Source organism: Calidris pugnax, unplaced genomic scaffold (assembly GCF_001431845.1).
Source record: "Calidris pugnax isolate Ruff unplaced genomic scaffold, ASM143184v1 scaffold1, whole genome shotgun sequence".
Taxonomy (NCBI): domain Eukaryota; kingdom Metazoa; phylum Chordata; class Aves; order Charadriiformes; family Scolopacidae; genus Calidris; species Calidris pugnax.
Genome location: NW_015090800.1, coordinates 7,830,128 through 7,974,306, shown reverse-complemented (window position 1 = coordinate 7,974,306; position 144,179 = coordinate 7,830,128). Strand labels below are relative to the sequence as shown.

At 41.2% G+C, this 144,179-nt stretch overlaps 3 protein-coding genes across 5 annotated transcripts; 2 read left to right on the top strand and 1 right to left on the bottom strand.

Moving 5' to 3' along the window:
• The first annotated feature begins 48,445 nt into the window (after positions 1-48,445).
• FAM180A (family with sequence similarity 180 member A) lies at positions 48,446-77,625 on the top strand. 2 transcript variants are annotated; one of them, XM_014937285.1, is made up of 3 exons: positions 48,446-48,702; positions 75,248-75,348; positions 76,366-77,625. In XM_014937285.1, exons 1-3 carry the CDS (start codon positions 48,627-48,629, stop codon positions 76,705-76,707), a joined length of 519 nt encoding a protein of 172 aa, XP_014792771.1. In that variant the 5' UTR covers positions 48,446-48,626; the 3' UTR covers positions 76,708-77,625. The 2 variants fall into 2 exon arrangements, with proteins under 2 accessions (XP_014792771.1, XP_014792773.1); XM_014937287.1 differs by lacking the exon at positions 48,446-48,702 and adding an exon at positions 67,792-67,835.
• A 2,910-nt stretch (positions 77,626-80,535) lies between these two features.
• Positions 80,536-109,723, top strand: SLC13A4 (solute carrier family 13 (sodium/sulfate symporter), member 4). 2 transcript variants are annotated; one of them, XM_014937507.1, is made up of 16 exons: positions 81,453-81,551; positions 87,769-87,897; positions 90,503-90,639; positions 91,184-91,365; positions 92,121-92,175; positions 93,851-93,890; positions 94,534-94,611; positions 96,083-96,273; positions 97,177-97,296; positions 100,063-100,164; positions 101,287-101,388; positions 102,653-102,750; positions 103,888-104,018; positions 104,802-104,963; positions 107,009-107,146; positions 107,775-109,722. In XM_014937507.1, exons 1-16 carry the CDS (start codon positions 81,453-81,455, stop codon positions 107,910-107,912), a joined length of 1,902 nt encoding a protein of 633 aa, XP_014792993.1. In that variant the 3' UTR covers positions 107,913-109,722. The 2 variants fall into 2 exon arrangements, with proteins under 2 accessions (XP_014792994.1, XP_014792993.1); XM_014937508.1 differs by lacking the exon at positions 100,063-100,164 and having other exon boundaries at positions 80,536-81,551; positions 107,775-109,723.
• Positions 109,724-116,683: 6,960 nt separating this feature from the next.
• On the bottom strand, positions 116,684-123,539 carry LOC106885209 (chromosome unknown open reading frame, human C7orf73). The gene is made up of 3 exons (XM_014937200.1): positions 123,269-123,539; positions 119,481-119,534; positions 116,684-117,147 (listed from the first exon to the last, which is right to left on the bottom strand). Exons 1-3 carry the CDS (start codon positions 123,281-123,283, stop codon positions 117,067-117,069), a joined length of 150 nt encoding a protein of 49 aa, XP_014792686.1. The 5' UTR covers positions 123,284-123,539; the 3' UTR covers positions 116,684-117,066.
• Between the last annotated feature and the right edge of the window lie 20,640 nt (positions 123,540-144,179).

Sequence of the window (144,179 nt, the reverse complement as noted above, 5' to 3'; positions counted from 1 at the left end):
GTAGATCTCTCTGTCTATAACCTGCCTGGAGCTCAGGAGAATCAAGCAGTCTCTAATCTGATTTCCAGAAAAGGGAAGAGGCTGAGAAGGGCCAATACTGTGTCTGAACCATTTTTTAACTCAGCTATCCCAGTGTTATTGCACTTAAGAATGTGTTATGATTTGCACTGGGGAGTGCTAGTTTATTATCCCAAAGAATGTTTTGGACAGCTTCATTACACAGACAATAGATTCATTTAGCTGGTGCCTCCCTTTCATGAGGCGAGTTTTAAAAGCAGATTATTGCTTCCTGTACATTTGATGACAATACATTTAGACTGTTTTCTCTAAATACGAGTTTCTTTGATAGGTTCTGTGTCCTAATTATAAGATTCACTGCGCATAACATTGAACTCAAGAAATAGCTATTATCCCTGGATTGTTTAGTGCCTGGTACTGCAGGGTCACTTTCCTGATTGAGGCCTCACTGCTCTATTATGATGCAAATTATGTTAGAATAAGAATAGGAAAAGCATTTCTCATTGATTATGGAGTTTAAGCTATTTTATAAGCAATATATGATCATTTGCATTGTGTCTTACACTGCTATACAGAGCACAATTTCAATAGTGCCTATCATACATAATGCTATACACGAGGCACGCTGGTTTTCTCAATGTTGCTGTGTCTTTGTGTGTACATCTACATTGCATTAGAAACACTCATTTGCTAAAATAACCCTAGGTATGTCATCCAGAGCTATGTCCTTGGCAATCTCTCGTTACTGCTGAAAGCTCTGAGTCTGTTCTGGCAATCTTTGATTTCACTCTGTGAGTTCCTCAGCTGGGAGGGAGGTTGCTAGTTAGCTGGCACATTAGCTCTAGCACCACTAACCAGAAAACCCAGGTTGCACACAAAGGACTCTTCAGGTCTGCACATCTGCACCTTGACTGGCCCAAGTCAAAGCCACACAGGCTCCAGTTGTTAAGCCTGTCCAATGTGTTTCTCTTTTTCTGTTCTTTTTTATTTTTTTAAGGCAGAAAATAGTGAAAAGAGATGGAAATTTTCCCTTGACCTCATTTGGATATCAAGGCCAGCCCTTGTATCCTCAGGGAATAGACAAGTATGTGGGCTGAACATGCTGCTTGACACAATTTGCCTTCATGAAAACACTCGACTTGTCAAAAGTAAACACTTGCAAGAAACTCTTTGTGCCCGCTATAATTCTGTCACTCAACTGGCCCTATTAAGTACATTAGCTATATTGCTGCCCACTGTTTTGTTACTATAACTTGTGACTTTCTTATGCTATTGTCTCAGTGTAGTCACAAAACCTACAGAATTAGGAAACCCAGCTATTAATGTGTTGGGCAGGGCTGGAAGAGAAGTCACATGGCTGCTTATACTAGTTTGTAGCTTCTTTTGACTTGGAGGTTTGAGGGCTTTTTCTTTTTAGCATGTCAATAACCTGACACCTTTTTCTGTAATTAGAATTATTTTGGGAAATGAAGATGGGCCACAAAGCTGAAGTTGGAAGCTTGGTTTCTCTGCTTCACCACCACGACCAGATTTGTTTACTCTCTGGTCATCACAGAGTCTCTTATTACGGGTGAGGTTGCATACGTCAGAAGGGAAGCAATTTAAATTTTATATCCCAGGGTAAATTTGGATTGCTTTAGAGACAATAACTGCACAAGGCCATGTTTCCATCACTCTGCAGGTTTAATTATGTCAGACTGATACGAGAAACAGACACAAGAACTGGATCATTCAGAATATAAGGTGACCATCAGTGATAAAAGAGTTTCAATATTTGTACTTGCAGAGAAGGTAAAAATATTTTCCAAGAAGCTATTTCTGGAGGAATGATGCATTTTCCTTGAATAATGCTTTGAATAATGCTTCTATACAGTTTTTTGAGTTAAAGTTCTTTAAATGTTTTACCTTATATTTCTATATAAAAATCTGTTAACTTTTTGAATACAGTTTACACTGTGAATTTCCTGGAGAACTACAACAACAGTACAATGATTTATTTCTCAGCTTTTGGGTACCAGCCCACGCATTCAGTTCTAAATGAGATGTTCTTCCTTTTTTAAAGATAAGATGTTCATATTTGAGCACTTCAAAAAGCCTGGCAAAATGCATTTTACATCTTAGATATGACAGACACCTGTCAGTATTTCCAAGGATTTGCTGATAGTTACGTTAATTTCTAAATCTTCTTTTGAACTCCACTGTAAGAGCAGAAGCCCCTGGGTACGGCAAAGTCAATGGTACATGGCAGTCAGTGAAGGTCCAGCCTTCATGTGGGGAGCACAAGTCAGCCATGTGGGATCCATGCCTTCATGTGGGGAGCACAAGGCAGCCAGTGGTGGAGCTGCTGTGTAATTTGCAGTTGCTTTATTTTTTGAGTAGAGTATGTGGTCAAGCGTAATGACACAGTCATTTCAGGAGTAGCTGCAGAAGTGTAAGTGGTGACCCCATCTGTGCTCCTTAGCCTCTCAACATGAAGTTTCCTCCTCCTTCACAAAGGTCTGCAAATGTCTCTAATCCAATTCACTGCAAAGTCATCTGGGTTATGACTTGCCCTTGCTGTAATCTGAAATGGAATAGGAGTCCTTGCGTGATCCTTCACAGCATCTTATAATCTCCAGCCTGGTAATGTCTTAAACCATTCTGTCTAGACCCAAAATCCGCTCCATTAAGTGAGACTACTCTATCTAAATGAGGTCAAAAGAGTCCATATCCCAGAGAACTCCATGCTTTAAAAATTTCACTGTTCCTACTGTAGCTCTGACAGTTCTGCCTTATGCAACCAAATACCAGTTACGTGAAAATTTCTGATAACATTGCAAAAGCCACCGGAGCTCTGAGATGAGCTTTTGTAACAGTAACAATTAACAACACTCACAATGAACACTTTCTTTCTGTTAGGGGAAGAAAAAACAACTCAGCATGGGCAACTTTGGAAAGAACAAGCCTCCTCTGTGCATAGCTTGGAACAATTAAATGTGCTTATGACCTCTCTCTGTCCTACCCTAGGAGGCACATGCATCAAAGAAATTAATGCTTCTCTGACACTTTTTCCTTAGTGTCTCCCTGGTTCTGTTCCACCTAGAAGACCAACAGGAGACACGAGTACAGGTGTACTCACAAGGTCTCAAAGGTCACCATATAACCGAGTAATGCCCTGTAGAGGAACAATGAAGTGTTTTTATGGAGAAATCTCAATTTATCAATATATCAGCAGCCAATTCACTACTAAATACTTTGTTGTAGTCTTACCTTCAGCCTCTTGTAAGAGCTGAGGACAGGGCATGACACACCTGAAGATTATAAGTCATCAGGATGCCTTATCACCTGGAATGTGTATCTGGAAAATTTTCTGTTTAATTCTATGGACCTTGATTAAAAGCTTTAAAGCTGCTCACAAGATCTAATAATTTCTCAGTACCCAGCAGTAATATTTGTCTTTAATCAAAAACACTGCTGTGCTCCACAATGAAGACTAAGAAACACCAGTAACTACAATATAAAATATTGCTTCCCTTAGAAGATCAGACTGCTTAGACTTGGCATCCTCCAGTGTTAATGTAACACTGCTATGAAGTAAAGCTTATATATACCTGGTTAGTGGCAGAAGAAAATAATTGTGAAATGTGCCTTCTTTCTCCCTCTGGCTCTTAAAATGGGCAAAAGCAAAGAAAGACAGGTATAAGCAGCCTTCCGAGAGTGAGACAAAACAAATCTCAGCTATACCCAAGGTCTTCTTAAGAAGTATGTGTTTTAAATACATGGCTTTAAAGTAAACTGCTGCTGCTGTGACAATTGGTGACTTACCAGCAGTCCTGATTTGCATGGTGCTGGCTTGCAGTTGGCTCAGGGCAGTGACTGGAGCTCCTGTGTCTTAACAAAGATGGAGTCACTTGGTCTCTCTCCCATCTTCTCCTGTGTAACACTCTGGAGCGTCATTCCCCATCTTTCTCAGCAGCTTCCTCCAAACCGCTCCCAGCCCCAGCAACCTGCACCTCTGCGAGTGCAAATGTTCTCTCATGCTGCTTTCTGTCCCCAGATTCCTCCACCTGAAGGTCCAGCAACATTATATCTGATTGTCCCCACCTGTTTGCTCTTCCAGTTGGCCCCACATAAGAATTTTGCTCCTGGGAAGTTAGGAACTTTCAGGGTGGAGACAAGAGTAAATAAAGGTAAAGGCAACTTGAAAGTCTCCTGGAGCTTCTCACCTTCCTGTTCTCCAATACCCAGGATGCATCTTGAGCTGCTCTTCCTTCACTGGAACAGCCTGCCCAGGAAGGTGGTGGAGTCACCATCCCTGGAGGTATTTAAGAAACGTGTAGATGTGGCTCTTCAGGGCGTGCTCTAGTGTCCAAGGTTATTAGTTTATGGCAAGGTGTTCAGTGTGGGGTTTAGTTGGTGGATGTGGTGTTTTTTTTTTTTTTTTTTTTTTTTTTTTTTTTTGTTTTGTGGTTGGACTCGATGATCTCAGAGGTCCCTTCCAACCACTAAGATTCTGTGATCTTATGTGTCTACTTGCTGACTTGACCATATTAATTCAGTCATCTAACCCCCTAATCAAACACTTCCCATCTCTTTAACGGTAAACTCTCAGGAGGCTGAGTCTCCCTCCAGATTCCCCTCTGCCAATGTCTGTAGAATAGGGTTTCCCTGCCTTTCTGCTGTCCCACTCCTTTGACATGCGTCTTGTTGAACACTGTGCCTTGTTACAAACTTATAACTATTTAACTGAGGTGACAAGGAAAAACTATGAAAGAAGCATTAAAATGATAGAGTTTTGAACTGCTCCTTGAAACAACTTGACATAAAAAGGCTTTCCATTATTTAACTACCTCACAAGATAGATTCTGCAGAAATCCACTCAAGCTTCACCCCAGCAAAACAAGCCAGGGCAGCGCAGCTGGGGCTGCAGCAGGGAGTGTTGCTGCAATCACAGGGCTGTCTGTGGGTTTCCCTGCAGCTGCTCGCTCCAGAAAACCCTGGGTTTGTTTACCTCAGGGCAGGGTGACTGGGAAGGCTGCTGGACTGAAGGTGTGTGGCTGAGGTATGAATTAGCTTATGGAGCATTTTCTGACTGCCCTTCTTTGAAGAGCAGATGTTGCATGTAACAGTGTGATATCACTCTGGTGTGAAAATACACGCATGGTTTTCAGCCTTTGTAGAAGAGGGATTTTCCTTAACCAGGCTTGAAAATGGCAAGTGCCATAATTTTCCCCTCCTGAAAGAAAGAGTGGTGATTGTGTATCTTTCCCTTCTAACTTAAATCCATTTTTGTGAAATTACTGTGATGAGTTGGGTATGCTGGGCTGTGTCTGCTAATTGTTTTAAATTCTGCTGCCTTTAAGTAACTGTGCATTGGTCTGTGGCTCAGCTGTGTGTACCTTTATTAGGAGGCTCACTAGATCTGTGGCATAACTCATGCGTACGTCAGCCTGTCCACAATTTTCTCTGTTTCTCAGTGCTGCTAGTTTCATCTTCAGCTAACGTTGGTGCAGTAGAGATTGCTGCAGTTCAAAGTCCTATGCACTTTTTTCTTCTGTCAGTCAATCTGTCACTCATTTTTTAGGCAGGGGCAGTAGCAGAGGTTAGAATCAAATTATTTTTAATGCTCACTGACAGGGACAGATTGAATCCTATCTCCTTTTGGAAGTGGAAGCATAAAGGTTATACAATGAAATGCTCTAGAAACAGACAGAAAAGGTCTTCCTTTGCCTTTGTAGCCCTAGTTGTGTGATTTCTTCTCTCTTTCCAACAGATGCATAACCTAAGTAGATACCCATAAAATCTCAGCTCTGGTGCATGGGAACCTCTTCTGCTGCACTGGCTGAGACCTCACTGAAGCTATTCATTCTCATTTGTGGGTTTGTAGGGAGACATCACTCCCAGAGAATCAGAAATCCTTATCTTTGTGAATCACAACACCTGAAATAACTCACATTTGATTTTCCCACTGTTTGCTGCAGGTCCTTAGCCCAGCTTCTGCCTGTGCTTGTACTTCATTGGTGGTTCACTAGTTTCTCTCCACCAGTACAGAGCTGTGTTTTACAGTCGGGTCTGGCTGAAGAGTTTTGAGTAATCATTTCACGGCACACTCAAATGATTTCAAATCATGCAAAGTGATGACAAATAATTTCAAATCATATTTGGCTATTTTAGTGCTTGCTTTCTGCAAGTAGTCTACCTAACAATTTTTCCTTTAGGAATAGTTCTAGTATTTATGCATTTTTACTTGATTTTCAGCAGTGACAAAAAGATATATTTTTCCTATGAGATACTCAATGTGGTAACTGATGTAAAATAAAATTCTTGTAAATATAGTTCTGTCTACAGGTGCTATTTAAGTAGGTGAATGTTCATACTTGATAGAGGAAGATGTAGTTTAAACCAGCATATTAATTTCTCTGGTAATTATACAATGACTTGTCTTCACCTCAGCTTTTATCTCATGTTACTTCCCACAGTCCAGATAAGAAGGTTATTTGGGTTTGGTTTTCTTCTCTTTCCTCCTGAAAAGAAGGCCTTATATTTTCATTCTAGAACTGTCTGAGGCCATGCAGTAGGTCAACAGCAAAGTCAGAGGTTATTATTCTCAATTTCTGCTAGGGTATCCATCAGATTTGCTCGAAACATACCAAAACAGCCAGCTCCTCCTTTGAAAACATCTTAGTGCAATCTGCTGGCATTCAGCAAAGCATTAGCCTACACTATTAGCCTACACTATGAAGATGGTGAATGTTGAATTCTTCAAATGCAGATTTTGTTACCTAAATTAGCATTAAGGAGTAAACATGTTTACTGGCCAAGCACCCAGAAGCACCTAGCAGAATGCGATGGGCTTTTGTTATTTGCTGCAACAATAAATAAGGAGCGCAATTCGATTGCCTGCACATAGGTGTCTGTTGCCATTTGAGGCTCCATAGGATGCCTCACTTGGCCTACAATGACCTCTCCGTGAGGGCATAGGTTTGTCTGTGCTCCCATGCCATATCTACCACCCGTGGGAGGATGTCTCTAATAACCTAGACCATCAAGAGTATATGTCTAGTCCCATAGTCCAGAGTTGCAGTAAGCTTGCTGGGAAGCACATCAGGAACTGCCAAAAATATATCCTTGCTCTCCAAAATCATACAGCAAATTGTATATGCTGGAGAGTGATCAAGTCATCAGCTGGTGGTAGATGGGCTCCCTGATTCCTGAAACCATAGTGACTTCTGTGTTATGCTGGGCTCTGAGTCACTGTGCCTGCTTCCCTCACCCTCCTCCTTGTATTTGCTTGCCTGGCACTCTCTCCTGAAGGCTACTAACTCCAAAACAGCAACCGTCTTATGCGCAGCAACATTCCTACTTCAGAGAAACCGTGTCAGTGCTGGAAGTAATAACTCCACTTGATGATTTTTGCCAGATTAAAGCCAAAATACTCAAGACCTTTGAGATCGTCATCGTCCTTGTGTAATCCATGTGGTTGCTGATTAAGTTAATGGTCTATTGTAATTATAATAAAGAATCAAATCTCTGATGTTGCACAAGAGAAGGTGGGAGCTGAACACATGTACAGTCAGCAATGAAGAGTCAGGAATTTGCCTTAGGACTAATTGTTTTGTTTTAAGTATATTCTTGAAAATTCTGCCTTTCAGTTCCACATTATACATCTCCAAGAAGTGTAACTGCTGCCTGTCAACACCATAGAGCCAGGCGAAATCCTGTTTTTCCTCCTATCCTATTACTCAGCAAAGGGTTAGTCATAGCTGCCCAAAATAAATGTGACTTTACAACGTAAGGCCCTCACTATGCCTTGTCATCCATCTCTCTTGCTGGAGTATTTCATTATTTCATTTTCAGCACTCCTTCTCCTTATTCCAGCACGCTGATTTTAAGTGACAGCGTCTAAAGCTACACGTTGATATAAAAAGGAAAACACTTCAAGCTTTCTTCTTATTTTCTTTTATGGCTGAGAAAATGCCTGATTATCAAATTTAAAACAATTATTGGAAAGAAAAACCCTCACCAAGACAAGCCAAAAAAACCTCCAGACACTGCTGATCGTTTCCTGCTAACAGCATCATTATTAATCTTTGACCGTATTGGCAGAGGAAAGCAAGTGGTACAAACTATCATCAAGGAAACAAGACAGGAAAAATACAGCCCTGGGGGTACAACCTTGACTATTCAAGAAGAGTGTCAAAGGCAAACTGGAGTGGATAGTCTCATTGCTCTAGCGTGTGCTCTGCAAGAGAGTACAGAGCTTGACTTCAATTCCATTTCAAAACAAAAAAAAGACCCAAACTATTTCTTTGGAATTTAAAAGAAATTTCCTTTTCCATAGGAAATGTGTTTCATTTTGATATATAACTTTGTGTGCTCAAAATCTTAAAATTACCATGGAACAGAAAGATGGCATTTTCTACTGTTGAGAGTCATGAAACATAAGGGTGTTCGTTGCTGGTTTATTCTCAGACACAAAACTGATCTGAATTTCAGGAATGAGAAAGTTGCAGGCAGGACACTGATATATTTTGATATTCCACCTTACAGCAGCAGAGAAAGATAAATTGCTGCATTATCCTGGAGATTTCTATAAAAAAAGAATAAACAGCAACAGTTTGAAATCCCAGAGCAACTTTATCTTCTTCAGCACATGAGATATTCTTGATTTCATGAGATTTCCATCATAGTTTCTGTAATATTGCTAAATTTTCCCCACTGGGACAGTAAAAGACTGGATTAGCATTTGGGTTGTGGTCTAGATTACCACATTAGGGATGTTACAATGGAAAGTATTTTCTACTACACCAAAACCCTTTTTTTTTTTTTTTTTTCCTCTTTGGTTGGCTCGGTTCTAGAAAGGTAACTTGAACACAAACCCAGATGGAATATATTCTTAAATATAAAAATTTAACTTCACTATAATCCTAGTTAGAGCAGCTCTCAGCATCCAATGGGAACAATAAGAAGCTATATGGCAATGCATATTCCTCAGCCTACAGAGGGAAAGAGAAATCAGAAATGTGTACTCTTTAAAGGTAAAATCCACAGAGACAAGTATTAGCATTTACATTATTCTAGTGCCCTTTAGTTGAGATCCAAATTTATCTTACTAAATTACCATCTTTAGGCAATCTGTTCTCTCTGCGAGCCAGAAAGTGCCTTTTTTATGCCCAATACAATGTTGTTTTGCCATTAATGCTCATGACAATGTCAAGTGATGACATGGTTGTTATTTGACACAATCTTAATTGTCTTGCTCTCCGAGTTGGAGTCACAATGGGAAAATTGTGATGGTACTTAGGTGTTTTACTCAGCTTCCAAATGCCAAATAATAAATTTCATATAATGTCAACTTTACACAATTCAACTTTTTTGCAAAAATTTATTGAACACATTTTTAATTAACAATCTTCCTTCCAGATAAACATAGCATTAATACTGTGGATCAACATTTCAGTGCTCCAATGACTTTTGATTTGCCACTGAGGTATTGCCCTGACAGTGTGAATCTGGAGCTCTTCCCTTTGGAGAGGAGTTCTTGTCCATTACATTCACTCAGCTTTTGGTACAGCATTGCCCAAATGTGCCCACAAATGATTTGTCTGAGTGAATGGTGCCTGCACTTGAAAACTCAGATAAAATTAGGTTATCCAGTGAAGTTGTAAACTGGAGTCATTAATTTAGTCACCACATCAGATCATGTTTTGCACTCTCTGAAATGAACTTTCATATTCCTTTCTGCCTCAGAAGTTAGTGTTTATTTTAGCACTCTGAATGCTCTACCAAGCTGGCAATGGCAATGGATCATCCATAATCCATGAGCTACACCTAAAACTGCCTTGTTTCCTCAACTTGGTAGAATCTTGTTGCTTCATTAAGTGTCTTTCAGTGTTCAAAACTAGATCTCATCATGGACCTAACTTTCCACCCTGTAAACTGGCCTGAGGACAAAGAGCCAATCGCTTTGTCCTATCCCAGAGATATTGCCTTCTTATATTGTGTTATTAAAAGCATCAAGATTGTCTGGAGGTTGGCTTCCTCCAGCTACAGGGAAATCACCATGTCTAATGTCATAGATACAATTGATGTCTGCAAGAATTGAAGCCCCTGCTACCCACCAGGTATGGATGAACGGACCAGCTCTGCTTCCCCAACCCTGGTGTGAAGCAGCCTGGCAAGCAGGTGCAATCTCTCAGGTGGAGTTGAGGGGCTGCCTCTCACAGTCATCTTAGATGGCTAAGGTCTTCTGGAAAGGCAGGCTAGTAATCAGGGAAGAGTTGCTGTGGAAAAGTGTGTTTCTTCACAGCAGCTAGTGGTGCCTACTGCAAAGGCCAGTCTTGCTGCTGATCCTCCTGTTGTATCATCAGAGTCCTACACAGTTTTCCTTTCCTGAGGCTTGGGTAGGTATAGAAGGAAATCAGAAAGGAGCCTGCAGTGCAGCAGCATGGGGAAATGACAAGGACTAGCAGTGCATGCAGAGCTGGAATCCAGGGGTGATGGGCACGCAAGGCCTTTCAGTGTGCCTGACAGGTCCCACATGCAAGAGAACAAAGTCTCTCCCTATCTTTCCCCACCCTGAAAATAATAACCTTGCTCAGGAGGAAGCTCGCTGCTTGTGCTTGAGAGACAGGAGACATGATATTACAATCACTTTCATTCTTTTATCTCTCCATGACTTGAATACATTTAAATCCCAAGTGATTAGAATGAAGAAGAGAAGGAAGGAAAGGTTGTTTGAGGTGACTTAAAAAAAACCCAACAATGTCTCCTAAGAAAAGATACTGTGAAGAACAGTTAAAAAAAAGTTATCTTTTCCACAGCCACTGTTCTCCTCCAGAGCTTGCTCACAGATTCACAGAATTGTAGGGGTTAGAAAGGACCTTTGGAGATCATCTAGTCCAACTGCCCCTGCCAAAGCACAGTCACTTACAACAGGCTGGACAGGAACACATCCAGGCGGGTTTTGCATATTTCCAGAAAAGGAGACCCCACCTGTTCCAGTGCTCTGCCACCCTCAAAGTAAAGAAGTTTTTCTTCATGTTGAGAAGGAATTTCTTGTGTTCCAGTTTGTGTCCGTTGCCCTTGGTCCTGTCACCTGTCACTGAGAAGAGTCTGACCCCATCCTCTTGACACCAGCTCTTTAGATATTTATGAGCATTGATAAGATCCCCTCTATGGATCTCATAAATCTTTTTGCTGGGAAAATTCGTGTGGTAGCAGGAAAGTAACTACTGATTCACATGATCTTGCCACAGATTCAAAGCAGGAGGTCACAAACTGTTCCACTGATGCCTGTGTTAAATTTTATCCCACTATTTATTTCCATTTGATTACTCAGAATAAAAAATAACTGGCCATAATTCATATACTTTTTATCTGGTTTCCATAACATGTCAATGCTTATTGATATGTTTCTTTCTTTCTACTAGGACTAGAAAGCAGGTGGGATAGAAACAGTAGGTGAGGGATTAAGGTATTCCTGAAGTGATATATGCAAGACTCAAAAGCATCTTCTGAATGTCCTTTCTTTTTAGAAAAAAAATCATACCAAAAAGAAGTTTTAAATGGACCTTCTCGCATCCACGCTTCTCTCCATCTTGTCAATGAAGACTGGACAAAGGAAGAAGTAGTCTGAGGTCCATGACCTCAGACCTGTTTTGAATACCTGTCTCTGAATAAGTCCCTTGGGATATGTTCACACTCTTTCATCAGAGGATCAGCTCTGCTTTTTCATATTGCACACAAGTTTTTTCACTCCCTGGTTGGCATTTAGACTGAGTCAATTTGTTTCCTTCAGAAGAAAGGTAGGGTGCAACTGGTACGATCATTTCCTTAAGCTCCTTTCTTATAGAAAGATTGGACATGAGCCAGAGAAGTTTCCTCCTCCAGCACCCTCCCTGCAGATATGTGTGGCCTCACATATGCCCTGCCATACATCAGGATACAAAACACACCTTTAGCATTCTGTGAAGAGAACCTGTTGTTGGATATATCACCACCTTTTAATCACTTTGGACACAGGACTGAGAGCTTACATGCATACAAGGCCAACAAAGGCAAACAAACAGAGGGAGAATGTATATCAAGGCTTAGGCAGCATGCGCATACCCAGTGTTCTCTGGAGGCTGTGAGCTGCTGCTCTTCAACAGCTTGGGCATAATCCAAGCTGGTGTGGCTTTAGAGGCTGTGAGTGTCCTTGCCAATGGAGTGGGAGAAAGAGGGCCCAGTTTGGCGAGGGTCCTTTGTCTGTGAAGTTGGTTCAGCTCACCTGAAGAAAAAAGTCATGGCTGGTCTGGGAAAAAATTCATAAGCCAAAGCTGTGCAACAGAAGAAAGGCTGGAACAAAGACATGAAATTCAGTCAGTTATAGTCACCCAAAGACTTAAGACAAAAGCATCAAAAAGAAAATCTACAAAACCCCAAGAAAACACAAGCAGTGAGTCAGAAGATGACAATTTAGCAGGACCAAGGATTAGACTGTTCTATAGAGCAATGAATAAAGGTAAACACTTCCCTCTTCCCCACTGACTTCTGCCTGGCTGGCAGACGTGTGAGGGTGAGGAAGGGATGTTACATCTCTCTTAGGCTGCTCAACAATTATCATTCACCTCAAAAAAATGTTCAGGAGGTTGTATGGTTGTGGCCTGTGTCTATATAAGAGATGCTATTAAAACCTGGACTGCTGGCATCTTATCACATGGGATTATGCACAATCAGTTGGTGGTTTTGAAACTGTCTTCCATATTTGTTGGAATATGTTTTTCCTCAGTTGTGGAGGGCTTGAACAGCAGGCCTCCTTAATATTCTTTCCCTTGATTTAGCTCAGAAGGTCTTGTCATATCTCATTCACACACTGATTCCCTTTGCATATAGATAGGCCAGACTATGAATCACAATTTCCATTCCAAGGGAATTGCTGATTTTTTTTTTTAAATAGTATTTTGGAAAGTTGACATATTTTGTTTTAACATTTTTGACTGAAATGAATAGTGTTGATGTTCCCATATTAGAATGTTTGGTTTGCTGAAGTCAGCTGCAACTTTATTTGAAGTCAATTCAAAATGAACATAGCTCTGCAAATGGTACTTCAGGTCCCTGGCTGGCCACTTGCTTTGAGATGAAACTGCAGTGACCTAGGGCAAATACAGGGTTGGATAAAGGAGCTGGGCCTGTAATGGAGCATGAGAAATAAGTCACATGAATTCTCACATAATAGGATTCAAAGTGTTCAAGTAGAACATATTGCTGAATAGATGATTTTGCCCTGTAGTCATTCTGTCTGGGTGTCAGGATCCACTGGCATGACAGGGGCAAAGGAATGGCATGTTCCCACCCAGAGAGGAGCAGCACTGAGTCTCAAATAGTTCCAAAAGGCATCCATGGCCAAATTTAAGGAAGAAAAGACAAGTTCATGGTGTGCAAGAAAAAAAGAAAACAAAGGAAAAACAATTCTACAAATAACACTGATAGAGAGCCTGCTGTTCAATGTCTGTTATCAGTTCTGAGGGAAAAAAAGACTTGCAGTCAGGAGGAGAGTAGCTGATTAGCTGGCTGCTTCTCCCAGGTCCTTCTCCAGGTACTAAATGTATTAATTCATTGTACCTATGCATTGGGTAGGATACTGAAGCATAAACTGCCTCTTTCTCTCTCTCCTTCCATCTGATTTGGTTACTATAATCGTATGTAGGAACTGCATAGATTTATTAGTACATATATGATGCTACAAGCATATGAGAGAAAATATTTCAGCTAATAAGGTAGGTTAGCAGCTTAGTTTATGATTACTTCCATTAAATTGATATCAGTGAGGTCTGTCTTTATTTTCTCTGTACAACAGAATGAAACTGTAGTGTCATTTGCCACATATTAAAAACAGAAATATATGCCCAGCATATAAGGAGAGTATACAGTAGAAGCATACCTTGCATTATGTTTAATTACATAATATAGAGACAGAGCTATGTAGGAAACAAGGTTGAGGCACGCTGGTTGGCCACTTCCATTACATAAAAAAAACCTAAAAAAGCAACCAAACCAACCTTGTACCTAAACACCTTAAGACTTTTTTTTTTACAATTTAAGATAGACTTTAAGATCTAAGATAGTTGTTACTCACTCAATGTATTTGAGAGGAGAAGGGGAGGGTGGAAATGCAATAAACTTTATGTAAGTAGAGGGGTTAAGTGATGTAACAACTCACTCTTGAGCACTGATACTGCTGCAGGGTTCTGTATTTGTTTTAACTGGGCTACTCAATGTGCATGACCTTGATTAATAACTTGTCCAGAGCAGTGTCAAAGGTTCACTATCCTATGAAACTTTCAGACTATTTTTCTCACATTCCAAAGGGAAAAATGGTTTCTGAATGTTCCTATAGGTTTTTTCATGGCACTAGCACAATGCTTGTTTTTTAAATTTTTAAAACTAAGCTGAGCCAGGGATTTCATGCTGTGAAGTTCCTTCCTTGGCCGCAACCCCTAGGACATCTGAGTTGCCTAGCACCCAGTCCAAAAGTTTATCTATGATGATAAATCATAAGTTTTGTTCGTGGAGTGGTTCAGAGTATTAAGCCAGAAAGAAACAACTCTAGTGGATGCTTCCTAACAGAAACTAAAAGTAATTGCAAATCTATTTATGTTTAAAGTAAAGAATACCTCCAAAAAAATTTCCAATCCTGTCAAGCAAACTGTGCATAGATCATTAGTAAAAATATTGGATGACAGCACCTCCCTGTGCAGACTGTAACTAGTTTGTCAGGAAGCCTGGAGTATGTCAAATGCATTGCCAAAAATGGAATAGAAGGGATAACTGCTGGCATGTTTTGCATCAAAAAAACTCACCCCAAAACCAAAAATCCCAGAAACTAACTCCAAATTTTCTACACATATTTTGATGAGAAAATCCCTTGTCTCTGCTCTTCTCCTTGCACTCAGCATGGAACTCCGAGTATTCACTTCATTGAATACCAGAAATGGTTTGCCTGCAAAATGAAGTAGTCATCAAGCTAAAGGGTACAGTTCCTAAACTCTGTTCTTCAAGCATCACACAGTGAAGTTCAAGCCTGTGGGAAGCCTACCTTGTGATGGCATGGATATAGGTCCTCTGAAGGCTGGGAAAGGAAGCAATGGGAGGAGAACAGGAAGTTATAGGAGAAGGCAAGTTTCTCTAAGGCAGGTAGCCGGGGTAAATCAACTAATTATGAGCAAAATAAAGCAATGGACTTCTACAAAGTAAGTTAATTTGCTGCATTAGTGTCATACGCAGAAAGCAGTACTCTACAAGTTTTAGCGTGCACTGTATAGTTATCATAAGAAAAGTGTGCCATCTTGTGGGAAAATGCAGGAAATATCAACCTGTGCCTTCATATATATTTTGCATACATTGTGCAAAATGAAGGGCAGGTGTATATATATGAACAAATATTTGAGGGAATATTCAGGAGGTCACTATTGAAAGGAAAGTCTCCAGCTTGAACACACAAGGCCCAAAACCTTCAATAGATTAGTCCAACTTTCTGATTGAAAGACTTATGTGGGCTTTGTAGTTCTAAGATTAAAAAAATATACTCAACCAGGAGATTTTTTACTGATAAATGCCAGACTGAATGATTTCTCGCAGCCAACTGGGGACTTGGCAGCAGGCTAACTCTTACCCAAAATTAATCAGCATAGCCCAGCTAACTCATACCATCCTAATATGTGATCGGTTTAAGGAAAGAATATGCAGGTTGATCAGAAGAGATGGAAATGAAAATTAAGGGAAAAGGAGAAAATCAGAACTTGCAGAACAAAACTTGTATCACCAAGGCTTCAGTCTCTGTGATTCTTGGCAACGACAGAGTGAGCAAGACTTAATATCCAAGAGAATCCAGTTATATTAGCAATTCAAAAGGAAAACTAGACAATAACAACAAATGTCTTGGTCAGAGATCAAACGCTTTGCAGCTAATCCTTGGCTTATTTATATAGTTTGTGTGTGAGCCGATGCAGGCAAGGCACAGAAACAACCATGAAACCACGGATGAAAGGCAAAGAACAAGTTTAATCTTGATACCTCACAAATCAGAGAGTCTCTGAAGTGACACCAGGCAGAGGCACGCAAGCAGGGGATGCGGGCACCACACAGCAAGTGAGAGTCCTGATTAACGAGAGTCCTTGTTAGCCAGAGTCCATGTTAGCCTTGGGTCCCTGTTAGCCAGCGCATGAGAGTGAGGGAGAGCAGGCTCCCTGCTCTTGCTGGTATTTCAAGGGTTTAAACAGGTATAGTTTTCCCACTGTGCTTTGATTTTCTTCAACAACAGGGCAGGAATCTCAAGCGGCTAGATCAGATGTCCCTGAGTCCATCACGGGCTTATGTTATCTAGGTGCAGATGATGCAAGCACACAAGACTGAACAACAATTTGTGTGATACATGTGTTTCCCAGCACTCCAGGTGTGAGTCACAGAATCACAGAATCTTCTAGGTTGGTCACTTCAGCATCTTTACAATCCTCCTTGCCAATCTTCTGTTACTTTCCCACAGTTTGGAAAAGTGATGCTTTTCAAACAGGCATTAGGGTATGAGTATTACTGGGATGCTGTTGCTCAGGTGTCCTGCTGCAATAGGCATCATGAGGCAAAGATGAGAGAAGAGCGACATGCATCTCTGGGGGTCAGGGCAGAGAAGAAAGGTGGGGAAAGTTGTCCTCTACCAAAGAAAAGAATAGGTAGTAGGAGTTTATGGAGGGAAAAACAGGCTGTGCTGCATTCTTTCCCTTCCCAACAGCTGGAATGAGTGCTATTTTCTCTGACAGAGCCTACTCAAAGTCACCTCTTAGTCCCCCTGCTCACAGCTGGTCCAATAACTGTGGGACACTACTTCTAAAGTATGAGGTTAATGAGCTCTTTACAGCTGAAGCTGCTCAAGCTTCACAGCCGGGCTTACCCTTTGACAGGAAGAAGTGTCAGATGTGTCTCATTAGCTGCTCTGCTTCCCCACAGCCATTTAAATAACGCAAAATAGGAAAGAAAATTGTACTGACTGGAATACAAAAAAAAACCCACACAAAAAAAATGAAAACACAGGTTAAAACAAGATTCCTTGCCATCAAATCATATTTGGGACACACATGCTTTAAATTTAAAAATGACTGAGAGATGCTAGACAGTGGAAGGAAAAAGGATATTAATAAAAAACAAAAAGACTATCGGAAGCCTTAATAAGCAACAAAAAAGAAGTCTGAAAACTATTGAGTCTTTTCTGCTTGAAAAGCCTCTTTTGTTATAAACAGTTCCTTCAAATATAACAGTGTCCAATGTTGAGGGGCAATAATTTTTAATCTGGTTTGTTATTTTTACATTAAGAAAATTAGTTAGAAAATAAGGATAAGGTCAAGCATCAAAACAAACAGCAAGTTTATGTGATATGTCCAGAGTGTTGGAATAATATATTTTGAGTGAGCATAGAACCATGGAGTGGGACAAGATTCACAACAGTGAACCAGAAGCTTAGATGCCAAAGCATGGAGCTTGATTGCATTCTGTTTCCTGGATGTCAATAAAGAGAGAGGGACTGAAGAGAGAGAAGTTAAGGACTTCTGTTCACTGCCTGAAGTTTGCCAGGTTGAATCGGGACTTTGCTGTGGCCATATTCACTTTAGAGATGTTTGGTTCAGGACACCAGACTGCATATAGTCCAAAGTAAAACTGCACAGAGTATCGTTAGAGTGCCCCCAGCAACATATTCTTCAACCTATTGATCTGCCTTGATTGAGCCAAACTGTAAGCATGTGTTTGCTGATGCAGCACTCAGCAGAGAAAGTTAGCCTGGACAGAGAGCTGAGCAGACACAGTTATACTGTCCCCAGGCTAACTTATATAAAGATATCATCTCAGAAGGTATTTTTTGCAGAGGTTCACTCTTTCCCAGGATTGCTAGGAAGAGCAGGGAATGCCAAAAATCAGTCACAAAGTCCCTTCAATGTAACTAAAACAGTTGTCCAACGCCCTGCCTTGTGGCATGCAGGCTTACCCACTGGCTGACACGCAGGAAAAGCAGGGCCAGTGCTGGCAACAAGGCAACACACAGCTGCAGCCTTAATACTCAGGGTACTGTGAAGGCTGTTGCTTTTCCTGGTGCAGGAGAATGTCAGCCTCTGGCGGCAAAAAGTCCTTCGCAGCAGAATGTAGCAGGGCTTCGTTAAAGATGATGGAAGAGACAATGAGCCATAAAGGTGGAATCTCGCCTTGATATTGAGAAGACAGAGAGAGAGTAGCAGTAAGAAGTCAACATCAGCACCATGTTTCTGTAGGCTTTTTTGCATATAAAGATAGATTATGTAAGCATATGCTGATTGCATCATCCATTGGTGAGCGTCACTTGGGAAAGTCAGACTTTTAATTGTATTCATTGGGGCTTCCCATGCTGCAGCATCAAGTCCAGTGAAGGAAAGGGGACTGTATTTGAATAAAGGTCTAATCAGGCCAGTAGCAACTTCATATTCCCACTGCTGAATGGCCTCTTTGTCAATTCAGTGCAGATGTTTGATTGCAGCCTGGTCCCTTAGTTTCTTTTTTTATACATAGCTGAGCTGGTGTCATAAAAAAACTTGCAATAACATTCTTGCGTATTTACTCTGAATTTCTCCCAGTTGGTTTTAACCTTTCTAAAAATATAACTTACATATGTGTTTTGACTAAAGAACATTTTTAATTCCTTTAGTCCCTGACTAGAACAGGACATTGTGATCATTCACTGAACTTAGGGAGCCTGTGACAATATCTGGCAGTGCTGGGGAGCAGACAGAAAGCTCTTTGGAGGAAAAAGGATATTTGCAGGATGGAAATCCATCCTTCCTTCCATTAACAGAAGCTGTCATGGACCAGTAGGTGATGTGCACTGGCTACACCACGTACCTCTTGTTCTTCTTTGTTTCTACTGGCAGTAGACATTCTACTGGCCCCTTTCCCATCCAAGCTATTCAACTTGAGACAGCTCCAAACCACAAAATTGGTTCCAATTTTAATTTCTCAAAGCTTGGGATAGGGTTTTCATCCCATATCTAGTTAGAATGTTGCTTCTCATAACAGAATAATTTATTTCAAATATCTAGAATATAAAAAATGTTGACAACTCCACATATGACATTATTTCAATGACTTTCCTTTGTTTTTTTCAATATAGCCCAGACTCCCAAGAAGAACTGAGGTATAACTCCACTGATACTTGCTTCTTCTGATTTTCAGCTAGATTTATTGCTTGATTTCCTCAGGAGCCTTAGAAACTCCCAGACATCTGATTTTTAACAGGCTTGCTTCTAAGGCAGATAATTTCTTCTCCCTGCCCCATCTGTCTAGGAAATCTCTCCTCTACTCTTTCTAGTGACAAGTTCTTCCTGTGTACCAGGTTGCTTAAAAAACGCCCAAAACAACAGCAACTCTTTTACATGGGATGCACTGTATTTTCCTCCTTGCATACCCATGCAATGAGGTGGAAGAGGACGGATATGAAGCCTTCCCCGTAGCCTCGCTCACACTGCAGGGGAGCCAATTAAAGTCCCAGAAAGCAGGTAAAAGTTTGTTACTAATCGCCTTACGCCAGAACGAGCCTAGAGCAGCCACCAGCAGACGAAGGAAAGAAGTTATGGTTTAAAACCAGTCCCTGGAGGTTTTAGGTCAGAAGTCCAAAAACCTGGCTGGCAATTTTTTCATCATTTTTATTATTTGCCAGGAAGACAAAGTAGGTGACCTTATTTCAGCACCTAAAAGTTTTATCAAGCCACAGCACATTGTGTAAGAAAGCTTTTCCTTGCTCTGCACTGGTGACGGCATCTGTTTTCTGAACCTGGATCTAGTTGGTGCTAGGCTGTGTTGTGGATGAATTGCACAGGCAGTTTTCTGTCTCTGTCCTTAAAACCACGTCGTTTATTGAGAAGTAGCCCACAGTATTTTTTTTGGCTGGAGCTTGCCAGACTGTCTTGAGATTTTAGTTTTGCCAGATATTGCTGTCATGATCAGTGAAATGTTTCACTGCCCTTACTTCCCTCTGTAAAGAAAGCAAGCTCAGGGTCTGTGCATTTATAAAGACTGAATGTTATGTAAGAATTTGTGCTGAAAAATCTATTCTGGATTTATATGTCATATGGACATATGAAGTGTCATATAGACACTTTTATGATGTCACATATCCACTCTTAAACATTTGTGCTATTTAGTGCTGTTCTGTGCCATTCCCCAGACCTCCTCAGAGACCATATTTTATAGTATTTCCTTTATGTTCTCCAATCAAGAGATACACTCGCTCATGACTTTTTCCTTATGGCTCCATGTTTCTTCCACATGATGGCTCTTTGGGCCATATCCATCTATAGATGAGCAGAGGAAAGAAAAAAGGCTGTACAACAGTCCTGCAACTGTTCCTCTACAAGGCCATGGGACAATTAAAGCTAGTGGAATAGCATTTTCCCCTTTTTTCTCAAGTCTCCAGTGAATGTGGATGCTCTCAAGTTTCCTCTTTACATTTCCATAAGTTAGAGGCTGAGGTTTTGCAAGAAGCTGGCATGACAGGTATGGTTGAACTCTGAGCCTCTTTGAGGGAGTCAGCAAAGAAAGATGCTGGAGAACTAACTAAGAAGCAGCTATTAAAGGCATTGCTCCAAAGCACACATCATGAAGCTCTAAGAAACAGGGGCACAAACAGGGAAATTCTGTGACCTTTTAGTAGGGTCACTGAGGGACAACCGTCCTTCAAAAGCAAGCCGGTCCCATTATAGCTCCTCATTCTTCTCCCATGCTTCCTGAGTGTTCAAGTCAGTTTGACTTATAAGAATAAATGCATTCAGTTGTGCCTTTGGTACCACATATTCGGCAAGGAGAGAAGAAGTGTCATAAAAATCCTCTTGCTAACTAATGACAAGAGTCAGAATGACTGAACCTTAAGAGCCAGTCCAGATCATGAGCCGAGTAAGGGATGAATCTGACAGAAACCTGCAAATAAGCTACTTGTTTAAACTAAAACTGATTTCAGTGGGAGTGTGGCCCAAGAAGAACTTCTGGTTTTGGTCCAAGCAATTTAAATAATGCAAGAGAGCTTAGTCAGTTTCTCAACTCTTAGTTAGATAATGTCTTTAGATTTAACCCAACTTCATCAAAACAATCTTTCTCAGCCTACTGAAATGCCTGGGATGGGGAAATGGGATGGCAAAAATCCACTTTGGGGATGTCCTCTCATCAAAATGATCAGTGATTGTGATTCTGATTAACAAATCTCTATTAGACATCAGAAGCAGTGTCCATTTTTGTTAAGACAAGACCTTGAGCCACCTGCTCTTGTATCTGTCACTGCTTTGAGCAGGTTGAACTAAGTGATCTCCAAGGATCTCCAGCCTTATATTTTTCTGCAATTCTATGAATCTAGTGTTACAAGAAGGCTCTGGCACACCATTATTCATTCTCTAAGTATTATTCATAAATTTTAAAAGATGATGAGTACACCATTTAAAAGCGTGTTCCAAGCTTCAGTACTTGTGTGACTTCAGGAATTTCTGGAGAATGACTAAGTACATGATGTACCTGCTCAGACTTCAGTGGGATGAAAGAATAGGCCGAGTGTATAGGATAGTAAATACTAGTTTCACATAACCATTTTTAATTTAACTAACATGATCATATATAAAGCACGTGGTTTAAAGTATATGGTCACATTTAAATGCCTTTTTGAGGCTTGCCTGGCTTCAGCTCTTCTGTGTGTTTTATTAGTTGTGAGAAACAGATGCTAATAATAATAATAATTTCTCTGTTGCTTATTGACTTAACTCACTGTCCCTTTCACCAAAAATGAGACAAGCATTGATAAAAATTATTTTTTTTCACACAGATATGACATTATATCTTCTCACCCTAAGACACCCCTAAGCAAGTGTCCTGATCTTATAAATGTTTCTTAATGTTTTTGCACGTGTAATTCTCTAATTTCAGTTGCAATGTTAATGTGCTGGATGTTCAGTCTGCAGGGTCAAAGACTTGAGACAGTCATGAGTTGCATGACAAATGAGAGAGTGTCAAAACTGTTTACATGACTTCAGACTGAACTTACTAAGTTATTTAGATATGTAAACACGCAGAGGAAGACCAAAGATAATTTTTAAAAGACCCTCCGTTGGCCAAGAACAAGAAACCAGGTTTTTATAGGTTCAAGTCTGTAAAACGCTCTTGATGTGTAAAGTGAAATTTAGGTACCTGAGTTCAAAACTTATGACCGGATCATATTCTACCTGCTTGAAGAAGCTCCAACAGTTTCCTGACAGGTAGGTGTTAACATACCAGCAGCACAGCATATTTAGTCAGTTCTTTGTGGCAAAGGTGTGATTTTGCTTGGAATAACTGAACTATCCCAGGACTAGAGAAAGACAGCAAATATTATTCCCCCACTGAGTTAAAGGGAGCAAAGTGAATCCACTGAGTAAAAAAATCAGGTTTCCTGTCTAAAAGAGTGAATGCTTGAGTCGTTTTGGTTACTGTATGAAGGAATAACTGCCTCATCAGATTTGCCTTAGGACCAGCTTGAAAGTATAAGCATGATGGGCCTTTGTACCCAGGCCCAGGAAAGGTGCCCAGCTCATACACAAAGGGAGCTAACTCTTCCCAGAAATGTTACTCTTGGACATGCATGCAATAAAACAGCAGTCCCTGCGTTGAGGTTTTATTTATGAAAATGTTAACAAGTATATTTTTATTAGGTTTGCAGTTAATTATTTATTGGTTTTCTGTTTAGTTCCTGAGGGAGGGAAGTTGCTTAATTTCTCCCGACTTAGTGTCATTGAGAAACTGCTGTTGTTGAAAACCTTATTAAAAGTCTTTTCATATCTTTCTGTCTTTGTATAACAACACTAGCTGTAGCAAAGCCAATACCTAATTAATGTTAAGGGCTGCTTTTTATGTTGCTTCTTAAGCTACAACCAGGTTAGCCATCCCCATTTAACATCCAGTCTCTATTGTCCTGATTTCAGTAAGCTGAGGGAGTGAGAAACACCTGCCTCAGAGAACTGATGTCTTTCATCTTATTTACAGTCTTACACAGACTTGATAATGAGCAGTTGTAACAGTGAGGGGAAACTGGGGCTTTTTTCAGTAGTTCTTGTTGAGGTGCTATAAAGAAAGGAGCAAAGGCTTTTTATCAGTGAGCATTCACAACATAGGCCACTGAGAAATGTGTGTCGGCTGGGGATTTTTTTGTTTGTTTTTAAGAGGAAGCAGATGTAAAGTTCAGATATTGATTTCCAGCCTAATCCGTGCCTGGCATAGAGGTTTCAGGCTCCTGGCCTGGCTTATTGCCCTGCTAGATGAAACCTCACTGCTGCTCCTGTTCCTGGGAGAAGTAGAGTGGTGCTGCCGTCCTGCATGGCCAACAGCACAGTAACTGGCACCGAGTGTGGCAGCTCAAAAACAGGGAATTCTTGGGACAGGGGTCCTTGGAGGTGGCACATTAAATCCTGTTAATGCCACTTCTTAAGGAGCAGAGGGAGCTAAGCTCTCCTGTCCTGCTGCAGTCTAGACCCACTGCAGGAGGGAGGGATGCTTTTGTAATCACGTGAGAGCCCAACACTAGGAAGGGAAAATGTGACAAAGAATAATCCTCTGCTAAGGAGCTTGCAATTTAAATACAAGCACATTGTTTCGGGATTTAAAAAGATTAGTGCAATGAAACATGGACACTGGGCTGGCTGACTCTGGCCTCCCCAGCTCACCCTTCTTAGCCACTGCCTCACTGAAATGACCATGGGTGGAGGGATGGCACCACAATTTTCTTTTGCTCACTGACAGGTCTGTGCATTGCAACCCTTGCATTATCACCTGTAGTTATCTCAGAAGGTCCAGCACAGGCTGAGCAATGCATTGCTCTTCCCTCCACCCGCACTGAAGGAGATTTTCAGTAGGCAAATGGCTTCCCCAAACCAAAATGTTCAGAAGGAATCCCTTCAAACTAGTCAGTCTATATGCTTAGTTGACACCTGAGGACTTGCACTTTCTTGCTTTTTGGAGAACTCAGTCTCTTCAGGCTACTTCTGGGTCACAACAGTTCAGGCTGGATATTAGGAAAAATTTTTTCACTGAAAGGGTTATCAGCCATTGGAATGGGCTGCCCAGGGAGGTGGTTGAGGCACCATCCCTGGGGATGTTCAAAAGATGGGTTGATGTAGTGCTGGGAGGTATGGTCTAGTGATGGTGATGCTTCTTGTTTGTTGTGTGGGTGTCTATTTTTGTCAGTTAGGTTGACGGTTGGACAAGATGATCTTTAAGGTCCCTTCCAACCTAAAAGATTCTGTGATTCTGTGATTGCAAATCCTGTGCCCTCCTCACCCTCTCAGCAAGACTTCTCAGCTTCATGGCCTTTTTTGATGACTGATTTCAGTACTGGTAGAGCAGATGTCTCACTGTGGTTTGATACCTGAAAACGGACTATCATCCTGCAATTATCCAAACACCCCCTCCACCATGTTGCTGAGAGAGAATTTTTCCATAACATCACATTTTTCCAGCTTATGCTTTTGTCATTCTCCATTAAGGCAGAACGGCATACTCACACAAAATTCTTTCGGTCTATTATAACTTTATCAACCAAAACTGACGTACAGTATTAAAAATTGTCACACTCGAGTTACTCCATAGTGACTCCATGTCTGTCGCAGTAAAAGTAGATATTTTTGCTTTTATAAATAGATCACATCAGTCTGATGACTACAAATATTGTCTTGTTTAGGGGGTGGCTCTGCTTAGGTAAGAGCTTCAGTCACTCCTACTCTTCAAGAAGCTGTTCTTCTGTGAAGCATCAAGTACCATTTCTATGTGAAGCATAAAAGTATTCCTTTCAGGATGTGAAAATGACAATATTTATGTGTTCAGTTACTTTTACAACTCTACAGAAAAAAATCAAATCTTGCAAGACTCATTCTGTTCTCCATCTCTCCCCTCAAAGTACATACTAATATTTTGTATCTTCTTAAATGAAACAGTTAAGGATTATTTTTTTTCAATTGATTGGCTCAGCCAAAATAAATAGCATCTCTCCAGCATTGTTTTTTCCAAGACTGGGCTTACGGAGTTTATTTGCTCTGTAACAGGTGGAGTCAGTGCTCTGTAGTTAGTTCCCCATGAAATCAATTCGTTTCGGTTGGAGTGACCACACATGAAAATACAGCATTTTTTATTAACGGTGCTTCAATTAAAAGAGTTACTAGGTTCATTACTTGATGACTTCTTGTAACTTAATTACTAGCATGTGTATCAGCAGCACTTCGATGTCAGCTCACATCCTCAAGCAGGTGAGCAAGTCCCAGGAATAAACCACTCTGAGCTCAGATCCCCACCTGAGATTCAGTGCAAATTAGTATTGCAGCAAAGACAAGTTCTTCATGAGACACCAGTGCATTGAAGCTTGTCCAGCCCATTAATTTCTGTGTCAGACAAGGCACTGATTATGACCTAATAAATAATTACTAAATGACTAAGTGTATATATTTGTAGCATGAACATCTGCAATACATTGATGACATATATATAGCAAGGGAGCAATTTATGTAACATCAAATACAGGGAATTACTTCTATACGTATAAAATAAATTACTAAGTACTAAATGGTAACAACAGAGATAAGGCTTCAGTTTTTTCAGGGACAGAATGGAGATGTCATATCTAGTTTCATGTAAAAGGCCCATGTTGGACTTCCTGGTGTAAAAGTCAAAAGGTAATTGCAGAGTAGCACTGTATGTATGTTTGTATAATTACTTGAAATCAAGGACCTGGAAAGAACACAGTTATTTCCAGCTTCATACTGCCTTCATTGTCAGTGCTGTTTGAAGAGGAGAGGCACAACATGTAAACATTTTGTTAGCCACTTCAAGATCACAAGAAGAGGTGCCCTATACTGTTATTGCAGTGGGGCTTATGGATGCTTGACAGCACATAGCAGATATTATATCTTCTTTCATTTCATTTCATTGCTTCATTTACTCAAACAAGAGTTCTATGAGAATTTGATATTGTTGTAATTGACCCTTTCTCCTGAAAACATTTATTATCACATTCACCATCACTATGCCTTTCAGTGGCACCTCTGGATAAGAAAAAATAAATCTTTTATTTATGCTCTTTATATATCGATCTTTTTTATTCTGTTATATTTGGACTTAATAAAAGGGTCTTTAAAATGGTCAGTAAACCATGGCTGTGAAATTTACCATCTGGGAGCAGAAACAAACCTGGAATGAAGATGAGTCTTAAAAGAGTGTAAAAAAATCAAATATTTTACAAAACAGGCCAACAAAACAAAAAAAGATATTTTGTTTTGAATCATGTTTTTTTCATTCTACCACATCAAATATGAAAACAGCAGGCCTGGGGCAAGGGTAGCTGCTTTCCATTAAGTGACAGAAAGGAGGGAGAACTGGAGAAGACACTACAGTAGTGAAAGACAAATAGCCACCTTCTTATCACAAGAACATAATTTTCAGATTATTTCCCATACTTCATCTGTATTTTGTTCTAAATTTGTTGTGGAGTTTGTGTCAGCAAAGTTTTCCTACTAAGATAGCTCTTTAAGACAACATCACCTGGGGACTTGAATCTCTTCAAGAAGCAATAAGATAGTTTTCAACAAATGGTTTACAGGCTAAAATAAGAGTAGTTTGGGGGATAAAATTACACTTAATGCTCAAACTGACCTAATGACTTCCTGCCACTGAGATGGGAAGCTCTCCCTTCCCTTCCACTGCTTCCTAAGCTGCACCTTCCAATCTTGGCTTCTTACTCTCAACCCCAGGCCACACCAAGAAGCTTTGCATGCCTGCTGGCCATCCAGAGGACCAGAGACCTCATTTGGCTCAGCAAAGGGTCCAGTAGGTGTCAGAAGTGGAGGAAGAAGGGGAGCAAGGTCACTCACTCAGAAGCAGAGGTAGCAGGAGTTGGTCCTCCCCTCATTTCAGCCTGGAGTGAACTGTCACAACAACTCATACTGTGTAACTTATGATTATGCTCTGGGTTATGATGCAGGAAATACTTAACCCTGCTGTGATGCAAGGTTCGTATGAAAACAAGCAAATATTCTGGTTGAAGAAGAAATAAATCACTTTAATCCCAGGCTACTAACAGTAGCAGTGATGGGAACATTCTCTTTTTGTTTCTGCATTTATGATGTTTCTTTTATATCCCTGTAAAAGAAATGTTAGGCTATCAACATGACAGTATGTCATAGGAAACAAAAATAATCCTGGAACACCACAGAATCATTGAATTGCCTAGGTTGGAAGGGGTCTTTCAGATCATCTATTCCAACCAAAGGATTGTAGGGAAAAATAACCTCACTGGCTATTACATACTGGTTTTCTGTCCAATTTGGCAGCATCTGAGACACCCCTTAAGAGGGTCCACACTTAAAGCTTTATCAAACCTACTCCTACAGTCTGAAAACCCTGAAAATGCTCTTCGCCCTCGTGTGTTGAGCAATTACTGCTATCACTAAAAGGCAGCCATCCCTGACATGAAACACTAAAGCCAGTTTGCGCCACAAAAACAAAAAGCATCTGCTGAGTGGTTGGAAGGGACAGTAAAGGTTTGCTGTCATGTAATAGTCTGACACAGTGCAGTTATCCCAAGAATGATTGTAATTAAAAGCTACTGATTTACCCTGTGAAAAATTATTAAAAACCTCTGTGCTTACCATCGGCCTTATAAATGCTGTCATACACTGTCGTGAGGAGAGGGCTTGTGAGATTTCCTGGGCACCTCTTCCAGTGCTATGCAATCTTTGGGAGAAAAACTTTTTCCTCATTTCCTACCAGAATTTCCCTTGCTGCAATTTGTGTCTATGGCCGCTTTGTGATCTCTCTCTGAGCATCTCTAAGAGGTTGGCTCCATCTTCCCAGTGGCCTCCTTCTAGGTGGGGGAAGACCCATTTAGGTGTCTCTAGATCCCCATTTAGGTTTCTCTTCTACAGGCTGACCAAGCCCAGTTTCCTCAGCCCCCCAGCCTTCCTCTGGATTCTCTGCAGTTTACTGCTTTCTCTTGTACTGGTGTGCCCTGAAGTTGGACACACATTAGATGTGGCCCCACTGGTACTGAGAAAGAAATAACCACTTCCCTCTATTTGCTAGCTACTCTTCTGCTAATGCAGACCAATGTATCTTGTGTTTTTCTTTCAAACCGTCTAAATTGGTGATTTCCTATTTGTGTTGAAGGCTGGTAATTCAGGCTTCTTTATACTGCCATGAAGACTGCAGAAATGCTGTGAATTGATTTCATTTTATTTTCACATTCAGGGAAGCTGGATTCTCAGGAGAACATTAAACCCTAGCAGCTTGCGGATTAGGGGAAGGCATTAAACATCTCAGATACAAATATATGAGTTGACACCAAGAAACATCTGCTGTTGTAGACCTTGTAAAATGGAAAAACAAAAAGCACCTTGGAAGGAAAGTGAAGGTATATATATGTTTTGAAAGGTGTCATTCAGCCACTGGGGAGGCCATTTGATCCAAAACAACATTTGCCCCTAGAATGCTGGCCAGACAGGCTGCTCCATGCAGGGGTGAGTGTGTCTCTGAATCCTGACACAACCCCCCTTGCTGGGAAATGAAAGAACTCTTCGCCCTTTCTTTGGCCCCTAAGTGATGTTTCCTTTACTGGGAACTGCATCAAAGAGCCAGTACTCACCAGGAAGAATGAACTAACAAACGGAAAGTATAATATGAACCTTGGTCTTCAGCCCAGCAAAACAAAATCTCTTCTCATCAATACAATGTCCCTTTTTCATAGCTCAGAAGTGAACCGCCTCATTTTTTACACAGGCAGGTTTACTGCTGCTTACAGAGTATTTCAGAGCCTCAAAGGCAGTAATAATGCAGTTTAGTTTCACAATGACTCTTATGATGTAAATCAGTACTGAAGCATCTGTTCAACTAAGGCACAAACGAGTGAATCCTTGTCCTCCTCTTACCTACGAGTATGTCATCTTTTCCATGCTCTACCATACCTGCAGATCTTCATGCCAAGATGGCTTTCCATAGTGGTTGTAGGTGTATCCTGTGGCTGTATTCATCCTGTCCTGCTGAAGACTCCCAAGATAATGTTGTATTAATGGCAGGGCAATGTTTCATCTATGGTCCCAGCCCAAAGCCTCGATCACCACAGGATTAACTGTTCTTCCCCCAACTTGATAGGTAACCTCAGCACAGTTTATGTGTGTTAAATGTATCCTTCACTGAGGATAGATTGCTACTATGTTTCCTTAGCAAAATTTTTGACTTCCAGTTAAACTTTTTACTTAATGGAAAACACAAACTGAATTGCCACCAAAGTCCTAGTATACCAGAAACACATGGTAAATTCTCTCTCTGTTTAAATGGGGTTAGTAATTACAATGCAATAAAAAAAAAGAAAATGCAGGCTTTTTCGTGTGTATGCTACCCAATTATAAGAGTCGTCAATCAACTTCAGAGATTAAACATAAAGCATTTACTAATTAAACAGTGTATGTGGAAAAGGCTAAAAGCACCAAGTGGCTTGCTGCCGTTTCTGTACTGAACCATCTCCACTTTTAACTTGCCAGTATTTGGATCAGCAATCAAAGCAGACATTAAAGCACTTCACAGCCTAAATCATCCAATAAACCAACAAGAATTCAACCTTTTGTGTTGAATTCAACCTTAATGACAGGACCTTGTCATTAAGACAAACTCTGTAAGAATTTCTTCCTGGAACAGCCCTGGGACTTTTCATTTAGACATCCATTTTCTAGGAAATCTTAGCAATTTTGGGTTAAAGATAGTGGACGAAAGTGAGAATGGTCTTTTAAAAAAAAGTATGTCATTGTTTACTGTTTTATTCTTTCCTGGGTGGCTTCATATTAAAGCACTGTAATCTTGATAATGAGACACATTTTTATGAGGTGAATTAATCTCAGCTGCACCATTTGAATGTACAGTAGTTGTGGTTAAGGCTTGGTTTGCTTCGCATAGCCATAAAAAGAGTACAAAGTTGGTGTAAGATATTTTTCATATGCAAGTGGCAGAGCCAAAGACACAGAGTATGAACTCCTGGGAACTCAGCAGGTTTTGTGGTATTGATCTCATTCATGCACTGTACTACTGTGAAGAGTACCTTACCTGCACCCATTTGCTCATATGTTCTGTGTCCTGGTATTTCTGAACTTTCATTTCCAATTAACACCCATAGGGCTATGTAAGTTCCATTTAAGCAGTGATTTTCCTCGTATTCAGAAAGGTTGAAATCTTTGAAATGGTGACGCCTATTTGGATTGTACGAATTTCAACACAGCTAGAGATACTCTGGTAGATGATATGTTCTTGTTATCTTTAGAGCTGATTCATTTTGGCAAGAACTTCTAGTTACCTGGAGGATGCACAGGGCTGCTGTAACAATGAGGACAGTGAGCTTTGGAACAAATTTAGAAAAGACTTGGAAAATTCACCATAAATTTGCCCAATTTCACCAAGACAGGACAGCTTCCTAAAGGTGTATGTCAACCATGTTTGCTCAACGGAGCAAACAAGGAAAAGACTGGACCCATATTTGTGACTGATGCTTTGCCATAGCTCAGTTTTCATTACTTTCACAGTCCCTTTTGATGTTTTCATAGAATGATTGAATTCCAGCATGAAGATGACCATTGTAGCACTTTTACTTCTGGTCTCCATCTGAAGCTATCTTCTCCTGCCATTCAGTAGTTTGTCAGTGTCTGTGGAGAGGTACAGCAGTAATATTGTGTGCATGTGCCACAAGTGTTTGCACACTGACATTTCATACAGCAGGCTATACCTAGAATACCCAATACTTTGTTGCACAGCAGTGTGAAGGGCATCCTAGAATCAATTAAGAATGGAAACAATTGAATATTATTTAAAGTTCAGTTTTCTTTGTAATGAATTACTTTTTAGCTAGCTATTAGATGATGTTTATTATTTCCTTTTATTTCAGAGCACAGTAAAGTTTCAAAAGCCTTAACAAATCTCATTTTTAGCCAAATCCACACTTTTTTTGTGTGTTTTTGTCTGACCACAAGGAATGTAGAGTAATTTTTTGTCTCCTTGAAGTGTTTATAAAAGAAAGCCTACAAATACGCAAATTTTGCAGAACAGATTTTTTGTGGTCCAAATGTCCAGAATATGGATCGTGTTTCACAACTGAGAAGGTATTTCAGCTTAAGTCATTTCACATTTTAATTACAGTATTTATTAGAGACACTATTTGTAAAGTTTTTTCATGTTTTCAGAAAGCATGCTTATGGTGGTGTCCAAAAGAATAATTCAAATAGCTTTTCTTCTTTGCTCTTTTTTGTTTCCCCATGGCTTCAAATCGGTGTCTTAAAGCCTACATAAACTTTGAAAGAGGAGAAACAAAACTTGTTCCTCCTATTTCAAGAAGCAGCTAGAAAAAGTCTTGGGACAAAAACTCAAACAAACTTTAAGGAAGTCCTAAAGTTCGGCACTACCAGACGATGGGAAAAACAACATTCAGATAAAATGTTAACCTCAGGCTTATCACCTGTGCTTAAATTCGAAGTCCAGCCTCTTTCTTCAATTTCATCAGGCTTTAAAAATGTCAGAAAAAAAAAGTGGAAAAAATGTTCATGACTTTTTTCCTCCATTTTTGGATAACTGGAAAGCAGATCTCTTTCTGGCAATACAGAGACTTCATTGACCAGACTCTGCTGTCCAGCGCCCCATGGCCCTCAGCCCTGTGCTGGGTTGGTGGAGACATGAGCAGCCACAGACTGGTGGCCACAGGGCAGCCAGCTGGTAGGTTCGCCCGCCTGTGGGCAAGGTCCAGTCCCATGCCCTGTAACATTCCTTGGATACAGACAGCATAAGTTCTAGGAAGGAGAGTTGCAAAGGCTGTGGGTTCCTGTGTGAGATTTCCTCCTCCTCTAGTGTCATGAGATTCGGGTATCTACTGACTAAGGTTAGACCTGAAATCTTAGAAGCAGCTACTGAAGGTAGTACTCAGGTAGCAAAACCATCATTTCACCCGTTTTTTGGCAGCAGCCATTCTTCCTAGTGAGGCATTCAGGAAATATTTTCCCAGTGCAGTGCCTGCTCACTTGACTTACAGTATTTTCTTTCAACAACCCAATTTGCAATTTGCTTTCACAAATTTTTCACAGTGTACATTAATTTCTTATTTCTTTAACCTTTTTCATTGCTTCTCCAAATATTGATCTGTAATCAGCAAATATTTTCTTTTTTCTGATTGTATGTAGCCCTCATATTTACAGAGACTGCTCGAAGGGCTTTTACCCTGTGGGCAGAATTTCAGTCTTGCAGTCATACATTGAAATTCTTCCTTCAGAATACAGAAATTCTTTGCCTGCAATTGTGGGGCAAGGCATTTTAAATATAGGAATAAATATTTATGTAAAAAAAAAACCCAACAACCGACAGCTGGCTTAAAAATAGACCTCTCAAATGTATTACAGAGGTGTTTTCCTTGTCATGTCTTTGAACATGCTTTATAATCATCCACACAGAAATAGCTCCAGGCCCAGGTTAATGTTTACAAGGCTCTGAAGAATACGACAGTAATTTTCTCAAGATGATTTAAACCAAGTACAATTCATATCAAACAGCAACATACCTTCCTAGCTAGAACAGACACCAAACATCAATGATCTAATTTTCTCACTACAAACTGCTAATTAAAACAAATACAAAATCTATGTAATGCTCCCTCATTAAGAACAAACAGTTCATTTGAAAAGAATTCATAGCTTTCAGGCCAAATTTGAGATCCTGAAAATTTAATTTCTGTGTGGGAGGAAGAGGTATGCTTTTTTTCCCTTGCCTAAATGCAACTTTTCTCATTTTAGAAAAGGGGTCTACAAACCACAGTGGAACTTCTTCCTGTGGTGTCCCAGACAAGCTACCGTGGTGACAGCAGGAACACGGGCCATGTGTCCGCTTTCCAGATATTGGGGAAATGCATCAGGGCAGAGCTGGCCTCTGCAGAGAGCTTCTCTTTCTCCCACAAAGACTGCCATATACCTCATTTGCACCAGCTGAGATGGGCCATGGTGTACCAGGACACAGCAAATGCTGAGGGGTTTGTTTTAACCCCTGGGTGTGCAGTTCTGTGTTAGCCTGCTACAGGTGTCAGCACCCCTCAGCAGCACCCCTTGTCTTTATATACAAGAGACTCCGTGTCTCTTATAAGGAGGTGGTGTAGAGAGCTTTCCCAGCTGATTGCAGAAAAACTATTCTGCCCTTTGTGAGGACGGGAAGGGAAAGGGGACTGCTGGGAAAAGGCTGCAGATGTCTGCCTGCACTCCTATAGGTTGGTCTGCCCCCTCACAGCAACGAGAAGGGATGCCAGCCCAAGCCCAAGCAGATCCCAGGGTATGACCACCATAGAAATCTGCTAATCCAGGTCAAAGACTGTTCCATATCAGAGCCTGCTTTAACTGTGCAGAGAAGATTCAAGCTAAGACACAGCCACAAGCTAAATAAAACACATTTTTCCTTTCCCTGTCACAATGATGAAAACTAATTTTAAAAGTATGTGCTTATTATGAGCCTGACAAAGAGCCCGTTGGGCGTCTTCCTAATTACTTGAGTCGCCTTGGGTGGGGTCTTGGACAGTTGGATTACCTTTTTCTGCCAATGGGGTCAGCCACTTCCTCTGTGGTGATGTGTGTGCACGTGGGAGACAGAGACACCATGGGGAAGGCATTGGCAGGTACGTCCCTGCCTCTCCTGGAATTCAGTAACGCCTCAGCAGACTATTTAGGAAGCCACAGGGAACCACCGAGAGCAGGCACTTGTGGATATTATAATTACAAGTAAACTAACGAGAACATTTGGCCAAAGAGGGAGGCAGAGTAAACAACCACAGATAAACTGCTCAAAGCCACAAACTTGGCACACAAGCACTTGGCTCCCAACTCTCCTCTGCTCCTGCCTTTCCCTTCCCCAGGGGCGGGTATCAGGAGAAAGCAAGACACGGGGTCACTGTAAGCAGAGGCTGTGGGACAAGGAGGTAGAGGGAGGTAAGAACAACAGGCAGAGCAACCACAGCTGCTGGAGAGAATGTAAATCCTCCCCACTTTGTGGCTGTTAGTGGGTCAACACACTGAGGGAGCTGTCGCTACTTCAGCATCTGAGTGTCCTATCTCCTTTCTGGCAGTCAAACACCAAATATAAAGTTCCTCCCCACTCAGCTGTCCATAATGACCTAACAGCTCTGTTGCAAGTATTATTCTGTGATTAAAATGGGAGTCCTGACATATGCACAGGACCTCGCCTGACAGGGTGTTTTAGGACCAAGCCCTAGTTTATCAGGAGAAAATTAGAATAACGTCAGAGCTATTATCTCCCTGGGACACATGCTTTGAATCCATTTATCTGCTAAGTTTCTTTCTGCTTTCCAACTAAAGACAGCAGGACATGCTCATCCCCAGAGGGAGGGGGTGGAGGGAATAAAAGAGGTTATTGTCACAGAGGCAGTAACCTGCAAAATCTGCAAAGCTGCCTCATCTTTTCCCTTTGCTGTCCAATGTTTCAGAAACTTAACTCAGCTGTTGGTGATTTCCATTAGGCTTACTGTCAAAATAAAAATAAAAAATGGAGATAGTGGCTGAAAGAGACGGGGGGAGGAGAAGAGAAGGGATCAACCGTCTTTATTTTATGATTTTAAAAAGGATTATGCTAAATTCCTTTTTTTCCTACTTTCCCAGTTTGCTAACATTTACATTTAATCTCACGTTGATACTAACCAGCATCTGCTTCAGCATAATGTCTCCTTCCCTTATTCTCCCATTTTGACTAAAATGTGGCATACCCCTTAGATCCAGCTCTTAAAGGTACAGGGTCACTTTTTGCTTTACCCTCAGTTATGCTTGCAATGGCCAGAATTATGTGAGGAGATAGAGGGACCTTTTTAAAGGGAAATGTACATAATTTTGGAACACTCCATCCATCTGGTCCTATTGTTTTGGTGTAACGATCGAGAAGTTATACAGGTCACAAAAGGAGGTTACCTAATAATGACTTGAAGAGTGATATAGACTCTACATTCAGAGATTACTGGGACATCGAAGTGATCTGAAGAGGACTGTGTCTGGACATTTTTTCCTACTCTTTTCTTCAAGTGCTGTTTGGTCCCTAGTCTTGCTAGCATACATTATGCACAACATTGTTGTTATTACCGTAGTTACGTCCACTTGTTTTCAGATAAAATTTATTGCACATGCTTTCTGTATCCAACCAGCTCTGCACCCCCTTGTTAGCACAAGGCATGAGATCTCTTCTGGAGTGGAACCAGCTCCAGGTCAGTGAGGCCAAACTGTTTCCAGCTTGACCAGTGAAATGGCCAGTAGTACAGACCAGTTAGCGCCTGGAGTTGTAAGGAGGCTACAGGACTGAATGAAACCATGCTAGCTGAAGCAGAGGAGCCTGTCCTCATCCCCTAACATGGACCAGAGGCTTCCCCTGGTGTCTAGGAAGGGTGGGGATGTTTGTGGCCCATTAAACTCCTCCGTAAACCAACTGCTGTAACAATCAATGGAAACATTAGGCTGGGAATGCCCAGTATCCTGAGGCTATAAAGCTCCTGAGTCATGTTACGACTAAATACTCAGAACATTGTACTAAAAGGGATTACTTTTTTTTCATCTCCAGCCATGCTCTGCAGTTTGGCTCAAACCTTCGCTTCCACGCTATGACTGCATGTGTATTTTTCAGGACGTTAACTCTTCCACATTTCTCCTTCTGTGCTTTCTTTTTCCTTTTATTGTCTGCCCTGCAGCAGTGGGTTATTCCTTACCTCCCTTTACACTTCTGCGTGCTCTCCTGACCACCTTATTTCTGCGTGAGAGCACTGTAAGAGCTGTCCAGCCTCTGCTGCATCAGTTCATTCCACCACACCAGTAGTGTTGCTGAGCTGTCCTACTGTGGGCTCCTGCACCTGGGGACCCAGTACAAACAGTGGGATGGGTTTGGTATAGTTTTGCCCAGCTCCCTTTATACGTTCCTCTGGCTCTGTTGATGGCACCTAGCCTCTCACGGCCTGTAGGCAAGATGCATTTGTCTTCCCTGCATTCTGGATAGCAGCAGCGTTGCACCCTCTTGATGCCGAGCTCTTCCAGGCAGATCCACATCATTAGAGACATAAATTCTGCTTGATGAAACATAGTATCTGAAGCCTGCTTTTCATGACAGGATGTCACAGCTGTGTGAACACAGATATATGAAAGAGAGATGGACAGATAGGCATCTTGCTTTGCATTGGGCATTTGCGTATTTCTCCAAAGAGGATCTTCATAAAACCTGTATCTGTAGATAGAACCCTACCACTGCTTTCTGTGAAGCCTGACATAACGATTTGGCTCCAAGAGAAGCCAAACTGGAAGCATTTCTTCAACTGTTTGCATAATCCTTTTGAGCTTTGTGGGCTCAACTAAAAGAAGTACTAAATCCAAGCCATTCTTGGTTTGGATTTTAGTACCTAAACCTCATTTAATGAGGTTTATTAAGCCTAGTTCTGCTTATCGTATCTCTTGTTACAGGGCCACAATTAATGCTGAGTGGAAACTGGGCTTCCTGCCCTGCAAAAGTTTTTCCATTGTCAAAAAATATTCTGTCTGAGTTAAGACAAATACAACACCTTTCAGAGAAAGAGAAAAAGGGTTGACTTCGCTTCTTAAAGTGGTTTCTCTTTGTGTAAGTAATTACTCATTAAGAAGAAGAGTGAGGAAGCCTTTAACTGGGGTTATAAAATTCTCATGGGATGTGGAGGGGCCAGGTTGGGATCCCTGACTCAGTTAATTTTGGTTTGCTTGAAGGAAATGGAGTGCTTACAATGTAGGAGTCTGAAGGACTCTTTCCTCATGTAGTCAATAGACAGATAAGGCTCTTGTCTCAGACATGGGAGTTACAAGAACTTGAATCCAAGTTTTCCATACCTTGTAGCAATGCACTGTAAGATTTCATTCATCCACTGAGGATTGAGTGCTCTCTCAAGTTTGACTAACAGTTCCCTGTGGGGCTGAGAAATCTTTCCTCACAGAATTGGTACATGCATTTTCCCACACCTCGGAAAATTCCAGTTTCATTTAACTGATGTTTTCCAAGAAGAAACTTACTCATCATACAGCTCCTCCATCATACCACCTCTAGATTACCTGAGTCTCATTGATTTTACTGTTTAGAAAAAGGACACAGTCTCTTGTTTTAGCTGCAGGTGACATAAAAGAAATGGGGCCTCCATTACAGTTTTTGCTACTGTGTGCGACAGGAACAGTTGGGAATAACAGTAAAGAATGGTTCAAACTCCTCTGAACTAAAACTAGTTAGCAATGGTGAATTGCTCAGCTTACAGATGCAAGCTAGGTCTCTCTCACTGTGGCTAGTACCACTGCTGGTTTGGTGAAAGTCTGGGGATAATGAGATTCTCATTAGCAATGAGACTGAGCTAATGTAGCCTCTTGGCACTAGATAGCGCAGTCCATGATGCAAGGAGCAGCTGATAGAGCTTCTGACGAATGACAAGTGCAAGCATCAGAGAGGTAAGGGTGCTGCAGTGCAAGCAATTCCATCCTACCATGCTTTGCAGGTATGAAAGATGGTTTTCCCTCTTGCTGAGGGAACTGCTCTGAGCAGTATGCTCTCTCCTTCCATATGCAGGCACACACACATGCATATATGCTTATATGTATAGTTCTTCAAGGAAAAAAAAAAGGGAGGTGAGAATTTGCTGGTTTTTCCATTACATTTGCTTTCAAGCTTTTGTGCCAAGCTGAGGAAGGAAGAAAGTGAGAACGCTTCAGAAAGAAAACCAGCCCACACCCTTCTCAGCAATGAGAAAGGTAATTTGGTTGTGTGGTCACCCGTGCACTGTGCCACACGCAATCAAGAAATCTTGGCAGATAATAAGAACACTACGCTATTAATTTTGGTGGTTTGTGGGTGTTAGGCACGAGAGAGGCAGCCTGTTCTGGAAGGCAGCAGAGAAAAGTGGCAGGGAGCAGCACCACAAGCTAGATTTTCCCCTGAGGGAACATGTCTGACACAATTGGCAGCTCATTTCTTCTGCCCTTGGATGTGAGCTTCTTCTGAATGCCTCCCTTGTGCTAGGGCTGGTACTGAGCTAAATGTGGGCTTGGTGCCAATGATTACAATTCCCATTAGCTGGAATATACATTAACTTGAGGGGTTGCAGACCTCTCCAGCAAGGGAATAGCTTGCTGTATGCATCCATTATTTTTCTGGAGGAGAAGGAACTCTGTTGTGTGCTTATTATTCACTCTCACAATCTGTTTGTTTAGTTTTTTTGGTGGGGTTTGTTTGGTTGGGGTGACATAAAAGAAATGGGGCCTCCATTACAGTTTTTGCTACTGTGTGCGACAGGAACAGTTGGGAATAACAGTAAAGAATGGTTCAAACTCCTCTGAACTAAAACTAGTTAGCAATGGTGAATTGCTCAGCTTACAGATGCAAGCTAGGTCTCTCTCACTGTGGCTAGTACCACTGCTGGTTTGGTGAAAGTCTGGGGATAATGAGATTCTCATTAGCAATGAGACTGAGCTAATGTAGCCTCTTGGCACTAGATAGCGCAGTCCATGATGCAAGGAGCAGCTGATAGAGCTTCTGACGAATGACAAGTGCAAGCATCAGAGAGGTAAGGGTGCTGCAGTGCAAGCAATTCCATCCTACCATGCTTTGCAGGTATGAAAGATGGTTTTCCCTCTTGCTGAGGGAACTGCTCTGAGCAGTATGCTCTCTCCTTCCATATGCAGGCACACACACATGCATATATGCTTATATGTATAGTTCTTCAAGGAAAAAAAAAAGGGAGGTGAGAATTTGCTGGTTTTTCCATTACATTTGCTTTCAAGCTTTTGTGCCAAGCTGAGGAAGGAAGAAAGTGAGAACGCTTCAGAAAGAAAACCAGCCCACACCCTTCTCAGCAATGAGAAAGGTAATTTGGTTGTGTGGTCACCCGTGCACTGTGCCACACGCAATCAAGAAATCTTGGCAGATAATAAGAACACTACGCTATTAATTTTGGTGGTTTGTGGGTGTTAGGCACGAGAGAGGCAGCCTGTTCTGGAAGGCAGCAGAGAAAAGTGGCAGGGAGCAGCACCACAAGCTAGATTTTCCCCTGAGGGAACATGTCTGACACAATTGGCAGCTCATTTCTTCTGCCCTTGGATGTGAGCTTCTTCTGAATGCCTCCCTTGTGCTAGGGCTGGTACTGAGCTAAATGTGGGCTTGGTGCCAATGATTACAATTCCCATTAGCTGGAATATACATTAACTTGAGGGGTTGCAGACCTCTCCAGCAAGGGAATAGCTTGCTGTATGCATCCATTATTTTTCTGGAGGAGAAGGAACTCTGTTGTGTGCTTATTATTCACTCTCACAATCTGTTTGTTTAGTTTTTTTGGTGGGGTTTGTTTGGTTGGGTTTGTTTGGTTTGTTTTGGGTTTTTTTGTTTTGTTTTAGGAAAACAAAACAGTTTCATCACCACACTGTAGTGTTTTAGGTTGACAAGCAGTGGGCACCAGGCAGCTGCAGCCTGTTGAGGATGAGGACATATCCCAGCAACCAGCAGCTCCTCGAGCCTGGCAGGATGGCTGGGAAGTTTGCATCTTCCTTTGCCCCACCATGTACGTCACACAAGGCGAGAGGATACCCTGCAAGCCTGAGCAGACAGAGAGGCATCACAGCTGGGAAGAAAGTCTCTTGAAAGCTGCAATGGCTTAAAGAGGCTGTGAGAGATCTTTTGAATGCAGGGCATTACCCGTGGTTTATGCTCATCTTTTCTCCTTTATCCTTAAATGCATCTGCCATCCTATATAGATTTTAGCTATAAGCATGAGTTGTTAAATCAATGAGCTGTCTCTTGAAGCCTAAGATACAGTCTGGGGCTGTAAGATGCTAATCACTTTATAGCTGTTTATCAAGAAAAATCCTGGTTCACAAGTGGGAAAAGTTGTCTTGAACAATCATCCAACGCTTCATGTGTTCAGGATATCGATTGCTATTTTAGCCTGTGCAGCTGAGGAGATTTAATTGGCTCTGACCTCCTTTTTCTCTCCAACCTCTGTGTTATTTTCTGTGCTGTCAGTACAACTGTGTGTCTCGGCTCTTATCATTATGATCAAGTTGCTGTTTCGCAAAAGGGACCTGAGGAAAGGCCTGGAGAAGTGAGGAGCTAGTATCTGCTGCTCTCCCACCACTGAAACAGGTGTCCTGATTTTAAACTTGGAGAAGCTGGTCATTTTCTCATCCCCTAAAGCTGCTAAACAAATCTACACGCTAAATATCTCTGTTAGGCCATTCAGGGATGAATTAGGATGTGACATGTTTGAATAAAATAAAGGGAAAATTCCTTTCTCTCTTCCCTTGTCTTTGTGGCTCACTACAATCAGATGCACAGTATGGTGCATTAATTGGACCAGGGCCTCAGCAGAGGTGAAAGCTCATGTCGGTCTCTGGCCAAATGATTTTACAGTTTGAAGAGATAAGCAGATGAGGAACAAAGGCAGAATTGTCTTCCCTTTTTTGCACACAGGGAAACAAGGCAGAGAAAAGTCAACGTTTAACTCCAAGTTAGTCCTTTGGCTGAAGCCTGCATCACATGGAGAAAGAAATGGAAGGGTCCTTGAATTCCTCTAGAAGACCTTTGCCACAAAGTTAGTCTCATATATGAAAACTTTGGTGCTTCAGAAAATGATTAATTGCTTCTCTGAAGGTCTGACAGCCAATCATGCTGGCTTGTTACTGTGAGTAGCTCTTACATGTGTGAAGGTCTGCACATTCTCAGTGGATCTGAGGTGTCAGGCACACATAAGGCCTCCCAGATATATTTTTGGAGGATGTTTTGAGTCCCTGCATCTTCTCTACCTGCAAACTCTTTTAAGGAGCCTATTTTGGCAACTAGAAACAAACAATATTTCTTTTTGCAATAAAAATGCAATTGCTTTGTAATTTCTCAATGTAGAAAAGCTTGATGGGCAGGGGAATGCTCATTTTGCAGAGGTGAATGTTCAGTCTACAGACTACGTTATCTTAAGGTTCAGACTTTGCTTTGCAGGTCACCTGTTGCATTTCTTATTTCTTTGCCCATATGGCTTCTCAAGGAGAAAGGAAGAGCTGGACTACACTTTTGCTTCCATCTGGAGGGAATGGGTTGAGTTGTCCTGTCATGTCACTCCTGTTTTAAATCACCCGTGATCCCCTGAAGAGCCCCACCAGTGCTACACTGGGCTAAACAAGTGGGAATGTCAGTGTGTTATCTGGCAGAAGCAACAGGTGGAAGTAGTTTTTCAGAGCAGGAACGACTGGGATCTAACTTCCACATTCTGCTTCCCATTGACTCAAGTTTTATCTCAGGCCTTTTAAAAAAGAGCCCAGCTCTGTTCAGTTCTGCGCCTCTGTGCTGATCTCTGTGCGATCTCATCCGCATCGGGCACTCAATCCCATCCCTCTTCTGTCATCCTCTTTGTATGATCCAGCCTCAACCCACTCCCAGCTGACTCTTTCCGTAATGCTACTGCGTTACACCCTAGCTCTAATACTATCATCACATAATCCATCTTTACCATGTCTCTAGTCTCGTAGTTTTATAATTATTATACAGAGCCTTTGCCTTCCTCTTCTCCCCAGGACAGTTTCTTTCAACAATTTCAACAAACTGATGGGTCATACTCTAAACTAAAACATAATACCTGTAGAAAGCTATGGTCTGACTGTTCTTGGTAACTATTTGTGGTAATGAGCTTATGTTTATCGTTTGGTGTTTCGCTTTGCTCCAGAAATGACATCAGTTATTCTTAGTCTTGTACTGTCAAGCTCTGATTTTGTTTTGTTTCGGATTTAATATTTCATGGCTATATTTACTGGAGAGGTTTTCTTCTTCTGTCCGGAGGATTTAATAATAAAACTCCCCCTGTGAATGTTCACTGCTGTCATTATTGACTTTCTAGACTCAAAGGCAGGAAATTCTCTGCATAGCTGGCCTTCCTTTATGATATTAGCAGTGATTTGTGACAGAAAATTCTTGTCTGCTTCATTTCAGACCTCATCCTCCAGTAGCACTGTTAACAGCATTTTCTGTTGCTTAACTGCAAGTCATGGCCTTGGTGTTTGCATGGGCTTCATGCCACTGGAGCTTACATTGGCTGCCAACAGGTTGCAAAAAAGCAGAGCCGATGGAATCTTTGAAAGGTTTAATTTTCCAAAAGGGTTATGCTGCATTACCGAACAAGAACTACACACTTATAAACTGGTATAAATCAGCACAGATTCTCTAAGGCAGGTGTAGCTTTAGTGATTTACATCAGCAAGTGCCCCAGCAGCCACAAGGGAAATTAACAGTCTGTATTTTATAAGGTGCAGCAAGAGAAAGAAGGGAGACTCCCATCAGCAATTTTCCAAGCTAGCTTCTGCTGACTCCATGCTCCTTAATCTCTGGGCTGGTGTGAGTAGCACCGCCTGGACTGATGTTTGAGGAACTGAACAAAAAACCCCTTGCATATTTTCTTGAAAATTTTGGGGAAAAAGTGGCATCCTAAATGTATCCTTATATAGAGCAACACACATTTGGCCAACGCAGCCTTACTAGCACATAAGTTTTATGAAGTGTTAATTTAGGAGAGATCCTCCCTCAGCATTGCTGGGCTTAACTGTGAACATGCTTAACTTCTCTCTGAGCTCTATTCACAGCCCCTGTTTTGGTATCTAGGCTATCTGTGCTGTGCCTGGGGAGAAAGCCTGATGTCTGAGAATGATTCACATAATCCAGGCTGAAACACAGAATATCTAAGCTGGTCAAGAGGAAATACCAAGGAGAAAGGGGTATATTAAATTTTGTGTCTCTTTTGAGATTAAAGCTAGTGGGAGTTATTTGTCTCTGCTCAAGTTTTCATTGTAAATATGAATTCTCTCCTGATCTTTTTTTTATCTATAATAGGAGAGGGATCTCTTCTTAGTTAATTAGTTAGTGTACTCAAATAGGATCCAAAAACCTGGATTCAAATAACTCTTCTTCCTTAGGCAACTTGAATTTTCATCTATTATATAAGCCTGGTGAATAATGAAATATTGATGGAACATATCCTGCTTGCAAAAAAAACCAAAAAAACAAAAATAAGGTGGGTAGGTAGTAAGACCTGCACCTTGTGTGAGTGCTGTGATCATGGAAAAACAGTCATCCTCATATTTGTTCTCTCTGCCACAACAAATATTTAATTCCCACCTGCAGATAGCAACAGATTCAGCAACAGAGTTGAAAAACTTCATCCTGTAATTCAGGTCTTAGAGCATCTCTTATGGTATGTGTTCACATCTCCTGAGCCAGAGGAAGGATCTGAGCTAGGACACCTGATAAAGCAGGCGACTTCTCAAAAAATCAAGTCACAGAGTAAAATAGGTGCTCCACCTTCTTCCTGATTAGGTGGAAAAAAACTGAAAAGTGCAACATGGGACCTGAGAAGGGGCATCTGAAGTCATACATTTTTGTAATTATTAAGGCAAGTCTCGATATTTTGTTTGAAATATGAAATGGTTTCAAGGTAGACACAGTGATACAAGCATTTATGGAGCCTCACGAGAGAAGCTTAGACACACAAGGAATTCAGATATCTGCAAAGCTGCATGGGCAGAATTTAAATTTTGGTTATTTAAATGTGGATCTGTAAAGTATCAGCTCAGCACCTAAGTGCTTTTGTGAATGTGAGCTCTGGCAGCGAGATAGAGATAACAAGGGAGCTCTGGGGCAGGAGAACAAGATGCCTCAAAGACCCTTCTAACTTACAACTCTATTATTACATATCCACAGTGTGGATATGTAAGTTTCATCCTGCCTGCCACTGCTTTGAGGCTTGGTGAGATTCTGCCATCCAAACTGCTGCTGCAGAAAGCTGCAACCTCAGCTGAGGGGCCAGCAAGAGTTACTATGGATAATGAGGTTCAAATGCCAGTGTCCAGTTTCGAAAGAACTTCTTTTCTTCTCCTGGGAGCTTGTGTACAGCTATTTTTTTCTCTCTTTGTGGTGCTAGTTATGAAAATATTGCTTGGCCTCTTGTGGAAGCTACTTACTTTTTTTTGTTGGTGGGACGGGTGCTGTATCACAGAATTGGGAGTTGCTGCAGTGCAGCAGGCTGGGGGCTTATATTTTGGGCAGAGGACTGGATCAGCTCTTGGTTTCTAGCCCCAGCTCTACCATCAATTCATTCAGTGAGTCACTTTTTGTCTATGTCGCCATTTATCCATTTCTATGGTGGGAAGGAGACCAATGTCTGTGTCATGCATCAATATTGTTCCACTGTGCTGCCACACCAGCAGGCAGATGTCGCATGGTCTATGGAGCAGGGCAGGGCTCTGGCTGCAGAACAGAGTTTCTGCTTCAGAGGATCTTCCTCCCTGCCCACACACTCCATTTTCAAATTGAAACAGGGTGAAACTAAAAATATCTGTCTCTCTGATAGAAGATTTGCAAGGGAATCTCACAGCAACTGAGGTGTCAGGGCAGACTGAAACCCCGCCTCGGGTTTGGCAGAAGCTCATCAAAGCCAAAGCTGAACTGGCCTCATGAGCTGGTATTCTCCAGTGAAAAAGATACTATTTTTCTTGGAAGACCCACAGTCTGCTGATCTTGGATCACCCATTGCCTTGTTTCCCCTTCTATTCCCTTTTTAGATTGCAACTTATTTCCCACAATGAGCTACTAAAGAGGGCATAGAAGCACCTCACCTGAAGCACTGGTTGCTCAGAGCACCCCCTGGGAAATACAGGGTTTCTACACTCCCTGAAGTTGTCCTTTCACCACGATAGCACCTATGATGATGGGAAGGAAGGACAGCTTTGGAGTACCAGCTCTCTGCTCTCACTGTGCATGGCCCACAAAAAGGAACCTGGCAGCTTCCCTGTTCAATCTCCACTCACTTCATTCCTCCCTGCCCTATTTCCAAGTTTCTTAAAAATACTGTGTGGGCATAGCAGCGTGTGCAGACACTCACTTACAGCATCAGGATGGAATAATCAAGTGGAAAATCTGCTCCCTTGGTATCTAGTCACATTGCTGAGAGTTGCATAAATGTCCATTTTCACCTCAAACAGCCTGCCAGAGGCAGCAGTTGGTCACACCTTTCCTGTGCTTGAAAGGTCTTGCAGATACTGGGAGCACTGGAGGACTTGCAGCTCCAACATCTAAATTTATGAGAATTGGCAAAACATAACTGTGACAGTGTCTAGCGCTACACTGATTTAGGACCTGAATATCGACCAGCCTGTCGACCAGCTCTGACTCCCTGCTTCAGCACCATGGTACCCTCTCTCACCAGATTCATCTTCAGGATGAATTCTTCACCATTGAGCTCCTCTTCTTGATACTTCCAAAGGAATCTAGAAGCATTTTATATATAGAAATAGTGAAAATTTCTACCCAGCTTCAGCATTCATTATAGTTGCAGTGATTCAGACCTCTAGCATAGGCAGAAACTGCCTTGAGCTGAAACTGAGCAACTATCTACTAAAATATAGTCATGAGATGAATAGAAGCTCTATAGTTGAAGTGCCCTGAGCATGTTTGAAAGATTTATTTCCTGGAATCATCTGGAGGGCTTTTTAATAGGGAGGATATGACTTTCTGTGTATATACATCCATATGGAAGAGGAAAAGATCTACAATTTTAAGGGGGAAAAGAGGCGTTTACATTTCTTGTGGAGATGCCAAAGGGAAAACATTATTTATTACACATGGACCTGTTATATTTACAGCTGCATTTCCTGTAAGAAAACAGATGTGGGTGCATCATTCACATCTTAAAGTCAAATCCGCCCTGCAGTTGTGGTGCACACAGAGACTAGGTCAAAGCCGAAACGTCTGAAGACTGCACTGTGCGGCCTTGAAACACAGATGGGGAGAGTTTGTATTTGAGCTCAGATAAGGAAAAGGCTGCTAGAGAGGATTCTGTAGTCAGAGTCAAATCAAGGAGATATAAATAATAATTAAAAAAATCACATATGACGTAGCTTCACAGCAACATCTCCAGGGTTTGGAAATGGAGAGGTCAGTAATCGTCTCATGCTCTCACATCCCTTTGACCTGTGTGCCAGTCTTATCACACATCTTTTCTGTATCTCAGCTGCTGCTCCTCTGTTGCTCCCAGAGTGCTTGCTCCAGAGGCTGGAGGTGGAGGGGAAGATTAGAGAAGGAAGTTCCTGGCGTTCTTCTATTTTCCCTTTCTAGGTTGGATATATAATGCAGTGAAAATGAATGAGCATCCTGTTGCTGGTAGCCAGGAGGCAGAGCCATCCTGCAGGGAACTCTCTGCACAATAGTTCCAATTATGGTTCACAGGGAGACAGAGCCTCCTTCATTCTCTCTTATCAGCTGCTATTTCTTTAGATGTAAACAATGAAATTATACTGCATCTCAGAAGAGCTTCCACCACTGAAAATGTGTTCCTTTGTTATCCCACAGGATTTTAAGTTTTCTCACATTTTTCTTTCTTTTTTCCTAGAATTCACATCTTAAGTGCTGTGTCTGCTTTGTCTACCTCAGAAACAACTTGTTCACAGACCCTGCTGACATTAAGATTGTCATGCCAGGGTAGCTAGGCTGATACATTTAAGTTAATGAAGTCATCTATACTCACTGTGTTCACTTGCTAGAGGGCTTTCACTAAGGTGGTTTACTAAATTAAAATGTACTTCCTCAAGCCATACCTACTGGTTGAAGTTTCTCCAGCAGCAGTTATACCACGTTGTTTTTTTCCTCAGTGGTTTACAGATCATTGCTCCCTTACTATGGTGCAACTTACATCTTCTTGATGCAAATCATCTTGATGCCCATCTCACAATTGCCATGCTGATGACTGGATCTACCTCCTCCAGAGAGCGACTCATCCTGTTCTAAGTGACTTCTCTGAGCTAAGTAGGAATAATGATCTTCTTGTGGCATCTATCTTTCTCTCTTCCCTTCTCTAGGGAATGTAAAAATAGTTTACTCCAGCTCCATAATTTCCAGACAGATACATATGAATGAGTCCACTCTTCGCTTTAACCTTGCATTCAGACCAAGCCCTAATATGTTATGGTAACAAGAAGAGTATATAGTTAGCCACTCTCTGTTTGAATTATATCTTCTGTCATCTCCTTGGCATGTAAAATACTGTCTTACATTCATGTGCTGTTCATGTGGGAGTAACCTGAGGCAGTATGAGCACAGGAAAATCTGTACGTGTAGGAAAAGAAGTGGAGTTGCCTTAAGCAAGACAACCTTATTTGACCCTCCTCCTTCCTTTACAGCTGGTCCCAGTTGAAGCTGGGACAGAAAAGAATGAGGGGACTGAGGCTAAGGCCAGACTTTGGCATGAGGCAGACAGGAGCTGAACAGGTTTTCTCCATGCCTTCCTGCCAGTGCCCATTAATTCTGAGCCACAGTGCCCTCGCTCATTCCAGCTCTTGGTCCTTTCTCTTAATTCTTCTATTTATACCTTCTGACCTGGAGTATCCTTTCTTATGTGCCAAATTTTACACCAGTGTAAATTCAGGGATGTCTGTGGATTTGTTCCTGGCTATGAAAGAAGAAAATTAGACAGATCACCTCTAGGCACCAAATGGAGTATGTCCTATCCCTTGATTCTGCTTAAATATTCATTCTGTTCCTATTTTTCATCATTCTGTTCCAACTCACAGCAACTTGCTGTTATTCTAGTGCTGTATTCCCACAAAGCATCCCCCAGTGGTCCCCAGCCTTGTCCTGAAGCTGTGTCAGGGACAGTACATACCTGCAGCTTTCTCCATGTTGGTTTGCTCTGGGATAAATGTTTCCAGTGTTGTCTTCCCTGGGGCCAGTGTCAGAAAGCAGATGCCAAGTAGTACCCTTTTTATTTAGCGTCACCTCTCCACATTCAGCCTGGCAACTGTAGATTATCTTTAGGATTGCTTAGTGTTCCCCTTAATACCACTGAAGAGAGCCAGTGAAGGATTTGGACATTCCTGTTCTTTTCCCTGGCCAAACGGAGGAAAAGGCCAGGAGAACTGAAGTCTAAGCGCCGCATTATATGTTCTTAATAAAGGAGTGATTATATGAATCACAGTAGCAAAATGTTCTTTCAGAGCACATGCCCCACTCCCTGACTTATGTGTCCAAGGGCAGCTGTACATCATTCCAGAGGAGGCTTTTGCCTTAGACATGGGTTAGCGTATAGTCCACCGCATTGCAGAGGAGTAGCTACAGAGCTGGGATTCAAGCATGTCTTTTAATGAAGTTACTTGTGGCTGTTTATTGGACAAAAATAAATTCCAATTGGCCCATATAACAAATGAAACTCAACTACAAAAATGTAATGATATTTATTCACACGGCTGCCAGCAAACTCACATGCACCATGAGTCATTCCAGATGTGGATAAAAACTAAGTCTCTCTGTGAAAGTAAGTTTCCTGATCCCGAGGAGACTTGGTTTGGGAGAGGAGCTGCACACTGACTTCAGCTGTACTCAGAAGAACAGACAGGTTCTCCTTCAAAGGGGGAGGGGGGAGAGGAAAAGCCATTTATTTATTCCTGAAAAGAAAGGAGGTAGGAAATAGAAAAGCTAGTATACAGCTAGACATACTTATTTTAAAGAGAAGGATGTTTTGGAAGACTTTGCCGCTGCTGCTGTTCTATTACAGTGCTCATGCCACTGTGACCAACAGATGGAGCAGAGGTAAGATTTAAACATGAAAAACTATTTAAGAGAAAACTTTGAGTTTGTAGATTTGCTCTGAAATTATGTTCCATTATACATATATATATAATTTCTCCCTCCCAAATTTGGAATTCTTTTTTTCTGTATTAAACAGGAGATCAGCTAAATAATTATATAGACTAATAGAAAAAATAGACATGCATAAATGCCTAAAGGTAAAATTATATATGTGTTCTCTGATAATACAAATACAGATATATATAAAATATCCCAAGAAACAAAACTACATTCTTTTCTCACTTTTTCATTTCTCTCTCCTTTGTTTCCTTTCACATTAACAAAAATTTCAGGTCATGAAACCTTAAAGCAAAAACATTTGCAGTCACAGGTGGCATATTTTTCTGCTCCACTAAGCAAATACCTGGTAATAGTAAACACAACAATGCCTGGATTGTTTAAGGTGCCTAGGAATGCCTACCACCCTACCCTGACAGATTAGTACATACGACATAGAGAAAGCTACCTGTGGTGTTATCAGGCATCAGTTGCTAATATATCAGTTGCTGATACATAGTTGTGACGTATTTGTATTCAAGTGTGTGACAGTGACATATGAAATGGTTTGGGGCTACTGGTTTGCATAGGAGCTGCTTGCTTAAGAGCTGGTGATGATGCCCTTTCTCTTTTTTGTTTTATTCTCTCCTCCGGTATTTGGCACAAGTTCAGCAGCTGCTGGAAGTGGAGAAAGGAAACACCTCCCAAAAGATTTCTTTGGTTCTGATATTGAAATTCACAGATATTTAAAGGAACTGGAGTCTTTTAAAAAATGAAGCATTCAGATGCTCCCCTCCCCACCCCAATCTCCCCTGTCTCCCTCATTATAGCTTGTTCTTTTCTAGTCTGCTATTTGGGTTTAGTTTGGATGTTATAGGGAAGGCAATAGCTGAATGAAGCAGTGAAGAACTATGCAATTCTGCTAAGGCTGTATGAATGTTTACATAGAGTTAATATATATACAGTTACTGGGGGCCCACTGACAGGGCATTGACCTGGAACTCAGAAAAGCAGATTCTTTCTCCAGCTTTTCCATCAGCCTCTTGGATGATACTGGATGGAGTCATTATAGCTGCCTGTACCTTCCTTTTCTCTTACTTTGTAATAGAGGTAATGACATCAATTGTCATCATAAAATTGCTTAATTTAGTAGTAGATAAGCGTTGGGATGTCACATAAAAAGGTGAGGAAATCAGTACTAGATCTGCATACATGAAAAAAACAGCCTTGCCTTTTGGAAGAATGAGGTCCCCTTACCTATGAAATTTGTAAAAAAGCAAAAAGGGGTTCCTTTCCATGGAATAATCACTATGCCATTTAAGGATGTTCTTTACTTTTGCTAATATGATAATTTTAACTAAACAACAACACCACAACCCTAAAAGGAATCCATGCAAGTATTCTCCAGTATTCTCCTGGAGAAACTGGCTGTCCATGACTTGGATGGGAGTATTCTCCACTGGGTTAAAAACTGGCTGGAGTGCTGGGCCCAAAGAATGGTGATGAATGGAGTTAAATCCAGCTGGTGGCCGGTCATGAGTGGTGTCCCACAGGGTTCGGTATTGGGGTCAGTTCTCTTTAAAGTCTTTATCAATGATCTGGACAAGGAAGTTCAGTGCAACCTCAGTAAGTTTGCAGATGACACCAAGGTGGGTAGGAGTGTCAACCTGCTGAAAGGTAGAGAGGCTTTGCAGAGGGATCTGGACAGGCTGGATCGATGGGCCGAGGCCAATGGGATGAGGTTCAGCAAGACCAAGTGCCGGGTCCTGCACTTGGGTCACAACAACCCTGTGCAGCGCTACAGGCTGGGGGCAGAGTGGCTGGAGAGCTGCCTGGCAGAAAAGGACCTGGGGGTCAACTGTCAGTTGAACATGAGCCAGCAGTGTGCCCAGGTGGCCAAGAAGGCCAACAGCATCCTGGCCTGTATCAAGAACAGTGTGGCGAGTAGAGCCCGAGAGGTGATTGTCCCCCTGTACTCGGCACTGGTGAGGCCCCACCTTGAGTACTGTGTCCAGTTTTGGGCCCCTTACCACAAAAAAGACATTGAGGTGCTGGAGCGGGTCCAGAGAAGGGCAAGCTGGTGAGGGATCTGGAGAATAAGTCTTATGAAAAGAAGCTGAGGGAGCTGGGGTTTTTCAGCCTGGAGAAAATGAAGCCGAGGGGAGACCTTATTGCTTTCTACAACTACCTGAAAGAAGGTTGTAGAGAGGTGGGGGCTCGTCTGTTCTCCCAAGTCACAGGCAACAGAACAAGAAGAAATGGCCTCAAGTTGCAGCAGGGGATGTTCAGATTGGATATTAGGAAAAAAAATTACACTGAAAGCGCTATTAAGCATTGGAATGGGCTGCCCAGGGAAGTGGTTGAGGCACCATCCCTGGAGGTATTTAAAAGATGGGTTGACATAGTGCTTAGTGACATAGTTTAGTGATGGGTTTTTTTGTCAGAGTTGGATTGATAGTTGGACTAGATGATCTTAAAGGTCCCTTCCAATCTAGACAATTCTATGATTAAAGTCCAATTTTAAACACCATGAATATTTAAAGGAAAACATCAGAACTCCATTGTGCCTTTTGGGAAAGCAGATTGTTTTCAAGCTGGAAGCTCTAGAGCTTGTTTTTTGAGACTTCAGAGGGAAGATAAGACTCATTCTCTGTTGTGATAAGGAGTTCTTACAAATATTGCATACAGACATCTGCTGAGGAGGAAACCAGATTTCTTCTCCATAGCTGCTGGGACTATTCAGCTCCAAATATGTTTTAGAGGCATGATTCCTTCAACAATGGCTACTTCAGAGAACCCCCACTCCCTTAAACTACGTGTCAGCCCAACCAATCCCATCCTAATCTGCTGTATCTAGAGGGACAAAGCACTGTCCTAATTTTGTAATTGCTTAGAAACCTAAGAGGGAATTTGAGTACCGAGGCAGGACACACCCTTCTGCACAGTCAGAGCTCTTCCCTCTCTCCACAAATGACAACTGACTCTTGTCTGGGTTAAACTCAGTCACTTAAGTCTTATCCAACTCCTGACCTGAATTTTGCAATGGAAAAGCAAAGACAGATCAGCATCTGGTCTGATGGAAGACAGATCTGCATATCATCTACATGTTGACTAGTAGACCAGATTGTTTACAAAACAGTAGGATATCGGGTCCTGTTTTAATTAACAACAGTTGTTTTCAATAGAAATTAACAGTCAATATTGGATAAAACAAGGCCTAGCTTTACTATTTTTTCCCTAGGGGACACTGGGGCATCCTTGGGTGCCCAGCCCCTGTAACCAAGTATTTAAGCTTTGGCTCAAGAAAAAAGTCAGATGTGAGGAAATATGAACATATTTGTGCTAACTGGTGAGTGGGAACTCCAAACTGCCACCTCCCTTTTTCCTTTGCTTTTTTTTTTTTTTGCTTTTACAAGCATCAGTGAATGGAAAAATTAAAAAACAAAACAAAACAAAACAAAACAAAAACCCCAAGTAGTTCTGGCAGAAAAGTTTGGAAGCTTGGTTTTCTTTTTTTTCCCTCAGCCATTTGTGTTAAAAATCTCACATACTCTTCAGCCTGCTTAAATCCAGCTGTGGACATTGGTCCAGACGTCACAGGCAAATCTTGAATGGACACGTTCAGAATAATAAAGAAAAGAGCCCTAACTCGTGACAAAATAATTTACTTGTCATCATCTCAGGTTTTCTTGAGGCGTAGCTGTTATGGTATTACCCTCTCAGATTTTATGAAGCACCTGTATAGGGAGAAAAGATAATGTTAGGTCTCTACTGAGTGATATTCCCTGTGTGATGGGAGAGGAGAGGTCATCTTAATTTCTGAAGATCCCAAATAATAATTCCAGATCTTAAGAGATGTTTTTTTACTGGAGAATCCTTGTTCTTTGACAACAAAGATAAAAAATCCCAAACATGCAGCTGTGGTAACCAGAGACAGTGTCACCACTTGCCATTCAGTTGTTTTCATCGAACCGCTCTGACAAGTACCAATATATCGGAGAGCAGGAGTTAGCTTCAGATTTGCATTATAAGAATTGCCTGTTCCCTGGGGAAACCTTATTAGCTTGTTTCATCTCAGCCAGCTGCAGTTTATTTGCTGTAAGGGCTTCTTGATTCAAATAAATGGGACACAAACAGTGGCAAGCTTGCCATGTGCTTGCTCAGGGAGTGAAGATGCTACATGATTTCTTGTGGTTGTGGCTTCTTGGACAGTAGGGAAGCAGCTGCAATGGTAAGTTTGTCCCTCAGAGGAGGCTGGAAAAGGGGATGGTGGAAGAAGGTAAAACTCTTTTCACCCATCAGCAAGAAAAGGAAGTATTAGCTATAATAGCAGAATTGGCGTCTCACACTTTTGGGGAATGGCTGTGCTGTGCTTTCTAGACCTCCAAAGCAGTATTACAGTCACATCCAGATCTATCTGGTCCACATGCATTATTTTGCACCCAATCTCTAGTGCTCGGTGAAAGTCAAATGACTGTTCCCTAACAGCAGGGGAACAGTTTGTTCTCCTTAGAGGTTTTCTGCAGAAGAAATTACTTGGGAGAACAGCAGGTCCATCCTCCTTGATTTCCTCACAACAGTGCAAATTTTTAGTATTTGCTCTAGTCTTGTGGCAACTGAGTTGGTGAGTTTGATGGAGCAGCTGCCAAATGAGCAATTTGTGTGGGCTGCTTCTGCTTGTGGGCTTAGCTACTGCAGGCTGGCAGCTCTCCAGTGCCAGGAGAGGAAGGACTGCGTAGAAGAGAAAAAGACACTGGCTGTTACTAGAAATCCAGCTAGTCCTTTATAAGGAAGCAGTGTTTAACGTATTCTATACTCTGTGATCATTTGCTACATACCAGGTTGCTGGTGATCTTGCTGTGTGGGCAGAGGGTGAAATTAGGGCATGCACTGCACCCCCACGCTTTTTGACCTTATCTGGCTCTTTCCCCCCACCCCATCTCATATTGCATCCTTATAGCCAGGCACTTCCTTCTCAAGCCACTTCTGGGATTCCATCGCTGACAGTAATATTTGCTTGACATTTTTGGCTTGGACAGCACAAGAAAAGGGAATGTGGCTAAACACAGCATGCAATTAGAACATAAATAGGCAAACACTTATATATGCCCAGCAGGCCTTGAGTATACCAGGTTATGGTATACTTACGTAGGACATGCTGAGGTTTCCAAAGGTCTGATCCATGGGTAAAAAAAATTAGAGCAGCTGGACTGGCTACAAGAACTTTTTAAAGGAGAACCTCTCCTATGAGGACAGGCTGGAGTTGTTCAGCCTGGGGAAGAGAAGGCTCCAGGGACACCTTATAGTAGCCTTTGGTACTTAAAGGGGGCCTACAGGAAAGATGGTGAAGGACTTTTTATCAGGGAGTGTAGCAACAGGACGAGGGGTAAAAGTTCTGAACTGAAGGAGGGTAAATTTAGATTGGATATCAGGAAGAATTTTTTTGCTATGAGCCGTGAGGCACTGGGACAGGTTTCCAAGTGAAGTTGTTGAGCCCCCCACCCCTGGAAGTGTTCAAGGCCAGGCTGATGGGGCTTTGAGAAACCTGGCCTCGTGGGAGGTGTCCCTGCCCATGGCAGGGGGGTTGAAACTAGGTAATCTTTAAGGTCCCTTCCAACCTAAACCATTCTATGCAACTGCAACATCTATTGAGCTTCCTTTAATTTCCATAAAGCTATCGTTATCCAATTCTTAAAATACATAGCGCACATAAAACAATGAAAGATATGAAATGCTATGAAACAGAGCCAAATCTGTCTAAGCCTGGCTGTCTAAAGAATGTTTCTTCTTATGGAGAAAATGCAATATTTCCCTTTTCTCTGGCTCCCATGTGATCACTTGGAAAATTGCCTCAACTATCCAAACTTACTGTTTGTTGGACTCATTCCAATGTCCTCACTGGAGCTGCAGAAGGCTTGATTGATGTGCTGCAGGGGTTTTTCCCACTTACCCTGAGTCTGTTCCGTAAGTCTGTACCAATTCCTGGGAATCCATGTTTGTAGGCTGGAGTCTCCTGGTCTGGGAGTTTATTTGCCTGGTAAAAATTATTGCTCCACCAAATATCGCAACTGTACCAGTAAAGAGAGGGAGACGCTGTCTGAAGGGAAGTCTGGGATTGAAATTCGGAGAAACTAGCTTTGCAGCTGGATGACCTGAAGAAGACAATTGACGTATCTATGTTTTTACTTCCTGAATTCCTTCGCAAAGAGCTGTATAAGAAATGAGTATAAATGTAAGTCATAGACCTAAAAATAAAACCCTAAAAACCAAATTTTCCTGCACTGTAAGTAGGAGGAAGGAGGCATTAAATGAGTATTTTTTGCCCGTTAGGAAATCGGAAGAAAGCAAAAACCAAAATAGGTTTTTCAGCAGGTCTGGAATATATTTGAGAATTAATGAACTAAGGAGGCAACTAGAACATCTGCACAATGGTGTGTGGAGCAGAGATCACAGATCCAGGGCTAAGGCAAAGCTGCCTGCTTTGCACATCACAGGACAGTGCAGGGACTGTAGCTGGTGTCCCCGCAGGGTGACAGTCACGTTCATGGCATGTTCCCAGGGGAATGAGCTGTGCCTTTCGACAGGGGTCACCTGGTTGGTCCCAGCGTTACACTGATATGGCCACACTGCTTCTGGCTCTGACTTCTCCACCCTATGCAATGCTGTGTGGCACAGACATGGCCGTCCTATTCCCTGTGGCAGATCCCTTGGGCTTCAGCTGTGGGGTCCGTCTGAAGCTATTAAACAAAGTGCTATTGCAGGAATGGCAGGGAGAGGACTGAAGAAGGGGCTGAAAAGGGATTAGCTATTGGTACCCGGGAAAGATGCTCAGTGTTCTGAAAGGTATCTAGGTTATAATAGTCTCTGAATGGATTTAACCTGCACAGGACAAATATCCAATAGGATAGGTCTGCGACTGTAATCAAAATCCTTTCTAGCATATCCCGATTCCCCAAATGCTCCTTCAGGGGCAGACTTAATTAATTTAACCTGCATGGAGGATGATCCCTGAATCAGAATTCACAGTGGATACCTGAAAGACATACAAAGGATGCTTAAAAAAAAATCAAAGTTTATAATCTCTTCTAGGGCAATGATGCTAAACTGTGATGAGATCAGAGGGAGGATAGATTATAGAAGCTTTCACATTTTAGTTTAGATCACAGATGGATATTGTACTCTATAAAAGCAGTCATGCTGTTAGCAAAGAAGGATCTAAGTGATTCTGAGGCTCTTTTCACCATGGGACATAGCCAAAAAATGGCTAAAGCTTACAGCTTACACAGTCATAAACTGGCTGGCAGAATCAAAAGTTAAAAAGAGAAAGGAGATACACAACGTCGAGGAAATCTGGGTAAGCAACAAGAGGAAGACACATGACATAAAGCTGTTTTCTCTTTGATATGTGCCAGACTAAGTGAGAACTATGAGCTGAAAGTAGCACTAGTAGAATTTTCTTACTGATCCCAGTTCCATCCAAGTACTGAGGACTGGCAAATCAATAAGATGTTTGCTGCCAATTTGGTCATTTTTGGGGGGGATTCCTGTATGCTGTAGTGTCCCGTCTATCAGCCTTAGTCCCAGGCACAGAAATGTTGTGGGTTCCAGATAAGTTTGCACAAGGTTCCTGCTGTCCCAACCAAAGTCCAGCTCAGAAGTATCTCCTGCCATTCAAATTCTTCATTACACTTTCATATGGAAATAGTTCCCTTCACCTTACCTTTAACAATGGCCTCACTGCTCTTAATTCATGCTGTTAAGTAAGTGTTCCCTTCCATAGGTGAAGCAGCTCTGTTACGAATGAAATAAGTCATGTACACAGGCAAAGAGAGTAGAGCATTCTGTGAGTCCCCCCTGATTATCTTACACTTGACTCCCGTGCCCAGGGACCCCACTGGCACCTGGCATCATGCAAACACACAGTTAAAAAAATTCTTTCCCTCCCCAAGAACATTCAGTCTAATTAAGGAGTGGAAAGGTGAGCATCCCTTTTCATTGTGGGGCACAGAGTAATTAAAACACTTGCCCCAGGTCTCTTCAGGTTGATGGTGTGCGTGTCATATTGTATGTTGTTAATAGTAGCGATTTTTTTATTTATTCTGTTGCTGAATCATAAAGTGCTTTTCTTGTTTTCTTGGGGTAGGTCATGCCAAATTCTGCAAAAGCATTAGGACTTCTCAGGAAGAAAGAAATCCTGTTAGAAGCACTGACTGAATAGTACAATGTCATTGAAAGGAAAGTCAGCAGGTCTTAATGAACATCATCAGGCTGAAGAGGCTCTGATTACTCAAATGGTGACAGGCAAGATGTAAATTGCTGAGGTAAAGCACTGCGTGGTGCAGCAATTAACTTTGCACGCAGCGCCTATCCTCGGGTTCAAGGCAGGGCAGGACACACAGGGCCAGCCCAGGATGCTGGAGACGATCACTGGTGCTTGTCCATATGCACAGCCTGCATCCGTCTTGAACAGGAGCTTTGCAAAATCATCTGTTCTCCCTCTGCACCCCGGTGACTCTGCTGAAGGGAGCTGAGTCCACCCAAGATGCAGAGAAGCTGGCTGGGGACATGGAAGCTGGCTGGCTGCAGCAAAACAGGAGCTGAGCAAGTGTCTTGGTTTGATGTGGGCAAACCAATCAGCTCCTTGCTTTAACTTTTAAAGCACTGAAATGTGAAAACCAGCATTGCTGAAGTCAACAGGAGCTTCGCCCCTCTCAGGAGTGTGGCCACAATCTGGAATTTGGTCTCCTGTAGTAACCCTGATGAAGAGCTTCCAGCCCAAATGCATTATTTGTCGGTTAAAGTGTTTTCAGCAAAAAAGATGCTGGCATGGGTGAAGCTCATGCAAGTCAGCTACATGGATAGCTGGTGGTGGGAAACAGAGGAGGAAACATATCAAAGCACTACAAAAATAAATTAAAAAAAAAAAAGCAACTTGAGGACAAGCTGCAAATAAGACTTGTAGGGAGACACATAGACAAAAGTCCCCAAAGGGAAAGTCATCTATGAGGTTTTCTCTCCCACTGGAAGGGAAAAAAGCAGAGGAAGGGATCCTGTATTCTTCCATTGTCCCTGTGTCTCTCATTACCCTGAAATCCTGTTTTATTTGGCTACTGCTATGGCAGCTTTATGATATATCTCCCACAGCATACTTGCTAATACAGACACATTTAACTAGCCTGAGTCTGCACCACAAATCACAGGGCTCCCTTTTCCTGCTCAGTGCCTGACTCTTTTTATCCCCCCTGAGGTGCTCCAGGCTGCAGCAATAACCTGTCTCCTCTTGTCTTGTTATCATGGTGCTTGTGGCAGGGTGAACTCAGTGCTGGGGTTGAGATGAAGAAGAATGTGAGGAAGAGAGGAGCAGAGTTAAATATGCTCCCCTATCCCCAGCTTCCATAAACATTCCTTTCCTCTGGTGAAAGCGTATGCGGGGCCTTTCCTGGCCCAGTTTGCTGGTTAGATTTGGCAGCTCCCCAGTTCCCCTGAGATCAGCACGCATACCACTCGTCCTCTGGAAATTCCTCTCCAGCCACAGGGAAACAGGTCACCAGCCAGGAGCCGGGCTCCAAACTCACTGAGTCTCTCTCCGCTTGGGAGGAGCCAGGTGGGTAGCTGAAAAAAAGTCGCTGAGAAAGGGAAAAATAAGTTGTTCAAAGCTCAGAGGTTATTTGGGAGGAAATGAGGCAGTGGAAGGGCAACGCTGAGCTGCAGTCTTGTGTAGGAGACCCAAATGCACAAGGTCTTCCGTGATGCCTGCATCATCCACCACCCATTGGCATGGCACTGGGGGAGCAGAACACTTTGGTTAAGTTTTGCCTAAATGTGAAAAGAATTAACTGTACCATCCTGGATGTGGATATCTGCTGCAAGCCAGAACATCAGGATTTCATCGTGTCCATCTATTTGGCAGGGGGTGGCATGACCCAAGTGGAGCCAATGCTTCTAATCTCTTCTCTGTCTTGGAAAGAGTACAGACTTTCCAATCTAGCAGGGTTTATTTGAACCACAGAGAGGGAGATAAGAGGCAAAAGCAAAAGGCAGAGATGCTGAGAAAGAATAGAGAAAAAGCTGGAGGTAAAAATGGCAAATGGAAGGGAGTGGTATGAATGAGAGGAAAAGAGGAAGAGAAAGGAAAAGTGGAGAAAAGGTGATAAATGTGGATGGGATAGTTTAAGCGCACATATGTTTAAGATTAGGGTGGGTAGAATTCAACCTCTTGTCAGCATGGTATGCGTTCCCATTTGAACCCACCCTTCAGAAGATGTCCATCTGTCACAGCTGGTCTTTATCTTATCTGTCTGTTTCTCAGGCTTATGGTTGCATTTCTCTGGAACTGGCACTGCCTTTTTCTCACGTAAGCAGGACTCGTGCTTGCCTCATCCCCACCAGCCTCTCAGTGCACCAGGACACTGAGAGACACTAGTCTGGGCACATCAGCACCAGTCACAGTATAAAAGCTAAAGTTACTGCTACTGAATCAACCATATGTTGAGGTCTGTGCACATTTCTGTTTTGTTTTGGCTTTTGCCTCCCTTTGAGCTTTCTAAACTATGTAGCCATGAAAAATGTCTCTTCCCACTTCCCAAGAAACGGCCTCTTTTATTCCATGGAAGCTGCAAGAAATTTTCTTTTTTACAGGGCGACGAGGCTACAGCATTTCCCATTAATACTATCAAGCTTTTCCATTAACACCAGTCATATTAACAGTGCCACAGCTGCACAAGTCTCTGTTTCTCCCTGTCAGTCCCTGCAGGAACAGACCAAGTTCTGCAAGCCCTCAGTTTCCTCCCTAGTTTTCATAACGCTCACAGCCATGACATTACATTTTTGTTTGTCTGGCTCTGAAGAAACACAAAATAAATGTTTATTGAGTTTATTTATTAAACACAGATTTTATGTCTGAGGGAATTGTCTGTGTCTTAAGCCCCCCTCCTAAAATAAAAGACATTTAAGGCATGCTGCATTTTTATTTACTGCAATTGTTCATGACTTGGCATTGAACAAACTCCATTTCCAGTTAAACACTACTTGCAAACATCCTAATATAGTACGACATGTGTTAAGTGAAATCATTCATTTGTCATAGTCATAGTAACTTCTGGTTTTCTGGATTTCCATGCCAATTTGGCAGAACGCTTTGGAAGGTAATCAGTCTAGTGATAAAAATGTATATATGGCTTGTTTTGTTGCTTTCTACCACCAGAGGTTTTACTAAACAGAGCTCAAAGGGGCTGGCCTACCTTGACTTGTACTTAGCAAATCTAAAGCTCAGTTGGGTCCTCACAATGATATAAGGATAGAAAAGTACCCAAAGATTTTTCCATATAGGGTTGTCCCATAACAGGAATTAGATACAATCAACAAAAATCAGATCTGGTTAAACTCAAGTGGCAAAGGGCAGTGTGTGACCACCACATTGGGCTCTCCAGGAGAAGGAGGGTGATGATGTGGCCCTGCTTCCACACAGGATGGCTGGGAGAAGGCAAGGGTGAAGGAAACGGGCAGCACAGTGTCTGAGCTCAGAGGACCCCAGTTTTCATGAAGGGACTACAGACACCAGGTATCCTCTGTCAAACATCAGTAAGAGCCAAAACCTGTTTTCTGGCCCATGCTCAGGTTTTTTAGCTGCATTATCTGACCTTCCTGCCTTCCTCTACCAGGTCCTTGGCTCTCATTGTGCCCCATCTCTCCCTAAAACCAGCACTGCTGCACAGAGGGAAGACGGCAGCCACTTGGATGATGTCTGGGCAATGCTGTATGCTGTTGATGGAGGGAATCCTCCAGGAATGCAGAGAGCTGAGAGGGAGATTTAGATTTTTAGCAACAGGACTGAGAAAGATGAGGCAGTCACAAGCTGGCAATCACACAAATTAGGGGTTTGTCTTGCCATGGTTCTATATTTCTCATGTTCACAGCAAGAAAGTGCTGTGGGCTGCAGCCGGTCTGTCTTTAAAGAATCTGCCTGGTAAACAGCTAAGTGCTAGGGATGCCATAAGAAATTGTCTTTCCCTAGAAAGACATTCCTTTTCTAGCCAGAAAGTGTATTTAGGGAGCGGGCTGTTGGACACTTGCTGGGAACTTCTGGATGCCCTTCAAACCCCAAAGACTAACTGCATGTGCCACAGACCATCAACCCAGCACGCATCCGGTTATGTCAGCCCTAATCTCTGTGCATGCTGCTCGCAGCCAGCATGGTCCAGCTGAGGTGAGCTCCAAAGCTGAACAACATGTGCACACATATCCTCCAAAAGAACATATGGGGACTCGTAAGTAAAATATCACCATCAAGGCAAAGAGCTCAATTTCTAATTGCACAAATTTGCCAGTAAGGCAAAGGTAACCAACTCATCACACATCTTAAATTCATTATACCCCTCTCTCCTTTTTATTTACATGATCAAAGATGGAACTGTATAGTGGCCAGCTGGCTTTTCAGACCCATCTACGATGCCCCTCAGGAGCTTTTCACTCCTGGTCAAGTTCATGCTGCTAAACAAGACATAAACTGTCAAAGTAGCAAATGTATTTCCCCTAACCCCTCTGTATATGAATGCTTCTCAACCTAAGGGTGGACCTCAGCACCTTCTGAATATCTGCCCACTGAGATGGAAAAGAGTGCTAGTCCTTTTCACTGCCATTTACCTGGGAACAGCTACTTGAACATATTGTGGTTTACATAGTTCTTTCAAAACCCAGTGCACTTCCTTGTAGGTGCTTTTGTTCATAAAGTAGTGCATGCGCTATTTAAACAAAGTTATAAATTGCCTCTTACCTATAGGCCAAAGATAAGAAATAAAATGCCCCTAATATGACAAAAGGAAGTCATATGAAGATGATGTAAGATGAATGTCAATCACATGTTCATAATCAGATGATCTCTATAAGCTTACCTGGGAGATCATCATCACTGCCAAGCTGAGGAAGACTTGTCATGCAGAATTATCACATGAAGTCTAGATTTTGCGAAGAGTGCTTATCTAGGCACAAGACAACAGATGTCAGATTGACCAAAAAGATTTTTCATTAGCAGCCTAAAATGTCAACCCACAGATTATATATATTCTGGCAAAAACTTTTCTAAATAACTATTTTTCATTATGCAAGCTTCAGAGTGTTTGAATTAGTAAAAAGAAAGCTCAAATCCAGGAAAAGACAGGTTGAAGTTTACAATGTGAGAATCACAGCAGCTTATCTAAAATGCTTCTCCACAGAAATAATGTCTTCTTTACCAGTCCCCACTAACAGAGGAGTTAAATCAAAGAATAAACCCAGCTGGTTTCAGTCAGCAACATGTTAGAGGTTTTCACTGGAAATCAAGTCTTCCTCCCTTTCTCCAAATTTATTCTTCCTAAGTTTAAAGCATGAGGTCATTAACATTTTTTTCCTTAAATATTTAGATAGACTATTTTCCTGTAAGCCAGAATCTATTTCACAAGTTCAGCTCAAAAGACTCCAGAAGAAAATAACGTATGGTAAGGAAGAATAACACTGAATCAAGTACAAGAGACAAATCGGCAGAGTCCTCTTGGGCTGGGAGCTATTGAGAGGTGGCATCTGTAGGAGCAGGAACTGCAGCAGTGAAAGACGTTGGGTTTCGAATTTCCATCCATTTCAAGAGCAACTGTCAGCATTTAGTGCTTTTCAGGTCCCACTCCTCAGAAAATGAGATATTTGGGTTATTTTGTTGGCTGTAAGATTTCAGTAAGCCTGAATCTAACCTTCTTCTCTTCCCTCTGATCCCAAGCATGCCTTTCATAGCACAGGGCTCTCTGTGACCTGGCTGCCCGCAGAGCAGCACCATAGGGCTGGTGGTGCCAGCTCAGGTCATCTGAGGACTTCATCCACAGTGTCCAGCTGCCTTCAGCAATTTGCAATACTCAAGGTTCTGGCAGGGCTCTCCGTATTTAATGGTGAATCCAGTTGTATGCCCGTCTCAGCTTTTATTTCAGCAGATTGTGAAACCTGAAAGGCCTAGGAAGAGTCAGATTTTAGGAGAGCATGAAATAACAAGGACCAGTGGAAAAATGACGGCTTTATAAAATGGAAATCCCATGTGTGTGTTTGTGGAGTGGGGAAGGCAGCTCTAAAAATAATCCATTTTGCATTCATCTTTCGGATTTCTTTGCTATGTTTCCGGCAATATCACAGGGATTGTCTTGGCCTGCCATTGCATCTGCACACATTGAAATCCCCCAATTAGACTGTGTAGATACCTATATCTGAATTCCATAAGTTTTCCAGCATTATTTTCATGCAGGTGCAGAAATTAACATAATGGAGCCCAGACATTCATGCAGGTGTGAACTTAACAGAACAGATGCCTTCTCGCAGTGACCCTCACTCACTGCTTCAGGAGAGAGATGTGGTTCCCATGCCTCTTACCCAGGGATACAGCACAGCTTTTCACCCTTCATATTCTGCTCAGGTGGAAAAACAGCTGTACCAGTCCGGTTCAGAAACATACCTGAATCCATCTTCAGCTCTGTGTTACTTTCTCAGACTTCTTGTCTTTATTGTCACTACTAGAAAACATACAATGTTTTGAAAAAGCATTGTCTCCAGAAATAATTCATTTTCTCACAAAAAAGGACTAATATCCTTCTGCTTGCTGTTTATTGGGAAAGGCTGATTTATACTCTTTCTCCATCTAGAACATATTCATGTCATTAAGAAAAACAGCAGGTGCACTGACATTTGGAGCTCAATGAGCAGCTGGAAAGGCAGCTGGGGTTTCCCTGCTTTTGAAGAACAAATGAAATCCCAGAGCAGAGGAAGCAGAAAACTGGGATTTATGTATTCTCCTCCTACAATTTATTTCAACTCAGATAGAGATTTGAAGAAAAGGAGAAGACAATTCTGGTTATATCTAGTCTGAGGGACAAGAAATAGTCAATATAATGTTTATTCTTCCTCAGTTTTAAGTTGCGATATTGATATGAATAATATAATAAATAGTTTGTTATCAGTTCAATAGCCATTCCTAGATCCACCGTCAAACACTTAAATTTAATTGTTAGCTGAAACTATTCAGAAATGGCCTAAGTGAATAATTCCAGGATTCAGGGTGTTTGGTTATTTTTTCACTTCAACTAACAGCTCCATGATCTCAGTGGAACAGTTCCTATAGGATAATTTAGCACAGGAAAATTAATCAGCCATAACAGGAAACATTCATTATTTTCTTAATCTGCAGATTATATGGCTATAGATTTTAAAGTCAGAATGACCGCGTTTTTTTTTTCAATTTGGCCATCTGCACAGAATTTCATGTAGTGTCTCTTTCAACAAATCCGATGCATTGTGTTTCATTGGTGCATATTTTCTAAAAAGGCAGACAAATTGAACTGGAAGACATCATGAGATGGAAATCTGCTAATTCTTTTGTTAGTGCGTAGTAGGGCATTACCATTCTCTCAGCTAAAAAGGCAAGATAATTTCAAAAAGAGCTTCAAAATCTACATAGATTGCTTGTTTCTATAAAGTACATGATATTGTTGCTACTCTCTCGATATGCATCTTACAGAACTCATCAATTGCAAGTTAATACCTGGACTGAAGAATCTGAGCTGTCATTTGTGATAATGAAATAAAATTCATACTGCTCCTGCTGGGTCTGTGGTTCAAGCTGGACCTTTGATTCCTTTCTCACCATACAGTCTTGGAATAAATTTTAGGTATTCTTTGTGCCAGTTGAATTTCCTCTGTTAAAAGTTCACAGAGATCTAAGCATAGAAGGGAAAGAAGTGTTTGGCAGCTAGTGGTCCTGCAACGAATCCTCACCTCTAGCAGGAGCAATGACTACACCACTTGAGGTGGCCATCCACCGAAAGCAGCCCATAGCTTGATGGGTGTGCAGGCATGAGGAAGGGATGAAGCTTTTCCTAACCAGGGCTGACATCCACCCTTACATCATCTGAGAACTGGAATCATCACCAAATGTCCTAACAACAGTTGGACCACTCTTGCACTGGGAATTTCTCACATGTAGAAGCGCTGCCAGTGTAGCAACTGTGACGGGGACGGAGACAGCTAAAATCTAACACTCTTTTTTTGGTTTGCTTTTTCCCTTCATTCATGACCAGACAGATGCCTGGCTTGGCTCACTGTGTGACCACACAAAGCAGTGTCGGCACAAAGGGAAGGAGGGACTGGAGGGCAGGTGCGTTGGACTGTCCCTTGCAGCTGCAGCTGTGTTTAGGTCAGCCTCAGCAAAACCCTAGATACTCAATTGTCTTTGCCTGTCAGGAAAGCAAGGAAGCCCGACTGAAAAAGAAAGTACAACAAAATGTAAAAAGGCCATTCTTAACCACTGGACGCCTTTCCCCCATGCTCAGTGACTCAGTGTAAATACATACCTGGGATGTGCTGCAGGGCTTGAGCCCACCCCTCTGGGCTCTGTGATGCTAATATGAAAAGGGCAAAGAACTGAAGGGAGACACTTGGTTTTGAAGAGCTTTTTTTTTCAGAGCAGCAATAGCATGATGCTCTTGGAGATGCTGCACCTCTGCCTTTTACCGTGAAGCCAAGCTCTGATTTCCATTGCTCTTGTTCCATTGTTCCAGAGGAGAGCCATCCACTTCACTCTGCTCCTGGGGTGCTTCTCTATGGCTCAGCACCAAAAGACCAACACCTGGCTGTATTTCTCCCCTCCCTCATTCCTTCCTTGCTCTGCTCCTTCCTGGGAGAAATGGAAGTGGATTGGATCATCATTATATCCCTTCACTTATTCATTTGTAAGCAAGATTGTCAAATGTGTTTAATTAAGACTCTTTTGTGTCTTCCCCTTGCATAAGGGCCGCTGTGAGCAACACAGAAAGAGAAGGAGAGGTGACCCTGCAATGAAGACAGGGGTATAAAGCACTGGTTCATTTCCCAATTCTGCTTGAAATTTCCTGTGGTTTTGCATATTGCCTCTGTGTTAAACCTGTGGAACAGGTTTGATATTTCCTTCCTTTATTGCTGCCCTTCACATATATAGTGCTCACCATAGCCTATCCCCAATTCCTGGTAATATGGCAGCAAACTGAAGGATAATAACATATTTCACTCACGCCTTCCTTCCTTCAGTTTCTCTGTGTGCATTTTTTCTCTCTCCATGCCTTCAACAGCATTTTTACTCCAGGATGTAGAAGGCCTCTCTTGGCTGATTGCATCTTTTTTTTTTTTTTTTTTTTGTGAGGATAAATAATTCCAGGCACGAAGCCCCTCCTTATGACCAAGGGAAGAGTAAATAACATGGCACACTTTGCTCTAGGCTGTGGAAGAGCCCTTTGCTTCTACACTTCATTGTTTGGAGGGGCAGCATTTGGAGGGGATGCTTCTGTTTTTTTTTTTTTTTTTTTTTTTGTGAGGATAAATAATTCCAGGCACGAAGCCCCTCCTTATGACCAAGGGAAGAGTAAATAACATGGCACACTTTGCTCTAGGCTGGGAACAGGTGAAAATGCAGCATAATGGAATCTCTATCTGAGGGAATAAATTCTCGGGCCATTTTAGCTGGTTGATGCTAGTCATATCTGTGAAATCATTTTACCTAAGTCATAAAAGAAAAATTATTCTCTGCTTCTCACAAACACAGGCTCAGATGCACCATTTCTTTCTCTAGCAATATCCATTTCTGTAAACATAAGGGGTTTTTGGTCCTTTTAATACACCTTTACATTTGTTACTCATGTCAAGTAGCTAGAAAGGCTATTACCACCCTAGCTTTTATATAGAAACTGTTGCATGTTAATCTAATCTAACACCTCTCAGGACATTTACGAAGTGCAGAAGTCCAGGTCTGAGTGGGTTCTGTTTTATGGAACTCACATACCCTTTCAAAATACGTGTGTTTCTTAAAAAGAAGGTAAATTAGTAAAAGGCAACTTTGAAAAAAAAACTGATTATGTGCCAAACTAAGAATTTGAATACAATGTTATTAATTCTAAGTGGTTTAAACTGATATTGTTTACTTTTTTCTAAGAACAACGTTGCTTGTTGCCAGCTTTTGTAGGGAGATTGACTTCCTACATCCTTATTAAGAAAACTTAGACTTTTAAGATGGAGTTTTTTTCTTTTAACCAATCAACTGAGACCTTATGGGTCAGGATTAAAAGGAGAGTGAGGAGAGAGGACATTACAGTGGGAGTCTGCTATGTGTCACCTTCCCAGGAAGATCAAGAGGATGAGGCTCTCCCTAGACAGATAGGAGCAGCCTCATGTTCACAAACCCTGCTCCTCATGGGGAACTTTAACCACCCCAATATCTGTTGGAGGGCCAAAAATAGCAGAACATAAGCAGTCCAGGAGGTTTCTGAAATGCATTCATGATAACTTCCTTCTCCAAGTGACAGAGGAGCCAATGAGTAGAGGTGCCATGCTGGATCTTGTTATCACTAACAAGGAGGGGCTGGTAGGGAATGTGATGTTCAAGGGCATCCTTGGTTGCAGTGACCATGAAAAGGCAGACTTCAAGATCCTTTCAGCAGCAAGGAGGACACACAGTAAACTCACTGCCCTGGACTTCAGAAGAGCAGAATTTGGCCTCTTTCAGGGGTCTGTGTGGTAGAGTACCAAGGGCTAAAGCCCTGGAGGACAGAGGACTGATTGCACCCTCAGCAAGTTTGCCAGTGACACCAAGCTGTGTGTGTGGTTAACACGCTGGAGGGAAGGGATGCCATCTAAAGGGACCTGGACAGGCTTGAGAGGTGGGCCCATGTGAACCTCATGAAGTTCAACCAGGCCAAGTGCAAGGTCCTGCACCTGTGTCACAGCAATCCCAAGCACAAATACAAGCTGGGTGGAGAATGGCTTGAGAGCAGCCCTGAGGAGAAGGACTTGGAGTGTTGGTGGATGAGGAGCTCAACATGAGCCAGCAGTGTGTGCTGGCAGTGCAAAAAGCCAACCGCATCCTGGGCTGCATCAAAAGAAGTGTGGCCAGCAGGTTGAGGGAGGTGATTCTGCCCCTCTACTCTGCTCTCATGAGACCCCATCTGGAGTACTGCACCCAGCTCTGGGGCCCCCAACATAAGAAGGACACAGACCTGTTGGAGTGAGTCCAGAGGAGGGCCACGAAGATCATCAGATGACTGGAGCATCTCTCCTATGAGGACAGGGTGAGAGAGTTGGGATTGTTCAGCCTGGAGAAGAGAAGGTTCCCGGGAGACCTTATAGCAGCCTTCCAGTATTTAAAGGAGGCTTACAGGAGAGATGGGAAGGGACTTTTTATCAGGGAGTGTAGCAATAGGATGAGGGGTAATGGTTTTAAACTAACAGAGGGTAGATTTAGATTAGATATTATTAGATATATTGTATGGATCTTTGAGTAACCTTGTCTAGTGGAAGCTGTCCCTGCCCACAGTAAGGGATTTGAAACTACATGATCTTTAAGGTTCCTTCCCATCCGAATCATTCTATGGTTTTATTCTTTTTATAACTGAAGAAGAAACAAGTATCTATTTTCACTTTTAACCAACAGGCAGAAATAAAGACAGACCATTGCCACTAGTAATCTTAGTCTTACAAGCTAAGAGAGGAAGAATATGGAGCTGAAAGTAGAAAGAGGCAAATTCTCTTGGTAGCTGCTTTTAAAACTGTGCTAGTTCATGTTGGTTTGTAATTAAAACGTATTCTCCTTCTCACTGCTGTGTTCTTCTAAGGGGCATTGGGATTTAATATCCCAGTAATGGAGATTAAAATGTATTAAAGTTGGAATGCACAAGCCTTTGCATTGCCCTTGTCGCCATGGGAGCTACTTATGTGAGTAACTGCGATTCCAGATGCGTGTTTCAGAAGCTAGCCTATAGCACTGCAGTGTTTTTTCTTTGTCTTTCTAGTTTGTGTGTGTGTGTGTGTTTCCCTTATTTTCTTCTTCTTCTTTCTCCAGCTTCCTGCTCTTTCCATTTCTCCTGTACTAGGGCAAAGTGTTCAATCATTTCTAATATAGCAGTTGTGATACAGAAAAGCAAAAAGTCAGGAAGCATAGAGGAGCTACGCCTGAGCACACTCCATTGCAGGGCTGCCCAGCCAAAGCTCAGGTTCTGCCCTGGCAGCTCTTGCAGGCCCAGGGCAGTATAAACACATTGCAGAGGGTGAACGTGCATCTTTCTGGGGATGAGGCAAGTGCAGGACAAGAAGTAAAGAAGGGTGGGATTACTATGCATGAACCTATTCGTCACTTATTAATACTGTGTTTTTTGTGATTTACGTTCCTACTTTCACTGCTCCCACACACCTTTCATAGGTCAATACCACTTCACCTCAGAAGAAGCAATGCTTCTGGTACCAAGATCTACTGCAGACGCAAAGCAGGTAGTTGCTCAGGGCAGTAAAATATCTAGTGACTTTGACTGCAGGATGGTAAGGACAGGTCTTTCACAGTTACCCTGAAGCAGTAAATTAGGGATAGTGAATTGTTACTCCATCAGTTGAACAACTCAGTACAAGGACCCACCAAAGACATGTCTGACAGAAATAGAACTTTAGGTATAAAATATACTTCTGGTCTGATTGTAAACCCTCATGGGCAAGGTGATCAAAGAGGAATACGAAACAAAAATCCTTTATCAAGGATATACAAAATTTGAGACTTGTGTTGTCTTCTCTTTTGCAGTGCATAGTGAAGTGTAGAGTCTGAGTTCAAAACTATGCTTCCTGTATGTCGTTAAAGAAAACCCTCTTGTAAGCATTTAAGGCATTTGCTTTGAGATCCAAAGTAACAATGACTTCTAGGAACTTCCTAGCAGTCTTTGCAACTAAATAGGTTCAGCCAGCCTAGGTCAATCGTAATTTTTGCATGGCATTATAATGGTTGCTGTATCTGCCTATACAATCACCTCGTAGACAATGCTGAGTTCAGTTGCTTTGAAAAATGCTTGAATTCATCTTGAAGAATCATCTTCATCTTTCAAAGAAATCAGTGCTAGTGAGAAAATTTGTTTTCAAGTTGTCAACAAATGTCTTCTCTTGACAGGAGCCTCTAGGTGTGCTGAGATCCATTTAGGGCAAATTCCAGGCAGGTTAGAGAAAACTGTCGTAACACAATGAAAATTTCCAGATCACTAGTGGAACCAGCATATGCTCCAAGCTGACTAACAGCAAGTTTAAAGGGTTCTGCATCTGGCCCAGGAGATGGCTTTTTTGACTGTGTCAGAAGCTGGCATAAAAAAAAAAATGCTGAGCTTGGGCACGGATTTTTTATTTATTTGCTTTTCTAGTCATATGATGTTTAGGCTAGGGAAAAACTCCACCACTTGAGTATAATTCAAATGTTCTATTGCTGTCGTCATAATCTGGGATGAATTAACATCTTTTTATTGGGGTCCAGGAGTTCTGGCTTCAAAAGCTTTGAGCAGGAAAGGACAACTTTTACTATGAGGGATCAAGCTGAATGTACCACTGATCTTGTAGCAGTTTCTCACTACTTAGGGGAGGCGGTGAGCTTGCAATAAAAAAATGGTTGTAGTGGTTTGAAAGGATATGGTTTTGCAGAGCCCAATTAATCCCTGCTACAACTGCTGACAAACACATAAAGGAGTTCCAGAGATTAATTTTCCTTTTTAGGTCCATCACTGAACAAGATCTGCTGTGACCTGTGCAACCGCTCCCTGCCTTACATTCCCAGAAATAGGGGACTGGTCCCAGGAAGCCAGTGATATCCAACTAAATTATTTTCATTAATTTCTTTAGTCAGGCCTTAGTAATCTAAGGCAGGAGGACAAACTGGCTGCCTGCTGACCACATTTGGCTTGTAGGACAACTCCAGCTGGGCTACTGCTTTTCCCTGCACTGACAGACAACTCTCCTTTGCTTTGCTTGCAGGGAGTCAGGGGGTTTGGCCCACAAGTCCTTCTTGTTTCTCTGCTCCTCCTGACCTTCATGAAAGGGTCCCACTGAAGTAATGAGAGAGCTCTTTTCCATGCCCCTGAAGTCAATAAAAATAATTCCTACTGAGTCATGACCCCAGTTTAACTATGTTCATGTCCTTGAGACCTGGGGAGCTGTATGTGCTTTGGAGCGATGGCCTGCACAGGGCCTGATTCATGCTCTTGGCTTCATATGTTTTCGTAGAAGAAGAAAAGGGCATTAGTGATGCACGAATGATCGAGCACCCCTGCAGCTATACTCTGTACTTACTGAGCAAGCACAGCACAGGCAGCAACTGGGAATTCAAAAGTAGGAGTGTGGACTGGAAAGCAAAACCAAACATCTGCACCCTCACCAGTGAAACGTGGAAAAGCTATGAGAGTATCACAAATATTTATCACATGGCTAACGAGGTCCTCCAGAAAATTCTGGCACAGTTCTTAGCAAAGATGAAAGCATCTTCAAAGTAAAGCTATTGTCAGCCTCAGATGCGACATTATGTTTAAACTGTAAAGATGTTTCTAAATGTCATGGACTAAATAGAAGCAGGCCAACAAGTTGGTAAACACAGCTGCATCTTTCGTTTAAAACCCAGAGTAGTCCTTAAGGAGAAGTGGAGTTGAGTCAACAGAGCCATAGGAGACTGAATGGACTCCTGCAGTGAGAGGTGCAGAAAACAGGGACTTGACCACATTTTGATGGGCACTTTTAGCTACTCTTAGTACTAGACTTGTTGGCTGCCCATCATCTTCAGGCACAAGCGGTGGTGTGCTCCAGGGCACAGGATGAGGCTGTTCAGGGTCAGGCAGGGAGGCTGGGAGAAGGTGGCTCAGCTAAGACGGACTTCTCCCGTCCTCCTCCAGCCCTGAGGCCTCAGTGGGCAGCAAGGGGGGGCAGATCAGGGAGCACTCCTAAGGCCTCTCTGAAGAAGGGATTTGGAAAAGGATGAGCCTGGTAGTACACAGATATATAATAGAAAATGTTTTCATTAAAGATAATAACCCCCTTATTTTTGCCTACCTCATCTCTCTGGATCATAAACTTCTTGTTATGTGACTATTCAGCCCTTAGGACAGAAGCAGTCACATCTCCATTGGACATACCTTGACACATTAGTAAGAGAAGTAAAACCAATAAATCAATAGGAGTCTCTCCACTGACTTCAGAGATCACTGGATTGCACTTTCTCTGTCAATACTGGTTAGGGATCTTTGCTGCTCAGACATTCACGGCTGCTGCCATTGAAACGAATTGGCTGCAACATCACCACAGAATGTGCACATTGCTCTGCATCTTACTATGAAATAATTGCCTGATAGCTTTACAGAGATCTCCCTCAGGGAAGAAAATGATAAAGAGATGTTAAGTCACAGCAATATTCCCCTGCTGTTCTTTGATACTGCCCAGCTAACTCGTGTCAGAGATGGAAGTAAATGCAGGAAGAAGCGGAGTCAACAGAAAAGTTTCAAGTGGAATTTGCAATCACTAAATGCAGAAACTGGCTGCAAATTTCTCTCTACCTCAGGTTTTGTGCTTAATTTACATGTGTGTTAAGTCAGCATAATGAAAATAAGAAAATACTTGCTCTGAATGCTCACAGAATCTCAGAGGAACTCATGAATTCATGGAGAGGACTGTGGAGGGAGTGACAGTGGAAGGATTTGAGTACTATGCAGGAAGAGAGAAAGGGAAGGACTGAAATAAAATGTGGATGAGGAAAATCAGATCACCATGACAAATGAGGTCTGAAAGAGTTTCTGAGTCCCTACGAACTATAACAAAGTTCGTTATGTTTTGAGAACAAGATAATGAGATCAGGGAATCAGTGCTGGCCTGGTCCCTACGGAACATGGCATGTTTCTGGTATGCATACAAAGTCCTTTCTCACCATATAGCAGCTAAGGCTCTTGTCCCTTTGAATCTCCTAATTTAATCCCTGTCATCCTGGACAGAGTTGGGTAAAAAAACCCAGCTGCTTTTGGAGCTGTTACCTGTGATTCAACAAGTGGGTCAGTACTAAATTGATAATACAGCATTCATTTTTGTGCAAGCCTTTCACTGAGGCTTTTCTGGGTGAGTGGTGATGGGCTGAATCTGAAGACTCCTAACTCAGCTCCTTGGTAGGAATCTGCACTTCGCCTGACAGCTAAAAGCAACCAGTGTGATGACAATAAGCATGACAGCACTGAAGCAAGATGCCACAGACACCTTTTCCATGGCTCAGGGAATATATGAGATGTAAACCATCTGCATATGTAGAGGTACTCTGCACTCTGAGGCTGTTTCCACTGAAAGGGCATCTAAAAGAGATAAAAATGAATTGTCATCATTATGGACTGGATTTCTGCCAGCTGCTTAGTAATTAGAGTTTTAATTGCCCAATAATAAAAGTTTTAATTACTCAGCAATTAGTGCTTGAAGTTTCAAGTGCTTCACATGCACTCCATCGCATTCTCAAATTGCCAAGAGCAAAAGATGGAATAGCTCCAGTGTGTCTCAGCAAATCTCTGAGCAAGAGGAATGAATAACAAATGATGGAGCCGCAGCAGAAAGTGGGTATCGCCCCAGTGGTCAGCCAGGCAAACACTTTTTCAGAGCAGAACCTGCAGGCAGCTTGTGACCTTTTCCAAATTCATCATCTCCTCAGCTAGGCCAGACAAGTTGCTCTGGTCGTAAAGGCATCATGCTGGGGAAAGGCTTCTGCAGAGATCAAGTCCTCTTCAACACCTCTGGTCTTTTACTTGGTGCATTCATTCCTTCAGGCTTTTAGTCACATACTCTGCAAGTACTATTTGTTTTTTTAAACAACTTTTGAGCTAAACTCACATAGATCCCATAGGAAGCACCTAGCTCTGTAGGTGGCCTACCAAAGTGCCTGAAACCCATTCCTGCAGGATGCATTTACAGTTAGTAGAATCCAGCTGCAGTATGTTTATTGCAATTCAACAAAATATTTTACCTGTACTATATTCCCTAACCAATGCAAGGCCAAAACACCCTTCGCTGGGTCAAACATGAATTAGTGTATTATCCCAATTAATTTTCTTTATGGTAGACAGTAAAGGTCCTAATTAACACAGTCTCCAAGGACCTGTTTTTTTTCTCCTTGCATTACTTGAACTTAAATATCATTAACGAAGTCAACAGTTGGCAAAGGCCTAGGAAACAAGACTGAATGTAGGCTACAGAGTCTACGCCAGGTGATTTGTTTTCCTTTTTTTAACTGGTTTCCAAATTTATCTATCAGTAAGCAACAGTTACAGTTGAGAATTGAAGTTTATGATGAAAGGCATCAATAGTCACACAAACACAGCTTTTATAAAAACCTTCCTGTTCCTGTTTATTAGAAAAAAACCCAACAAGTCTAAACTACGGTTACCTAAACATCAATACCTAAATCACATACACATAACATGAAACAAAACATGGATTTTCCTCTCTGCTCTGAAAGGAACCTACACCGTTTAATAGTACCTAGTAACCTGGATAGTAACCTAGTTAGTAACTCAAAGCGTTTAGCTGGTCTGTAATGTAGCATCAGATGTTTTCTATTCTCCAGACTGTACAGGTCATTGATTCCACAAATAATCTACCTCACTGTGGTGCTGAGTTCAGGGTCTATGCTTAAGTTTTCTGTCTCATTTCCCTGAAACAATAACTGTAGTACATTTCACAGCGGCAAGTAAATACCTGATCATAGCACACTTTGTTGTTTGTAGTTATCATAGAATCACAGAATGGTCAGGAAGGGACCTTAAAGATCATTGAGTTCCAACCCCCCTGCCATGGGCAGAGACACTTTCCACTAGACCAGGTTGCTCAAATCCCCATCCAGTTTGGTCTTGAACACTTCCAGGGATGGGGCATCCACAACTTCCCTGGGCAACCTGTTTCGGTGTCTCACCACCCTCAGAGTAAAGAGTTTCTTCCTGATACCTAATATAAATCTCCCCTCTTTCAGTTTCAAACTGTTACCCCTCATCCTATCACCACACTCCCTGACAAAGAGTCCCTCCCCAAGTAACACTGTGAAATACTAAAGTCATAATAAATTCTGATTCACCTCATTGAATGTAGCTGTCTTGTCTAACAGGCTCAATAAATACACATAGTCATCTCCAAAGGGTGAGTCACTCCTTCCAGACATATATGCCCAGGACAGATGAGGTGATCTACTCTCTGGAGGAGTTGTCTCTATCAACTAAGGAGAGATCAGCTTTTAGACAGCTGAAACCAGGGGAAAAGTAAGGTCTTCGATGTGTCTTAGTAGGAGAATGGCCAGAAAAAAGGAGGCTGTGTTGAGGGTCAGTATTGATTTCCTCTTGCACAGCCAGGAGAAGAACATGTATTTCAGATAATGTTGATGTCGCAGTTACCATTATTATTCCTTACACTGTGGCTGCACCTCAAAGTCCCAGGCTCAAATTATAAACCACTCTGTTGGACACTATATAGATAAAGGACAAACAGCTAAACCTCCATCCCTAATAGATTATGGTCAAAGCAGTTCATGCTGCCCATTTTATTCACAGTGAGAAGTCATACTGTACACTAAGTCTTTGCAACAGGTAGTTCTTTCTTTGAATCTAGTATTGGAAAGTGCTTCCTCTATTCCGTGTTTGCCACTCTATGAAACTTCTCTTTTCCCATTATTATTTTCCAGCTATGCTTTTCCCAGCTGCTCAGCGATTCAAGAGATCCTCAGCTGCCTTCCTTAACCCAGTGCTACAGAACTCGCTGGAAGATGTGGTCCTGCTTTATGAGGTTCAGTATATGGGAGCAGATGGTACCTTAATCCCTAACCAAAACTGGGGCTACTGTGCATACTGGGGCTGTCCATTATCTGTCTTTTAGTCATCCCAGCAGTAAACCCTTTGGTGACTGTGTAATAGCTCACCAGAAGGGAGAGAACAGGCATATTTATGACAAACTCAGCTCTTTCAGCACTTAAGCAGGTAGCAATTGCTTGCAGTAGCTCAAACATGGGTTCTAGCTCATTGACAGGCAAAGTGAAAACCAGAGCAAATGGCATCCCACTGAAAACAACTTTCTTCCAGAATAGTTACATATTAATAACGCAATGTGTTTAAATTTTTTGGTGCAAGTCTCAGCCCCAAATTATTTGTTCAAATTGTTAAAGCCATGAGTATCAGTCATTGCAAAGTAATGACGATGGCATGACTGTTTCACTTCAAAATTATTCCAGTCCTCTCTTTCACAGCAGTGGAGACTGCAGATGTAATGCACAGTCTGGAACAGTGTCATATGGTTAGCTAAGGGAAAGTGGCCCACCTAAAGAAGGTGCATGGGTCAAATCTACCTATCCATCCCACACCTTGAGAAACTGGGATTGGATGTCCAAACAGGGTAGATGGGCTGGGAAGCCACTGTTGCACTCTCTCACACAGAGCTAACCACCACTGCTATCCCTGGCAGGGCAAGCAGCCTTTCCCAGCTGTGCTGCTGCCTCCACCTCTTTAATACCCATGTGGCACCAGCAGCAATCCATACCTGTTTTGGACAACAGAAGATTACCTGCTTTTTCCTTTGCCACTTTCCTTTCCCCATAGTCTGTCTCTAATTTTCCCAGGTAGGTAGCACAGAAGTCCAACATTCACATAGAGACTTTCCAGTTTGCCCCATCTCCAGCCAGAGCAATAAGAGCTTTTTCTCCATTTGACTTAAAGTAAACACCTAAGGACATGTTGTTAATTCACATTTACTCTGCCTAGAGTCTCTTGGAGAAGATAAATAGCTTTCTGTGTTCTGATTTTGTACCAGTTTCTTTTAGCTGAGCTTGACATTGACAAACATCAGAGGATCTCCATCAAAGATGAGGAGCTCGCTTCACTGCGGAAGGCTGCTGAGTTTGACACCATCTGCAATGAGATCATCCCCAAGAGCATCACAGAGATCCGCAGGCTGAGTAGCAGGTTGTCTTCCTACCCAAGGGTCCTCAAGAAAGAAGACTTTGAAAGGACAGTGCTGACCATGGTCTACGCGGCCTACAGGGCTGCTCAGTCCCAGGGGCACCAAAAAGACGCTTGGGCTGAATCTTTTGTCAGTCTTTACAAAGCCCTGAAGCATGACTTGATGTTCCCGTACAACAAAGAGCCATCATAGCAGGAGACTTGATGCAACAGCAACTCAGCCACTTTTTCTGGTTGATAAGGGACACATGTAGCACGTCCTCCACTTTATTTGTAAAGAATTTAATAGCCTGCTTCATGAAAGTTTATTTGAGATTATTTGTTTTCTAGCTCCCTCTTGTGGAATCCACTTTATAGTTCCATGTTAAATGGGGAAAAACGTTATCGTCAGTCCTGGGAATTTGATTTTTATGCTGGCTTGGAGGCACATTCTGTGACAGGCAAAGAAGGGAGTCTGCTGTACATCCCAGACAGACATATCCTTATTTCATCCTGTGAGTTTCCTATAAGCAATACATAAGCATATTACACTTATGCTCACATACCTATGAGTGTTGCTGAAGAATGCTGCTTCCTAGCTGGGGAATCAAGTTCATATTTTGCCTGGCCAGTAAAAGAATATAAATAATAAAGAGATGCAAAGGCCCTCTGTAAAAGAAAGACGTTTCATAACTGTCAGCCTTCAGAAATTATGCCAAATATTATTCATTCCAAATATTCTTGTAAATAAGCACTGTCTGATTCACTTCATTTGGCTGAGCCAGATTTTAATTCCAATAACATTTGCAGAAGACAAAGGGCATTGTGAATACGAGCAGCAAACAATGCCTGGGAACATATTCACTGCTTACCTAGAGCCACCCTCCCCAGCTGTCTGCAATGATTCTTTCATTATTTGCACATGACTTTGCTTCTGCTCCTTGTTTTTTTTTTTTTAAGGGAACATGTATTTGTCCTCAGTGGAGTCAAAGGCAAGACAAAGGCCCTGTTTAATTTAACAATGACACATTTTTCCTGGTTCTGTCTCTTGAACATAGGTCATCGAAACCCATGCTTCAGAATCCCCATGAGGCAAGGGAAGAAGGTGCATTAAAACATACCTGGTGCTGAATTTAGCAGTGTGGCTCATTTTTAATGGAAAATTATATATTTCCTTGTGTATATATTTGTGTGTGTTCATGTGAGTGTGTGCACATAAGTGCTGAGTACATGGAAGAATCCTAAATTGTCCAGTCAGGGAACAATTACATCTGACCACTTAGCAGAAAATGCCATTCACCAATCCATTGGTGATGAATTTGGGAGCAGTGCAAAAGCAGTACTTGTTTACGGCAATTTTTATTATTTTATTTTTTTTTTTTAGAAATAGTGTAACTGGTTGTTATAAGCTGCAAAAATATCATGGACAGAATGGACAGAAAAAGGAGATCTATCTTGTCAAACAGATGACTAGTAATGAAAAATCCAAACTCTTCTAAAGCAAATCCCCAAAATTTTGTGAGAAAGTTATATACACTCTGTTTCTCTGCTTCCAGAGCATGGGAAAACAGGTGAATATTTATTTAATCCTTTCATATCACCATTCTCTAACTCTCTGTTTGCATATTATCTTGAGGAAGCAGGCTCAAATCACAAATCCCCTAGGCTGTAAAAGAGAACTGAAGATTCCAGCCCCAGTTCTGAATCATGTTTAACTGCTTTTGCATCACTTGAGCACAAGGAATGAACTCTTCAGTGTCCCTGGACAGGGATACTCCAAGGATTGCAGCTGAAAAAATCCATCCAGCACCACCTAGTCGCAGCAAACAGTGCAAGCAGTCAGAGCACACTGGGCTTGGCAACCACCCAGGGGAATGTGAAACCACAGCAGCCTTAGGGGCAGGCTGGCAATGGCATAAGCAGGTGGACAAAGGGTTTATAAAAGACAGAGTCAGTCCTGTTTCTCTCAGCAGTTTCTGTATGTGTATGCATGAGTGTGCATGTTTACATTTAGATGCGCATATGTGTAGGTGTACTTTTATACCTGAAGATCTTTGTTGGGCATCTTCAAAGCCTGGCTGGCATATGGCTAAGGACACTGAAAACCTCAGCCACAAAGTGATGAGACACAAGCATCTCCGTCTCCTCTACTTGCACACACAGCTCAGCAACCACAAAGCAGCCTTGTGCTACAGTCCACATACCCTTTAAGCCTTCAGCGTAAACACTGACAACCTGTTTGTGTTTTCCTCCCACACTATGCTTTATAAACACATGGAGGGGAAATGCCATGGAGCACGCTCCTGCCTTTCCAGCTCTGCTTCTTCTTGGCTCCCTGAAGCACCACTTGCCAGAAGAGCCTGGAACCAGGACAACTCATAAATCCCCTACAGCCAGTGACTCCAAGTTTGCAAAGATAACTAGATAGAACACCACAGCAAGTATTAATTAGTAGCAGTCACTATCCAGACAAATACCTCCCAGACACTCTTCTCAACCCACAACAGGACTGTCCAGCAATCAGACTTTACTCACCAGTAAGTATCACATGGAAAAGAATTACAATACTTTTGAATATCCAATTGTTGCCTATGGCATACCTACTTTCCTGTACCTTAAAAACTGGTAATTGAAATCTTTCCTTCCCCAATAGAAAATAAAGTCTTTTTGAGTTTCTTTCCCTCCTCCTGTTACTGTGTGTAGTGTAGGAAAAGAGATTTATTCCTTGGGAATGTGCTTGGACTGCCGAGGTTAATTTAACAGAGACTGTCAATGTAAGAATAAAAATATTCTACATAAAACTAATTGCAGTGTATTGATTTCAGCAGCAGCAGATTTACTATTCAGCAAGTTGCAGTATGGATTATTGGTTATCTCACTCTGCAAAACTCTTCACAGGAGCAACAGTACAGGAGAGAAGGGGAAACAACCCTTCCCTCTAATAGGCAAAAGGAGGTAATAAATAGGAACCGGAGTGACTCCTTTTTCCAGAGTTCAAATGGGAGGGAGCACTTTGCACCAGGGCAGCTATATGGGCTTAGGGCAGCTTCCCTCCTTCAGTATTGCTTAGGATGCAGGTGTAAGTTGCCTGCTCCTGAAGGTGGGAGAGAGGAAATACTGTTAGCTCTTCCCCAGCTCAGTTTGTATCTCATTACTTTAAACTGAGTCAAGTTTATAGACAGTTCTTCCCTCATGGGGTAAAGAGCCATTGGCTCTAAATGACACCTTTCATCCACACTTTGACCTTACAGGTTATAAAAAAAGTTTTCACAGTTAAAATAAAACTTTTTAAATTTTTTTTTTTTAGTATTTTAGACGTGCTTTTATCTTCCCTGAAACAACTGACAGAACAGATATAAATTTACTGATTTTATTGGCCAACCCAAAATCTTCACATTAACCATATTTTTGATTCCAGAACTAGTTGCTAAACTTCCCTGAAGGGTCTCAAGGTGCTGTTGTTTGCTGAACATTTCAAGCTATAGAATTGTTACAGTCTTAGATACAATTAATACTTTCAGGAAGAATTCGTGCTGCAGATCAAATTCCTCTGCATATTTGCCTTTGCCATTTCTCCAGGACTCAGTGTCCCAGAAGCATCCCAGTTCAGTCCGGGGAGCTCAGTTTGTGTCTAATTGGCAGTGTGTGGGTAGATGATAGACAAACAAGGTTTGGGAGCATGGAAAATCTGAGACTTGTGGCTTCCTATGAGATACAGGGCAAACGGATGTCTATCTACAGGTCATGCATGCGACCAGCCAATGGATTCAGTCCCAAATCTCCAGTATTTTCCACTCTACAAAGAGCATTAATAATGGCAGAGTTGTAGAAGTGTTTCTGCCCTAGAAGACTAAAGTAAAAGCCTAAAAATTCTCAATTTGAGTCTGAATCCTGCTGTTACTGAAGGCACATGAATCAGCACAGAAATCAGCTCATGCCTTATGAATAAGTGATGTTCATGGATCAGGAAGGAAGAAACATGAAAGACAAAAGATACTGTCTAGAAAACAATGTTTATTTATTTATCATCAGTATTGGGACCCTGAAACAATAACAGACTGTTAGGAACTAAAAAAGATCTTTTTGTCTGTTTGTGTGAAAGAGGAGGCTGCTGATTTTCTCAAATATTCTGACTGGGTTTTTGATAATGGGTGGAGCAACTACTGCCTTCCACAGTCCTTATTGGTGAATTAGAGTTGCATGAAGCTTTTTAACAAGTTTTTATCTTGAGACCAAGTATAATCTGTGTTGGAATTGCCACCCTGTGAATTCCAAGCTCAGGGCAAAAGTAGGGTAAAGGTAGATACAAAGTAGAAGCTGAAACTATAGCAAAGAGACAAATCTGGAGAAGCTGCAGATAGTTTAATTTTTATTTGTTTTTCTGAAGAAGGAATACCTGCAAGTTTGTTTCTGCGCACAAGAGATTTTTGGTTTTAATAATTTTTCAGGAGGAAAGAAACCTGTATTTAAGACATTCAGACTATCAAACAGAAGGAAAAGAAGCAGCCTGAAACATATCTCATCCAGTTAACAAAAGCAGGAATTACATTGTTGGATGATGGAAGAAAGAAACCTACCAAAATATGGAGATAAGAAAGCAACACAGCTACATATGTGATTCTGAATTAAAAAGAAAAATTGTCAAAAGATCACTATGCTCCAGCTTGCAAACCTCTGTATGTTATGGTGTGATAATAATTTGGATGTGCTGGTGAGCCCTACTTAAACTGAATGTCTTTTTAATTGAAAACTCATTAAGATCTCTTTTCAAAACAACAGATTGAAGAATAATTAAGAAAGTTATTTCAGGTGACTGCATGGGGATAGGAAATGAGGCAGTGAGAGACCTTTCAGGGAAATCTGAGCACAGGTGAAGGAAAACGTGGAGTGGAAGTTGGAGTATCTGAGGAACCAGAGAAGCAACCCAAGGAGAAGAAAGCCACCAGAAAGTAAAGGAGTATGGCAGTGATGAAGGAAATTCTCAGATCCAGGAATCTCTTGCTCGTTGTTCTCATCCCGCTTCTGCTGCTTCCTCTGCCACTTTTATATCCCAGCAGCGTAAGTACATTTTTATTTTCTTTTTAACAAAGCCTCTGAGTGCAGTAGGTAGAGACGCTGGATAAGCCTGTAGTGTGCAAAAAGAAATGCAAAGACCTAAATAAGCATTGCTCTTAGAAGAATCAAAGACTCAAATTGGAAGGACTGGGAAAGTCACTGAGAAGTTATCACAGTAAGAACCAGAGCTACCTTGAGTCATGTCACAAGCAGGACTGAAGAATCAGGTGAAGCTAGTAAAGCTCTATTTTAAAGCAGAAATATTCTCTCTCTTCTTTTTCTACAGTAGTATGTGTGTAAGGGGGAGCAGAACAAACATATCCAATAAAATTTTCTATATGCAGAGGTCTTTAAAAGGAATACTTTTAGTGTCTTTAGTTTTTAATAATAAGTATGTAGAGAGGGACTTTCAGCTTAGCCTGGTTTTACAGGACAGCAATTCAAGTGAGGCAGGAGCCTCACTGAGAGATACTGTCACTCAGTGACAGACATGTAGGACCAAATATGGCATCCATTATTCTAAAGCAGGTCTAGGCACCTCTACTGAAACATTGCAGCTCTGGCAGTGGCTAGTAAATGGTGGCTCAGCTACATACACAGCAGTACAAAGGAGGGAATATTCGGTGCTTAACACTTAGACCAGGGAATGGGAGTGAACGCAGCTGCATTCCTGACACAGTTTTGGAGTTACTGAGTACCCTTGCCCATGTTGTTATCTCTTCTCTGTGCGTGCTTCTGCAGCTGTAAACCACAAAATAACATTTTCCTACCTTATAGAGATGGTGATGTTTACCTTAGCAGAATTTGCGATGTATCAAAAATTCTGCCTCAGGTGCTTCCATAGTGCTAGATATAAATCTGGCCAAATGGTGCGGCAATTTCCATTCCTTCCTCTACCCTGATAAAGATTAATTCTTCTTTTTAGTACCAGAGGGTTTATGAATATTACTACTTTATCAAATAGAAATGCAAAGGATTAGAAATTGTATAGCAGTTTTCAAAAATAAAACTCCAGTATTTTGTTTGGAAAGAGAAACTGTATTCATAGAAAGGAAATGTTCCTAGAACTGTATGTTGTGCTTTGAATGAGTTTTCCTCCTCTGAACTTCCATGTATATCTCTGCTGTCCTCTTATAGCAGTTTTTCACCTCTTCTCTATCGGGAGGGAATGAATGACAGACAATTGCTTCTTCAGAGAACAGCAAGGCTCACCATTTCACAGAGGCTTGTTTTAAAAAAAGGTTTAATCTCCCCCAATGTCACTAGAAGGGCGGCATAAGAACAGATACTCCCTGACATGCCCATATGGCACTGTAACTGCAGCATGCTCTCTGTCCCTTGAGAACCTCTCCTAGGAAACATGAGACTCACTGCACTAAAATTTGTCACTCATGTTTGCTCCCTACTGGATTCAGAAGCACAGGATGCAATAAGGAAACTCTAATAACCCAGGGAATTGTAATAGCATCATATGGGTGCTAAAACAGATGTTCACTGACAGTATAGCTGCAAGAACTGCTATTATACAGTACAAGCTTCTCTGAGCTATTACTCTGCACCTCATGGTATGGCTTTACTGCAAAGTGGTATGAAAAGCCATCAGATGATGTTTTGCATCCACATTATAGACACATGAATCACCACAGATGGTAAAGTATAGCCATGAATCTGACCCAGAGTTGGACAAATGCTCATAACGCTATTAAGAAAACATCTACACCAAATAAACTCCATTGACAATACATTATTCAAGTGGTTTAGTGTAGTAGTTACTTTGTTACAACCCATTTACTACAATTACTTCTTAAACCTGAAGATTAAATTTGTCACCTGCTGACTTACTTATATTTTCATTTATCAGACAATTATATTAGTTTTCTGTCTTTCCTATAGAGATCAGAATAACCAGGTGGTTTACATTTGCATTTCTGCAGGGAATCAGCTTGCAGCTTCTTTGATGATATCAGCACAACTCTGGAAATGTCAAAGAGCATTACATGTGTAGTGGCAAGAGAGATCAAAGGGAGCACAAGGACTCAGAACTGTTTGTAGATATGGCTTATGGGAATAATATCCAAGGCTTCTTTTCTATTGTTTTATGACAAGAAATGGTTGGGTAAAAAATAAACCTAGGAAAATTTGCTTTAATTCTTCTTCCCTTTCCAAAGCTTATATCTGAACTGTGACTTTAGGACACACATAAGTGCCTCTTTCAGGTCGTGACACATGCAGAAAGAAACAACGTGGTTTTTACAAATTGTAGGTCTTTTTCATTCTTTCCTTATTTTCCTCATTGTTCACAGTGACACGGGAGAATTTTTGCCTCTTTTTTTTCATTTTTATGCACCTTCTTTCATAAAGCCACCAGTGACACCATAAAGCATGCCACATGAATCCAGTCAGTTGTGGCCAGGGTGTCCTATGACTACTGATCCTGTGGCCACACTGAACCCAATGAAGGACACGTGGATGACTCCTCAGAAGTCAGTAAGAGTTGCTGTAAGCTGTGAGACCTGCAGCACCAGATGATGTTGACATTTTGACATGCCAAGTCACCAGAATGGACCCTAAAGCACAGAACATGCTCTGAACAGCCACAGATGGCATACTTTCATTAACCTTTGGTTTTATTTCCACAAGCTGAAGGGAGGGCATTATAGTGTGATCCTGTCAGTCAGGTCAAAGATGGTAGTCCAGAGGTCGGACTACCTCTTCTTTGCACAGCTTAACCACATGCCTGCATGCAAGATATGGAATGCACATCCTTAAGTGGGAAAATCTCCAACACAGAGTTTATTCTTTTTAATCACTCTGAGATCCTCAGATGTTTTAATTATAAAAGTTTTATGCATGACCCTTATTGTGGAATTTTTAGCCATGACTTCCTTTCAGCTTCTCTTTTCTTTTCTCCTAATGGACTGACTGAACATAGATGGTAGTTCTTCCAACCTTCACATGTTTTCCTCTTCCCTGCTTCAAGCCCTGAGGTGGGCTTAACAGTAATGTACAGCTGTACAAGAAGTGAGAAGGGTGAAACAGTTAAAATAATGCAGCTGCTACTACAGTCCAGTACTTAGTAGCTCTGGTAACCATTAATTAAATATATAAATTCAGTTCAATTAAATAGAAGAGATTAATATGGTTTCTCCTGGAAACAAGCTGGTTCAAAGCACTGAGAAAATAAATAAAGTTGCTAGACAAGCTGATTAAGTTTTTAGTGCAGATTATCAAATTTAGCTTTCCTTCTATTTGCTACCCAGTTTTAAACCATTTAAAAATGTGCTTTATTTTCATTTCATTGTAAACTGATACAGCCTAGTGTACAGGAAACAGCTCTGTGCCCATCCCAGCTAGGTTTTGATAGAGATGCAATTTGCTTTTGTCCTATTCCATTTCCACTGTCTGTCTACTTTATTGTTAAACACAGAGGAGCAATAGAAAACAACAATCTATGCTCAAAGAAATTACAGAGAAGTATATTTTTGGAGTGAGAAAGTAGTTGGGAATCAGGTTAGGATGAAATTAATTTTGTTAATTTTGGCAAAAAATATATGTCTTGGATCTTACATCTGCACTGCTTTAAAATAAAAATCGATGGTTTTTCATTAAAAAGAATTTTCATTTTTCTCCTCAGACAAATGCTGGATATCATACAGGGCCCATGTAAACTAGTAGTTTGTTAACAGAAGCAAATGAGTTAAAAAAAATTTTAAAAATGTGTCAAGTAGTTGCTAGGTCACAAAGGTGACCCCATGCTCTGCTCTCTGTGAAATATTAACCATGAAGTACAATTTAGTTAAAGGTGACTGAGGAGCAAGCTGGCTAATGTTTATGAGCCAATCCATTAGTAATGTGACTGTCATCTAAAATACTTTTGTCTTCCTAGTAGTGATTACTAAAAATCTCTAATGCCTGTCATCTCACTTTTAAAATTATTTCCATTTTAAGGTCAAAATTATTTGAGTTTTTTACCGAGTGATCACTTGAAGTTGTTACACACTGCAGACCAGTCTTTGGAGCTTCAAACAGCATAACAATTCCATTTTATACAATACATGCTTAATAATCCACTAATATTGAACTCCTACCTCTAATCTCATCCATTCTAAACCCACCTTCTCTAGCTTCTCTTATAATTTTTTCTTGGGAGCAATGAAGCTATAACTGCAATGTGCACTTTTATTGCAATATTTTGCTGAAGGACCTGATCACAGAAGACTAGTGAAACCTCTACAGGAGAGCTAAAAACCTAAACCACTCTTATATAATACTTAAGCAAGAGAAACAAATATGCATATTTCTGTGCGATTCAGAGTACTTGTCCATCCATAAAGGATGCTAAATTTCTCCAACAGCCCTTCAGATGCTCTTTATCATCTCGAAAGCAATTGGAGTTTATCTGATTCAAGGAAATTATTTTTCCTGGTAACCTTATTTCAGGTATTTCTGTGGCCCTGCTTATGTGAACCAGAACTGCTTAATGTTATGCTTTTCTGAAATAGGAGTCAGAGCAAGGGCTGCCAGTTGACTTAAACCCAAGCTTGGTTGCAATTTTGAAGCAAGTGAAGAAAATGGCACATAGCGATCTATCTTCTTCTCTGGTCTGTGTTCTGCCTGTTATTACTATAAGCTGTACTAAAAAAGATGAACAGCTGATTGTGGATCTTTGTTAGGGTAATGTAAAAAGGACGTGTAGAAATATGAATTTAAATACAAGCTATTGAACTCACATTCCTGTATAGTCTTACTTTAGACTTTACCACCTTGTTCACAAAACTGAAGTGTTATACACGCTCACTGATTTGCACAAGGATCTGTGGGCATTGCTTGCGTGACTTCTTGAAAGCTGCTAAATTTGGGAGTCATCCAGTCAGGAAACAAAAGTAATGAAATTATATTTTTAAAACACTCAAATAGCATTTGTGAACAGTGAATTTTCTGAAAAATAGTGATTGTGAGCTGTGAATCCATGTGGTTCAATAAGTTCATACAGAACATCCAGTGAATAATGAAGAACGAGCGGATTTATAACTGGTGTAAATCAGTGAAGAACTACTAGCTTCCATAGACCTGCCCGTTAGACCCAGTACAGGAGCTGGCTTAAAATTTGAGAAAAGGAAAGAAAAAAATTTTCCTAAAGATAATTTCTGTAATTATTTGCAGGAAATATAGAATCATAGAATGGTACAGATTGGAAGGGACCTTAAAGATCATTGAGTTCCAACCCCCCTACCAAGGGCAGGGCTTCCACTAGGCCAGGTTTGTCAATGCCCCTCCAGCCTGGCTTTGAACACTTCCAGGGATGGGGCCTCCACAGCTTCTCTGGGCAACCTGTTCCAGTGTCTCACCACCCTCACAGTAAAGAATTTCTTTCTAGTATCTAATCTAAATCTCCCCTCTTCCAATTTAAAACCATTGCCCCTTGTCCTGTCACTACACTTCCTGACAAAGAGTCCCACTCCGGCTGTCCTATAGGCTCCCTTCGGATATTGAAAGGCCACTATGAGGTCTCCCCGGAGCCTTCTCTTCTCCAGGCTGAACAACCCCAACTCTCTCAGCCTGTCTTCATAGGAGAGATACTCCAGCCCTCTGATCATCTTTGTGTCTCTCTTCTGGATTCACTCCAACAGGTCTGTGTTCTTTTTATGTTGGGGGCCCCAGAGCTGGACGCAGTACTCCAGATGGGGTCTCATGAGAGCAGAGCAGGGGGGCAGAATCACCACCCTCAACATGCTGGCCACACTTCTTTTGATGCAGCCCAGGATGCGGTTGGCTTTTTGCGCTGCCAACGCACATTGAAGGCTCATGTTGAGCTCCTCACCTGAGGAATCTCTCAGAGCATTTCCCAAAAAAGCCACAATGTAGCTTTATCCATGGTACAGCAAATATGGATGTTCTTACCTGACCCTGAAAGCTATGGATTCCTGTTCTTATCCAATATTGGAGATACAACTGTGTAGAAATACCAGCTCCACAAGCCCTTAGGAGTCAAGGTTGAATGTTTGGTAAATATTGGATTATGAAATTCAAAGAAATCTGTAAATGCGCTTGGAACCATTATTTTGGTGATAAATACATTTAACCCAATGTTTTGCCCTAGATTATGTGCAAAAAGTCCAGGCATCTCAGTCTCATAAGTCCTATGAACACTTTCACAAAGGCTTCCACGGCAGGTGGTGTGGCAGTAACATGATGTAACCTCCATGCTTTCTCCCTACAGGAAGCTTCATGTGCCTACGTGCTGATTGTGACAGCTGTGTTCTGGGTCTCTGAAGCAGTACCTCTTGGTGCAGCAGCCTTAGTTCCTGCTTTCTTATACCCACTTTTTGGAGTTATGAAGTCCAGTGAGGTCAGTATGCACTTTTTTATTATTTAATCTGCTTAATCTCAGCTAATTATTTGAATAAAACTAAACTTAGTGGAATAGCAAGACTAAGAAGTGTGGGAGGAAGAAGTGTACAACTTGTAATGTGTAACTTGAGCCAACCAGCTTTTGCTTTTACTGAAGAGACATACAGGAATGTGTATATTAGCCAAGCGGGGTGTCTATCCTGTCAGCTATGGCATCACCAACAATTTCCAAAACCTATTGCATTAAAGGATCCCACCTTTCCTCTCCTCCAAAAAAATGTAAACAGCAGTTATAGGATCAACTGCAAAATTTTATTCCAGTTATATTTATTTAAAATGATGCATAATGCATGAGGCTACACATCCTAAAAAGAATTACCATTTACTGTATAAGATTAGATAGTGTTGTTATCCTGGTGAATGTCTAGTCCTTTTTTCAAGCTGTAACCTCAGTGCTGCCTTGTAGCCATGAGTTCTAAGGTAAAGGAGCAGCTGTACAAAAAAATTTCTTTGATCAGTTCTGAATTTGCTTACTTGAGTTTTTGGTGAATGTTATTTTCTTTCATGATATGCCAAGAATTTATTTTATTTCATCTACAGCTTCTTTTTTCTTGCTTTTTTCTATCCCTTTTTTGGTGGGTACTTGATTTACAAGGACCAGAAGTACAGATAGGAACACAGAAGAATATATAGCAACCATAAAATTGTTGAATTTCCAACACAATATAGCCCTGGACATGCCCATAAATGGATGAAATCAAGCATGAACCAAGAGTTTTATGACCTGCCTTATTCCTCCCAATGGTCTAACAACTGTGTAATATAATCAGGTCCATTTCCATACGAATACAATTAAATATTTTCAGGATTTTTTTCCTACCATAAAGTTAAAGTAGTTACACATTTTCATCACAAAATTCTGAAGCATGTTGAAGAAGGAAAATTTAAGGGCAGGTTGACAGAAATTCAATGTAATATCAAATTAAATGGCAGTGGGGCTACTGCAGAGAATGTATCATTTGCTTTAGGAACAGAAATAAATCCCTGAATTTTAAAACTGTAACTCTGATGATGCTGCAGTATTTCCAGTCTGGTGTTCTGGAGTGCCATAGAAACCCAGCACTCTTGCCTAGCAGTTTAAACTACAAATAACTCACAGAAGCTTAAGAACATGAGCCAGTGTGTCATATATGTGAACATGTGTATTAATAAGAATATTAATATTCAGTTCTTTCTCCAAAGTGACAGCTCAAGGAATAAAGGAAAACAACAGATTCTTCATGCTGCTGGCTTGACGGATTCTTTTCAATCAGTTCAAGATCTTTTTTTTAACAAGGTAGCAGGAAAATAAAGGAAGTTAATGAGGAATAAACCAGTGGAAGAAAGCCAAAAAAGTGATATTTAAAAGTTCTGGCACACAACTATGATGGCCAAGTCAATTTAGATGACCATGGGGATTTGTTAAAGGAATATAATTGAATTCTTAACTTGCTGCAGCTTTCACAAAATAACATTAATGTCATTCTTGTACTTTTATGAAGGAGCTTCAATATAACTGAGGACAATGGAAAAAATACTGCTTCTACTGATTGTAATTGTTTTAAAATGCTGGTTCCCACATTTGGTTAGAGGAATAGCTTTAAACTGAAGAAAATATGTTTTTGGAAAAATATTCCAGCAACAGCTTGGGAAGGATTGCACGAGAACGAAATGAAAAATTTAGATAGACTCCAAGCATCTGTTAATAACATTTGTTTTCTCCCATTTTGTTTGCTTTCACACCAGAGAGAGAGACAGAGAGAGAGCATGTTTTGTTTTGCTTCATTTGTTATTTTTGCAGTTACTTCACAGAACATCTTTTCATATCTTAGCATGACACACATTCAAGAATGCTGCTTTGGAGGATCATGTGTTGTCTCTAATTTTTTTTTTTCCTGAGCCAGTTGATGATTTTGGTTCATCCCCTTTAAATTAAAGTTCACTTTTTTGAAACTTTACCCTATTTTCATGATACAATGGAGATGGATTTCCATTGTGAAAAGTTCTGGCACAGGGTTTGTGGATCATCAAAGCAATACCCCAACCTTTCTTTATTGCATGCAGACAGCATGTCCCAAAGGATTTTTCCTGAAGCTGTAGGTTCTAGGGATCCCACATTTTGCCCAACAGTTGAACAAGACATAAGAAAAACAAATAAGACAGACAACCGCCTCTCCAGAATGAAAAAGCAGACAAAGCACATATATTAGCTGCTTTCAGTGCAGAGGTTTGTCTGTGGCTGTTTCAGTCTGGTCCTAGCTCAGTGTCTTCAACTGCAGGCAGTGAAAATCCTTCTCAAAGAAGTGAAATTTCTCTTGAGCTCTTCAAAGCTGAGAAACCTACAAACAAGTGCATACGGAGACTTGTTATTTGTAAATACAACATGAAAGAGATTAAAGAGAACATTTTGAATTGTGAATTCTTCATGTACTCCAGCTCTCTGTCATTCTTTCTCTAGGGGGAAAAAATTCCACGATACTGTACTTCCTCTCAGTCAGCATGCTCTCTGTGTGGGGTAGTTACTGTTTTTTTAACCAACTGTTTCTCCCTTGCCCTGAATGCAGGTGGCTGCTGAATATTTCAAGAACACAACTTTGCTCCTCATGGGTGTCATTTGTGTGGCAGCTTCTGTAGAAAAGTGGAACCTCCACAAGCGAATTGCCCTGCGTATGGTCATGATGGCTGGAGCAAAGCCAGGCATGTGAGTGAACCTTTGTCTTTGGGGTAGTCTGGGACTGATAGCATCAACTTGAAAGAGCAAATAAATACTCCAACTTTCCCATCCAGGAGCAAAAGCTAGCTTGATTTGGCGGTCTTTTTCCTGCCCGCTTTTCCTTTCAGAGTTTGAAAGATTACAATTTTTCTCATCATCTTTCTGCCAACTCCTACTCCTTGGTTTCTTGTCCCTTTGATTTCTCTTTTTTACTGATATTGATTTTAGTCTCTGTTCCTTCTTTGCCTGTCCTTCAGCAAACACTAAAGGACATTTAAATCCTGGATATGCTGAAAATTGCTATTTCTCATGTCACACGCAGATGGGGCAGCAAACAACTTCCCATGATATACTGTCTAATGACACTTCTCAGCACAAGGAAGCGTTTTATCTATGTGCAGCATAGCATTTTGGTGGCCACAAAAAGAAAAAGGCCCCATCTAGTTGTCAGTTGACTATAGAAAATATTAGGCCAGGAGGCTTTTAACATTCCTGAAGTGCCTCAAGAATGTTTCCCTGTGTCATACTGCAGGTTGCTTCTTTGCTTTATGTGTTGCACCACGGTGCTCTCCATGTGGCTTTCCAACACATCCACCACAGCCATGGTGATGCCAATTGTGGAGGCAGTGCTCCAGGAGCTAGTGAATGCTGAGGAGGAGCACGAGGTCATCAGTACTGCAGGCAGCACCATTACTGAAGAAAACGAGCCAATAGGTATTTGTCAATATTGGCCATTGTTTCCTAATTTTTTTATCAGTGATCAGACTTGTTGATACACATTAAATTCTATTGAGGTCAGAGCTGTCTGACTTGTACTGCCAGAGACGCTGGCCGATACTCTTTCTTTTTGTACTCTGGTCTTTTTTTTGAAAAATGAAAGGAAGTTTCAAGACATGATGGGAGAAATGGAGTTGGGAAACTATATCGAATTAGAGCATGTACTGGAGTTTGTGTGTCATGAGCTCTCAGATCATAGGATTTTACAGGGTTGGAAGGAAACCTCTGACAAGAAAGTAAAAAAAATATAGAAGATGCCCAAAAGTGTGCTCTGTGACAATTCCACACTTGCCTATTCTACCCCTGCCCTTCCAGGTTGCCCTGGTCATAGCAGGTATCACAAAAAAAAAATATATATTTCTAAGAGCTCTAAATTTAGTTTTGTTCATTGCTTCCCAAAAAGAAAGGATTTCGGAAGAAAAGAATCTCTCTTTTCTTTCAACTTACAGTTCCCAGGCTGAAAATCATGTCATCTAACCTTGACTATTATACGTAGGTCTGATAGTCTTTTAATTGCCAGAGGCACATGATGAGGAAAACTTGACAAAATAAAATGCTGCATAAGAGTCACAGAGTACCTAGGAGAGTTCAGACAAGCTTTTGTTTGTAGTAACTTCTCCACATTCAGTGGGTGGCCCAGGGGCTCAGCTCAGTTCTTCCCCCAAGAGCTTCTTTCTCTGTCTTCATTGCAGGTCTCAGCGAAAAGCATGGCCAACCTTCACTGGAGCTTATCTTCATCAATGAGGAGTAAGAATGAACCCTGTACATCACGACTGGACATTTGAACCCTACACAGGTTGCAATGAAATGAACCTAGGAGTAGAGCCAGGAAGGGCAAGCAGAAGCTTACAAATGAATGCTTTAGATGTGGCTGACAAGGAAGGCTTATATGAGAAATGGAGTTAATGTAACGGTCTGGATCTCACTAAAGCTTCTCAGGATTCACGTAATTTTTAACACTATGGCCACTTCAGAGACAAGGAAAATGTTTGTTAGGGTTGGAAAGATCTTCTTTTGAAGTCTGTGTTTGTGTTGCATAAGAGAGTGCTGTCCACAGATTTTTCTTTCTATTCCCCTGAAGGAACAGTAATGGAGGGGATCCAAGCACAGTGTGGAGTGCTCACAGGACATAGTCAGAGGGAAAAAACAGAGGATTCCTAAGGAAAGCCTGATGAGAATTCAAGAGAGACAGAGAGTAGGGTTGGGGAAAAGGGAACAGAGGGGAGAGAGACCAACAGAACATGCTCTTCCCCTTCCCCAAAAACCTGTATAATATTTCTTTTAATATACATAAAGTTATTCAGAAGTTTGAAACACTGCAAGTTTCAACCAGGTTTCTATTTGGGGTAAAATCTAGTAAGGTGAAAAGGGCAAATCAAGGAAATGACAACTTTCTTTGTCAAATTATCAAATTAATCACTATTGCAAGATACTCAGGACAATATACAAATTCTAAACTAAATTAGTTTAAAGATAATTCTAAAACTATGTTATAGGCTAAATCTTGAGGAGCGTCTTCTCACAAGGTGTGAGAATAAATTGCATAATACCTTCTTGAGCTCCGTATATTTTTTTTCACAATTATTCAAAATAAAATAGAAACAAGTACTTCTTACACCTTTAAAAATTTACTTTACAACAAACATTATCATTCAAACAGCATATGTTGATGACTTTAACTTAACTTGCAAGATCAAAATAGCTTTCTCGTTAGTCTGGAGACTAATGGGTTCTCCAATATTCCCTCTGTTGTTATATCTTTTTATCCCAGCCATATTTTCTGTACAGTATAGAATCAAATTTTCAGTCTGGCATTGTGCCATTAATCCCTTTATGTGTGGGATACTTCATAAAAGAACTATTATTCAAATAGTATTACTTGAAAAAGAGCTTGAATTTAATGGGAAAAATAGCACAACTTCTGGAAGAAATACGTTTTCAATGTCGAAGTAAAATGTCAGTGGATTGTTTGCATCGTCCACACGCCACATAGGACAGATTTTAGAGAAAGCTTTAATGTGGTATAGGTAGGTGTTCAGAAACAGCGTTGGAGAGGCTGGCAGAGGATGATCTTGAGTAGAACAAGACAGTGGTAGCACTGGGTTGCCCAGTGATTCACTCCACTGTGAATGGAGTCCATTCCTAGAATGGGATTTATACTACCTAGAACACAAATCTTTTTCTTTCATGGAGGTGGAACCTGGTTGTTATACAGCTAGAGACAGCACTGTGAAACATAATGAAGACTCTTATGTTGTAGTCAAGATATCACATAACAGGTACTAATAAATGGTATTCTTCCCCATTTCAGTAGGCACTAGTTCTCCTGCAGATGTTGCCCCATCTACCCATGATGTTTGCCTTTTGAGGGAGCTGGGTGAAGAGGCATTTTTAAAGTATATTTTCCTTTCTTTGTTTTTAGTGCTACTACTACTGACTTCAGCTCCTTGATGCACTCAAAGGTATTGTCATAGGTAGTATCTTCTGAGCTACACTGTCTTTAATGCAGGAACCATCAGAGCAGAGTCCACACAGCTCCACAACCAGCTTCTGCTTCCTTTATTTCAAACAAGTAGTGGTTGTTGGCAGACAGTATTGCAAAATGCCCTGCTTTCTATTTAACCTGTCAGCCCAAATCAAGTTGGGAAGCATTAACTCCGTAGCATTGGTTGTATTTATTGCTGGACATTCTGAGATCAAGTCAGCAAACTAACAATTTCATATGGTCTTTTATTGTCCAGGTATTGCCAGCTTCTGCATCTGAGACACCTCAGATACTAGAACAACCTACACATATCACAAAGTCATAGCCTCTAGCAAGGGATCTGTTAGATTCTCCTACATGGCTGAGGAAGAATACCTAAATTTATTATAATCCGACTTTTAAGCTCACTTAAAAATAAAATTAGGTCATTGGGTTTTGTTTTAAGGTTTTTTTCAGGGTAAAGTTTACAGCTGAAATTATAGTGTGGTTTTTGGGTTTTTTTTTTTTTTTTTTTCCCAAGAGACCACTACCCATGATCTTTACAAAGCATCATCAATTCTAATCTAAGTGCCCCTAGGAGCAGAACAAAGGCTAATCCAAAGGTTTTTGCCTCCCTACAGAGTATGAATGGTGTGCACATGATAGCCAACCCTATTGGAACGATGAATTCTAAGAGCAATGGGCAGCACCTGCCTCAGGTAAGGAGATTGTTAGACCCAGGAGGTAAAGGAAAAGATTGACGTGAACATCACCCTCTCCCCACTGTCTCATACTTGTTCCTCGTAAGCTGCATTATATGGAATTGTTCTCCATCATCTCACAGCAGTCATGGCCCTTTGCTAGTTCTTACCTCCATTTAGATGCCTCCATTAAGGAGACTCTCCCCCAATGCCTAGTACAACTCATTTAGCTGTACATCCAGTAATGTGATCACAAGTTTCCCTTCTTATTAGGCTGTTCTACCCACTTTATTTTTGCAAAGCCTCCTTGGAAAACAGCCTAACTCAAAAATAACAGTCCCTGACATGCAATATCCTACTCAGAACTAAACCAGCAGTGGGCATGTACCATTTAAGTGTCCAGCCAGTTCGTTAGGTAGTCTTAGTATCCACCTCCTTTTTGTCTTGCCAAATATCCAGCCTCAAAATCCTCTATTACATCAGCCCATTCCAGTATTTTTACTTCTCTTAAGTGGATCCAAGAAGTGATTGCTGTTTAGACTACAATTACGTAGTATCTTAATGGCATAAATTGATGTTCAGGAAAGATTAGGCTAAAATCAACACAGAGTTCAAAAGAGTCTGAGTGTATGTTTCCAAAAAAAAAAGGCTAATGCGCTTTTCCTCATACTTAATTTCCTCTAATACCCATTTCCCATATACATTCCATGGTTATTTTGTAACAAATATACTCACTTCACTTTTAAACTACAGGGATTTCAGCCAGGGTACCTTCATGATGATGAAGAAACTATAGTATAACTGATTTTACTTCACAAGTCATAAATTTAACAAACCTATCTGAACCACTTGCTGCCTTTTACCTGACGCTAAATTACAGCCTTGAGTTGCATGTGAAGTGCCTTAAAGTACTGTACTTTTTTTCCAGTAGAAGAACTTGATTTACCAACATGGAGACTTTCCTGGCACTGCTAAGAAAGCTTCTTTTGCAGCAATATTTTCCTGCAGTTTTTTCTTCCGTATTCCCATTGCCAAGTCTTTTCCGTACTGTTTCTGAGATCCCTAGCACTCCATTCCAGATTAGAGACCCTAAGCCGGTGTAAGTGCAAAAAGTCCAGCAAGCATTTGTCTGGTGGCTGCTCATAAACCTCAAGGATTATGGATTCCTACTGCTGCAGTGCTGGCGTCCCACCCCTGCAGACCACAAAGGCTTTCGGTTTCCCGCTGAGATTCCAGTCAGAACTGGAGCTGGCCCAAACCATCGCCAGAAGTCTGATCACTAGTTGTCCTACATTTCTGCCACAGACCAGGCAATTTCAGGCCCCTGGACAGGTTTCAAGTTCTGATCCCAGTTAATCCCTGTGAAAAAACTCTGCCCCTTCTTACACAAACCTGTTGTTCCTCTGGGACCAGTATCACCATGGCATTAGAGCAAGCTGGGTGGCTGTTCTGACCATCTTCTTTCTTTGGCAAATGTATCCCCTCACAGGCTCAGATACTGGTCCTGCCTCCTAAATCCTCGGAACTGGGCCTGAGCACTAAGTATCGGTACCAGACCAGACATGACCACATGGTCTGTAAATGCCTCTCACTGAGTATCTCCTATGCGGCAACCATCGGAGGACTGACAACCATCATAGGGACCTCCACTAGCCTCATATTCTTAGAGCACTTCAACAAGTAAGTGATATTGTAGTTGTGTGAGAATGGTGGTTGGATCATTATCATCTCCGTGGCTTTCCCCATGGGTTATTTACTTCCTTAAGGAACACTTGTCTCTCTGAAGACAATTTTGTTTCCTCCTCTACTCTAATGTTATTACTAATGGTTAGTGGTTGAAAGGGGTAGCTTAAGTTCATACATAACCAAGTCTTTCTCCTATGCAAAATGAAAATTTCTCAGCATGTGGTAACATTTAAGTTTCTTCTTTTGATTTTACAAACTGATTATCATCAAGGCAGCAGGCACCCTGGAAAAGTAAATACAAAAGCCATGAAGATACAGGAAAGAAGACAAAGGAAATACTCACAAAAGAAGAAATGTCATAAAATCAGCTTCAAGTTCTTCTATGGGACTTGGATTTTACAGAATTTCCAAAGATTTTGTTGTTATGACATTTCCATCAAATGCACATATCAGACACCTTTGTCAGAGCCCAACAGACTATAGTAATTATTTCTGTCATCCACAGTAAGACATACAAAGATATTCCAGGTGAAAGCATGCTTAAGTCTGCTGACACTAAAAAGAGTTTTAAAAAAACACAGGTAGGGCCAGAATTTCACTCCTGGTAACTCTAAGGGGTTTTGAAGCTGGCTAGACAATCCAGAACACCTGGTCTTAAAGGTATGAAGTGCTATATGGCTCATCTGTTGTTAAGACATGGTCAGTGATTGACATTCTTTGGCAATTGGTTGCACCATGCACATGTAATGCAGCTGTTGCAAATACATACTGATGCAATTTTTCTATCATGCCATGACAAATATATATACACATATATATTTGTGTGCATCTATGCGTATTGGCCACGCCTATCCTTTTACTTTCTAACTTCCTGTTCATCCTTTCTTTCCTTTACAGCCACTACCCAAATGCTGAAGTGGTGAATTTTGGAACCTGGTTTTTGTTCAGTTTCCCCGTCTCCCTCATCATGTTGGTCCTGACTTGGTTCTGGATGCATTGGCTGTTCTTGGGTTGCAAGTGAGTGCAGGTTGTTCAAGTTGCATGGATTATGAAAGCAGGGCATCTGTGGCTGCTCTAGAACATGTCTCATAAAGATGTTTCCAATTGCAAACGACAAAAACTAAGGCACATCTTCCTCCTTCTTGCCAAAACAATTACCAGAGGAAATCTTATTGCTTAGCTGTGTTGCATAGACAGCAGTGTACAGTATTGCAGCTTGAGAGTGAAGTGCTTAGGTGTTGCTGATGGAAACCTTTATGATGCATTCAACTGATTTTTTGACTCTCGTGACCATGAGGAGTGGTGGACCAAAAATCTTGTTAAAGGTCCCTTCGGAAAAGTACAGCTTAAAAGATGAATAGAAAAGTAACTGCAAGTGAACAAGTCACTTTTCAGATCTGCCCCCAGCCCAATAAAATTAAGGTAAACCCAGTTAAAATTAAAGGTAAACAGACTTCATATATATTTCTCTTCAAAGTGGAAAGGACTCACAGCCTAAGAGACTAATACCTTTTGATACCAGTAAGTCCCTTAGTCTCAAAATAAGAACAGGGCTCAATCTCCTAGTTCATTTGTACCACGTATTCTCTTTGCAGAGGCATTTAGCAAAGTTAATGAAAATTGACTAAATGTGTGCATTTAGAGTGGATTAGTTAATCTGCATTAAATTGTGGTGCAGACACATTTACTCAGAATTAAGGTGGCCTTAATTTGATTTAGTTTACTCTCAAAAGTAAGATGAACTGACATCACTAATTTATTTCACCTAAGACAATGAATAAAATGATAATGACTCCTGTTTGCTGCTGACCTTGAGTAGATTAAAAAAGGTAACTTAGAGGTGAATAGCTCCATGTCCTTCTCTCAGTCTCCTGATCCTTGTAGTTCCTAATTAAAAGGCTAAAATAAGTCCACTTTTTTTTTTTTTAAATCTTGAGAGGAAACAGGCCCTAACATGACCCTCAATTACTTTTTTTTTTTTTAAATAAATATAATTGAAATTCCACATTGCATCCAGGACTTCATGCTGATTAATGTTGTTCTAAATAATACCAGAGATTGAAGCATTATCGACTTTTTCAGAAGTACGGGTTGATTCCAAGCCTCCTTAATCTCTGAATCCTGTTCACTGCAGTTCATTAAAGAATATATTATGTTAGGAGCTTTGCTACAATACTCTGCCTTCACGTCTTCCGAAGCCTAGAAACACTTATAGCATGTTGAAACAGCTACCTGTGCATAAATGCTTACTGAATTCGCATAACATTCATGTTCTTTTCCTAGGAAGCCCAGTGTCATCAATCTGGTTTTACTTGGCCCAGTTGGAACAACACATCAGACTTGCTATTTAGGTTCTAGATTAGGTTGAAGTGGAAGGATAACGGACCAACCAAATGATTTTTGCCAGCAAAGCAGAGCTAAGGATAAAATTGTTAGTACAGAATTGGCCATTATAAAACATATAACTCTTCTCTTTCAGCAGCTGCATTACTGCTGGTGAATTTTACTGGAGTCTAACAGCAAGGTTTGCAAGGAAACTTAAATATAAGTACAAGGCAGTGCTAAGTGCGCTAAAAGCAAGTGTCATATAGATGTCCATTTACAAGTAAAATGAAAGCCTATTTAATACTTTTTTGTTAACCAGATGGGGCCTACCTGCATTTTGAGCTGCACAAATTCCTTTGAGAATCTGGCCATAACCAGACACATGGAGGGACATCATAGTCCATGGTTTGGCCAGTGCTATGGGATGGATCTCTAGAAGGGTACCGATTGAGATATTAAAATAAGAGAAACTATAAAAGCAGGCCATTGTGTTCCCATGGTACTTCAGTCACTGAAGTCCCTGCTGATGCAGCCTGTTTTAGCCTGGCTTAGCTGCAGAGGTTTCTCAACCCACGTCATACACCTCTGCGTGACAGAGGGTGCAGCTGGGGCAGAAAAAGCAGAGATTTGTGGCTCAAAGTACAGCAAAGCGATGTTACTGGAAAGGACTAAGGACCTAATTTTCATACAAATGTATAGCACGTTTAAATATATTCAGTGATGAAATGTGCTTGTATGTCCCTGGCAGAAGTACAGGCATTTTTCACCAGGACAAAACACTACGCTGACTGCCCTGGCCTCTGTGGCAGAGGCAATTTGGTGCTACACTGATTGTGCCTGGTTACAAACAGCTAGTATTAGTAGAAGCAGACTGGTCATGAAAGGTATTAGGATCCTCAGCACAGTTTTCCCACTTTACTTACAGTGAATCATGAATATTCAAGTCAAATCAAGTTCAAAAGCCAAACCAGGCCCCATGTGTGTTGGATACCCCTGATCTGACTGGAAGAAAAGATCTATTCATCTCATTAAAAAAAACTATTGACAGCTGGCTTCTATCACAGTCTTTGCATGTGATGATAGAAATTAGCCACACCCTTTGGAGGTTTCTGGCACCAGAAAAATCTGGCCACTGCCAGCTCTCTGAGGAAGCCTACACAAAGGGAGTCCAGGCACAGCTCAGGATGGCTCAATGATACAAGTCAGTATTTGTCTGAGCACCCTGAGGACCCTCCTTCTGTGTGTAGGATTGATTCTCAGACGATCGAAGGAAACATGCAATGACTTCCCTTCCCATTGCCATCAGGCCTTGCCCCAGTCGCATCTTCTCCCAACTCTAGGAGCCTTTGCCAACTGGACTTTTCAGTTTGCCTCATTGCTATTATTTTTTATGCTGTGGTGGGTTTTTTTTTGAATATTTGATGTCCTAGTCTAATTTTACTGTGCTATCTACCTCAGTTTTAAAGAGACCTGTTCTGTGAGCAAGAAGAAGAAGACCAAACGGGAAGAAATGTCAGAGAGAAGAATTCAAGAAGAATATAAGAAACTGGGAAATGTTAGGTAAAATGGAGCTGCCTTCCTCAGGAATTTGCCTCTCTAGGCAGGACCATCCTTTCATCTTTCCCTCTATGTTGCCTTTGGCTCATGGAGATTACTCTTGAACTGTCAGCTCTTTCTCCTCCTTTACAGAATAGGAGTAGAACTAAATGCAAAAATGAACTGAAATCAAGTACTTTGTTACAAGTATGCATTTGTTTAGTCATTTATTAAAGGAAATAAGAAGGATTCAGGTTTATACTAGGGTCCAAAGGTTATCTGAGTCAAAGTTTGTCTCTGCCTTCGAAGTAAACCAGTAACAACCCTCCTTCCAGGTTCAGGCATATACTTATTTTGGTGGATAAAAGTCCACTGTTAGCAAAGGCTTTGCAGCAATCTCCCACATGGTGAGATGTCCAACCCTCTCAGTTGCTCATAATCCTTACTTATGGTGGCAAAAAAATCTCTCTTGAAAATATTATTTTGCAAGATATTAAATTTTCAAAAGGGTTGATATTTCATAAAATCCATTCTTCCCCAAAAATTTTTGTGTTCTTCAACCTAAATTTTGACAGATCAACTTGCTGTGATCAACTCTGAATCTAGACTGTTGTTCAGACTGTGCCTAAATATGAAACCATACTTAATTTAAATCTATCCTAAATTAAAACTCAGTGTCCTCAACTCACCTTTAATCATATTTATTCCACCCGCTTAAAATATTTGTACTAATCCACATTGTCATTTGCTCTTATGCTTTCTACACTTTTGAAAAATGCAGTGGAAAATGTTTCCAGTGGAATAGTAACATAAGCTTTACCTTGTTACCACACTTAATCAGATAATAAGACAAATACAAAACAAGCATTTATAAATATTTTCCTTCACGTCTTGCCCATGAATGACTGAATTGCAAACACTGACTGATATTTTTAGCTTATTTTTACTGGGTTTAGATGGCTCTCAGCTGGGTGCCAAATGCAGAATTCTTTAGTTCAAATTAATCTTCCTTTCTACTTTCCATATGTCTTTTACCCTTCTTGTTGAAACCAAATTCTACTTTCTTATTTCTTCTGGAATTTGCTCTCACGTTTTCAGAGAGAGCTTGGATTGCATTCCTAATTTTTGTTTTGTTTTTATTTCTAGCTATCCTGAGATGGTGACTGGATTTTTCTTCATTCTGATGACCTTGCTTTGGTTTACCCGTGAGCCCGGCTTTGTACCAGGATGGTCATCTTTTTTTGAGAAGTAAGTGAAATTCCCTGAACTGCAGCACAGGAATATGGTCTTGCATCTTCTTACTTTCTGCAATAACTTTTGGCCATATAATATCATCAGCCACTTTTAACAAGGTAGCGAAAAATGAAGTCTTTGATTTTTGCTTTTTAAACTACATCTGTTCACATGGTGGCAAATTGTATTCTCTCTCAGTAAGTAGAGTGAGTTAAGTAGAAAAAGTAAAATAAACATATTTCAAATGTAAAAAAATAGGAGGGCCAGATAGTGAAGTTAAAACATTTTAGTGCATTTGTAGAAAAGCTACCACTGGAATAGATCGCAACTATAATTCAAACAAAAACTTTAGGGTTCTTTTTCAATTCTATTTTGAAGATAAATTTTATCAAGAATATGTTCGTTTCAATTAAACATTGCACAGAACAGTAACTGAAGCAAATAATTTTTATTTTAAATAATGTTGAAACATTATATTAAAATTAACTATAAAACAGTTAATATTAAAGAGTAAGTTATTTGAACTTAAATTTTCTTTACGTTTCTGCTACATTCTGCTAATTTTGACAGAGAAACAATTTTTAATACTGGGATTTCCTGAATTTCAAGTTCAAAATACTTTTTCAGATTGAGTTTTAAACATTTAATTTAAAATCAATCTACAGTTCATTTCCAATGAATCACTTAGGCTTGACTTTCCCCAGAATTTCTCAGTGTATCTCGTTTCTAATAAATGCATCATTTTTCTGTACCTCCAAGCTAATAGATTTGTAAACCAAAAGGAATTTCTATCTTTTCACTGGATTGTTAAAAAATTGCCGAGCAGTGATTGAAGTTGCATATTGGAGCCAGTTTAATAACTGGGAAATAAAATCAAATCTGTATCCTTGATATGCAGACATTTTTCTAGTCGATTATTAGTAAGATTCCAGATGTGGAAACACAGAATCTTCGAGGTTGGAAGGGACCTTAAAGATCATCTTGTCCAACCGTCAACCTAACTGACAAAAATAGACACCCACACAACAAACAAGAAGCATCACCATCACTAGACCACACCTCCCAGCACTACATCAACCCGTCTTTTGAACACCTCCAGGGATGGTGCCTCAACCACCTCCCTGGGCAGACTATTCCAATGGCTGATAACCCTTTCAGTGAAAAAAATTTTCCTAATATCCACAACTTCACCTACAACAATCTGCTTGGACCCATGTACCTTGTTTGTAAATGTTTCTGGTTGTGCGTTTTTATCATAACCCCACTGTTCTTTTCCTAGGAAAGGTTACCGGACTGATGCCACTGTCTCTGTATTTCTTGGTTTTCTCCTTTTCCTCATTCCAGCAAAAAAGCCCTGTTTTGGAAAAAGGGAAAAAGGTAAGGAGGATGCAGCAAGAAAGAGATCTGGAACATTTTCCAGTGTTTTAATGATACTTTTCTGTTCTCTGCAAAACTTTCCAAGAAGATATTTTTATTGCGGAAGGTCAGGAATCAGTTTCTTCTCTGATACCAACCATTCCTACATCAAACCTATAGTTTTTTTGTTGCTTCAGCTCATATTGTCTCATCCGGCAGATTATAAACAGACCTTGTATCTGAGGCCACCATCTCTTCCATGTTTTCAGAGTTACAGAAATTTAGGACAGAGTTTTAAGAAAGGTTGAGATGAAGTTCCATATAGAGAACTATAATGCAGGTGTTTGCAAAATTGGCTGAAGATAAGCTCTAGTAAATAACTTGGCCATCACTTATACAGCAGAAATCATTGATCAAGTAAACATAAAAGAAGTCAGTAAAGATCAAACAAAGTTCCAATTTGGGCCAATACTTCTTTCACAGTCTTTCTCATAATAATAATGATTGCTATTTCACATTCCTGTTTGGGTAATACTCAGAAGTATTAATTAGTTTGCTGTGACAGGCTTTCTGCAGACACGTATGAAAATAGAGTCTACATAGAGTTTTGTAGAGATTACAAACATACACAGATATGTTTATTTTTTATAGTGACATATATGCAGCATTTAGAAAAAATGACACACTCTAAATCTTACTTGAAGAAAACACTCAGGCACCTAAAAAATATGCCTTCAGATAAAATCTAGGGACATAAATGCACTTTATCAAGCCTCATGGCCTAATGGAGAGAGAAAATGCTGTTATTTGATAAAATAATTGTATTGTAACTCCATCTTTCTAGTCTACAGATAATTTGCACACACGTATACACAGCAGAGTACACAATCCCTCAAAAAGCTATAGAATGAAACACAGAGGTTTGTAACTACTCACATCAACAGAGCAGCCAAGAGGAAGTCAGGACATTTGGAATTAATATTCTGTATTTTCTGAGGCTGAGCGAACCAGAGAACTAGGTTCTTCACCTCTCTCACAGATAGTTCTCAAGTTAACTTCCATGGATATTACATTATTCCTACTAGTGTGAAAAATGTGAAGATTTCTGCAAAAAGGCCAATGTAATACTGGTCACACATTTGCTTTATTTTGGTATAGGAGATGGTGAAAAATCAACAGACATTAACGCATTGGATCCCATCATTACCTGGAAGGACTTCCAGAAGACCATGCCTTGGGAGATTGTAGTATTGGTTGGAGGAGGTTATGCCTTAGCAGCTGGATGCAAGGTACTGATTTAGATTTATCCTCCTTCCTAAAAAAAAATTATAAACCTGGACTTTTAATCCCTTTGTATGCTCCCAAGGCTGGATTTACATTGTGGAAACTTTTGAGTTTGTGTATAACCTAGTCACGACTCCCTGCATTCAATGGGCAGTTATGTAGCAAAAAAAAAGATGGTTAGGGCTCAAGTCAATTGTGTAAGCATCTGCCATTTCTGATGCTTTAGAATACCTAGATGTTCCTTCAAGGCTGGCAGACACAACACTCAGGGAGACCTCACACTTTCTCAACTAACAGTTAACCAGACAGAGGGGGAACTTCTCAGCTGCCACTGGATGCTCCTCTTTTGGTAAATGGGTTATGCTCCTAGTGCTGGACTGGATAAATCATACTCTAGTCTCTACTGACTGTATCTACACTCAGTATAATTCATGAATACAGATCTAGCTCTCCTATAGACTCCCAAGATGAATTCTACCCAGACTGTGCAATCCTTCATCACCAATTTGCAATACTCCAGTTCACATGCTGAAGAATGAGGGATCAGGCTTGGTGCCTTTTAAATATTATTAACTGCCAAATGTATCTCTCTGTTACTATAGACAACTATTTATCAGGCACTGCAGTGAAATCCAGTTTACTGAACAAAAGGAAACGCAGAAAGCAATGACCTAGACTTTGTTTATTTGCTCGTGGGATTCTTTGATGCAAACTGCCCTGAAGAGAAGAATCTGTTTTACAAGACTACTAAGTATTTAGCCATTCTTGTACTTCTATCTTTTCCTTAGACCTCTGGCCTCTCTACATGGATTGGACGCCAAATGCTCTCCCTGAGCAGCCTTCCCTACTGGGCTGTAACTCTACTGGCCTGCATTTTGGTGTCCCTGGTAACAGAGTTTGTTAGTAATCCAGCAACCATAACCATCTTTCTGCCTATTTTATGCAGCATGGTGAGTAAAAACAAATACATTTTCAGTCTGTTATTTTCCAACAGGCTCGTGGGAATGTTTCAGGACATCAGGGTATTGGCACCCTGATAACACAAAACCCAGCCTCAGTTCCCAAGCTGTTGTCCTGCAGTCTTGGGTTTAGGAAAAACAATAAACTTGGGCAGCCAAAAGTATATTTTAGCACCAAGAAATTTATTCGATACCTCTCTGACAAAGTGAAAATATAGCTGCTGCACTGAGGGTTTCACAGTCTAAGAACAAGAAAAGGTGACGATGCAATCAACAAAACTGGTGAAGTCCACATAAAGCCTGAGATACTCTTATCAATGTTATTTTATATGTGCTGTTCATAAGCTAACAGTCACCCACTCACTACTTGTAAGAAAAGACTGTAGCAGTGAATTTTATATCAGATTTTATCTGGTAAGCATACTATCATCCAGCATGGGAAGCAGAGGTGTTTGTAAGTAAAAAAAAAATATAAATCAGGAGACTAGTGACAGAAGCAGATAAAAGAGATACAAATTTCATTTTATATTGGAATAGCAGTTACAGAAAACTGTCTTATTTCTTTTCTTTTATGTAATGTGAAGCTTTTCTTATCAAGAATGCAAATAATTAATCATGTTTCCCTACTGGAACAATGTTATGGGATTGTCCCAAAGTACATTTTGTCAACAGCTCTGAGGTAATATCACAGAATCACAGAATCCTAGTGGTTGGAAGGGACCTCTGAGATCATCGAGTCCAACCACAAAAAAAACAAAAAACAAAACAAAACAAAAAACCACACCACACCAAACGCCCACCAAAAACAACGCTCCCAACAACTAAACCCCACACTCAACACCTCACCATAAACCAATAACCTTGGGCACTAGAGCATGCCCTGAAGAGCCACGTCTATACGTTTCTTAAATACCTCCAGGGATGGTGACTCCACCACCTCCCTGGGCAGGCTGTTCCAGTGCCTCACCACTGTCTCAGTAAAGTAGTTCTTTCTAATATCTAATCTAAATCTCCCTTGCCGTAACTTCAGACCATTCCCCCTGGTCTTGTCGTTCGTCCTTTGGGAGAAGAGGCCAACACCTGCCTCTCTACACCCTCCTTTCAGGTAGTTGTAGAGGGCAATGAGGTCTCCCCTCAGCCTCCTCTTCTCCAAACTAAACATGCCTAGTTCCCTCAGCCTCTCCTCATAGGACTTGAACATATGAAGATATGCTCAGATGAAAATAAGTAATTATGTTAGTATGCCTTATGAGTTCAGATTTACTTCTGCTCCATGCAGAATGAGACTCTCCTAAAGAGCAATTTAGAGCAGTAACCTACTTTTAGTAGTCTGAACTGCCACCTTAAGATAGTCTCTCTTTTTTGACTGTAAAAGTAACTTGCAGACACTTCCCTTTCCAAAATGAAGCTAGACTTGTGAATACCTTTCCCCCTGACATAAAACTAGACCATGGCAATATTTCACCACCACTGAAGGCTGCAGTGGAAGAACATTTCCTTAGATCACTGTAAAGAATATTCTATCATACTGCCTTCTCTCCATGTGAGTTTGGACCACGAACAACTAGTTTTAACCACTGTTCAGGATGACTTTATACAATGGTCTCAGTACCTTCAGCAACTGAAAGAAATAAGTTATTCATGTCAACCTCTTGGATGAAGACTGAGGTGGTAGTCAGTGTTAAGATCCGAAAGACACAAGACATAATGACATGGGGAACCAGTGGGAAAAAGAGCAAAGGGTGCCTAATAGTCAAAATCTCCACCCTCCCTCAGTGTGAGCTGTTTCAGGAGAAATCCCTGGAGTGTGATCACCTCCAAATTTATAGCATTGCTCTACTCTAAAAAAACAAAAAAACAAAAAAAAAACCAAAAAAAAAAAACCAAAAAAGAATTCCACACTGAAGTTTAGAAACCAGGGAGGTGAGCTTCACAGAACCTTATCTTCACATAAAGCAGACAGAATCTTTTAATCCTAATTGTGAGCAGTGGTTTTTATTGCTTAAGTGAACACCTCTCTCTGTCTCTCCTTCCAGTCAGAAACCCTGCTTATTAATCCTTTATACACCCTGATTCCTGTCACCATGTGTATCTCATTTGCGGTGATGCTACCAGTGGGTAATCCTCCAAATGCCATTGTCTTCAGTTACGGGCACTGCCAGATTAAAGATATGGTGAGTCTTGAGAACGGGTATATCTTCCCATGCTTCATGCAACTTTGAAACCTCGTCCCCACATCCAGCAGCCAATAACAATAATTATATTTGTTCTAATATAAAGTCACATTGATCTGTACTGCTGCTATGCAACTGAGCTGTCATGTTAAGAAAATTCACATATCTGCTGCAGGATACGCACATTTCTCAACTTTATTTTTTATGAATGCAATGGTCTAAAGAGGTATCAAAGAACAGGAGTACACAATCCTTTGCACTGACCTGTTAAGACACAGGAAATAATGAGAAAATGGATTTATCACCTAGCTCCACAGTTAGTCATGTAGTTATTGCGCTGCTATGTGTGGTATAACACCCCATTCTGTTTATGATTGAGAAGTTCAAGTGACAAACTGAGCAGTTTTCCAATGAGCTGCATCAACCTCTGACTATCATTCCTGAATACTCCCACTCTAATACATAACACTGTGGTTTTTTGGCTCTAGAAATCAGTATAGGTAATTTATCACTATATATATATGTCAGTATACATACATACACACAAACCACTGCCTTCTGTTTTCCATGTTAATTGTTTTTGATCAAGTTGTCATTGATCATACTCTGATGCATTTTGCTTTTGTAGGTGAAAGCTGGCCTGGGAGTAAACCTGATTGGTCTGGCTGTGGTCATGGTGGCAATCAACACTTGGGGAATTAGACTCTTCCAGCTGAATACTTTTCCAGAATGGGCAGCAGTTGGTAACATCACTCGCCAAACATAATCTCCAATGAAAAAAAAAAAGTGCAAGACCAAAGCAAATTGGGACAAAATATAAACCTACGTTGCACATATGAAAGGAGAAAATTTGTGTATACATTGAACCAGGATCCATAGCAAAACCATGAAGAAAATCCACAGGGAGGACTGCTTAAGCTTTTCACTTCTGAAAATCAACATGAGTTAAAAAGCAAGATTAGCTTTGCTCTATTGTTGCTTTTTCCTGTGATACTATAACTCTGAAAAAAAAAAAATATTTCCTCCAAATTCTCTGCCTATGGTTCTTTCATGCTCTAAAACAATTATGTAGGACTGGTAAAATAGAGAATATAGGACTCCAATGACAGAAGACGAGCATACATACGCTGGTGTATTCAGTAGTAGGATATTCAGTCCTACCATTGACTCCTACAACGAACAAAGGGTGAGTCTTATTCCCAGACCCAGAGTTTTATAAGCCTACTGCTTTTACAAGCAAATTATAATTCTTTTAGGGTGACTCATCACTGTGTTGGAAAAAAAAACATTTTCCCATCTAACTCATATGGCCTGGACAGAAATACAGCTACCAATTACCAGCTACAGCACTTCAAAGGGAGAATAGAAACCACCAAACAGATAGGAAGGAGAAGTCTCCTGGGAAGGAAAATGTTTTTTTTTTTCCACAGCACTAGTATAAAGTTTCCAATATTGCAGTACTTGCAGTCTCTACTTTGGAAGGAAGAGATTCAGAAACAGATCGACAGTTTTGTTCAATGCCTTCTTTCATTATCATTGTACTGCAACGGGTGCTTTTTCAGCAGGAGAAGCTGTGACCAGCAAAACCTTACCAAGCCAACAGACCCAGTGCTCTCCTCTCTCTTTGGCTGCTGTTTAGATAGTTACACAGTTATGATTCCCTTGAGAAAAAAAAGTACAATCTCATCCAAGACGGCACTTGGCACTGCTCCATAAGTAAGAAGGGAGAGGGCTGAAGTGGAGTGGTGCTGGTGTATCTCCTCATTGTGTACATTCGCTTAAACATCACACCCACCTGGTCTCTAGCAGCCCAGAGAACAGGAAATTCAAATGTAGGAAACTGTGACATAGAGCAGGTAACCACCAAACCAAAAGGCTGATCTCTTCATCATCTGCAAAGTGAATTCCCTGTTTTTCTGACCGGATCCCTGTGATACTCAATAAACCTCTTGTATTATGTCCTGTTTTTAATCATTTCTTTAATGTCAATGCATTTAAACTGTATATTAGGATGATTGGATCTCATGTAATCCCACTCTTTATATATATATATACATTTTAATGATTTTTTTATGCTTTCCACTTATAATCTAGGCTCTCTAGATGTTAGTGTGACTGTCTATTCTGCAAAAAAAAAAAAAAAGCCAATAAAATAAATTATTCACTACTGCATATTCTGGTGCTCTATGAGAATATAAATAGGATCTATTTCACCTCATAACCCGCCAAGCCCTTAGACAAGGAGCCTTGAGACAGCAGGAGGTGTTGGTTTACTGCTTCTGTCAAAACAGAGGGATCCCACAGACTTGCCTCGGAAATAAACAGATACAATAAGAGGTCACAGGTTAGCAGAGGGGGAACAAAATGGGAAAAATCACAAGAGCATGTTTTAGCCCTTGTACCAAAAGCAGGAGGCAGCATCCTTTAGCAAAACAATTCATATTCATAGTCATTCCTGTAAATTTGGTTTGAAAAACAAAGTGTTTCTGGGGATCAATGTATCCCCATGCCCTCCTAATCCATGAAACAGGACCTCAACCTCACTTTTTCAACTCTTCTCACCTCCCCAGTTCCTGTGGTCTCCCTGTCCTGAGCTTGCTGCTCTGCGGCACCCCAGCACACAAACCTCATGCCTTCCTCTGGGTTCCAGATGCTCCACACCACTCCAGCTCCCCTCCCTGGGTCTCTTACTGCTTCCCAGCAAGCGGCTGTTGCTGGGCACAGATCCTGATGTGGTGCTCAAATCTGGCGCCCCGGTCTCCCTCCCAGCACGAGCTGCAGTCCCCCAGTAAGCTGCACCTAGTACTGAAGCAGGAGAGGGAGGGCTGCAACACCTGCCCACCATGGGCAACTTTCTCCAGGAACAAGCAATTCAGCGGGTGGTGCTGCCCACAGTACCAAGGGTCCTGTCCTCACGCACAACAAGCATGACATCTCTTTGTTTACAGTCCTCAAAGTTAGTTTGACTCATTCTCCCCCCGCCAAGAAACTCTCTTTCTGGCTTGCTCTCTTCCCAAGGCTTTAGCTGCTCTGAGCCTTTTACGGTGTACTCATCTTCTAATCCTTTTCACTTCACGCTTCATCCAGCACCATCTTCAAATTGCCTAGCTGCTCAGCAACAAATCACTCTCCACCCTCCTAATACTCATTTCTCAGCTCAGCTCCCATCAGGCCTTGCTATCCCACACCTTTCCCAGGGGATGTGAACTCGGGATATTCTCATTTGCAAGAGAGACGAGCTGCTGGCACACCAGGCACCTTTAGGGAGACCTAGGATTACTCACAAATCAAATAGGGTGGCCACCAATAGCACTAGGTAAATGGAAATTGCCTGGTGCTGCGTTGCACATCCCAAGCAATAGTTCCTCAGGAACATTTCTATCAGTACGCCTCTGGCATAGTTTTCTTATCACCAGATTAGTGCAGAGAAATTAGGGGTGGACTCACACAAGGAATTTCCTCAGCAGCCTTCCCTTCTGTTTCGGTGTTCTCAGGACACCGATGCTGGCACTTATCACTGCCATGTCCCACCAGGCATTTTCAGGAAGGCAATGTGCTGTACTGGCCCCTTTTTCCATATCAGATCAGTCAGTGCATGCATCACAGCTAGGTTCTGTCCTTAGACATTCATGCATGGTACCCTTCATTTCACTGAAGACATAAGAAAGTACCTGAAAAAGTATTTACTGGTAGAATCTGAATGTCACAAAGGAAACGGGAAAATAGCAGCAGATGAACTATAGGCTTAGGGCTGGGAAGCTACATGGCTCATAAGGTGACAGCAATGGGTGCTGATTGCTCCTTTTTAAAAAAAATAAAATAATATAAATAAATGGCAAGGAGAAAGAAAAGTGGGAAATTTTCACTGGTAATTTATAGCATACTGTCACTCAACTTCACATTTGGCTATTGGCAGAGACAATCTGAAGTCTTTTCTTCAGAGGGGAGATAAGCCTGATTTCAAATTAAGTGATTTCCAGATGCTTTGAACATTCAGCACATCTATCAAGTCCTAAAAACAGAAGTTTTACTTTCAGACCAGAATTTAAGATTCTTATCCAAAAAGTATAATCACATTAACTAGTAGTAGTATACTATTTTATCTTACAGTTTTATATTACTTTTTACTAGAATCCTATTAAAGTTACATACATATTTTTTCACAGAGATATAAAACCTGAATAATTTCATGGAAGTCAACTGAGGTGATTTATACTGAGCATTCTGCAGCTTCATTCTGCAGCTGACAGAGTAATGTTTTATTTCTAAGGAAAAAAAGCAGAGCAGGATAGCTGTACTTAGTACTTGTACAGGGTTTGTTCAATACCCTCTGGTTTGCAGAAAATTTGAGTAACAGAATTTAGAACATGTCCTTTTTTTTTTGTTTGTTTTTCTTTCCATACACTGATTAGTATCTTACTACTTAGGTTGCACCTTTGGACCGAAAGGTGCAATTGAGAGAGAAGGGCTCTAATCAGTTTGATAAAAGGTTGCAGAATCTGTTTTCACACAGAAAGCTGAAAGTGTGTTCCACTCCAGCATTTGGGTTCACATGGCAGGAAGGTTACTTGTGTAGTTATGGTTTGAGTCTGTCATTCACAGGAATGAGGTATTCAGGTATTTTCCAGATGTATTAAAGACTAAAGCCAGGATCAATTTTGGTGTGAAAATCTATTCCAAATGCAACTTAAGAAATTTGGTTTATTTTTCAATAGAGTAAATTTGACCTTCTGCGATTAATGTATGTTTCAGGTGAAAAGCAAATAACCTCCACAGCCATTTTATCTCAGTACAAATTCAATAAGAATGACCTTGGCTCGGGACTTTGTAAAGTAAAGGTTAGCCTATACCACCAAGAAACATAACAAATAGAACTAAATATCTCTTTCTCATCCCTCTGAGGCAGAAATAAAGAGCTGTACAGGAAATTTCTCTATGGAGTTTACCAGTAACATATGACTCTGATACCCACCATCACTTCCCAATATTGAAAAGAATTCTGCATCACAGCCAAAGGTTATTGGATTTTACACACACGTACCAATTCACAACCATGTTTCTGCAAACACATATATAACCTAGACTTATGAAATCAACTCCCTATTAACTCTGAAAATTCCTGTTTCTTCCTTTGCAACACTTCTATTTTACCAGTAATCTAAGGGCCATCTGTAATCTGGGCTGACAGTAGTGCGGGCCCTTTAAAGCACATTTCCAGATGCTCAGTATGTACAACAAATCTGTCCAAGAAAACACGCACAGAGGAGTTGTAACAGCTGTTGGTGCACACAGCTCCTAGCATCACAAGGCAAAGGAGAACCACAAAGGAGAACCACGGTGGAAAAATTCTGCTTTAGCAAATATTTTTTTTTTAAGTGATACCACAACTCCCTGTGGTATCACCACTGAGAAATATCCTGCACTACCAGATCACCACTACGTTACTTTAATCATCAGAAATCACTGTGAAAAAGGGACACTCTACATTAAGAGAAGTCATGTATCTTTACCTGAAATCCAGAATAAAAGTTTCTGATGATGCAGATGATGTTACCTAATGCAAAAACATAAGGAAAAATAGTTGGCTTCATTAAACTTTTCCCTGTCCTTGAGTAACTCCTCTCTAGTATAACCCATTTTTACAGAAGGTGGCTAGAGGTACTAGTGATTTAACTAACGCAGATGGGGTTAGGAAAGCCAATCCCAGGGCCCTGAGTGCCTTAATGACCCTGGCCAGCCTCACCTGGGAAGCCTACAGAGGCTACTCTTGTTACAAAATCAGGAGCCAGAGACCCCTATTGGCATACCAGCTGCTGAAGGAAATCTAAAGAAATGCTGAGGGAGCTGGTCAACGTCCTTGTGAGGCCATTCTGTGGTGGTTTTGAAAGTTTATGGTGACCCAGTGAAGCCCCTGAGGACTGGAAGAAAGCAAATGTCACTCCTATCTTCAAGAAGGAAGATTTGGGGGACTACAAGCCAGTCAGTCACATCGATCCTTGGGAAGGTGATGGAGCTGTTTCCAAAAATATGAAAGACAAGTGATTTAGAGTAATCAGCATCAATTAATGAAGGATGCCTTACCAGCCTGGCACTTGTACTAGCTTGGTAGATGAGGGGAGAGCAATACATGTTGTTTGGCAAGGTTTTTAACATGGCCTTAAAAGGCTGTGGTCAGCACCACAAAGTCCAGCTGAAGGCCAGTCTCTAGTGGCATGCTCCAGGGAAAAATACCAGAGCCAATATTGAATTATTGAACACTGGCATATTTATTAATGGCCTGGACAACAGAACAGAGTGCAACCTTAGCAAGTTCATAGACAATACGGAATTGGGAGGAGTGGTTGATGCACAAGATGGTTGTAGTGTCACTCAGAAGAACCTTCACAGGCAAGAGAAATGGACCAATATGTATGTCGTGAACATATCAACAGAGGGAGATGCGAAGCCTTGTATTATGAGAGGAATAATCCCACACCCCAGTACAAACTGGAGCCAACTAGCTGGAAAGCAGCTTTGTAGAAAAGGACCTGGGGGTCCTGGTAGGAAAGCTGAATATGAGTCAGCAATGTTCATAGCCCTGGTGAAACACACATAAACTATGTCCAGTTCTGGGCTCCCCAGTACAAGAGACACATGGGCATACCGGAGCAAGTCCTACCCAAGGGCCACAAAGATCAAGGGATGAAGCACACATCATGAGACAAGGGACTGTAGTTCTGTGACATAAAATGCCACCACTGAGCATTCATGTTAGTGAAGCTCTGTAACTAAATCAGCTGAACACTGGTGCCCATTAAGCTAATAATTAGCTTTGCTATCTAGCATTTCCTACATTTTCAGTATTAACTCTTTCCTGTATTCAGTGGAAGATAGTCAAGAGCACTAGGGCAGCATTTTTCATCACAAGTTTAAGTCTCAATCCAGAGTAAACATTTAAGAAGTCTGTTAGTAGCTCACAAATTCCTTTCCTTCCATTTTGCCTTGAACTGTCAGCTCCTAAGACATGTCTCAGAAAAATCAATAAATGCAGTTATATCAATTTTCATGTATCTTAAGAGCTATTACCAAAGGAAGGAAGACTGCATATTTTAGCTGGCAATTACAGGTTATCCACACAGGCATTTTGAACACACAGAAATTCACAGTCCCCACGTTAAGTGGAAAACTTGCTTCTAGGTATCTTGAAGGTGCATCCATCCTTTGCAACCTATGACACCACTGCATCCAAAGCCCTCTGAGACCTCAGGTGCAAGATCTGCACGAGGCAGTCATCATCCACGTGTACTTTCTGCCTCCGAAATACAAGGGTTAATCTTTAGTATCATCTAGGATTGCCTCAGGCTGAATCAGGTAGGTAAAACTTGTTACACAGTAGTTGCAAATTTGACAAGAATTGTGTTACAATATTATCCAGCTCCCCAGATTACTATGTGGGACAAAAATGACAGCTTGAGCTAAAATGGAAAGTGTTTCAAACAGTGCAAAGCACTTCAGAAGTCCTGTCTTTAATATTAATGAATACATATTGCTTCCACAGCACTACAGCTCCAGCTGTTTCCCTTCATAATCCGATAGGAAAAAAGAATCCTAACATCAACTTGGAATGCTCAGCTGAAAGTTTCAGCTCCAAATTACACATGTAGAGTAACAGAAGCCTGTTTGGCAACAGATTTTGAATATTATTTCCATTCTTGTCTTTCTGTAATGAAAGGGAAGAACATAAAGCATGTTTGAAGAAATAAATAATCCAGTCTTAAACGCTAACATAATTTTATATGACAAGCAAAGACATATGAATGGGTTAGAGCCAGTATTTTTCAATATTCTGCTCAAGCATAGAAAAGAGAAGGGGAAAGAAAAAACAACAAAGAGAAGCTGGGGGAAACCAAGTTCATCACATTCACAAACACATTAGAACAGCTGTGCAGTGCTGTCCCACTCTATGGGAAAGTTTTTCTCCGTGGAAGACAGTTTCTTTGGTCTGGTCAGAAGTCTGTGAAAGCCAAACTACTATAACTAAACATGGCTGTACTTTATTTGTGAATTCCCTTCACCAAGCACCTTACAGAGTTGATAGGACTCTTCTATTTTACTGAAGAAAAATTAAATTATTTTTATTTAATAGATTGTTGAATTAATAAAACTTACATCTATTCAAATTACTGCAATATTTTCTTCAGAATTTACAACAGAATTTGTGCAAAACTACGGTTTCCAAATGCGGAATTTGCTTTCCATTCAAATAGAAGAGGGTAGTACAACAATATGATCTATATTTTCTCACACATCAGGGTTTTTAGTGGCAACTACGGGTGAAGAAACTATACCAGACACACAACAATGGAGACAGCAGATATATGGTTCTAATCCTAAGAAAATACATGGTAGACAACTGAACCAAATGCAAAGACAATGGGCTGAAGACCATACACAGGTATGAGGAAGTACTGGGAATACCACAGTCACAGAACTGTAAGGGTTGGAAGGGACCTTCAGAGACCATCTAGTCCAACGCCCTGCCAAAACAGGATCACCTACAGCAGGCTGGACAAGAACACATTCAGGCAGGTTTTTAATATCTCCAGAAAAGAGACTCCAAAACCTCTCTGGGCAGCCTGTTCCAGTGCTCTGTCACCCTCAAAGTAAAGAAGTTTTCTCTTGTGTTCAGATGGAATTTCCTGCGTTCCGGCTTTTGTCCGTTGCCTCTTGTCCTGTTGCTGGACACCACTGAAAAGAGTCTGACCCCATCCTCTTGGCACCTGCCCTCTAGATATTTGTAAGCATTGATGAGATCCCCTCTCAGTCTTCTCTTCTCCAAGTTAAATAGACCCAAGTGTCAGCCTTTCCTCACAAGAAAGGTGCTCCAGTCCCTTGATCATCTTCGTAGCCCTCTGCTGAACTCTCCAATAGTTCCTTGTCTTTCCTGAACTGCGGAGCCCAGAACTGGATGCAGTACTCTAGATGTGGCTTTAGCAGGGCAGAGTTGAGGGGTAGGATGACCTCCCTTGACCTGGTGACCAAGCTCTTTGATAGACATATTTGATAGAAATACTGAGCTCTAGTCCTTTGTTCCACACCAAGAGGCAGTAAAAAAGCATACTTAGAACAGTTACAGAAACTGGACTATTAAGTATATAAAGTGAAGGGTTTGGAGTCACAATGTAACTGCTGACCTCCACATGCCCCTGTTACCACTTATGGAAGATAATTCTTCTCTCTTCCATCCTCCCCATCACTCCAGAGACCTCCTCAAGCAACCAAGCAGAACGGAAAGAGGGGGAAGAGATAATAAAAGAAAAAATGAATTTGAAATTTTGGTTAAAGTTGATGGCTTTTTACACTTTTTGAAATCAACCACCTTTGTGCAAAGTCTTCACTGCTGTAAGCAATCACTTAACATAACGGAAAAAGCAGGAGCTCCCTCCCTCCCTCACTCCCCCGGTTCAGTTTGACAAATGAACTTTCCTCATCTCCAATAATGGATTGCAGATCTTAAGGACAGTGAAGTACTGCTGCTCACAAGAAATGACAAGAAAGTTACTTCTTGATGCATTTAATTTCTTTTGGGATGTTATAAGAACTAGGGTATTACAAAGTATGAGGTACGCATAGTAACAGGACTAATAGGACTCCAGTTAGGTCAGGTAAAAATGGGTTACAAAATATTAGGAAAAGTAATAACAAAAAATACAAACAATCTTATCCAGTCATGTATCAGCTGCAAATCCTGATTCTTAGCCCCTTGAAAATCAGTCCCAGGAGAAGTTCACGGCTGCTCTTTCAACAGAAGGACATTCCATTTCTAGGAGACTAAAAGTGGAGGAACCTCCCATGCCAACCCTCTACTTGATCTTTGTTGCCTGAAAGGTAAATTGCATCCTTGATGCATGCACAGAGGTGACCTGGATGACATTGTTCTCTTAGGACTTGTCGCTGGGAGGTTTCTTCTTAGCTTCCACATCCTTCTTAAAATCTTCAAGCTTCTTTGCAATGTTAGGAATCTTTAAAGACAAAAAGCGAAAAACAAACAAACACACATAAATTAAGAAAAAATCCTGAGTTACACGAGCCTCAGCAGGAAAGACAATACCATAAACCCAGCAAGAATTCTATGAAGTTTAAAGTGATTTGCAAAAGACAGTTGCTTCCAGGATCTGTTACCTTGCACAGAGGTTAAAAACAAAGCAACATTAAGCAAACAGCAGATGAAAGCACCTCACAAGAGGCTTCAGAAAATATTTTCGATTGTTAAGACTAAAAGTCAGCCAGAGGTGATGAGAACAGGAGGGAGGAAAAAAAGATCGCTTCACAGGAAATTCAGTAAGACAAGTCTGACTTCCTCACTGAAAGGGGACAAACTGCCAAAGAATAAGCTGATTTAAACACTGATGCACAGACTTTAATAATGACTTTGGGAGGGGAAATTAGATTGCACTATACTGGTCACAAACCAAGAGAAAAGAGATGCTCGAGAGTAGCAAATACACTCAAGAAATTTATGAAGAAATACTTCTCCTGGTCCTTCTTGTGGGAATCAAAATTCCCCACAGGGGAATTCTACTGCATTGCAAATTGGCAACCTTTTGCTGTTTCACACTTGAATGAAAATTCAATTTACCGCCTGTGAACTTCAGAACTTCAGCTTTCTCTTGCAAATAAAAGCATTTTGATAAAGCAACCCAACAGTAAATTTTGACAACTTAAAAAAAAAAGAAAAGAAGCAACTTTTATGGGCAGGGAATATGTTGTCTTATGACTCTAGCTAAAACTAGGAATGGAATCGACAACATAGAATTTGACAAGCTAACTGATTAAAATTAAACTAAAGCAAAATTCCCACTGGCAGTTGTGAAAAAAATCATGGGCTTTTACTTCATATTTAACCTGACCACAGAGCAGAAGGAAAGTTAATCCAAACTGATTTTCTCATTCCCAACTCTTCTCATTAGATGGTTTGAGGCTGATAGCACAGGTAATATTATAAGTTTTTCTCTTACCTTCCCTTTCAAAGCTAAGCTCTGAGCAAACAAAATTAAAAGCCCAGCCTGTAATGCACCTGACATTTAAGCTAAACCAAGAGAAGTCCATTGTTGTCAGCAGAATCCTCCATGTACTTATAACAGCTGCAGAATTAGGACCTCACTATAACAAGTTTATCATAGATGTCATCTAAAACAAATCATCTTCCATACCAGCAATAAAATTACCATGTTTATCCTGGAAGTCAGTGTTACATTCCCAGGGAACAATTTCCTGCAAATCAAAAGCTCAAGTCCCCCTCTTGTGGCAATACTTTACTAGTGCTGCCAGAAAAGCACTACACCCTGCTTACAATACATATCGATACACCCAAATATGTTCTTATGACTACATTTTCATAACAAGGCAAAATATATATTTGAAAGAAAAAGCAGCCCTTTATTACTCTTACTGGAGTGACTGGACAGGAAGCATCACAGAAGTTTGCACATGAGCAAGGAGCAAAAAATAAGAACTCTGCAAGCAAGATGGCTTCAATACTGAAGCAAAACATTAATGTCACCAGAGTTTTGAGCATCAGCAGCCTTTTCTTTTTTTTTTTTAAACTAGGATAATATAGTAAGAAAAGAAAAAAAATACGTTAAATTTCATTGACTCCTCTAGCCTGTAAATAGCTAAGCTCTTACAAAGGATTCTACTGATTCTGCAGAAATACAAAGAGCTTGAATTGAATGCTCATCTCTAAATCTTCTATTCTAACTCTCACAGTGAAAAAAAAATCTCTATTCACTGTGAGAAACGAGGAGAGAAAGTTCATTTTCTTTTCTCACTGTGAGAAAGAAGGAAAGAAAAATTGTTTGTAGTAGTAGTAGGTACTGAATATTCCAAAAAAGCTGGCAAAACTTATTTTCATTACTGGTACTGGTACAGGAGACAGACCTTAGAGATGCTCTGAAGGATTTTTAAATAATGAACACATGTACTGAGCGGAGAACACTGTAAGAGTCAGGAAAACTATTTCTGTGTTAGTACAATCTGTGAGCAGCTGCTAAACCTTTTCTGTTTCTCCTGTCTCTACCTATGTAGATGCCTCTTTACCGTACCTGTGCTCTAGGGCCCAAACACCAGCTAAGGCTCTAAGCATTACTCTTATTAGAGAGGAGATGCCAAAGAGCTAGATGTTTTGGTTCTATTTACATTCTAGTCCATCTGTAACTGAAGTCAATACAATCTTCATTCTGTTTAAATAAAATAAACCATCAAAATCAAGACTGATTCAGTTCCGATTGAAGGAAAACAGCTTTTTATTTTCAGTTCCGAGTAAGTTTAACTCTGAGAATACAAGGATACTCACATCATAGTTCTGAGCCAGATACATCCCAACCACATTGCCAAGAGTAAAACCAAGCTAAAAAGGAAGAAAGGGAGAAATAGTTAACATCCTTCCATCAAAAGCATATTGGTTAAAAAAAAAAAAAAAAAAAAAAAAAAAAAAAAAAAAAAGGAATTTTGCAAGTCATGTAAAGACTAAAGAGTTTCAATTCCACCCCTCCACTCTTACTTAATTTCTCACCTTTCAGAACAGACACACTGATTGCAAAAAGATCGCAGTCTCACCATAAAAAGGTTTAAGATTAGAGCTCCTCCATCAAATTTAACTGACGTAAACCTGCTACTTCTCTTCTGCAGCAACTAACAACTGTGCACCTTCCAGACCCTGTGACCCCAAGAAATTAGTCTTCAGCCAAATCCACTCTGATCTAGGGGCTCCTCTAAGGCAGGAAAGCCCCGTTGGTTGGAAACAGGGCACAAACTCTTTTGGCAACTGTGCAAACTCATAGTTGCTGAAGGGTGTTTGTGCAGGAGAAGGAGCGAGAAGGAGAGCGAGGGCAAAACAGAAGCCAGTTCCTTGCCCAGACCCTGCTGCCAGCTGAGGAAAATCCGTAAGCATAACAACACTTCTTGAGTGAAAGAAATTCCCCTCTTCAAAGACAGGTGATGAGATTTTCATTCAGCAACTCCCCAAGATTTTATTTGTATTGTTACATTTCATAATACGTACATCCTACACTATGAGGGCTCATTTGACTATTTTGGAAGGGAACACTACTAATATTGTGCCTTCAGTCATTGTCAATAGACAATTCCCTCAATATGACAGCTCATGCCAATTCTATTTAAGAAATTTGCTATTACTTATGGTCACTGTTGTTAAAATAAGGATATTTTAGGAAAAATAGAACCACTGTCCACAATAACAACTTTGCCATCAGATACTGACTAGACATCTTTTCCATGCCCAAAGTAGGATACCACAGAGCTCACCCCCTCAGAGGAGGGCAACGATGCTGGTGAAGGGCCTGGAGCATCAATCTTATTAAGAGCAGTTGAAGGAGCTGGGATTATTTAGTTTGAGGAAGAGGAGGCTGAGGGGAGACCTCATCACCCTCTACAACTACTTGAAAGGACACTGTAGAGAGGGTTGGTGCTGGTCTCTTCTCACAGGTAATTAGTGACAGAACGAGAGGGAATGGCTTCAAGCTCCAACAGGGTAGGTTTAGACTGAACATTAGGAAAGAATTTTTCACCGAAAGAGTGATAGGGCATTGGAACAGGCTGCCCAGAGAGGTGGTGGAGTCACCATCCCTGGCTGTGTTTAAGGGCCGTTTAGATGCAGTGCTAAGGGACATGGTGTAGGGGAGGACTTTGTAGAGTAGGATCGATGGTTGGACTCGATGATCCCAAGGGTCTTTTCCAACCTAAATCATTCTATGATTCTATGATCTTTCCAGTGATTCAGACTCCACTAGAGAAAAACTAGTTATAGAAAACTAAAATTGGCTGAAAACTGCCAAATGAACCATGAATGCAAGTTACTTCAGTATTTCCTTAAACAGATTTTTGGTATTATTCTTTGTTCATTATTACATTTTAAGGAACCTAGCTTTAATAATTTAAGAAACCATAGAGTTCTGTTGCGTGTACTGCACTGGTTATCATTTGCTTTTGCAGATTGAATTATAAGTTACAGAAGTACTCTAGGAGATATTAATAAATATGGCACTGATGTAAACCAGACCTGATACCTTTCAATGCAGAGCATCATTCTAGCAAAGGAGAATTTCCTTTATCTTTAGCACTGACTGAGAACTCACCTGAAAACACAAACCCAGTTCTTGTTTATTATTTTTTAGGCTTTACCATAGAACATTTCCAAAGATGGGACAACTATCGTATTCTGCTGTGTGATAAGACTTATTCAGTACAGATAGTACTGACATCTGTACTCCTTTCTTGAAAGGTCTAGGACTGCATTCAGGAGCAATCCACCCAGTTACATTTACTTTTAGAGTTGAAAATTCAAGCAGAGGGAAACATTTCATCATTTAGTTTTCAATTATGTGGCTAGCAAAACACATAGTCAATTAAAACGTGCATGTTAGCTAAGAATAACAGAGCTGATGAGAGTTCAGGGTCTTCCAATTTCTACCCAGCATTTCAAGTTGCATTTTAAACAAGTGTTTATTTTATGCTTAACTCTAGACAGCAAAAATATATGGTTTGCAAGATTATCCCTTTATCTCCTTGTTACAGTCCTAACAAGGGAGAGCAAGAGACAAACACCCAAACTACACCCATAAAGGGAAGAAACCCAGAATTAGTATATCTTTTTTTTCTAACTGTCAGGGGCTAATCAAGAAGTCATAATTAATAAGACGTTTTCATCAGCAACTGAAATGAAAAAAACATTAGCATCAAGCAGTAGAGTTGATAAACACAGAAATTTTGAGAGTGGTTAATAGTATTTACTGAGAGTTTTCAGTGGAGTGGAGAGAGGCAATAAAAGCTAAAGAAATGACTGTGACTCTTATACTTGATATTGAATTTTATTTTGAAGTTATGAAATAGGCCTTACTTATTCATTTCATAAAAACACTCCCCCACTCTCCTAGCTTAAAATAGGCCATCTCTTCTTGCTCTATATCAACACTTGGCATGAAACTTATTAGTCAGCTAAATTACTTTTCCCCCAATAAAAGATGAAAGAATATCCCTTACTGTTTGTACTTACAGGGACATATCTGAACACAACTAAAACCCTAGAGTATCCCTCACATTGCCAGAATGAAAAACGGGAGGGCTATTTCTATGCTTTGCTACACCAGAAACCAATATCTTGTTTGGTCAGGTGATTTATTTCCACATTTGAAAGTAAAAACACCAGCATCCCTTAAGTATTTAATGAATAATAGCCAGGCACCTAACTTCAGACACCCTGAGGGGTTTAGGGGAACATGCAGAAAGAAATATTAAAATGAGAAAGGTACAAAAACGTTTAGTGTATTAATTCAGCTGTCTTTAAGGGGATTTAATAAAAGGCAGTAACGAAACACGACCCCTTGCCTTTACGCCTATATATAAGAGTCTGTTGCTGCAGGTGGGGGATTTTAAAAGGCGAGCAAAACGGCAAGGACGGAAGCCCTCTGCTCTGCCGGGAGGAGGGAGGTAGATATGCTAACGCAAAGAAATTTGAGCGGCAGGAAGACATCGCCGTGAGCCAGCGAAATCTGCTGAATCCCCAAGGCAAGGGGTCGACTTGGGAACGAAAAATGAAAAAACCAACCAACCAAAAAAGAAAACCAACCACGCATAAAAAAACAAAAACCACCGTTAGGAACTTCAATTTCAGAGCAGTTTTAAGGCCCCGTTCTGAGGGTCGCAGGGACAAACAGGGCCCCACACCGGGCTGGACAAGCCGCGAAGCGACTCACAGGCCCGGGGCGGGTCTGGGCGAGTGGGAGAAGGAACAAGGCCTGAAGCCGCACCCACAAGGATGCTGCGCTGCGGAGAGCCAAAACCGGGCGCAGCCGCCCTTTTTAAGCGCCTTCATGGCCGAGGAGGGCGAGTGGCGCCACGGGGAGGGAGCACCCAGCGGGGGGCTGAGGGGAGAGGCCTCCGCTAGCTCCTCTAGTAGGGGAAGGCCGCCCGCCCGCCGAGCCCCCCCGGAGCCACCCGCGGGGTGCGGGCGGTGACCGCACACAGAGACTTTCCGCCCTTGGCCGAGGAGCGGCCTCCGCCCGCCTTGCTCCGCCCCGCCCCGCCGCGAAATGGCGGCGCCGCCGCCGCCCCACGGAGACTTACCAAGAACTGCAGCATGGCGCCCGCCGGCTTTCCTCCTTTCCTCCCTTCCTCCCTCCCTGCCTGCCTGCCTGCCTGCCGGAGAAGTCAGGAGGGCGGGCGGTGGCTTCTCTTCCGGGTGCCGGCCGGCCCGCCCTCGCCACCGCCCCCGCGGGGAGGAGGGGTGGGCCCAGCGCCGCCCGCCCGCGCCGCTTTGGGCGGCCCCAGCGACCTGTGTCCCGTCAGGCTCCGTGCCCGGGAACCCCCCCGGAGAGACAGGCCTGGGGCGGCCGCTCCCGCCCGGCCTCTGGGGCTAAGATGGGCGGCGGGCCACCTTCTGATGCCTCCCTCCCCCTGCGGCGGGCCACCTTCTGGTGCCTCCCTCCCCCTGCCGCTCCTGAGGGGGAGGTGTTAAATGAGAGTTTGAGTTTTTATAGGAGTGATTCCACGCTGGGGCCTTCAAGGAAGGGTCAGGGGAACCAGGCATCTAGATGTGGGCAAAATCCTGCGTCATCTGGGTGCCCCTTGCCTCAGTGCTTGGGAAATCAATGCTGGAGAAGGCCGAAGGAAAAGTTTTCCTTCCTTTTTGCCTCCCCTTCTCTGCTCAGCGCTCTCTGGACCACATCTAGGGTACCCGTGGCCTGGTTTGGAGCCCCAGTGTAGGAAAGAGTTGGACAAACTGGAGGAAGCTGAGCAGAGGGCCCCGGGGCTGACCAGGGCTGCAGACCTCCCTGTGAAGAGAGGCTGAAGAAGCAGGACTTGTTCAGCAGTGCCAGGGGGGACCTAACAGCCACCCCCCAGAACCTACCAGGGGGACTGGTCAGGTGGAGCCAGGGTCTTCATAGCTGTGCACGATGGGAGACAGCAGGGCAAGGTGAAATGAGAGGTCTGGGCTGTATTTAAGGACACAAATGGTTTTGTCCCTTACGAGAGGCAGATGGTCCACAGAGAGTGTGCCATCTCCATCTTCAGAGCTTTTCGAGGCCCAGCTGGCTTAAACCCCAAGCAACCCATTCTAAGCTCAGATCTGACCCTGCCTTGAGTAGGAGGTTGGACTAGGGACTTTCTAGGTCCTCCTTCCACTTGAATCCTCCCGTGGTCCCACATGAGCTTTCAAAAATACTGCATTCCCCTTTTCCCCTTTTTCTTTCTTTTTTTTTTCTTTTTTTTTGCTTTTACTAGCACAATTAGAAAATGAAGAGTAGTTGTCCTTTGTGAAACACTGGGTTTAGTTTCTCTTAATGGCTACACTTAAATCATTGAGAATCAGGCAGTAAATATCAGTTAGGGAGGTTTCTCCTGCTGACAGTCTGTAAGAGATTGCAGATTTTATTGCAGTGTATTACAAATCTCTTTTTTCACATGCCATTTCAGATCAAAAAAAAACAACAACTGGCTATTGTGGAACTATTAGGCAACTCTACCCTGAAACCAAGTTAACTCAAACTAAGCCTCCATTCCCAGAAAGCTCAGATGCTCCATCTAATAGAAAACATATAGCTTCCTGACTTTCTGGACCAGGTACCTTGGTGAGGTAAAGAAATGCCTTCTACTCATTTTAGGAAGGGAAGCACGAAAGGATACTAAGTAACATTGGTTCTGGTCCTGGTGATACTGTAGTAAGGAGCTGGACTTGAGAAAACTTTCTCCTGAATTTCAGGCTGTCCCAAAGCTGCTGCATTGTGCTTCCCTCTCTGGGCCAGAGGAAATGGCATGCAAAGGTTTGGGTGGATGTGGCACAAGAGCCAGTGGTGGCATTCCTCGCCTTCTGGAGTGGTGCTCGCAGGAATGTTGGAAATGAGCTTGGTTCTGAAAATAGAAAGAAATCACCTGGTATTTTCCTAATGCTGAGGCATTCAACACATGTGCAGAATCGGAGTGCTGAGATAATATTAGAGCACATCAGAAATCAGAAGGAAGAAACAAAGCTTTAAGTAATAGTAATGCCTCCACGGTATCACCACGGGGAGATACGGCTTTTCCTGTTTTCTGCTCATTGAAAATGTTGTTATTGTGCTTAGACTATAATGAGTGCGACATCTGGTAGACAGTCTTGGCTCAACAGTCCTGCACGCGGTTGTTTTCCTACATGCCATGAATTTCCTCTGTGACATTTAATGGGCAGCCAAAAATCATTTTTTCCTTTAAAGTAAATCCATTCCATTTACGTCAGTCAACACTGAGTCATTTTGAGTTAGAGACTGTAGAGGGTGGGTATAGTGGATGGCATTTGTTATTGGAAAGAAGAGCTATAAATGACAGCTATAAATGCAACTATCATGCTTTTTATAGCTGGGAAAACAAAACAAAACAAAACAACCCTTCTTTTTTTGAACTCTTTCAAATATGCCTTCATCTCGGACCAGAGAGTCTCATAAGCAGGCAGCACTTACTCCAGCCTGGGCATTGGCTGTAACTTGGTTGGAGTGCTTTTATTTGATCTTGGAGAAGAGAAGGAATCAGGAAGAGGCACACAAGACTCCCTGTCTCCAAGGCCACTGATGCTATTCTGGGCAATGTTAAGGGGGTGGAAGGAGTCCCCTGTGCTACATGGCACCAGTTTTGTATTGCCTGCTAGAGGACAGATCAGTTACACGTCCTGCTTTTCATTCTCTTTGCTTTTTTGATTCACTGCTTGTCCTGCCAGAGGATGACACAAGTCATAATCCTTCTCAGACCAGGGGCTCAAGGCTCTCTGGGTCTTGTTTCAGGTACCTCTTGCAGCTTCTTCTCTTGTAGCTACCAGCTGTTGCCACAGAGGTTGGTAGCAGTGTGTGGAGAATAAGGATGAGATGAGGAGCAGCAGCCCAAATGGGAGTGCCTTGAACTGTGAAGATACTGAGCTGGCTGCACTCAGCTGACTGCCCCAGGAAAACTTGGGCTCAGTAAGACTGACAACTTATGTACACCATCTTTGCTTTAGTTCCTTCTACCTTGCTATCACACATATGTTTTAGGAGAGTCTTTTGTGCGGGAAAACAACAGGTCTGAATCCAGAAGTGTGAAGATCTGCAGTATAAAGAAGAATATAAAAGTCATTGAGCACCAGTGATATCCCAGGAGCTACTGCATGCATTCAATCAAAACCAAAGCTGAAATGCTGAATATCGAGTACAGTGAGTTCTTAAGTCACCTGCAGATGAAACCTACAGATAGTCTCCTAATTTTGAACAATGATTATGTGCAGGCAAGTTGTAAAGGCCACAGTAATACCCACACATATAATTAACGTCTTTGAAAACAGATTGTCCCTTGTAGCCAAGAATCTTGAAGAGTAAACTATCTAAAATGAATAAGGCTGGAAAAGTCATCTTTCTAACTGAGATAGGGACAAAAAAGGTATAATTTTTAATACATTTGCCACTGGTGAAGACTTTCTCAATGTTATCTACTTACCGAGATCTGCAAGTATAGTCAAGCCCGTGAGGTATGCAGAAAGCTGGTTTGTCAGGAAGTACTGGCTATTCTACATTATTCTCAATTGCTAAATCATATTTGAAAATACATTTCATGTTGATTTCACATTGCTTTTAACATGCATGTGGAGGTGAGAATCCCTTTCTAAAAGCATAATATTTAATTTACCCTTTTTTTTTTTTTTCACAATAAGTTTGCTGGTGTATGAACATACCAGGATAAAACCGTTTTGTATGTTAGGCCCAGGAGAAGAAGAAGGGTGTTATGCCATTATATTATGAGAAATGCTAAGAAGAGCTTATACTCTTATACCAATGTAAGTCTATGGGCCCAGCTGGATTCCACAACAGGGTGTTAAGAGAAGTGTCCGACATTGTTGCAGGACCACTATCTATAATATTTGAAAAGTCATGGAGTTCAGGGGATCAGGACCCTGATGACTGGAAGAGACAAATGTCTTACCCATCTACAAGAAGGGCCCAAACAAGGTCCCAGGAAACTACAGACCCATTAGTCTTACTTCAGTCCCCAGGAAAGTAGTGGAACGAGTCCTCCTAGAAACTATTACAAACCAAATGAAGAAGGTGATTGGGAAAAGCTAGCACAGATTTACCAAAGGTGAATCATGCCTGATCACCTTCTAGAACAAAATAGCATTTTCCTGTCAGCATTGGGAAAGCAGTGGATGTTGTTTACCTGGACTTTAGCAAAGCATTTGGCAGTGTTTCCCACAGCCTCCTCCTCGACAGACTGGCAAGATACAAAATGGATGAGTGGTCTGTGAGATGGCTGGGAAATTGGCTCACAGGCCTCACTCAGAGGGTGATGATCCATGGGTTTTGCAGAAAAGACTGAAGGAGTTAGATCTTTTCTCCCTGGAGAAGAGAAGGCTCAGGGGGTACTTTACCACAGTATTCCAGCACTTACCAGTCAGCTACAGAGGACAGAGGTCCTCTCTTCACATGGAGCCACATGGAAAAGACAAGAGACAATGGGTATCAGTTGCACAAGCAGAGGTTTCATCTCAATAGAAGACAGACATTTTTATGAGACATTATGAGAATAATCAATGACAGGAACAACCTTCCCAGGGACATGATAGACTCCCCATCACCAGAGGTTTTCAAGATGCAGTTGGACAGGGTACTAGATAATCTCATCTAGGCTCCCTTTCCCACAAAATATTGGACCAAATGGTCTTCTGAGGCCCCTTCCAACTTGGACTGTTCTATGATTCTATGATACTGGAAGTGATTTATGTCGCAGGCTGTGTAGGTACTTTCTCCACAAACATTTGACCCAGTGTGCAGTCAAATGGTGATCTTCTCACTCTTCCTTCCAACTTGCTTTTTCTGTGCAGTCAGTAATTGTGTTATTACTGGACCTGAAAGCACAACAATAAAAGATTTGATGTGAATACTTGTGATAATTGTGTTGCAAATGTTTGCCAGTTAATTTGAATAAAGCAGTAGTATTGATGATTTAGGCATGATGAGGATATAAGCAATATAAGGTTGGTATGGAGAAAGAGTATTTTAGCAGTCTAACAGATATCATGAGGGAAAATGTTAAGTTGTTGGCCATGGAAGCCCTTTCTCAGATCTGAATATGATTTAAGTCATAGGATATAAACATTGATTAAAAAAAATAATATCATTAGTCATAGTATCATAGAATGGTTTGAGTTGGAAAGGACCTTAAAGATCATCGAGTTCCAACCCCCCTGCCATGGGCAGGGACACCTCCCACTACACCAGGTTGCTCAAAGTCCCATCCAGCCTGGGCTTGAACACTTCCAGGGATGGGGCATCCACGAGCTCCCTGGGCAACCTGTTCCAGTGTCTCACCACCCTCACAGTAAATGATTTCTTTCTAGTATCTAATCTAAATCCCCCCTCTTCCAATTTAAAACTGTTGCCCCTTGTCCTGTCACTCCACTTCCTGACAGAGTCCCTCTCCGCCTCTCTTGTAGGCTCCCTTCAGATATTGAAAGGCCACTGTAAGTTCTCCCTGGAGCCTTCTCTTCTCCAGGCTGAACAACCCCAAGTCTCTCAGCCTGTCCTCATAGGTGAGGTGGCTCCATCCCTCTGATCATCTTCATGGCTCTCCGCTGGACCCGTTCCAACAGGTCCATGACCTTCCTGTGTTGAGGACTCCAAAGCTGGACACAGTACTCCAGGTGGGGTCTCACAAGCATAGAGCAGAGGGGCAGAATCACCTCCCATGACCTGCTGGCCACACTTCTCTTGATGCAGCCCAGGATGTGGTTGGCTTTCTGGGCTGCCAGTGCTCATTGCCGGCTCATGTTAAACTTTTCATCCACCAGCACCCCCAAGTCCTTCTCCTCAGGGCTGCTTTCTAGCCATTCTCCACCCAACCTGTATTTGTGCCTGGGGTTGCCACATCCCAGGTGCAGGACCCCGCACTTGGCTGGGTTAAACTTCATGTGATTTGCACGAGCCCACCTCTCCAGCCTGTCCAGGTCCCTCTGGATGGCATCTCTTCCCTCCAGCGTGTCAACCGCACCACTGAGTTTGGTGTCATCGGCAAACTTGCTGAGGGTGCACTCTATCCCACTGTCCATGTCTCCAACAAAGATGTTGAACAGCACTGGTCCCATTCTTGTATCTTGTATCACATTCTTGTATCTTCACTTTGAAGCTTTGACTGTAAGCCCTCAGGATGCATACATCTAAGTCTCCTTTTAATACTGCTCCTCATTTCCAATGTATAGCTGAAAAGGGAAGTGGAAAACAGATTTCTTTGAACTAGAAATTCTGTAAAATAAACACCAGATGGAGCCAGAAAACCGTATATTAAAATTTATGTTTTCTTTTTATTAGGTTTAATCCTTAGATTTTGTTTTCAGTCACATCCATGATGTGGTTGAACAGTTTCTGAGGAGCTGTAATTATCCAGGACATATTTTGTCTTGCCGGGGAGACATGCACCATTTTAGCACACAATAGATACACAAAGTATCATACACATAATATGTATAGAACAATATGAAATAAGAAATCAGAACTGCAGGGCAATCAGCTTATGAAAAACTTATCAGAATTTACCACCTTTAAATGTACGAAGTATAATTGCTGACCTGAAAAAAAACCTAAATAGCCTTTCAGTTTGCATCTCCTCCAATCTTTTCCAGTGGAGGTGCAGTTTATTGTTAATCTAAACCTGCTGAAAACATCTTTTTCAAAATAACTTCTCTCTCCTTTTAGATGCTGTAACCCAAAGATCCTCTAGAGTTCTCCAATTAATAGCCTAGTAAATTTTTCACAGAAAAACAGAAGGCATCACTGACTTACCATGGGAGTCTGAAGTTGTTTAAGGCCAAGTTTTCAAATGTAGTTACTGATTAGAAGAGAGAGTTGGTTAATGGTTGTTCATATTGACCCTTTTAAAGTCTAATTTTTACACAGAACACTATGAGATTCAAAGATAATTCCTGACACCACAAAACAGACAGCCTAGTTCAATACCGAAAAAAAAAAAAAAGGTAAAATAGAAGTGTCAAACCATTTACTTTACAAATATGGGGTTTTTTTAGAAAAAAAAATAATTATATTTTCCCCATAATGTATGTGAAAGTATTAAAGTTTTCCTTATATTAGCTGTGCACTTGAGCCTGCCCAGGTCTGTGTGAGTGATTTGTCAGGGGCAGAGAGCGCAGCTGAGCTTTTCCTATCAGCCCTCAGACAACCTGCAAGAGTTTGCCCTTCTCTGCTGCCCTGGTGGCATCACCAGAACCACAGCTGGAACCGGCAGACTCTGTCAGACATCACCCAGCCCAGGGTGATGGAATTATATTACCTTGGAATTATATTACTCTGTGATATACATAGCCTACAGATGGTTCTAACCTACCTGCTTAATATCTGGCTACACACCTCAGGGGCTCTGGTTTCCCCTATGTAAATGGCTCTACTTTATCCTTCTCTCTCCATTCCTTCAATACGTATATATGCACAGGCAACTTATGTTTTAACTTGGACACAGTTAGCTTTCAACTCTTTCACCATAAGGCCAGTCAGGCAGTGGAGCATGTTGCCCAGAGAGGCTGTGCCATCTCCATCCTTGGATGTTTCCAAGACTCAACTGCGTAAAGCCCTGAGCAACCTGGTCTAAGCTCAGAGCTGCTGCTTGGAGTTGGAGGTTGAACTAGAGGCCTCCTGAGGTCACTTCTCGCTTGAATTACCCTAAACTATGATTTTACTATGTTTTCTGTTTATATCCACTCATTCATTTCTTCTTCCTTTTAATGGGGGAAACAGATTTTTTGGTCTTACCAAGCCTTGCATCCCAAAATAATGAAATAACCATCTACCCTGCCAGGCAAAGTGGAAGCCTGTCCAGTAAAAGTTCCAGAGTATACAGAAAAAAAAAACCTCAGACACTAAAGACTGATAATTTTATATTTAGGCAGGGTAATGGAGTATCTTGAAAGCAAATGAGTCATGCTTTTAATTTTTTACCCTGAAGGCACAAGATCTAGAAATGTTCTCAAAACAACTCCTCCCCCAGCCAACTGAGATATTTCCATGATCCTGTGCCTCTGGGACAAGGAATTCAAGAACACTGAAGGCTGAGTCAAGTAAGAAATTATTGAGCAATTATACCTTTCAGCTCCAGCTGCTGGGCCAGACCTGCCAGAGCACATGAGTGCCAGTCATGGAGATTTAGCTGGCAGTTTCAAGCTGTAGCTCCTAGTTCAGGTCCTCACGTTCTGGTTTAGAGACAACTGTCACAATCACAGCAGAAGTGAGGCACTAGGAAAATAGCTCCCCGTCACTCATAGGCTGACAGCAATCACCAGCACACCGATTTCCTGAAATCACTTTTCAGAACAGCACTAGAGCTTTTTAAGAATTCAAGTCCTATCAAATGTGCAGGAAAATTAGCAAAGAAAAAAATGTTATTTATAGCTAAGCTTGCTTGCTGCTGTTAGGGCCCTGAGTGCAGCAGCAGGCTCTGCAGTCTCTTCTGCCACCCCTGGGGTTGTGAGACAGAGCTGGGAGAAACCTCTCCAGAGGCCTCCATGCCTTGGGTCAGAGACTGCATGGGTGCTCCAGTCCTCAGTTCTGTCCAAAGCAAGTCTGCAGCTGTCACAGAATCACAGAATCTTCTAGGTTGGAAGGGACCTCAAAGATCATCTTGTCCAACCATCAACCTAACTGACAAAAATAGACACCCGCACATCAAACAAGAAGCATCACCATCACTAAACCATACCTCCCAGCACTACATCAACCCGTCTTTTGAACACCTCCATGGATGGTGCCTCAACCACCTCCCTGGGCAGCCCATTCCAATGGCTGATGACCCTTTCAGTGAAAAAATTTTTCCTAATATCCAGCCTGAACCTCCCCTGGCGTAACTTGAGGCCATTTCCTCTTGTCCTGTCGCCTGTGACTTGGGAGAAGAGACCGACCCCCATCTCTCTACACCCTCCTTTCAGGTATTTGTAGAGAGCAATAAGGTCTCTCCTCAGCCTCCTCTTCTCCAGGCTGAATAACCCCAGTTCCCTCAGCCTCTCCTCATAAGACTTGTGCTCCAGGTCCTGGTCATTGTCACAGCCTTGCTGCCTGGTCAGCCAGATCACTAGGGCCTCCTGGACCAGCACCTTCAGTGCCCAGCATCCTCCCTGCACCAACTGGGCAGCCCACCCTGCTGCTCCTGGAGCACTACTTTGTTCTAACTAGCTAGAGTACAATCGCTTATTCCTGAAAGAAAGAAAATAGAAAAGAACTTGCCTGTGCAACCTTTGTGGAAGAAAAGTCAGTGCCTTCAAAGCAGCTATAAAAAGAAGACATATGTGATGTAATTAAAGGAATATAATTAGAATGTGTCTGGCAGAACACCTGATTAATGACCTGAGATTTAAGTATAGCTACATCTCCTGAGTGTGAGTGGGGAGAGTGTTTATGGCATTGGATGAGTGTTGCTCTCCGGTGAATACTCCTCAGTGTGACGTTCATTGTCACACCTGGTTCTCTGGCAGAAAAGCAAGCTCAAAGAAAGCTTTGGAGGTGAATTCAAGGACTCACTATTCTCTTTAGTGCAGAAGAGCTGCATGTTTTTTAATGCGATGTTAAACGATACTGTAGTTTGGCATAAATCTGTGCTGGGACTGGAAAAGGCAGTCCTTGTCCTCTCCCTCTTGGGGCAGCTGAAAAACAGATCCTACTTAAAAAAAAAAACAACCAACAACCTTTCCCTTGCTTAGGGTAGTTCTTCACATATCTAAAAAAGTGCCAGCAAGAAATAGGCATTGGTAACAAGCAACTGCAGTAGGAAAGCTGTCCTTTTAGTGTACCATCCTTTTAGTGGTAGTGTGGGTTTATTTAAAATCACCCTAAGTTCTGAAGTTCTTAAGCGTGTTCTCTGCTGCTGAGGTGTTGCTGGTTACTAAAAAAATAAATCATCACAGTGACATTAGGTGGTAGCTGAAGATACATAAACCTTCTTTCACACATGTTGAAAAGCCATCTAGAGCTTCAGGAATTAAGATTATGATATTGTATTTAAGTAAAATCCATGTAAATGAAACATCATACTGGAATTTCAGAATGATGATCGGTAGATGGTGCTCTTTTCCCAACTAAGAATTTAAGAAATGTTTCCAAATTATGAAAAATATTATAAGCTTCTTTCAATCTTTTCATCCCACAGTTAGATAATATTTATTAAAAATTAAGTTTCAAACACTTTTATTCTTCCAAAAGTCACTCCAGATTTCCACCATATTTCATAACAGACAGAGAGATACTGGTTTAGCTGACCCACTTCATTAAACTTGATGGAATAATTTAATTATGGTGTTGCACTTTGCCAAGCAGCTTTTCAAAAAGAATGAGATTAACTGTCCAGATTTTAATTAGCTCTCCTCTTTCTATCATAAAGTTTTTTCTGCTTTTTATGAAAAAAAAAAAAGTTCCAAACAAAAAAACCTAAACAAAACCAACCCCCAAACAAAAAACCTCATACTGTTCATGGTTATTTTCTTAGACATCATTTCTTCAGTTATTAAAATAATCTCAATGAATGTGGAGATCAACTGTAGGGTCAGAATATTTTATCACCTGTTCTCCTGACAGTAGGGATATCAAAAAGAAGAGATTTTTTTTTAAAAGTGCTCTTAAAATCAATCAGAAAGTCTTCACTTGGAAAGGCTTCCAGGTTTGCACTGGGAGAAGTTCAGGTGACTTCATGAGATGAATCACAGAAGTCATGTCTTTGCTGGACAGTGGCTCTAAATATTCAATTAGTCTCTGATGCAAGAAAGCCAAAGTGATGCTTTCTCCTGAGCCCTGTTTGTATTTCTTAGTCTTCAATGGAAATGAAAAACCTGCACACATCACATAGAACTGAGAAACTGCCCTTACTTGATTACAGTTATTTGATATTCACTTTCTTTCTGTCTTTCTTTGATGAGTGTCATACTCACTGGCAAGCAATCAGAGTTCAAATGCTTCCAGTTACCAAGAAATTTTATGCTTGCACTTCCCAAGTTTCCATCAGTGAACAAGACAACCCATTCAACCAAATCTGGGACACACAACTTCTATGAATGCTCTTCGACAGCCCTGCCCCTGCCTGCTGTGTCTGGGAGCCTGAGAGTCCCACTCCCAAGAAATTATAGCCCACAGTATCTCAAGCCTTCTCCTGGCTCTGGGGCTTGGTGTAAGTATTTTAAAGGAGCCCAAGGAGGATTTAGAATTTCAATTGCTTGTAAAATCCAAAAGACTTCAGATGCTTTTCTGAGGTGTTGGTCTTAACCATAGAAAGGCTTGGTTATTTAGTATAATGTCTAATCACATTCTTACCACTACAGTGTCTGAGAAAGCCAGCATCTGAGGCTGGCAAAAGGAAGGAAAGTAAAAAACACTTCAAGTTGAAAGCTCAGACACTTCCTAAATCTCTGTAAGTAATACTTTTTTCTCCATAGATTTTAATGTTTTATTAATAGTCATTACTTTTATCTCATGGTATCTTCAAAAGCATCCTAACTGTGAGGACATCTTGATCCATTTTCCATAATTGTCCAGGTGTGTGTCCATTGTGTGTGCCAGGTGTCATGTGACAGCTGCCCTTGCAGAAAGGAAAATTTACAATAATTTAATAAAAATGAAACAAAAATCTGGAACTCATACTACATACAAAATTTTTCCTACAGTGATTTTTTTTAATCCTTTGAATGATTCTTCTGTTTAGGCGAGTGTGATGTCACAGGGAGTATGCAAATCACTGTGGTTTCAGACATCAAAAATCAAAGATATCGTAGGATATTAGACTCTAGCTGAAACAAAAATATTAATTTTTATGCCAGACTGACCAATGTAAGATCAACTCAGTGCTTTATACTTGTCTGCAGTATGTCATTTAGAACAGTTGATTTAGTTCTGTTGCAGTAACTGAGTGCTCCCGCTTTCATAGGCTCATTTAGATGTGAAGAATGGGATCCTTCGCTTCAATAGCATAATTTTTTAAGATGGGCTGATAGATACGTCTCTGTTACGCTTGGAAACATTGCGGCTGCACAGGTTGTGAACTCTGTGGTTGAGGAAATGCGAGAGATTTAAAGACCTAACTCCAAATTATGGAAAGCATTGGGCATGTAGGGCCAAATTTACAAAGGGAGTATTGTTATGCCTTGTTTTCTGAAAAGTTGCTGAAGTAACAAACTGAGGTGATCCAGTTGACCCTAACTTCTCTCTGGTAGTGTTTCAAAAAACAACAAGGCAAGCTCATGCTTTCCAGTGCAACGTGACTCTCTGACACTCACACAGTCACATCGCACACTATTAAAATGACACACCATGTTCCTGCATGTGTCACGTAAGCTTTACATAGTATTATGTATATTATAACATGGTGAAAAAATCTAAATAAAATTAAATAACAGGCTCTGATGATTTGGAATGGGAAGAATTTTCACTCCCAAGGAAGCAATTAAAATATGATTTCTTTTGTTTCAGATTGAAGCATCTGTTACTGTTGATATTTAATTTCTGAATGGGAGAGGAATGAGTAAGCTCAGGGATGAATTGCTGTGTGTATTTGATTCTGTGTTCTTGTGGGAGGCTACAAAAAGTGCCTTAAGAGCTTTGTGAAGTTCTATTGTGTCGTACAATATATACTAGTTCCTGCAAGTCCTTATTATGCTGTTCCTGACCTCTGCAAACTATCATAGGCCAAAACTAGCATATATTTCCTGAACATATTATTCTCATTTATCACAGGAGAAAAAAAGAGGGATGTACAAGTGCTCCAGCTTCACATAAAACACTTTCTATTGGTTGTGGTTTTCAACAACACATACAGCCAGTCACTCTTAGTCTCACCCCGCCTGGCAATTCTTATAGGTGCTTAGTATCTAAGTAGATATTTTAGCCTGGCTTTTTTTTTGCTAATTTTGTACTGCGTGGTTCAGGAGATCATGGTAGGTCCTGCTGTTTTCCAGGCAGAGCTCCCTTCAGAATTCTGTTTACAAATGCTTTTTTGACGTTTTATTACATGAAAGCAAAAGTTGTTCTTCAGATGCAAAGATCTGTGCTTCTTGAGAGGCATCTTAATATATTGATAGTAGTTGCTAGTTCTTTTCACATTAATTCATGACTTGCTACTTAGGTCAAAGCAAAGAGATTCTGGGAACATCCATTTTAGTGTGAATATTAATAAACAATGTGATAGTTAATGAGCATGAGGATATAGACTTGAATCACAGGTATCGAATGCATGCTCCTGTTGCCTTAGTAACCATTCGTTCCCCACTGAGGATTTAACTTAACCCAATATTCAATGTAAATTTAACCCTCAACTATTCAGTTTTTTTTCCCCTATTAAAGTAATGGAAACATTTCCTAGAGCCTAAATAAAATAGCTGGAAGAAATTGTAGCTATTTTGTAACATTGTAGCAGATCTTTGGCTCAGTTCACTGTTTGCCTGCTAAATATCCTAAGGACAGGACACTCTTCCCTACCCTTTTTATTTAAGAACCTTGCACATAATGGTCAAAAACCTCATTAAAAATCACTTTATGTCTGAGTTTCTGTGGAAACCCACGAGTAAACAAATACTATTGTAACATCACTGATGCCTGTTTAACAAAGTAGTTAGCAAAAAAGACAGACAATATTATTTTCCCCTTCCTGTCCCTTATTTGCACCAGATGGATAGCTGCTTGCACATATAACCCACTTAATCATTATGAAGAAGGATGGCTAGATACATACCTCTTCCACTTTTTAGCATCTTTCTTTAGAGTAACCTTCAGCAAACACCAGCTATCTGTAGAAGAACAGAAAACTGCAGGTCACTACTGGCAAAAAGCAAAGACAGCGTTACAGTGAGAAAGTAACTCGTGGATCTCCTTCTCTTTTCTGACATTTCCATATGGTGACTGTGGAAACAGGAACACTTTTCAGTTTATGCAACAGGCCCTCCTCTCATTCTCCTCTCAGCCGGATTGCCAGGGAAAGAAAATCCCATCATGCTGGCCAAAAGGGGTCCTGTGAGGTCTGGCAGGCTGGAAGACCAAGAGCCCAAGGCTGTGGTAGACACCACAGACCACACCAGCCTCTCAGTGCAGGAAAAGCCTAAGATAACTTAATGGTCCCTCTGTCCTCTCTCCATACACAGGGTGCCCAAGCACTTATCCCTGCAGCTTATTCCAAAAGCTAGCTCTAATTATTATGGTTCATATCTGCTGAAGCGTGAAGAGAATTAAGTCAAAGCCTAAAGTAAGAAACAAAGGGAGAACCAAAGTGTTAAGCTGCAGTTGGAGCTGCTTCTGTACTTAGGGAATTTTTCGCAGTACACAGTAAGTTATATCTTAAAGATATAAAGGGAGAAAGGGAATTAAACTGTTCTTCCTTCATGTCTTCTCAAGCTAGCACCTAGAAAACATGATATCAGATGAGGTCCTCAGCAGCCAAATCGAGACTACAAATGTGTGCTGGCATTGCTCTGGGATACGAGGAGGTGTGATCCCTGAGTGACAGACCCGTGCTAGCAGAGAAACCTTGGTAAGAAGCAGTTGCAGACAGGAAAGCTGCACTTCAACATGTCACGGGTTGCACTGTATGAAGCACATCTGCTGGAGCTGTATTACCAATCAGAGCAGTTTGCATTAGTACATCCCAGAGTCAGTGAAGCCTCACGAGACACTGTCCTCTTGTTTAGATTTTGCCAGATCTGTATCTTTTTTTTCCCTTTCAGAATCTTGTTTTGGTGTTTCAAAACTTTCATTTTCCTTCTCACTAAACACCTAAAATACTCAGAAGAGCACAGCTGTGTCATGCCACACGGCCCTGTTAAGGCTGTTGATGTGCAGCAACATATAAGACAACTTCATTTTGAATGGTCTACTGAGTTGATGGCCTAGACCACAGGCAGGAATGCTTAAACACAGTCTCCAGAGTGCCTTGAGACTTCTTTATAGGGTGAAGAGTCCCCACTGAGAAAACCAGCGTGTAAGCATGAAATGAAAACTTAGATGACTATGAAGGAGCAGAATTGCACAAAGGGAAGCAGCACAGTCAAAAAGGCCTCTTTAATCCTAGTACTCCCTAATTTTTTAATGGAATATATATTTATTTTGCATGCAGTATGTTGTTTATGATGTGAATGCTTCACGAGAAGCTGTGCTGGTTTTGGCTGGGGTAGAGTTAATTTTCTTCATAGTAGCTACTGTGGGGCTACGTTTTGGCTTTGTGCTGGAAACAGTATTGGTAATTCAGGGATGCTTTAGTTTGTTTAGATGTGCTTATAAAGCTCCTCCTCATACCATCCTGCCAGTGAGTAGGTTGGGGTGTGCAAAAAAAGTTGAGATTTGCATCACTTGTCTTTCTTGCATTTTATTTATCTCTGTTATTTTCCTTTTCATCACAATTTATTATTATATTTTTAATTATTAAACAGTTCTTATCTCAAGCCCCAAGTTTTCTCTCTTTCACCCTTCCAATTCTCTTCCCCCCATCTTGCTGCAGGGGGAGTGAGTGAGTGGCTGCGTGGTGCTCAGTTGCCAGCTGCTTTTAAACCTCAACGGAAGCTAAATTGTTTTCAAAGTCCCATTCCACCTCAAATAAAAAGGCCCATAGAAACAGCAGAAAAAAGAAGTGAATTATATGAGTAATTCTTATTTGGAGAAACTATTTTGTTGCTGTTGTTCATAAATTATCTTCGTTCCCTCTGCCCAAAGATCCCAGACAGTTTGCCCTGACTTTTCTAGCTCAGTGTTTCTACCTCCTTCACTCCTTGGCGGAGGTTAAAGCCTAGAGCTCAGAAACCCTGGGAAGAACCTTTGCTGCAAAGCTCAGGCTGCAAGCTAGGGAAAATAAGTACATTCTTCTCTGGTGTTTGAATATGTTTCTTCAAAGGAAGACACTAAACAAGGCACAACAGGCAAGATGCCATTGCATTGCTTTCTTTGCACAGATGGCAGTAGTGGCTGTGATGCTCTTTGTTCTTTTTTTGGGTCCTTCATTTCTTTCTTCAAGCAGACCCATGCAACATTGCACTTAAAAGTGGAAGCAGAAAAACCCATTCTGAGGAACCCACACAGTTGCACTCATGAGCTGTGCAGTCTAGCAAAGTCCTTCAACACATGTTTATGTCTAAGACATGAGCTCTAAAGCTTGTTGTAGTCAGGGGTCCCTTCTCTGTAGCCTATGAGTTTACAGAGAGAGAGGGGCAGCAAGATTTGAATGTGTGTGGCATTGGAAGCAGGGCTCTCATGCTGTGGAATTGTCAGGGATCAGGCTACTGAAGGATGCTCAACTCCTTGTGTAGTCAGGACCAGCTCAGGTAGCAAGGGTGCTGAAGGGGCACTCCACCTTATTTTAAGCTTGTATTTGCACACCCTCCCTTGCAGTAGTGTCACCATCTATTTGGTCCTACATTGAACTGGTTCCAAAATTAAACCAGGCAAAACCAAATCAGGCTTTTCTTCCAGGGCTGTCATTCGGTTTCATTCCCTGAATCATTGCTTTTGTTCCCTGAAGCAGGTCATAGGAGCAGAAAGGTGGGAGCATGCAGCATGCAGCAGGAAGGGAGAGATGGTGCCACGTTAGAATGGCTTACAACTGTTGTGGAACTGCACTGTTAGGTACAGCTGCTCTCACCCTTAGCAGAAAACAAGTCTAGGTGCTGTTTCTTTCATTCTCTGGTGAAATAACAGGATGGAAAGAATGCAAAAGCTACAAAGTCAGCCTGACGAGTTCCCGCACCCCTCAGCCCCACAATTACAAGGTGTAACTGATTACTGGATATAAAAAGCTCTTCATTTCTTGGAATATGCAAGTATTGAAAAGAAGGTCCCTTTCATGCATGTGTTCTCATCTCGCTCTGAGTGCTTTTCATGTCTTGCAACAAAGAGAAGTTATGCTGTTCTTAGGTTGTTAGTAGCAGAATTTCAAAACGGTTTTGTGTGTACAGCCTGCACATTTGTTGGCTGTCAGGTATTATTCAGACTCCTTTTTTCTTTGAGAGAGATGTGTGGCAACATTTAAAAGGACACCAAATAACCATCCTGCACTGAAGCTTTTGATGAGCATGAAAATCATTAGGCCAGAGAGGCAGGTGGGTGTTCAGGGCCTGCTAGAGTCAGAGTGGGAAAAGGAATTGGTGAATAGGCTCTTAGATCCAGAGGGAGAGTTTCTCTTCACTCTTCTTCTTTCCCCTTGTATTTCTGAACCTCAGAGGAAAAAACACTAACAGCATGAAAGTTAGCAATATTGGAAATGTTGTAGAGAAAGCAATGCTGAAGGCTACAAACGCAGCCAACACGAATGCATTGAAAACTCCCGTCATAGATCCCTGAGTTCTTTGGGGCAATTAAACCTTTATGTGGTCTCTATGCGAGTGCTGTGACCTGATAAGACTTCTAAATCGTGACACAAAGCCAATGGAATGAAAAGATAAGTGCAGGGAAAAGCAGCATGCTGACTAGGAGGTAAAAACACTGACACTGACACAGGTTTTTCTCTTGAAATCAAACTCCTGGCTATTGTTTTAACTAACTCATACTAGTGAGAAATAGCTGTAAACAATTTTCAGTCCATTAACATGAAATATCTTTCGTCAGCAGATGTCAATATACTTCATAACAAAGTCAGCATGATTGGCATCATTATGCAAATGGGGAAACTGAGGCATAGAAAAGTAACAGAGCTTGATTCAAGGTCATTCATCTCTCTGAGGGTACCACAGGGAATACAAACCAGGAATGCAACATTTTCTGCAACATTATCTTATTTAAAGTGTATGTGTGTATTTGTGTGTATAGATGCACACATATATATACATAAACATATATACTAGCAGATATTCTAGAAATATTTGGAAGTACAATTTTGTACTATTCCATACTAGTAATTACCTTGTCAGGAAGGCATTGAGCACAACTTATTGAAGAGGGTTCGGAATAATCTTATCTCTAATCACTCTCACCTTTGTAATCCATTAAAAGACACATCTCTGTTGTGCCTTCCATCTAATTTTTTTTCAAGAGACCCTACTGATCTGACATTTATTGATCTGAGCTTGTCTTCCAAATTGCTAATTTGTTTATATGCTCCTAAATGGCTCTAACCAGGTTTCTGCCAGGATTCTGGTAGAATATGAAATAGGCTTTTGTTGATAAAGGAATATGCAACTTCTATAGTTTTTGTATTAATATGTGATTACTGCTCATCATGTTTTTAAAAAATACTTTAATATAGTAAAGGACAACACCAGCCCATGGGTACAATGGCTACCTTTGTAAACGCTGTAACTTATCCTTTCAGTGAACCCATTTAAGTAAGCTGAAGTTAGCCTAAAATCGTCTCAGGGGAACGACATGATCTATTTTTTTATTCTTTGAAGGGTGCATTTCCATTACCACAAGCCCTTAAAATTAAAGACATATTAGCCATTATAAAGAAATATTAAATTAGTAAATATCAAATGCAAGGCACTGAGTTGCTTTTTTCCTTCAAGGTGATCCTATCTGTTCCAGTTGTACAGGAATAGATTCAAGTATGAAATGGTGGGTGGGGAGGTAGCAAGGAGAGCAAATGTTTTTCTGCCAGCACTGCAAACTTCCTTCTTAATTTGTAGAGTAACAAATCAGATTTGTTTTATTTTTCCCTGTTATACTTGGTCAGGTACTTAATTTGTTGTGTTGCTGTTCTGATCCTCTTATTTTAAGAAGCAGAACTGATTAGAAATTTGCTGCAGTACTTCCACTTTAAATCACTTTTTTATCCACTTTCTTTTGGTAGCTGTTTATGATTTGATTAGAAATCACCGTATAATGGTTCCATACTACTGCAGGAGTTGCAATATAACTTCTCAAGAATTTCTGTCTTCCTGAGAAGATCTCTGTTAATCTTCAAGGGACTTTTCTAGATCACATGTTACAAAAAGATGCTCTGGCATGAAATACTCAGAAGATAAATTTGATCCTAACATCTACTGGGGATATTGCAAAGTGAGATCATCAGAAACTCTCATTTTTAAAACCACTGTTGGGCTATCAGGCAGATTGAAGACTTTCAGTCAGGTAAAGCCTGTAGGCTCCTAATGGTGGAGGTGTTGGAGGTGGCACTCTTCCTTTTGCAGCAGATTACTCATTAAGTCTAGGTAGGATATGGATGCAGGCCTGGCAGTAAGAGGCTGAGCCCACTTGAAGCCATTCAGTTTGCCCTCCTTGACAGCCTGTTTTCCTTGGGGATCTGCTAAATCCCAACTCAGTTTGGTGCAGTTTGCCTGTCTGTATTCTCAAGACAAATCTCACCTCTTCATTTCCGTTCTGAAGCAGTGACTTTTGCTCACTCACTGTCTGTCTGTCTGCAATCCCTTCCAATGGCCTTATTACCATCTAGTGGTCAACGTGAAAGAGTTTGCATCTGTCATGTTTTTAACTAAAAAAGCCCAGGACAAAAAGATCTAGCTCCAGAGACTGAGGTGAATATATTTCTGGCAACTTAAATGGACCAGAATTTTCTCGCTCATCCGTGCCATCTTTGGATCTGATTGACCGCCTATCCATTTTATCTCTTTGTAACACACTGTAATGTTACTTCCTGGCATATGTTTTGGGTGCTTCAAAAGCAGAGGGGAAAGATGGCAAACTTGTTAACCATGTAAGTGAAATTCTTCTCTTACTAGGAGAGCGGCAAGCTAGTCAAGAGAGCACTCAAGCAGCTAAAATACCAAGGAACAGGAACATTCTCCTCTTTCATGCATACAGTAAGAGCTGCACTTCTGAAAACTGGAAAAGAACAAAGTTTCTGTACAGTAGGAAAGATTGCTATGTCCTACAGCACTGACTTTGTGAAATTAAATGTCACAGTATAAGTTGAAACGTAAGAGATTTTTATGGCATTTATGAAATGATACTTAGGAAATTATTTAAATACTTTCTGTTCCACTCTAATGTTGTAGTTACAGATTATGAACGAGAAAATTATTCTGTAACTCTCTAGGCATGAACAGAAATGTGAAGATGGGGATACATCCATGAAGCTTCTTCTCATTTAAGGCTGAGAGACCTGGAGCCTTAAGAAGAGAAGACTGGAAAGGGACCTCACCAATGCTTACAAATATCTAAAGGGTGGGTGTCAAGAGGATGGGGCAAGACTATTTTCAGCAGTGCACAGCAACAGGACAAGAGGCAACGGTACAAACTGGAACACAGGAAATTCCATCTGAATATAAGGAAAAACTTCTTTACTTTGAGGGTAACAGAGCACAGGGTGCCCAGACCAGTTGTAGAGTGTCTGTCTCCGGAGACATTCAAACCCCACCTGGATCCATCCTGTCCCGCCTGCTGTATTTTAACCTGCTTTGGCAGGGTGTTGGACTAGATGATCTCCAGAGGTCCCTTCCAACCCCTACAATTCTGTGATTCTCTGATTTGCTGGTGACTCAGAATGCCTCCAGGAATTGTAATGATGCAAAGGACATCTCAGGCTCAGAAAAACAGAGCGTAAAGGTATCACCTCCTATGTCTACAGTAATATATGTTTATCACCTCTTTGGATGTGAAAGACTGATGTTTTACCAGGTTTTGCTATGGTCAAAATTTATCTAGACAATGCTACATTTTTTCTTATAGATAATCTCAGTATTTACTGAGGCTCCTGGGTGTCCAACTGACTGCACATGTGCTCTACCTTCTGCCAATAATGGTTTATCTATAAAACATGCACTACCAGAAAATGGATAAAACCAACCAGAGCCAAAAGCCTTGACCACAGAAGAATTCTCCTCATTACAACAAACTGGCTGAAGCCCCCCAGCAAATTAATTCATTACAAGTCCCACTGGTGCAGGCAGACCTTGACTTTATTCTATCAACCTGTGTTGATCCACTCAAAACAGGAACTGTGGAGTAGTAGGTATCTTGCACTTTCCATTTAGAGTTGTTTTTCTTTCATGTTTTTCCTCTAGGTTTTCTCTTAAGACAAAGTTAAAAGGCACATTTCAATCAACTGAGCTCATGTTGTCAAGCTCATGCCCCGA

Coding starts and splice junctions, on each gene's coding strand:
- LOC106885209 (XM_014937200.1), bottom strand. Junction 117,148..119,480: donor ATCTGGCTCAGAACTATGAT/GTGAGTATCCTT, acceptor TTGTCTTTAAAG/ATTCCTAACATTGCAAAGAA.
- FAM180A (XM_014937285.1), top strand. CDS start 48,627: ATGTTTTGGAAGACTTTGCCGCTGCTGCTGTTCTATTACAGTGCTCAT. Junction 48,703..75,247: donor GACCAACAGATGGAGCAGAG/GTAAGATTTAAA, acceptor ATTATTTTCCAG/CTATGCTTTTCCCAGCTGCT. Junction 75,349..76,365: donor ATGTGGTCCTGCTTTATGAG/GTTCAGTATATG, acceptor ATTTTGTACCAG/TTTCTTTTAGCTGAGCTTGA.
- SLC13A4 (XM_014937507.1), top strand. CDS start 81,453: ATGGCAGTGATGAAGGAAATTCTCAGATCCAGGAATCTCTTGCTCGTT. Junction 81,552..87,768: donor CACTTTTATATCCCAGCAGC/GTAAGTACATTT, acceptor TTCTCCCTACAG/GAAGCTTCATGTGCCTACGT. Junction 100,165..101,286: donor AAGAAACTGGGAAATGTTAG/GTAAAATGGAGC, acceptor TTTTATTTCTAG/CTATCCTGAGATGGTGACTG.